The 141,399-nt window shown below is 51.3% G+C and overlaps 4 protein-coding genes and 1 non-coding gene across 7 annotated transcripts; 3 read left to right on the forward strand and 2 right to left on the reverse strand.

The window, feature by feature from the left end:
• Positions 1 to 2,462: 2,462 nt before the first annotated feature.
• Positions 2,463 to 26,009, forward strand: FGF22 (fibroblast growth factor 22). The gene is made up of 3 exons (XM_038740414.1): positions 2,463 to 2,972; positions 24,923 to 25,026; positions 25,711 to 26,009. The coding sequence occupies exons 1-3, from the start codon at positions 2,747 to 2,749 to the stop codon at positions 25,903 to 25,905; spliced, it is 525 nt and encodes a 174-aa protein (XP_038596342.1). The 5' UTR covers positions 2,463 to 2,746; the 3' UTR covers positions 25,906 to 26,009.
• An 8,760-nt stretch (positions 26,010 to 34,769) lies between these two features.
• On the reverse strand, positions 34,770 to 51,176 carry RNF126 (ring finger protein 126). 2 transcript variants are annotated; one of them, XM_038772283.1, is made up of 9 exons: positions 50,789 to 51,176; positions 44,291 to 44,349; positions 41,221 to 41,284; positions 39,964 to 40,127; positions 38,998 to 39,066; positions 38,843 to 38,912; positions 36,708 to 36,801; positions 35,850 to 35,965; positions 34,770 to 35,591 (listed from the first exon to the last, which is right to left on the reverse strand). In XM_038772283.1, the coding sequence occupies exons 1-9, from the start codon at positions 50,861 to 50,863 to the stop codon at positions 35,442 to 35,444; spliced, it is 861 nt and encodes a 286-aa protein (XP_038628211.1). In that variant the 5' UTR covers positions 50,864 to 51,176; the 3' UTR covers positions 34,770 to 35,441. The 2 variants fall into 2 exon arrangements, with proteins under 2 accessions (XP_038628211.1, XP_038628210.1); XM_038772282.1 differs by having other exon boundaries at positions 39,883 to 40,127; positions 50,789 to 51,175.
• Positions 51,177 to 58,964: 7,788 nt separating this feature from the next.
• TRNAR-UCG lies at positions 58,965 to 59,037 on the forward strand. The gene has a single exon. It is a non-coding gene; the product is annotated as a tRNA-Arg (tRNA).
• A 39,882-nt stretch (positions 59,038 to 98,919) lies between these two features.
• FSTL3 (follistatin like 3) lies at positions 98,920 to 114,289 on the forward strand. 2 transcript variants are annotated; one of them, XM_038740054.1, is made up of 5 exons: positions 98,920 to 99,174; positions 103,852 to 104,037; positions 112,266 to 112,481; positions 113,585 to 113,812; positions 114,095 to 114,289. In XM_038740054.1, exons 1-5 carry the CDS (start codon positions 99,108 to 99,110, stop codon positions 114,145 to 114,147), a joined length of 750 nt encoding a protein of 249 aa, XP_038595982.1. In that variant the 5' UTR covers positions 98,920 to 99,107; the 3' UTR covers positions 114,148 to 114,289. The 2 variants fall into 2 exon arrangements, with proteins under 2 accessions (XP_038595982.1, XP_038595981.1); XM_038740053.1 differs by having other exon boundaries at positions 113,585 to 114,289.
• An 18,601-nt stretch (positions 114,290 to 132,890) lies between these two features.
• Positions 132,891 to 136,874, reverse strand: PRSS57 (serine protease 57). Its single transcript, XM_038771706.1, has 5 exons — positions 136,811 to 136,874; positions 135,110 to 135,263; positions 134,699 to 134,843; positions 133,602 to 133,862; positions 132,891 to 133,043 (listed from the first exon to the last, which is right to left on the reverse strand). Exons 1-5 carry the CDS (start codon positions 136,872 to 136,874, stop codon positions 132,891 to 132,893), a joined length of 777 nt encoding a protein of 258 aa, XP_038627634.1.
• Between the last annotated feature and the right edge of the window lie 4,525 nt (positions 136,875 to 141,399).

Below are 141,399 nucleotides of genomic sequence, written 5' to 3' on the forward strand. Positions count from 1 at the left end.
GGGGGGGCTGCAGGGCCTCTCCATCCCCCCCATCTTACCTCCTTCCCTTCCCCACAGCACCTGTATATATGTATATATGTTTGTACATATTTATTACTCTATTTATTTATTTATTTATTTTACTTGTACATATCTATTCTATTTATTTTATTTTGTTAGTGTGTTTGGTTTTGTTCTCTGTCTCCCCCTTTTAGACTGTGAGCCCACTGTTGGGTAGGGACTGTCTCTATATGTTGCCAATTTGTACTTCCCAAGCGCTTAGTACAGTGCTCTGCACATAGTAAGCGCTCAATAAATACGATTGATGATGATGATGATGATGAGAAGGGGTGGGAGGGGACGGAGGGGGGGAGCTGAGGTCCCTCCTCAGCAGGGCAGACAGAGCTGCCTTTTGTCAGCTGGTAGCGGAGTGCGACTCAAGCTGATGCCAAGGCTGCGGAAAGCAGGCGGCACTGTAGTATTCGCCTCTTCCCTCCCAGCGCCTAATTAAGGACCAGGCGTGTTTGCAAACACAGGAGCCGTCCATCCCCTGACTTGCTATCCATCCTTGACTTCCCCGCACCCCCATGCTGCCCTCTATCCCAGCACACTCCCGGGAGCAGAGGAGACAGGTATCTGGGCCCCGGGGGGTGGACAGGGAAGGCATGGAGAGGTGGGGTGGGGTGTAGAGGAAGGTGGGCTATAAGCAGAAAGGTGGAGAAGCAGTGTGGCCTAGTGGAGGGAGCCCGGGACTGGGAGTCAGAGGATCTGGTTTCTAATCCCGGCTCCGCCACCTTGCTGTGTGATCTCGGGCAAGTCACTTCACTTCTCCGTGCCTCAGTTACCTCATCTGGAAAATGGGGATTAAGACAGTAAGGCCCATGTGGGGCATGGACTGGGTCCAGCCTGACTGATTTGTATCAAATCCAGTGCTTAGTATAGCGTCTGGCACATAGTAGGCGCTTAGTACCATATTTTTTTTTTTAAAAAAAGGGTCAGCTCTAGGCTGGTTGGCCAGCTGGGTGGTGCTGACTCCAGTCCTCTAGGGCTAGGATTTTTAACTCACACAGACTCCTCACTCTTTCCCCCAGATCCAAATCCACCCCCCAACCCCCCATGCACAAGCAGACACATGTGCACACGTGCACACAGGTGCACATGCAAACAGGCACCTTCCTGCCAACCGCTCCCTCTGTCCCATGTCCTCTGCCCGTGCTGAAGTGTGCAAAGACCAACACGTATCCACCCGGAAGCTCTGGCCCTCCTGGCCCTCCATCCCCACCCCCGCCTCAACCTGCCATCTGCCGAGCCACAAGCCCACTCCTCTACTACCCTCCCCTGCCACTGTCACCCAAATATCCGGACACACCAACACCCAGACTGAGAGTCACACCCAAACCCACACGCATGTGCGTGTCCTCGGAAGCTTACCCTCCCCTGCCCCCGGCTCCAATCGTACATCCTCGCAGACACCGGTATACCCACGCGGACGTGGACCCCCAACCCCAACGCGGGCCTGCCCTCAGAGATAGTCTGCCAGATTTCAACCTGTAGACCAGTGGGCACCGCCTGCCGCCCAACTTCACCCATCCTTCTCTCCGGCGAGGTTACCGTCACTGCAATCTGGGACAATTAGGCGTCCTCTCTCAACAGACCTTTCCGGGGAAACGGGACGGTCTCATGGAGATGGGACACCTGTCCGGCCCGTTCCCCCAACCACGGAGGTGGGCGACCAAGAGGGCTACCATCAGCCAGTTCCCCCAAGCATCCTGCTGCCATGGCGACAGAACACTGAGCTGGATGGACCGGGGGTCTGATCCGGGAATGGCCTTGATCCCAGTCTAATCTTTTTATTGCCCATGCAGATCCATATGACGGCAGCACAGATACACAGACAGATGCGCGCACACATCCGCACACGCGTGCACACGCACGCACACACACAAACGCACACACACTCACATCCCCCCCCGCCCACCACCGGTACCCATACAGAGGCAATGACACACACAAACACAATGATTCACACATCCATATGCGGAGACACACGGATGTGCAAACACACTGACTCACACATACACACAAACACACACATAGACACACACCCCATTCCCCCTTTGCACCCCCCTTTCCTATCTCCACCCCTCTGCTGCCAGCCAGTCGACCTGCGGGGAGAAAATTACTAAAACAAATAAACTTCAGAAGTCAAGAAATTTATGAATGGGGGCAGGAACCAGCGGGCCCACCCCCCCGCCCTTCCACCCCGCCATTGGCCGCGAGCAGGGAAGGCCTCTCTGGTGGGAGGGGCAAGGGCCAGAGAACTCCAAGCTGGGGCTGTCAGTCAATGGCAGGAGCAGCCTTCAGGGAAGGCAGGACTCAGCCACGGGCCGACCCCCTGGGAGTCTCTGCTCCTCAGCTCCCCAGCTGCCTTGGGCCTCCTGAGACGGCAGCAGCTGTCCCTCTGTCTGGGAGGCTGGGGGAGATCCCTCTGGGCTGAGGGGGCACCTGGCAGCTGGCTGGAAAACCAAACTCCAGGATCCAGGACAGAGGAGTGGGCTATGCCCCGGAGGAAAGAGAGAAGGCGGTGATCTCTTCCGTCTTGGGCTGGCAGGGGTCAGCTCCTCTCCACCCACATCTCCCCCACCCCAACACTGCTGGGTCTGTGGGTTTAGGAGGGGCCCGGCCCAGTGGGCAAGACTTCATGGATCGAGTCTGAGCCCGGGCATCCTCCCATGCTTCCCGCAGCCTCGCCTGCCCCCGCCGAGCCATGCCCGCCGGCCTTCAGCTCTGCCTGGCGCTCCTGCTGCTGGCCCGGGCGCACGGCTCCCCCGGGGGCGACTACTCGTGGCTCGGCGGTGCCCGCCGTGTCCGCAGTTACCACCACTTGGAGGGCGATGTACGCTGGCGGCGCCTCTACTCTTCCACCCATTTCTTCCTGCACATCGACCCCAGCGGCAAGGTGGAGGGTACCCGCTGGAAAGAGTGCCCCAACAGTGAGTGCCAACTCCCGGGCCGGGGGCCGGGGTGTGCGTGCTGGGGCAGGACGGGAGCTGGGATGCCATCCGGCCGGCGGCCACGTGGGCAGCTTGGAGGCAGAAGCTGATGTCAGGGAGGACGGGAGATTGGAGGATGGGGTCAAGGGAGAGGGGCCGAGGGGTGACAGAGTGGGGATGAGCCTGGGCCGGCAACTGGGCAGAAAGGAGAGGAAAGGATATGCACGGGGACTAGAGTGAGCCAGGGGAGAAGGGGCATTTGGGGACAAATGTGGAGAGGGGAGGGATGCTGCCCATCTGGGTGGTTCACGGGGTGTGTGTGTTTTTGTGTGTGCGTGTGTGTGCGAGCGCACGTGCATGCATGCATGCGTATGTGGATGGGGGGTCGGGAGTTGGGGGACCCCTGGCGAGTGACTGCTAAGCAGTGCGGCTCACTGGAAAGAGCATGGGTTTGGGAGTCAGAGGTCAGGAGTTCTAATCCCAGCTCTGCCACTTGTCAGCTGTGTGAATTTGGCCAAGTCACTTAACTTCCCTGGGCCTCAGCTGTCTCATCTGTAAAATGGGGATTTAGACCGTGAGCCCCATGTGGGGCGACCTGATTACCTTGTATTCCCTCCCAGCACTTAGAACAGTGCTTGGCACATAGTAAGCGCTTAACGAATACCGTCATCATCATCATCATTATTATTATCAGGTTTAGCTGTTGGAACCAAGCTTGGGATGGGGGGAGGATCGTGGACTCCACTCTTGGCCCTGCTGCTGGGTTCAACTCCTCTGACCTTGGTTTCCCCATCGGGCCAGGCGCTGGATCATGGGGAAGGGGTCCCCTCCTCTCCCCACCACTGCCCATTCCTTCCCTTGTCCGGCTCTGCCAGACCCTCGGAATGCGAGAAGCCTTCCAGGGGAAATGGGTGGGGCCGCCTCCCCCCAAATTTTTCCAACCTCCTGTAGCGGGGTGGAAGGGGTCTCTGCCTGAGAGGGGCACCACCCACGGAGCCCCCGGGCCTCCCAGGGGCCGGAGCGAGAGGGGGTGCCGGGGAAGTGGAGGAAGCAAGAAGGGGATGCTGCGGGGGTGGGCAAGAAGAGGTGCCAGAAAGGGGGAGGAGAGGGAAGGGAGCGGAAAGAAGAAGGGATCGAATGGCTGGCAGGCGGGCCACTGGGCAACAGTGTGAGGAAGGGCAGGGAGAGCCCCTTTTTCTCGCTGCTTGGCTGAGGCTGCTAGGGATTCTGTTTCCAAATGGGAAAAGTTGCTTGGAATTTGACCTCGTGCCAGGGGGATCCCCGTCGAATGGGTGCTACAGAGTTCCTCCCTCCGGGGACAGACATCGCTTGTCCAGATGGTCGATTGATGGTCAATAGATTGGTCATCAATGGATCGCCATTCCTCCCCACTCCTCACCTCCCCCCAAGCTGCCCCCTCCCCCTGACAGATTCCCCCCACTGCCTTTCTATTATCACCCCAGCCCTAACAACGGGGGGAAGTTCCAAACCCCTCTGCGACTCCTCGGATCCAGGTCAAGGCCAAAGGTCAGGAAAGGAGGCCAGAGCCCTCCTCGCCGCCCCCCCACCACGCCCCCACGGTGGCCCGAGCCGGAGAACCCCGGGGAGGAGGGTGCCTGGGCCACCCCACACAGCTCGGGGACACCGGGGCCCAAGTCGGGAGCCCAGGACTCCGGGGTAATCACCTCCTTCATCCTTAATGAGAACCCAAATAATAATCTCCGTAATTAACGAGGATAATAACCCTCTGCCCTTCCCCGGCCCCTTTCATCTGGAGATCTCAAAGCACTCATTAGCCCGGGTGAGGACAGAGGACAGGGGGGACCTGCTCACCCGGTGAGTCAGTGAGACCCAGTTCGGCTGGGACCCGGGCCGCTTCCGGGGACCCCGGAACCCGAGGTCGGAACTCTCTTCCTGCTTTCCTCTCCCCAGCCTTGGCTTTTCACCCTTCTGGGCAGGGAGGCGTCCCAGGGCCCCCCCACCTCTGGATCCCCCACCCGGGCACGGAGACCCTTCCAGTTGGGGTGGCAGGTCCTCTGCACCCTGCTCATCTCCCAGTTCCCTGCTCAGATTCAGGCCCCGGGGATTTGTGTGACCCTGCAATCAGGGCCTCCCTCCTTCTGCCTCTGGGCCCGTGTCCCCCCAGGTTGAGCCCCCTGCCCACCCCCCGTGACCTGCCACCCCTCCTAGGTGGCTCGGTCGACGTCACAGCCCGGCAACCCGCACGTCAGCAGAGGGCACTGGGGTCCAGTAGTCACCCGGTGGACCGTGAAGCCTTCCCACCCACAGTCTTGAGTTTGCTGTATCCCTTTAACGCTCCTCCTCCCGCCCAACCCCTTTTGGGATGGGAGGGGGAGAGCCCAGAGGCCGGGGGGCAGGTGGGGGCTGGTGGGCGGCATGGAGAGGAATGGGCCCTGGCCTTGCTGGGCTCAGTTCCCGCTGCTGTGGTGTGAGGAGCAACTTCTTTCAAATGGTCCCAAAGACTGATTCCACCCGTGCTCAGCCCACCCCCTTTTCTCCTCCCTCCTGCCAGTCCAGGTGGGTTCCGTGGCTGAGTAAGCTGGGGGTGGGGGGTGGAGGGGGCCTAAGGGACCGACTTCCCCATCTCCACATGGAGCGCCGGGACGTAACCTCCCCTCTGCCAATCCTGAGCCCACGGACACCCCCCAACCACCTCCTGTGATAAACTGCTTCACTTTCTTCTCTCGCACTCTACTCCCCACCCCTCACCTGCTCCCGTGAAGCCAGGTGAGATGAGTCAGGGTCACCGGGCCTTTAGGAAGCAGTAGCACAGGCGTGCCGGCCGACGGGGCTCCAGGCTGAGGGTTGTGGGTGAGGTGGGGTGAAGGGCTGGGCACAGCCACTCCTGGTCTTGCCCCATGCTCCGATCAACCAGGGCTGCAGCCCCCTGATGCCCGGTGGATGGGTACCACAGAAATGGACAGAGAGGAATGGACAAGCACACTCATGGCAGGTGTTGATCTGGCCTCACCCTCCGTGTGGTTGTGGTTGGTGCCTTTCCTCCTTCTTGCCCTCTTGACCTTCATCCTCCCTTTGAGGGTTGCGAGGGGGTCGGGGGAGGCCGAGCCTATCATTCCTATCTTGTTCTCTCTCCCCACTCCCCATACACTGCACCGATGGGCACCCCGCTTCTCTTGCTGGAGTGGGCAGTCCACAAGAGGCTTCCCCAGTCTCCCGGTTTTCCCACCCACTCCCGGAGGCCTCTCAGGCTGGGCGATGCCCTTCCCGGTGCCTCCCAGAGACCCAGGAAGTGGGGAAGCCTGGGCTGTCGGGAAGGCAATCTGTGCTCCTTCTGTCTCTGCTTTTCCCACCTCTGGATTCGAGTACCTTCTCTCTCCCGCTTGCTCTTCCAGGCACCGGGCAACAGGAGGATGAGTCGGAACAGATGGGCCTGGGAGCTACAGGCTCTGACACCTCTCGCTGGGCCTCACTCACCCCGGCCGCCGGGCTCCGCTGGCCAAAACTTTCCAGCTCTCTGATGGCCTCCCAAGGAAGGAGGCGGCCCTGTGGGTTATTCCTCTGCAGCTGAGCAAGAGCAGAGACAGCCATGGACACTCACCCCTCTGGGGAGGGCTGTATATATTGGGAGATGTGTGTGAATAATAGTAATAATTAATAATTATGGTACTTGTTAAATGCTCACTACATGCCAAGCACTGTTCTAAGCACTGGGGTAGGTACAAGGTCATCAGGTTGGACACAGTCCCTGTCCCACATGAGGCTCACAGTCTTAATCCCCATTTTACAGATGGGGTGACTGAGGCCCGGAGAAGGTAAATGACTTGCCCATGGTCACACAGCAGATATGTCTCCCCTTTTAGACTCCCCCCCTTTTAGACTCCCCTTTTAGACTCCCCTTTTAGACTGTGAGCCCACTGTTGGGTAGGGACTGTCTCTATATGTTGCCAATTTGTACTTCCCAAGCGCTTAGTACAGTGCTCTGCACATAGTAAGCGCTCAATAAATACGATTGATGATGATATGTGGCAGAGCCGGGATTAGAATCCAGGTTCTTCTGATTCCCAAGCCCAAGGTCTATCCACTAAGCCACGCTGCTTCTAACAGTTCCCATGCAATTCCCACGCGGGGTCAGGCAGCCTTGTAGACAGGAAACCAAATCAACCAGCCTGTACTTTTTGACCAACCAGCTCCCTTATTAAAATGGAATTGGTTAAGTGCTTACTATGTGTCAAGCGTTGTTCTAAGCACTGAGGTAGATAGAAGTTAATAATAATAATGATAATAATGGCATTTATTAAGTGCTTACTATGTGCAAAACACTGTTCTAAGCACTGTGGAGGTTACAAGGTAATCAGGGTGTCCCACTGGGGGTTCACAGTCTTAATCCCCATTTTACAGACGAGGTAACTGAGGCACAGAGAAGTGAAGTGACTTGCCCAAAGTCACACAGCTGACAATTGGCGGAGCTGGGATTTCAACCCATGACCTCTGACTCCAAAGCCCGGGCTCTTTCCACTGAGCCACGCTGCTTCTCTAATCAGATGGGACACGGTCCCGGTCCCCCAGAAGATTCACAGTCTAAGCGGGACAACAGCCATCAACTCTCCATTGTACAGATGAGGACATGAAGGCACAGAGACATCAAGTGACTTGCCCAAGGTCACACAGCAGGCCAGTGGCAAAGCTGGGATTAGAACTCAGGTCCTCTGACTCCCGGGACTGGCTTCTCTCCACTAGGTCGCCGGCTTCTCCCTTTCCACGGAGCCTACCCAGGCAGTGCCAGCGCAGCTGCAGGGAGGAGGAGGGGGTGGATTTGTCCTAGTCCTAAATTTCGGGGAGAAGGACTCACAAAAATGCGTCCCGATTGTCTTATCACCCGCTGGCTAGGCACCTCAAAAGGGCATTTCATCTCCCCAAATCTGGGAGACTGTCCCTCCCACCCTCAACCTTCCTGAGAAGTGGCTGTTTGCGTAGTGGAAGAGAAAGTCAGAAGACTTGAGGAGGAGTCTTTTAGACTGTGAGCCCACTGTTAGGTAGGGACCATCTCTATATGTTGCCAACTTGTACTTCCCAAGCGCTTAGTACAGTGCTCTGCACACAGTAAGCGCTCAATAAATACGATTGATTGATTGAGTCCCAGTTCAACTGTTGGCCTCCTGGGTGACCTGAGGCAAGTCGCTTAACCTCCGGTTAGTCAATCAATCAATCGTATTTGTTGGGCACCTTCTGTTCGTTCATTCATTCGATCGTATTTATTGAGCGCTTACTGTGTGCAGAGCACTGTACTAATCAATCAGTCAATCGTATTTATTGAGCGCTTACTGTGCGCAGAGCACCGTATTAAGCGCTTGGGAAGTACAAGTTGGCAACATATAGAGACGGTCCCTCCCCAACAGCGGGCTCACAGTCTAGAAGGGGGAGACAGACAAGAAAACAAAACATATTACCAAAATAAAATAAATAGAATAAATATGTACAAGTAAAATAAATAGAGTAATAAATATGTACAAACATATATACATATATTCATTCAATCGTATTTATTGAGCGCTTACTGTGTGCAGAGCACTGTACTAAGCGCTTGGGAAGTACAAGTTGGCAACATATAGAGATGGTCCCTACCCAACAGTGGGCTCACAGTCTAGAAGGGGGAGACAGACAACAAAACAAAACATATTACCAAACTAAAATAAATAGAATAAATATGTACAAGCAAAATAAATAGAGTAATAAATATGTACAAACATATATACATATATTCATTCAATCGTATTTATTAAGCGCTTACTGTGTGCAGAGCACTGTACTAAGTGCTTGGGAAGTACAAGTTGGCAACATATAGAGACGGTCCCTACCCAACAGCAGGCTCACAGTCTAGAAGGGGGAGACAGAGAACAAAACAAAACATATTACCAAAATAAAATAAATAGAATAAATATGTACAAGTAAAATAAATAGAGTAATAAATATGTACAAACATATATACATATATTCTGTTAGAGAAGCAGTATGGTATAGTGGATAGAGCACAGGCCCGAGAGTCAGAAGGTCACGAGTTCTGATCCTGGCTCTACCGCTGGTCTGCTGGGTGACCTTGGGCAAATTACTTCACCTCTCTGGGCCTCAGTTCCCTCATCTTTAAATTGGGGATTGAGACTGTGAGTCCCATGTGGGACTGTGTCCAACCCGATTTGCTTGTATCCAGCCCAGCTCTTAGTACAGTGCCTGGCACATAGTAAGCTCTTAACAAATACCATTATTATTATTATTATTATTGTTGTTGTTGTTGTTGTTGTTGCAGAGCACTGCATTAAGCACTTTGGAATATTCAACACAATTAATAAACAATGATCCCTGCCCTCAAGGAACTTGTACTCTAGCAAGAGAGACAGACACTGCATTAAATTATAGGCAAGAGGAAGTAATCAAGTATACAAAAGAAGCAGTGTGGCCTAGTGGAAAAAGCATGAGCCTAGCAGTCAGAGGACTTGGGTTCTAATCCTGGCTCTGCCTCATGTCTGCTGTATGACCTTGGGCAAATCACTTAACTTTTCTGTGCCTCAGTTACATCATCTGCAAAATGGGGATTCAAAAACTTGTACTTCCCAAGCGCTTAGTACAGTGCTCTGCACACAGTAAGCGCTCAATAAATACGATTGAATGAATGAATGAAATACCCGTTCTCCCTTCTAGTCAGTCTATGAGCCCCCTGTGGAACGGGGGCTATGTCCAACCTGATTAATTTGTATGTAACCCAGTACTTAGCACAGTGCTTGGCACATAGGAAGCATTTAAAACATATTATTATTCTTCTATATGCACCAAAGCACAACAGGGGATTAGAAGTATTTAGGGGATTTTTTTTTAAATGGTATTTGTTAAGCACTTATTTATGTGCCAGGCACTGTATGAAGTGCTGGGGTAACAATAATAATAATAATTTTGGTATTTGTTAAGCACTTACTATGTGCCAAGCACTGTTCTAAGCGCTGGGGGAGATACGAGGTAATCAGGTTGTCCCACGTGGGGCTCGCAGTCTTAATCCCCATTTTACAGATGAGGTAGATACAAGCTACTCAGATTGGACACAGTCCACGTCCCACACAGGACTCACGGTCCTAATCCCCATTTTACAGACGAGGTAACTGAGGCCCAGAGAAGTGAAGTGACTTGTCCAAGGTCACACAGCAGACACGTGGCGGAGGTGGGACTAGAACCCAGCTCCTTCTGACTCCCAGGACCATGTTCTACCCACTAGGCCACGTTGCTTCTCATGGCGTGGAAGGACCGGAGTAGAAGTTGGGGGAATATAAGGTGGGAAGATTGGAAATTAATCAGGGAAGGCCTCCTGGAGGAGATGCGATTTCAATCAATCAACTGATGGTATTTATTGAGTAGTAGCTGTAGTATTTAAGCATTTACTGGGGGCAGAGCACTGTACTAAGTTCTGGGAGAGAATACAGTCTTTTAGACTGTGAGCCCACTGTTGGGTAGGGACTGTCGCTATATGTTGCCAACTTGTACTTCCCAAGCGCTTAGTACAGTGCTCTGCACACAGTAAGCGCTCAATAAATACGATTGATGATGATGATGAATACAAGGCGAGGAATTAGACAAGATCCCCGTCCTTTCACAAGGATATTGGGAGGATAAACTGAACTGATTAATATCAGCTCCTTGCGGTCTGGGATTGACTCTACTGACTCTGTTGTGTTGTATTCTCCCAAGCGCTTAGTCCAGGACACTGCACACAGCAAGCGCTCGATAAATACCATCGGTTGATAGATTGCTTGAAAGCACTTTGGAAAAACATAAGGCACTAAACAAATCAAGGTATTATTTTTATTAAACCACCCCCCCCGGTCAGCTGACCCCTCTAGACTACTGCGGGTAGGGAATGTGACTACCGGTCAACTCTGTGATATTCTACTCTCCCAAGTGCTTAGTACAGTGTTTTGCCGTGCTCCGTAAATTCAATTGATTGATTGATCCAACTCTGAACAAGACTTGAGATCCAAGAGTCCTTGCTTATGCCTCACCTGATCTCACCTCACCTCAATAAATACGACTGATTGAATGAATGAATAAATAAATACAATTGAATGAATGAATGAATATATAAATACGATTAATGAATGAATGAATATTGAATAAAGCACTTATTACAGTGCTCTACATACAATAAGTACTCCCGACTCCACCACATGACGGCTGTGTGAACTTGGGCAAGTCACGTCACTTCTCTGAGCCTTAGTTCCCTCATCTGTAAAATGGGGATTGATTGTGAGCCCCCCGTGGGGCAACTTGATCTTGTATCCCCCCCCAGCGGTTAGAACAGTGCTCCGCACATAGCGCTTAACAAATGCCATTATTACTATTATTATTATTATTATCATTATTATTATTATTATTATTATTATTTTTCCAGGCTCCCGGAACGAAGCCTTCCGGCTAAATCGCGCATCCACCTTCTGCTAATGATCATTAATAATTGTGGTATTTAGACTGTGAGCCCACTCTTCTAGACTGTGAGCCCGCTGTTGGGTAGGGACCATCTCTATATGTTGCCAACTTGTACTTCCCAAGCGCTTAGTACAGTGCTCTGCACACAGTAAGCGCTCAATAAATATGACTGAATGAATGAATGAATGGTATTTGTTAAGCACTTACTACGTGCCAGGCACTGTATTAAGCGCAGGGGTAGATACGCATTCATCAGGTCAGACGCATTCCCTGTCCTGCGTGAGACTCACGGTCTCAACACCCATTTTACATTGAGGTAACTGAGGTACAGAGAAGCGACTTGCCCACGGTCACACAGCAGGCAAGGAGCGGAGCCGGGATTAGAACCCATGACCTTCTGACTCCCGGGCTCTCTCTGTTAATATGTTTTGTTTTGTTCTCTGTCTCCCCCTTCTAGACTGTGAGCCCACTGTTGGGTAGGGACCGTCTCTAGATGTTGCCAACTTGGACTTCCCAAGAGCTTAGTACAGTGCTCTGCACAAAGTAAGCGCTCAATAAATACGACTGAATAAATGAATGAATGAAAGTACTCAATAAATACAAATGAATGAATGAATGAATTCTCTGTGCCTAAATTCCCTCAGCTGTAAAATGGGGATTAAGACTGTGAGCCCTTCGTGAGACCGGGACTGTGTCCAACCTGATTTGCTTTTATCTACCCCAGCGTTTAGAACAGTGCCTGGCGCCTAGTAAGTGCATAACAAATACCATTGCTATTATTATTATGTTGCCAACTTGTACTTCCCAAGCGCTTAGTCCAGTGCCCTGCACACAGTAAGCGCTCAATAAATACGATTGATTGATTGATTGATCTCCAAGTGAAGAGAGAGAGATGGTCTGAGAGCCTCATGGGGGTTCATGGGGTCAAAAATCAGACTGCAAACTTCTACCCTCCAAGGTTCTGCGAGGCAAAGCAAGCAGCCCAGGCGGTGACAGGATTGTTTGGTCTCCAGGCCCCTGGAGGGCAAACCCCGGAGCAACTGGGTTAACCTTTTGGGTAGAGTCAGAGAGCGGAAGGATGGACTTGAGCTAGGAAGAACCGCTAGGCAGTGGGTTGGGGAGGTAATAATAACAATAATGATGACATTTGTTAAGCACTTGCTACGTGCCAAGTACTGTTCTAAGTGCTGGGGGGATACAAGGTGATCGGGTTGTCCCACATGGGGCGCACAGTCTTAATCCCCATTTTCCAGAGAAGGGAATTGAGGCACAGAGGTTAAGTGACTTGCCCAAAATCACCCAGCTGACAAATCTACAGCCCATCCTGCACCCTCCGCTCCTCTGCCTCTAACCTCCTCACTGTACCTCGTTCTCGCCTGTCCCGCCGTCAACCCCCGGCCCACGTCCTTCCCCTGGCCTGGAATTCATTCATTCATTCATTCAATTGTATTTATTGAGCGCTTACTGTGTGCAGAGCACTGTACTAAGCGCTTGGGAGGTACAATTCGGCAGCAGATAGAGGCAATCCCTGCCCACAGCGGGCTCACAGTCTAGGAGGAGTCACGGTTGTCGACTGATGGAGGCCTGTAATTAACAACAGTAAAAATAATGGTATTTGTTAAGGGTTTAGTCTGGGTCAAGCACTGTACTAAGCACTGGGGTAAATCCAGAACCATCAAGTCAGATGTAGTCTGACCGCACCTGTAAGCCCACTCGGGCTCACAGTATCCTCCACAAATCCACCAAGCTAGCTCTCTTCCTCCCTTCAAAGCCCTACTGAGAGCTCACCTCCTCCAGGAGACCTTCCCGGACTGAGCCCCCTTTTTCCTCTCTTCCTCTCCATCCCCTCCGGCCTACCTCCTTCCCCTCCCCACAGCAGTTGTATGTATATTTGTACAGATTTATTACTCTATTTATTTTACTTGTACATATTTACTAGTCTATTTTGTTAATGATGTGCATCTAGCTTTAATTCTATTTGTTCTGATGATTTTGACACCTGTCTACATGTTTTGTTTTGTTGTCTTGTCTCCCCCTTCTAGATTGTGAGCCCGCTGTTGGGTAGGGACCGTCTCTATACGTTGCCGACTTGTACTTCCCAAGCGCTTAGTACAGTGCTCTGCACACAGTAAGCACTCAATAAATACGATTGAATGAATGAATGAATGAAAGTGGCAGAACAGGGATTAGAACCCATGACCTCTGACTCCCGAGCCCGTGCTCTTTCCTCTGAGCCACGCTGCTTCTCCATGCAGGGGAAGCAACGTGGCCTAGTGGCAAGAGCCTGCCTGGGCCCAGGAGTCAGAAGACCCGGGTTCTAATCCCAGCTCTTCCACTTGCCATCTGTGTGACCTTGGGCAAGTCATTTCGCTTCTCTGTGCCTCAGTTCCCTCACCGGCAAAATGGGGATTCGAAGTCTGTTCTCCCTCCTACTTAAACTGTGACCCCATTTAGATCACCTTGTATCTACTATGTGCTTGGCACGTAGTAAGCACTTAACAAATATTGCAATTGTCGATTAGACTGTGGAATCCTCTCTGGAGGTCTTTCAAAATAAGACAGTTTAGGCCACTCTCCTGGTGGTGGCCTAATGCTCACCCTTGGCCCCAAATCCATGGAGATTGGGAATGAAAGAGATAATAATAATAATGATGATGGTACTTGTTAAGCGCATTCTATGTGCCAAGCACCGTTCTAAGCACTGGGGTAGATACAAGTTAATCGGGTCGGACACAGTCCCTGTCCCGCATGGGGCTCACGTTCTTAATCCCCATTTTACAGATAAGGTGACTGAAGCCCAGAGAAGTGAAGTGACTTGTCCAAGGTCATACAGCAGACCCGTGGCAGAGCCGGGATCAGACCCGGGTCCTTCTGACTCTCAGGCCCCCGATCTATCAACTAAGCCACACTGCTTCTCAAACACTCATGGCCTTCTCCAACCCAAGGGTGAGCACTGGGCTGCCACAAAGAGAGCGGTCTCAGGGTCCCTGCCCCACCACACCTCCCGGACCCGGGCAAATCATCTCCCCAGATGAAAGAGCGAGAGGATCTACCGAGCATGTCCCTGGAACTGCTTTCCCCAAGGAGAGCCCAGCACAGTCTCATCCATTCTCTTCCTACTCCAATGCGCAGGCAGAGAAACTGAGGCCCAGAAAGGTTAAGTGACTTTCCTGAGGACACGTAGCACCTCAGTGCAGAGTCAGTTCCCAGAACCCCCATCTCCTGTGTCACCCCCTACTGCTAACAACAGGTGGAGAGAGCAGGGAGACCCGACCCTATTCGCCTGCCACTTCGGTTCTCTGAAGAAGTCCCTTCTCCAAAGCTGAGCTTTCCCCTCTGGAGAGCAAGATTCCAGGAGAGCTTAAAGCGTACTTTGAGATTGTCTGCCCCGGGGGGCCAGTGAGAACCAGCCCGGGGGCTCAAGCTCATCTCCCCCCACCCCCCAGTGGGGACCTCACCTTCTTGGGTCCCTGGGTTGGCAATGGGAGTCCAGGTCGGGCCGGGCTGGGGAGCTGGCCTAGAAATTGAGTGGGCGTTCCCCGGCTGGTTTTCCCACATGCCTGTCCAATGAGAGCTGTAGACCTGCAGAAGGATCCATCTGCCATTGGGGTTGGGGTGAAGTCAGGGCCATGAGACCCCCAGCTCACCCCGATGCAATGGGTCTGTCACCCTCCTCCTCCCCAGTAACACTCCTCTGTTCCATTACCCTGCTGGTCACAGGGCCCCCCCTTGGGCTCTGGTACAGTCGCCCCTAAACCTCCCTGGCCCCCTGATGGCCCTCCTGAACTCCTCTTCCTCACCCCGCCACCCAACCCACTCACTCCCATCCATCTGCCTCCTGCTGCTGCTCACACTGCCTGCTGTCCGGCCCCAACCCGCAAGTTCCATTCTCTTACCCTCCCAGTCAGAACTACAGCCACCAGCCCACATTCCTCTCTCTCTCTCGCTTTCTCTCTCTCTCTCTCTCTCTCTCTCTCTCTCTCTCTCTCTCTGCCAGATAAGCTTACTCTCACCGAGCTGCATTCCTACTCCTGTCACCTCCCCCTTCCCTCGTCTTATCTCCGTGGACGCAACATCTCCAGCCCCCTTAGCCCTCCACACCACAATCCAAATGTGTCACCCCACTCCCACCCTCTGGTCTGGCTGGCTGGCTGGCTGTTCCTTGGCTCCCACCCACCGGATTTTTCTCCTCCCAGGACCTCATTTCTGCTTCCCAATTTTCAGGCCCGGGTCATCAGCCCCCCTGCCTTCCCCCGCCACATCCTCTTCACCTTCTGCTTCACCAGGCCAAAGGTCAGACTCCTGGAGAAGAGGAGGTGAGGACCTTTCTGGATGCCCCTGATCTCAGGTGAAGGATAGGGATGGAGAGGCAGCTCCGCGGGCAGGGCAGAAGGAGAGTTCTTGACAAGTGGAGACGGGCAAGATCTTCCCCTCCTGGGGTGTCCTGGTACACCAGTGTCTGAATGACATCCCGCTGCAGGAGGCCACGGCCTTCTGGCTGCACGTTTAAGCCTGTCCTTTAGGGCTTATATATGGAGCCGCTCCTGGTTCATACAATCCGTGTGCGTTTATTACTGCAGGCAGCTGCTGAAACCTGTTACATGCATCTGGAGAAGCAGTGTGGCTCAGCGGAAAGAGCCCGGGCTTTGGAGTCAGAGGTCATGGGTTCAAATCCCGCCTCCGCCAACTGTCAGCTGTGTGACTTTGGGCAAGTCACTTAGCTTCTCTGTGCCTCACTTACCTCATCTGTAAAATGGGGATTAAAACTGTGAGCCCCACGTGGGACGATCTCATCACCTTGTAACCTCCCCTGCGCTTAGAACAGTGCTTTGCACATAGTAAGCGCTTAACAAATACCATTATTATTATTATTATGCATCCCCTCTGAGTGGTTCACGGTACTGCCGTTGCTGCAGCAGGCCCATGATCCATCTGGTCCAGAGTCTGGTCTCCCTGGCAACAGGACGATTGGAGGAACTGGGGCCGGTTGTTTCCTGGAAAGCCATCCCCATGGCTTCAGACCATAGAAAAGCAGCATGGCCTAGTGGCAAGAGCACGGGTTTGGGAGTCAGAGATCGTGGGTTCTGATCCCGGCTCCGCTGCTTATCAGCTGTGTGACTTTGGGCAAGTCACTTCACTTCTCTGGGCCTCAGTTACCTCACCTGTAAAATGGGGGTTAAGTCTGTGAGCCCCATGTGGGACAACCTGCTTGCCTTGTATCTACCCTGGTGCTTGGCACATAGTAAGTGCTTAACAAACACCATCATTATTATTATTATTATTATTATCTAGCACCCTGAAATGATCCACTGTGGCTCACTCGCCTGTGAATTGATTTCAACCTCTCTTGAACCTACTGATGCTTTTGGTGGCACAACTCCCCAGGAAAACAAAATCCACCATCTTATATTCCACCGATTAGAGACACATTTCCTTCCATGTGTTTTAAACCCACTACCCTCAAGCTTCAGTGGGTGCCCATTTGTGTGATGGGATTTGATGAACAATTCTAGATTTGTCCTGCCCACCTACTTTATGATGCTTTCAACTTCAATCCTGTCCCCTCCTAGCCTGCATCTTCCCAGACTGAAAAATGAAAAAAATAAATGATGGCATTTGTTAAGTGCTTACTATGTGCAAAGCACTGTTCTAAGCGCTGGGGGGATACAAGGTGATCAGGTTGTCCCACGTGGGGCTCACAGTCTTCATCCCCATTTTACAGATGAGGTAGCTGAGGCTCCGAGAAGTTAAGTGACTCACCCAAGGTCACACAGCAGACATATGGCGGAGCTGGGATTCAGGACCATTACCTCTGACTCCAAAGCCCATGCTCTTTCCACTGAGCCACTGAAGCATTTTTTCCTTGACCAGAAGCATCTCCATCCCCCTGCCCATCTTGGTTGGCCTCTTCTGTCCTTGTTCTGGCTCTGGTCTGTCCTTCCCAAGGGGCACCGGCCAGAACTGCCGGTGGTTTTCCAGGTGAGGGTGGGCTGTGGTTTCATCCAGGGGCCAAACTGTGGCCCTCTGCTTGGCCTTTACCTCTTCCTGGTGATGCCCAGCACCTTGTCGGCCTCTGTCACCCACAGGGCCGATAGTTTGAGCAAGCAGCCAATGACAACTCCAAGATCTCTCGCCCAAGTCACATCTGGTTCCCTCTACATGATGCACATATTCCTTGTGCGTGGTTTATGTGTCCCCTACCCCCTCAGGTGATCATATTTCCTCATGTCATCTGTACACTGCCCACTTGAAGATAGTAATAATGATGGCATTTCTTAAGCACTTACTCTGTGACAAGAACTTTACTAAGCGCTGGAGTAGATACAAGATAATCAGGTTGGACACGGTCCCTGTACCATATGGGGCTCATAGTCAAAGTAGGAGGGATGTATTGAATTGAATACGGATATTGAATCCCCACTTTAAAGAGGAGGAAACTGAGGGTCAGAGAAGTGAAGTGACTTTCCCAAGGTCACACGGCAGGCAAGTGGTAGAGCCGGGATTAGAACCCAGGTCCTCTGACCCCGGGGCCTGTAGTCTGTAAGCCTGTTATGGGCAGGGAATGTATCTGCTAACTCTGTTGTATTGTACTCTCCCAAATGCTTAGTACTGTGCTCTGCATTCACTCATTTATTGAGTGGTTATTATGCGCTTACCATCTGCACATAGTAAGTGCTCAATAAATACCGCTGATTGATTGCTCTTCCCACTAGGCCTCGTTGCTATGAGAGAAGGGGGATAGATTGGGGCAGGGTTTAACTTGAAATTAAAGAAGGGCTGGGACCAGCAGTGAAGTAATTTTGCATTTTGAATTTGTAATGGATTTGAATGTTATTGGCAACGAGTGGCCTTGCCATGATTACAAGGACAGTGATACTTTTAGACTGTGAGCCCACTGTTGGGTAGGGACTGTATATGTTGCCAACTTGTACTTCCCAAGCGCTTAGTACAGTGCTCTGCACACAGTAAGCGCTCAATAAATACGATTGATTGATTGATTGATTGATACCACTGCGTATTCAGTCATAAGACGTTCGTTTGAAAGAATAGCCCATGCTAAGGTTTCAAAGATGCTTCCAAATCTAAACCTTAGATTCTTTGAAAACTTTCATAACCGAAGTGGCCATCCTAGAGGTGCAGGGCTAGGAACTGCCAAGCCCATACCTTGTTTGTTTGTTTACGGGTCAAACTGCTCTAAGCACTGGGGTAGATACAAGCCAATGACCTTGAATGCTCATTGACTACCTTGGCCAGTGTCCTCCTGAAATCTCAGAGCTGTAGGCCTCTGATATCAGCTCCTGGAGTTTTATTTCTGTCCTGATACTCAAATAATGACTGAGGGAGATTGTGGGCTTTCCCTGCTGGAGACCTATAACGCCGAAGATTCTTTCCCTCTATTTGGGGTGATTTTGATGGGGGTCCAGCCTAGAGGCAGGAGGATGGACTGAATGACTTGCCCATAACCCCTCCCTGCCCCTCAGAGCCCAGCGTATGACAGAGGAGAAAGCTGACCCTATCCTTTTGTTCCCGGGAAAGATTTAAAAACTTCAGATTGAATGGAGGCCTTAGAATCAATCAATCAATAATATTTATTGGGCACCTACTGTGTGAAGAGCACTGTACTAAGTGTGTGGGAGATAATCTCCCACACACTTCTAGTTATCTAGTTATCTTCTAGTTATTGCCCTATCTCCCTCCTACCCTTCCTTTCCAAACTCCTAGAACGAGTCATCTACACTCACTGCCTCGAATTCCTCAACTCCAACTCTCTCCTCGACCCCCTCCAATCTGGCTTCCGTCCCCTACACTCCACCAAAACTGCCCTCTCAAAGGTCACCAATGACCTCCTGCTTGCCAAATCCAATGGCTCCTTCTCTATCCTAATCCTTCTCGACCTCTCAGCTGCCTTCAGCACTGTGGAACACCCCCATCTCCTCAACACGCTATACAACCTTGGCTTCACAGACTCCGTCCTCTCCTGGTTCTCCTCTTATCTCTCTGGCCATTCATTCTCAGTCTCCTTTGCAGGCTCCTCCTCCCCCTCCCATCCCCGTTCTGTAGGGGTTCCCCAAGGGTCAGTTCTTGGTCCCCTTCTGTTCTCTCCTTCTCCAGCCCAGCCCACACCCTCTGCTCCTCTGCCACTAACCTCCTCAGTGGACCTTGTTCTCGCCTGTCCCGCCATCGACCCCGGCCCACATCCTCCCCCTGGCCTGGAATGCCCTCCCTCCACACATCTACCAAGCTAGCTCTCTTCCTCCCTTCAAAGCCCTACTGAGAGCTCACCTCCTCCAAGAGGCCTTCCCAGACTGAGCCCCCCGTATCCTCTCCTCCTCCCCATCCCCCCGCCCTACCTCCTTCCCCTACCCACAGCACCTGTATATATGTTTGTACAGATTTATTACTCTAGTTATTTTACTTGTACATATTTACTATTCTATTTATTTTGTTAATGATGTGCATCTAGCTTTATTTCTATTTGTTCTGATGACTTAACACCTATCCACATGTTTTGTTTTGTTGTCTGTCTCCCCCTTCTAGAGCCCATTGTTGGTTAGGGACCGTCTCTATATGTTGCCAACTTGTACTTCCCAAGTGTTTAGTACAGTGCTCTGCACACAGTAAGCGCTCAATAAATGCGATTGAATGAATGAATGAATACTCACTTCCCTGGGGAACTCATTCGCTCCCAAGGCTTCAGCTATCATCTCTACGCTGATGATACCCAAATCTACATCTCCACCCCTGCTCGCTCTCCCTCCTTCCAGGCTCGTATCTCCTCCTGCCTTCGGGACTTCTCCATCTGGATGTCTGCCCGCCACCTAAAACTCAACATATCTAAGACTGAGCTCCTTATCTTCCCTCCCAAACCCTGTCCTCTCCCTGACTTTCCCGTCACTGTAGACGGCACTACCATCCTCCCCATCTCACAAGCCCACAACCTTGGTGTCATCCTCGACTCCGCTCTCTCGTTCACCCTGCACATCCAAGCCGTCACCAAAACCTGCCAGTCTCACCTCCACAACATCGCCAAATCCGCCTTCTCCTCTCCATCCAAACCGCTACCTTGCTGGTTCAATCTCTCATCCTATCCCGACTGGATTACTGCATCAGCCTCCTTTCTGATCTCCCATCTTCCTGTCTCTCCCTGCTTCAGTCTATACTTCACTCTGCTGCCCGGATTATCTCTGTACAGAAACACTCTGGGCATGTCGCTCCCCTCCTCAAAAATCTCCAGGAGTTGCCTGTCAACCTACGAATCAAGCAAAAACTCCTCACTCTCAGCTTCAAGGCTGTCCATCACCTCACCCCCTCCTACCTCTCCTCCCTTCTCTCCTTCTATAGCCCAGCCCTCACCCTCCGCTCCTCTGCCGTTAACCTCCTCATTGGTCCTTGTGAGGCCTAACATTCTCGCCTGTCCCGCCATCGACCCCTGGCCCACGTCCTTCGCCTGGCCTGGAATGCCCTCCCTCCACACAGCCGCCAAACTAGCTCTCTTCCTCCCTTCCAAGCCCTACTGGAAGCTCACCTCCTCCAGGAGGCCTTCCCAGACTGAGCCCCCTTTTTCCTCTCCTCCTCCCCTCCCCATCGCCCCCCCCCCCCCCCGGCCCTACCCCCTTTGTACATATTTATTACTTTATTTATTTTACTTGTACATATTTACTACTCTATTTTATTAATGCTGTGCATATAGCTATAATTCTATTTATTCTGACGGTTTTGACACCTGTCTACATATTTTGTTTTGTTGTCTGTCTCCCCCCTTCTAGACTGTGAGCCCGTTGTTGGGTAGGGACCGTCTCTATATGTTGCCGACTTGTACTCCCCAAGCGCTTAGTACAGTGCTCTGCACACAGTAAGCGTTCAATAAATATGATTGAATGAATGAATGAAATATCTGACCCTGGGAACGGAAGCATGGAAAGTCAGCTCATCCATCCCGCTGCCTCCAAGCAGGTCCGTGCCTAAATCACTCCAAACCAGTGGACTACTTATTCCTTCCCCAGGGAATAAGCTTCTACAGCCTTTCTTGATCCCCTGGGAGATTGTGAAATACAAGGTGGGCACCCATCTGCCCCAGAGGGCTTAGGGATTCACCAGCCTGGAGGCAGGGGGCTGAACCTGCTGTTGCTGGGGTCTTCCCAGGCCTTCTCTGCATCACCGGTTCTGCCTTCTAGGGGCTCTCCTCCCGGATCTCTTCTCCAGGCCTCTCTCCCCGGAGGTCAAGAAACCCCAAGAATCCAATCCTGGCACCCTGGGTTTCGCTGGCAGACGAAGTAGCCGAAAGGACATCGGCTGCTCACTTAACAGTGCATCAGCACCTACGTGCTGCTATTCCTGGGTCAGACCCATGGCACATCCAGCTCCGGATTTCATCTCCATGACAACGGGAAGCAGCAGGGCGTAGTGGATAGAGCACAGGCCCGCGAGTCAGAAGGTCCTGGGTTCTGATCCTGGCTCTGCCACTTGTCTGCTGTGTGACCTTGGGCAAGTCACTTCACTTCTCTGGGCCTCAGTTACCTCATCTGGAAAATGGAGATTGAGACCGTGAGCCCCATGTGGGACAGAGCCTCTGTCCAACCTGATTAGCTTGTATCTTCCTCAGGACTTAGAACAGTGCTTGACAAATAAGAAGCATTTAACAAATATCATTATTATAATAATAATTATTATTATTAATGGGGTGCTTGGAGATGCAATGTGACGGCTGCCTTCCGGACACTCATCTCCAGGGCTAGGCTAACGTCCCAAGCTCTCCCCTCCGCCCTCTAATCCTAACCCTGGTAGGATTAACCTAACTCTGGTAACCCAGAATGGGCTGCTCATCTATGACTTCATCCAAACCCTCCCTGAACCTCCTTATCTCTCATTCCTTAGGCAGGAAATCATCTGGCGTCCCAGTGGGACTTGACATACTGTGTTACCCAAAGTAGGCATTCAATAAACAACTATTGGCAATGATGAGGATGACGATGTGGCACTGAGCCTGAGGGGAAGAGGTGAGACTGGGGCGGTAGAATGCCCCACGCCAAAGCCGCAGCTGAACTGACAAGTTGGCTGAGAAATACAGAACTTTCCAAACATACCCGTAAACGGGGGGAGGGAGGGGAAGGAAGAGAGAGAGAGAGAGTGAGAGATGTTGGACTGGGCTACAGGGAAAACTCCAGGGCCTCTACCTTCTCTGTGTGGGGTAGTTGAGGGATAGTATTGCCTGAAGGCAGGAGAATGGCTGAAATGACCTCACGTGTTCCCCTTAGGCCCTGGTGATCTATGATTCTGTAGAGTTCTCACTGAGCAGGTCAGCAGCAACAGCAGCAGCTGGGAGGAATGGGGAAGAGAGAAATGGGGGAGGGAGTCAGGTTTAGGCTGATGGTGAAGGGGATGAAGTGAGAGGAGGCGTGTTAGAGAAGTGCCGTCAAGTATGCTCTAATTCTCTTCGGTGATGGTGAGAGCAGAGATGATTGACACCCACGGATAATCCAAATCCCCATTCAAATCACTGCTTTCACCCTTTTTGCCCATCAAGCCTTCACCAGCCTGGTTCCCGTCAATCAATCAATCAATCAGTGGTATTTATCGAGCGCTTATTGTGTGTAGAGCACTGTACTAAGTACCTCGGAGTGTACAACAGAGTTGGTAGACACGTTCCCTACCCATGAGGAGCTTCCAGTCTAGAGGGGGAGACAGACATTAAAAGCAATTCCAGATATATACGTAAGTATTCTGGGGCTGAGGGTGGGGTGAACTTGAGAAGCAGCATGGCGGAGTGGATAGAGCATGGGCCTGGGACTCAGGAGGCCATGGGTTCTAATCCTGGCTCCACCACTTGTCTACCGTGTGACCTTGGACAAGTCACTTCACTTCTCCATGCCTCAGTTACCTCATCTGTAAAATGGGGTTTGAGACTGTGAACCCAACGTGCTTGTATCTACCCCAGTGCTTAGAACAGTGCTTGGCACATAGTAAGTGCTTAAGAAATACCATAATTATTAGTATCAGGTGAGATGCAGCACGGCCTAGTGGAAAGAGCATGGGCCTCAGAGTCAGAAGACCTGAACTCTAATCATGGCTCGCCACTTGTCTGCTGTGTGAGCTGAGCAAATCACTCAACTTCTCCGTGCCTCAGTTACCTCGTCCAGAAGATGGGGATTAAGACTGTGAGACCTGTCTACATGCTTTGTTTTATTGTCTGTCTCCCCCTTCTAGACTGTGAGCCTGTTGTTGGGTAGGGACCGTCTCTATAGGTTGCCGACTTGTACGTCCCAAGCGCTTAGTACAGTGCTCTGCACAGAGTAAGTGCTCAATAAATACGATTGAATGAATGAATGACAGGGACTTAGTACATTGAGTGGCACAAAGTAAGCACTTAACAAATACCATAAAAAAAGATCTAAGTGCCTAGGTGACCCAGGAGGTGCTGGGGGAAGGAAGAGTAAATGAGAGCTTAGTTGGGGAAGGCCTTTTGAAGAGGTGATGTTAATAAGGCTTTGGAGGTGGGGAAAGTGGTGGTCTGTCGGATATAACAATAATAATAATGGCATTTATTAAGCGCTTACTATGTGCGAAGGGGGAGGGAACTCTAGGCCAGAGGGAGGACGTGGGCAAGGGTTCGGCAGTGAAATGGACGAGATCGAGGCACAGCGAGTAGATTGGTGTTGGAGGAGCTAAGCGGGTGGGCTGGGTTGTAATAGTAGATCAGCAAGGTAAGGACGGGGAGAACCCATTGTGTGCTTTAAAACCGGTGGTAAGGAGTTTCTATTTGATGCGGAGGTGGATGGGCAACGACTGGAGGTTCTTGAGGAGTGGGGATAAGTGGACTGAATGTTTTGTGGAAAAATGATCAGGGCAGCAGAGTGAAGTCGAGACTGGAGAAAGGGGGAGGCAGGGAGGTCAGCGAGGAGGTTGATGCGGTAATCAAGGCAGGATATAAGTGCTTGGGTGAGCGTAGTAGCAGTTTGGATGGAGGACAGGGTGGATTTTAGCGACTTCGTGAAGGTAGTACTGACAGGATTCGGTGACGTATTAAATAGAAGGGTTGAATGAGAAGTAGTCAAGGTTATGCCACAGTTCCGGGTTTGGGAGATAGGGAGGATAGTGGTATTGCCTTCAGTGATGGGAAAGATGAGGGAAGGACAGGGCTTGGACTGGAGGGTGAGGAGTTCTGTGTGGGACATGTTAAGTTTGAGGGGTGAGCTCCCTGAGGACAGGGCCTGGTCCCTTCTCTAAGGTGGATCCCAAGTGCCTGATACCAGATGGGCGGGAGGGAGGGGGCGTTCAGGGAAGATGCGTTGATGACTGATGGACTCAAAAAGGGTAGAAAAGTGGAGGAAAGGGAGGGAGGAGGCAGAGAACAAAGCAGCAATGATAACCCACGTGCTAGATTGGGAATCCCTACTTCATGGAGTTCCTCGCCCCTCTAAACAGCAGGGTGGGCCACCAATTTCTCTAACTGCCTGTTCAATGCCCTGTGTTGTTTCTCCCCGCTCTCCCCCCCCACCCCACCCCAGGCATCGTTGAGATCCGTTCAGTCCGCGTGGGGGTCGTGGCCATTAAATCGGTACACACAGGCTTCTACTTGGCCATGAACAGGAAAGGGAAACTGTACGGGACGGTATGTATTCTCTCCCCCCCCGCCCCAAAACAAACACTCACACACACCCACCCTTCTCTCCTCTCTGGGTGACCTCGAGGGGGAGGGCCTAGGTTTTGCTCTTCTCAGTTTGGGGAGAGGCAGGCTGGGCAGGTTGAGACCCAGGCCTGACCCCAGGGCCACAGCTGGGAGGGAACTGGAAGGGTGAGGGGGTGAGAGGGCGGCTGGGCCAGGGCACTGCCAGAAAGAAGTTCCCAGTGCCAACGGGTGAGGAAACCGTCAAACAGGAAGCCACTGAAGAGGGGAAGTGCCAGAGCAGCCAGAGCAGCTCGTGGGGGTTGGGGAGGAATGGAGGACCCCAAAGGCCCCCAACCCCACCCTTCTCCTCCAAAGGGCCAAGGCCTCTCACCTTGGTGGCTCCCCAAATCTGAGCCCGGTTTGCATCTACCCCTGGGATTTGGAGAGGGCAGGCAGGATTCAGAGGGACAGTCCCAGGGGTGGGCTAGGCCCGAGACAGTACACCCTCTGCCAGAGGCTCCCACCCATCAGGGATCCCTCCCCATTCCCCCCACCACCACCCCCGGCCCCACTGGTCCAAGTGAGTCCTGAAGCTGAGGGAAGGGAGGATGATGGGGCGGGGGGGTACAGTCTGAACCTTCTCCCGATCCTCTTTCTCACCACCTGTCCTTCTCCCTCCCTCGTCAGAGAGAGTACAACCCCAACTGCAAGTTCAAAGAGCGGATTGAGGAAAACGGCTACAACACCTACGCCTCCCTGCGCTGGCGGCATGAGGGGAGACAGATGTTCCTGGCCCTCAATGGCAAGGGAGCACCCCGCCAGGGGGGCAAGACCCGCCGCCAGCACCTCTCCACCCACTTCCTGCCCATCCTGGTCTCTTGAACCTGGCTCCCCAAAGCCCAGGCTGTATTGGGCTTTTAAAGGTTCTCTCTCTTTCTCACTCCTTCTAACTCTCACTCGGTCACATAGACACACTTACACATCCACTACACAGAGATATATTTTCCTATTTATTATAATAATAATTATTTTTTACAAAAAAGACAGGAGAAAGAGCTCCCTTTCTGCCCCAGGCCTTAGAGAGAACTCTTGGAACGATGACTCGGGCAAGAGGCGGGTTGGGAGGGGAGGTGGTTTAGGGCAAAACGTGCCCGCCTAGGATTTTGAAATGCCCGGGGCATAACCTGCCCAGAAAAGGCAGATGATGGGACGGGCAAGAGGACTGTTTTGCCTCTGTTGACACACATGCTTATTTATTGTCCGGACATGAGAATAAAGGATGGCACTGTGCCTCCCGGGAGTTGGGGGAGTCGCGCACATCTTGTCCAAGAACGGTGGCAGCGCTCGGTCTGGGGAAAGAAGCGGGTAGAGACAGACCTAGATGCTCACTCTGTTTCTGCCAGCCCCTCCCCAGTTACCCAGCCACCCTTAGATCCATCTTCCGGGCTCAGGTGGGCAAAATGAGAGGCAGTTTATCGTCAGTCTCAATTTGGTCCTTTTTCCATTTCGAGCAAATGGATGCTCCCCACTAGATTGTCTGCAACTGAGTGGATGACTCTCACTAGCTACGAGTCCCCCAGGGCTCCATCTCTAAAGCTCCACAGCTGACTTAAGGTCCCTACCCCCACACCCCCCACCCCAACAAGGTCCTGGGGCTGCTTCCTGATCATCTCAACAGAGGGGCCTGAGCTATGGTTCCACTTTTGTGGGCGGTGGGATGCGTTATTCGTACCGAGGCTCCGTTTTCTTTGTGGAATCGGGAGCTGACTGCACCCTCCTCTGCGGAATGGGATTTCGTTCATTTTGGTTAAGTGGGAGAGAGGAGCAGTGGCCTGGGAAGGCAGGCGAGCCAAGAACCGGGTTGCTGAGGAGGTAAACCAGAATCAAGGGAGGAAAGGGAGATGAGCACCATATCTCAGGCTGTTCCTCGGTTCCACGAAAGTTCGAGGGAAATCGTGGGCACAAGCCCCGAGATGGGTCCGCTGTCCACCCGGTGTGGCGGAAAAGCTGGAGTCGGCCAGCCAGGGTGTCCGAGAGGCCGGACTCATCCCTCCAGCCCACTTTGTCCTCCCCCAACAGACTAGGAGTAGGGGGAGGCCAGGAGGGAAAGGATGTCCAGTGGCCTGGGTGCCAGGGAGGACAGCGAATCCCTCAGCATCCCTCCAGGCTTTGGGGAGGCCTGAATCTTGGGTCTTTGAGCAGACAACAGCTCGCCACGTGGCCCTTAACCTTGACCTTTCCACGCCCCCTAAAGGGCCTGGGACCAGAGCCGTGGGCATCTCCTCCGGGCCAGCCCTGGGTTCCCTGGGCCCCGACTCCAGAGGGATCCTGGCTTGTGAGCTATAAGCCCCTCGAATATTTGTCTTCCTGGCAGTACTTCTCCAGAGTAAGAGAGGTAGAGACAGGGGACCAGAGCAGGGTGGAAGAGGGAATTCCAGTGAGCAGGAATGGTCAAAACCACCTCAGTCGAGCCTCGTCCTGGGCTCCTTTCTTCTTAAGGACCTCAGAACACATCCAGAGAGAGCCTTGAGGGATGAGGCTCTCCAAACATTTTTGCCCTCCCTCCTTGGGCTCCACTTTGCTTCAATAGCTGCAAGTTCCTTCTGTCCCCTCTGCACGTAGTGTCTCATTCTGTTCCATGCCCTTCCGCCCCCCCTCACCTCCAGGACCCTATTCCTGACTGGACCTCATTCAGACCCACCTCCTTTCTCACCTTTGGGCTCGGATTCTTCCCGCTCCTAGAACTACGGAGGATTCCCAGCTGCTGGGTTGAGCGGGGAAGCGAGAGCTTTGGCCGCAGCTTAGTCTGTGCCAAGCCCCAAGCAGGCTGGGGGAGAGGGAACCGGAGGAGGCAGGGTGGCACAAGTTCAGTGCCCCGGAGCCACGTGGGATTTACGGTCCCGATGGCAGCATGCCGACTTCTGGGCATCGGCTGCGGCTCTCGCTAGGCGATGCCCCCGCCAATCGCCCGAGCCCACCCAGCAGAAGAACGGGGAGAAACACGGGCCGCCCAGCTCTACCCTGCGCTAGGCCGGCCCAGCCCCTAGATCTGGGACCAGGTTTTAAGCTCCGAGCCCGAGGAAGGAGCGTTCCACGGGCGGCTCGGCCCGGCCCTCCGGGCCCACGGGAAACGGGGCCTCTCGGCGGGCCAGCTCAAGACTCATAAAGCATCTGAGAGTTTGGCTATATAAATGCTTAACGAGTTCTTGGCCCAGAGCGGGGCAGAGCGTTCTCCACTGCTGCTTTGGGCCCCAAGCCTGACACCCTGGCCCCCTCGGAGAACAATGAAACAGAGCTGGGGAGCTTTGGGGGAAGGGGGATGGCTGTGGCTCTTGCTGCTCTTTTCCCTCCCAGGGGCCCCAGCCGGGCAGGGAGAGGCGCTTTCATCATCAGCCCCCCCAACGCCCGACCCGGCAACGGTGGAGCTGTCATAGCCGCTGTCACGGGAAGGAAAGGGCAAGATGGGAGAGGCCCAGGCCCCAGCTCCGGCTGGCATCCCTGCCTCTCCACACCTCAGAGATGGAGAAACAGAGAGCGACAGAGGGCAAGGCAGGGCGAGAGAGGGGGCTTGCACCACCCTCTCCCCGAGGAGGGGAGACGTGGGGTTGGTTTAGTTGCGGGGAGCTGACCTGCTCTTGACAGCTGGGAGCGGAAGAGAGGTGAGAGGGGCAAGAATGGGTAGCGGACTCGCTTTTCTGGAAACTGTAGCACACCAGGAAGTCAAGAGGCAAAGCAAGGCCCCACCTCCGGGCTCTCAGCACTTCCACGTTATTATTTTCCACCGTGGGATGGGAATAGGGCAACCGGCAGAGGGTAGGAGACGAAGTTGGATGCAAGAACAAGAGGCAGATCCATGGAGAAGAATGTGGTGGTCGAACAGATGCATTTAATTACAGCCCTTAGGGAACACACACACACACACACACACACACACGCTCACACTTCGGCAGTCTAAACCTCTCAGATGAACGCACCCAATCCCAGCACCAACACCTCACCCCGAAAGCCAGAGTGCCAGCGGGGAGCCAAGGCAGGTGGCTGGCTTTCTTCCCCTCCCACCCCTTCCTTTCAAGGAACTCAGCCAGCCAGGGGAATGCTCGTTTGTTTGTTTTAATTTTCTTGGTGCCATAACCCTGCAACGCGCACCGATGCCCGGAAACCCGTTCTCCCCGTCTCCCCCCACCCCCAGCCCAAAATACCCATAAAACAGTAGGGCTCCACAGGAGCAACCTCTACCCTCTGTGCCCTGGTTCCAGGATGCAGCAGGACTCCGGGAGTAGAGAAGATAATCGATACGACTCAAACCCACATCTCCTCGGGCCTCTGCCCGTCAGCCCGCAGATGGGCCATGCAGGAGGGTAGCCAGCGAAGACACGGGGCATCGGCCAGGGCAGGGAGGATGGGCCGGAGCAGGATTTTCTCTCTCTTCCCAGCCCGTCCCCACCCTCTCAGAACCAGAGGGTGTCTGGAAACTCTTCTGAGGTCCCTGCCCTTTGGCCATGACCTGCAGTGCACTCGTTTTCCAGTCAAACAGGGACCAATCATTATTGAATTACCATTGGGGTGGTGGAGGACGGGCCCACCTTGGTTGAAGCCAATTCTGAAAGCTCCAGCCTCTAGGTCCCTGGCTCGATAGGTCAACTCGGAGCCGTTTTTCAGCATTCCCACCTCCCACTGGGAGGAGGCCTAAAAGCTCCCCCTTGCTTCCCGGGCCACCCTCCCTGCAGCCGCCCAAACCACTTCCAGATTCGGGAGCCATTCGGCCATACCGCCGGACAAAGCCCGAGTCTGGGGTGTTTCAGGAGAGACCCAACCCTGCACACCAAGAAAGCAGGGTCGGGACCCCAGCCTTCTGGGAGTTGGAGCCTCGTGCATTGGCTTGCTTGGTTCCTGGAGGAAAGAGGCAGAATTAGCCGAGTTGATTCAGTTCCTGCCAAAAAGCCAACTGTTTCTCCCTTTAGGCTTACTCTGTTAAACCCTTTCATCTCTAGTCTCAAAAGTCTAGACATTATCCGGAGGTCCTCTTTCCCTCAAAAAACAGAGATGCTTCCCCCCCCACCAGAGAAACAGGCTTTGGTTTAAAAAAGAAAAAAAAAAGTTCACCCAAATCAGCAACCCTAAAAAGATGGAGGTGGAAGGGGATCGATTGCTTCAGCTCTCCGTTAAGGCTCGCCGGCTGTCTCGGCCTCGAGTCCCGGATGGTGGTGGTTGGGGCGGGGTGTGTAAGTGTGTGTGTGTGTGTGTGTGTGTGTTTTCCCAGCTCTTTTGGGCCAGTGGATTGGCCCAGGCAACAGGAGAAACGGAACAGGAGTTTCGACGAGGGAAACGGTCCCCAGACCTCACGCTGATGGACTTTCCAAAAGGGTTTCGGGTGGACGAGTCAGCGGCTGAGTTTGTAACCTTGACTGAGAAGTCAAAATGGTTCTCTCCCATGTATTCGTATTCTGCATGCTCACAAAATTAGGAGTCCAGGGAAGTCTGTTCCCACGCTGTCTTCTGTCCTGCCCAAATACAAACGTGTTGCTAGCCTCGGCACAGAAATCTTTGTCAAGCGTATTGATTGCGCGCCTCCTGCTGAGCCGGCTGCCTCCTTCAAAAGGAGTGGCCACCGACGGGTGCAAGCCTGGCCGTTCTGAGGCCACCAGGCCCATCCAGACTAGGCATCCACAAAGGCTGCGGCGTGGCAGCGTGTTCGCTAGCGGCTGCGCCCGGTACCATCTTCGCTTCTTGGCCTCACGACCCCCTCAGAGCTTCTGTTTGAGGAGAGGCGTTTCTTTGATCGCAAGGCCCCATGCGAGTCTGGCAGTCTCTGTGGTCGCCCAGCTTTCAGCTGGGACTCTGCGCAGTTTGAGTCAGCACTTCCTGGCATTCTTAAAACATGCCCTCTGTCCGCCTGGTTTTCAGTTGCCCAATTTCAGCGCACCATCCAGCAGCCATCTGGGTATCCCGCTGTCATCCGTTCTCCTCACGTGCCCCTCCCAGAGCAGCTGCACTGAGGGAGGCAGAACTTGGAGGCCAGCAGACTGACTTGGTCATCTCGTCTTGTCACTCGACGTTGAGTACGTCGCTCAACCGAGTCCAGCAGAACTGCTCGAAGAGCCGGATGTGGCGTCCGTGGCGGGTCCAGGCCTCTCGATCCAATAAAAGGGCCGGGACAGCAGTACGCTTCCGGAAACCTTCAGCTTGGTCCGAAGTCCGGCGCCATGCTCTATTTGACAGTCTCCAAAAGGATACGTTGGGCTTTCGTTCTGGCTTTCTACTTCCTGGTCTATCATTACGTTGTTGGGCAGTATACTGCCTAGGTAACAGAATTCTATGAGACTCCATATTAGGCTCTGGGAGAACACACAGAATTGGATGATGGGGGCCCTGCCCTCGAAGAGCTTACAGTCTAATGGAAGAAATGCTGCCAGAAATGGACAAATGCACAATGGTTAAGAGAGGGAGAGCACAGGCATAAATAACCACAAATACATTTAAAACAAATAAAGGGATACGTCGGCAAAATAGTCTTGAAGCAGCTGATGAGCAGGCAGACCTCCTGGAGGAGTTGGCGTTTCCGAGTGGCTTTGAAGGACCAGATATGGCAAGGCTGCAGGGGGTAGGGGTGGAGGGGGAAGGTGTGAGCAATGGTTAGGCCTGGGGGAGAGGAGGGTGAGGAACCGTTAAGTTTGCTTGGATGGAGAAGAGGGGACAAGCAAGGGTGAATCGGGAGAAAGAGAAAACAGAGCAGCCAGGAGGGTGACAGAGGGCTTCCACTTCCCTTACAGAAATCTGAAAACTGAAAAAACTGAAAGTAATCCTCCCAGGGTCGTAAGACGAACGCTACTCAAGCAGGAAAAGTAGAGTGGTATTTCCAAATTTAGGCCGTGTGATGCAATCAGGCAGCTTCCAGGCCCCTGGCCGGTTTGGGGTTGAAGCACCCATCGAGGCAGGCTCTCACGTCGGTGGCTATTTTATGAAGTGTCGCTGGAACAGAAAATCGGTGGCTATTTTATGAAGTGTCACTGGAACAGAGAATTCCAGGCCAGGCCACGGAGGCCAGGCTGGCAGACACGAGAGGGATGGTCCCCGGGTATTGGGGACACAACCACGTTCTGGTTACTGTCAAGTGGGCATCAGAAAAGCCCGTTAGGCCTGGCAGAGGTTTCCCTCAGTCTTGCCGCTCTGGGTCGGCGTGGATTTTGCCACTACTTTTGGAGGGCTGAGTGCCCCCGACCTTCCCCTTGCCCTCCCCTGCCCCTCCTCGAACAATGAGGGCCCACCTGGGGCGGCATGAAAACCCAGCGCAGGATCCGGCATCCGACGTACAGGACACAACCTACTTTCAGCGATGGATGAGCGGGGTGGGGGGAGAACACCTCTGCGATCAAGGACTCAAAGCCACCTAACCTCATCCTCAGGGAAACATTTATCGCTGGAGGAAGCACGTGGCTCCTCAGTTCTGGGTGGCGGAGCTGTGGGGAGAGGGGAGAGCCATTCCTTCCCAAGAGCTGCCTTCCTGGGTGACACGGAGGAAAGACCGGGTTGATTCCACTCGGGTTTCCACGGAATCCACAGAAACCCAGCCCAAGGTCCGAGTCTTGTTTCCAGACTTTTCCAAAGAGGGAGCTTGAGGCAGCAGCAAAGATTTGCCCACTCTTGCGGGGCCTGAATCCCTCCAGCCGCGGACGGTAATAAAAGCGAAAGACCCATGCTCAGGGAGCCGGGTGGGGCTGTGGATGTGTATGGGGGTGGGGGTGGGCCTGCGGCCCCCCTGGCGCCACGGTGACACCCAGGCCCAGCGCAGGAGGAAACCTAGGTCTTGCCAGAGTGGGAACAACCCAATGGGCAAGGGTTGGGGGGGAGAGGCAGGGATCTCCCCCAGGGAGATCTGCTCTGTCCACCTCTGCCAGGACTCTCCATCTCCACACGTCCCTGATAAACTATGGAAACTCAGAGAAATGCAGAGGAAATCCCAGGCCTCCTGCCCCCTTCTCATCATCCCCTCCGCGTCTAGGATCAACAAGACTCAGGATGCACAGGCATCCACTCGGTTGCAGCAGAAAATCCACCTCTCCCTAGATTCTCTCGGAGCAAGGTCTTTGCCCGACGAGGAGACTGAGCTCTCCCATCGAGGCTGGCGGTTGGGAGCAGTCTCCCGAGCCCCGCTCAGTGCCGTCTGATGCCCTGTGGGTTGGTGGCTTCACGCTAAACCTCCAGGTTTAGAAGCCCCAGGTCACAGACCGGACAAGCCCCATCCAAGGCCGCCTCGACCCTGGGCATTCGTTCTCAAGAACTAGAGATTCCGATGGATGGGGCTCTCTCGGGCTCACAAGAGGGCTGGGTTTCTGCCAGCTCAAACCAGGTAGCCTGTCCTGAGCCATCTTGAAGTGTCCTATCTCCCGCCTCACGGAGGGAAAACGAGAGCCTAAGATGAGCCCGAACCACGTGACGGCACTAGCCAGCCTACCCACCGGAGAAGCCAGAGGGACGATGCACTCCGGCCCCAGGAATGCCAGTCAAGGGGAGACAAATTGTAATGGAGTCCACTCTGGCTCCCCTTCTCCATCCCATCTCTGGTTTCCAGATGGGGCAGGGGACTCCCCCCACGCCCCCCATCCCCCCTCCAGGCCCTGGGAGGCATTGGCGAACCTTTCCACCCGCAAGAGTCAGCCTACTCGTTATCTTCTGCTGTGGCGAGAAGATTCAGCCCAGGGGGCCGGCAGCAACCGAAAAGGTTTGGAGGCGAAAAAGTCCCTACCGGCTACAGGTCCTGGAATATGGCCAGGCTATTTCAACAGAGAAAACGGTCCTGGGAAGCAGGAGACTGCCGGGGAAACCCAGAAAGCAGAGACTAGGAAGGGGTGTGTATGTGTTGGGGGCAGGGGCTCAGCTACCCAACTGGCAGCACAAATCAAATAGAGCGCCTGCGGTATCGCATCCTGACCAGATGCTTAGGGGACACAAGAGAGAATGGCTGCCTGGTCCTGCCTTGGAATGGCACAGTCTCAGGCTGGGGTACACCAGAAGCGGTTGGAGGCTTCCTCTGCCCCAACCCCAAAGGAGAACTGGACATGGGGGAGTAAAGGTTCAGGCGGGTGGGGCCGGGCCCAGAAGCCCCTGCCTGGGGGGCTTGGGAAGGCAATTCAGATAGCCGCCGGGCCACCTCGACTCACGTTCACCCACACCCACACAGCATCTCTGTCCTCACCCCCTTCAATGGCTGTTTCCTGAGAGACTGGAGAAGCAGACTCTGAAGGAGCAGTAGGAAGCAATAAAACAAGCAGACAAAAAAAAAAATACCTGGACGATGGCCACAGGGCACCCCCAGCCCGCTAGAAGGAACACTTGAACGCATTTGCTTCTCCTGGCTTTTTAGAAAAAGGTAGTTCTTATTTAAATAGCTGTCTCGGGGAGCGGGAGCAGAGGAGGAGAATAACTGGTCAGTGGCCAAGTGCTCCAGCTTTATTTTGCTGGTCCTCATTCTGGTCCAGTCTCAATTTTGAGCCCAACTGGACAACGAGGACAAGGAAGCCAAGATGGGGGAAGTGGCGAGCGCAAGAGGACGGCCGTCAGCTTATCCACTGGTACCCAACCAGATATGGGTTTCAGGCGTGTGTGGCATCCGGTGACACCTGGTGCCGAGGCTTATGTCAGATCTGGTTCCAGCTGGGTCCCAACCTGCTGTTACCCTGGGGATGGGGCGGTTGACACTGTCAGAAGAGCCTCATCCTGTTTTTCCACAAATCAGGCATCACCTCTTATTGAGCTAAACCGTCCATTTATTTCAGAGCAGTAATAATTTAAAATTATAAAAACCCTTTTCAGCAATGAACATCAGAAGGTGAAGTTCTAAAGAAAGAAGGGATGAACAGGTGGGAGAGGACTTAAGAGAGCAAGAAGAAAGGCGGACAATGAATTGGAGTCAGCAGTTCACATGTTTAAATAACAACCAAGCTGCCACCTCTCCCACCTGGCCTCTGTGGGGGGCAAACCAGAGTGGCAATTCATTTTGGCTTAGCAGGTTGAAGATGTCCAAGCAGTGGCAAGGTACGCGGAGGAGGGAAGGGGGAAGGGAAAAAAAGGGGGGGGGGAGGGGGGGCGGGGAGGAGGCGGAAAGTGACGCGTCCCCAGCTTTAGAAGTCCACCGGGCAGCAGCAATGAACCTGAAGGCGGTGCCATCCCCTGAAAGCAAGACCTCATCTCTGAGGTTAGGGAATGGGGCCTTTGGTGCTTTCAAAGCTCATAAAAAAAGGTGCGGGGTCCTGGAAGCAGGGGAGTTGTTTCCCCTCCTGCCCATCTGCCTCATCTGGGGTTTGGCGGGGGAGAGAGGCGGGGTGGGGGGGGAAAACAGGGCAGGGGAGAATGCCTAGCTGCTCCTGCTGAGTGTGGGATGGGGAGGGAGAGCAGAAGGTGGGTTGGCTGGTGTTTAAGATTCATGAGTGGTTTGTCGAGTTTTCATTGCTTGGCGAACTGGAAGAGGAGGAGGAGGAGGAGGAAGAGAAGTTCATCGCTGTCAGTCCAGGGGGGTTTGTGGCAGTGTTCTGTCCACTTAAGCTTTTCCGGCACACCGGGCAGGTGTCATGCTTTGGGAATTAAAGGGAGGGAGTCGGGGGATTGGGAGGGGAAAAAAAAACAAAAACAAAAACAAAAAAAGGAGAGAAAGGATTAGAAACAACATGGGAACAATGCAAGTTAAGGGCTTGAGAGTCCCTGACATCTTCCCGTCCAAATCCCAAGGGATTACAACTCGCCGCTGGGAAGACCGCTGAGCACCAAGAGACTCTGGTCTCTGGGAGCTGCGGCTGGTCTCTTGGGCCACCGAATGATTCCCCAAGACTCACCTGTTCCAGCCAGGGGACTATACAGTCATTGTGGAACAGGTGATTGCAAGGTAACTGCCGCACACTCTCGTCAATTGTGTAGTCCTCTTTGCATACAGGACATTCTAACCCTGAACCTGGCGGAGAGAAGACAGGGTAAGAGGAGGCGCCGAGAGGGTTCCCTGCAGCCACTTCGGCCCCAGGGAAGCACAGTGGGAGCCCACCCTCCAACCCATTCCACTTGCGGTGATTAAAAGCCTTCGTAGGATGATTTGCTCAGACACACACCCCGGAGCACGTGTCAGTCACCCGGTAGCTCATCCCCAGGAGTCACCCTCTGTGCGGGTCTCCCAACGACGGCCGCCGGAAGGGGCTCGCTTCGGGAATTTCGGGTAGCCCCTTGGAGCAGGAGCACCAGCTCTGGAGGTGGGAAGACCCCGGTTCCCACCTCAGCTCTGCCATTCACTCACTCTGGGAGCCCAAGCAAATGGCTTGACATGTCTGTGCCTCCAGCTGCCCCCGGGGTAGCCCCTCACCCCCTTGGGGAGGGGGAAGAAAATAATACCCGAGAATCACCTTGAGATTCCCCAGAGCAGAAAGATATTACTTTCGATGACCTTACCTAACAGTAAACCCGTGGAGGTTACATTCTGTTTCCTCGGGGCCCCAGAGGGGGAATAAGTGAGGCGGAGAGGTTATGCAAAATGTCAGTGCAGCTCAGGAAATACAGGAGCCCCTCTTCCTCTTCCCTGTTCAGTTCCACAATGCTCCCCCCAACCCCAACACACACACTCCCCACAAATGGTCACCATCCCCAGTCTTCTTGACATCCCTGGTCGAGACAGCTGGGGCTCCTTCCCCTGGAGGCAGTGCACATACCTACTTGTTCTTCTGTGATCTTCGCAGTGGGGAGAGCCTGGATTTTCTCTTTGTCTGCTGGGGGAGGACCGGTGTTTTCAAACTGATTGAGGAGCTGAAAGGCAAGAGTAGATACCTCAAGGGCCTCCACGATGGTGAGCCTGCCCTTCCGCAGCAGCGAGCAAAACGTCACACCCAGCGGGCCAGGACTGGGCTTTCCACCCCGGGCGGTATCTGATGGCATCGAAGAACAATGAAGCCCAGTCCTCCTTTCTCCACCACCGATCGCTGCCATCCTACACACCAAAGGAGCCCTCCTCCTCATCCCTACAGGAGTCAGGTGGGACTCTGAAACCCAAGACCGGGGGCCCCGACAAGCAGGCACGCTGCTGCAGCTGCTGACCTATTTATCTCGCATCTACCTCAGGGCTTAATCCAGTGCTTGGCGCATGCCATAATTCTTGTTCCTCTCACACCCTTGACCGTGAGCCCCTTGGACAAGACTCGCCCTAGGACTCAGGCCGGTCACCTCCCGTTGATCCGCGGCAGAGCCTGGCTGAGCTTGAGGCACTTTGTGGAAACTTGGATTGGAGCTGACCTGCCATTAACCACATTCCCCACGGTCCTCGTTTTGGACCCTGTGGGCCACCAGGAAGAGAACAAGGACCAGAGCCCTCGTTGCTGCTGCCATCGCCATCACCACCTGCTTTTCCCAGTCAAGCAAGGTCCCATCCCCCATGCGGGCCGTCTGTCTGTCAGCCCTGCTGCTGGATCTGTCCCACTGGCAGCGGACGCTCAGGTCTCTCAGGCGTGCAGGGTTTTCCAACAACTATTTTCTAAGGGAATCAGTTAACGGAGTCAAAAGGGATCGGGAGAAATCACTGCTAAGGCAAAGTCCACCATCTCCTCCTATGCGGGGGCAGGGTTTGGTGCTCAGGCCAGCCAGGGTTGCCCCACACAGAATGGGGACCCATAATAATAATAATGATGGCATTTGTTAAGCACTTACTATGTGCAAAGCACTGTTCTAAGCGCTGGGGGGATATAACATGATCAGGTTGTCCCACATGGGGCTCACAGTCAATCCCCATTTACAGATGAGGTAACTGAGGCTCAGAGAAGTTAAGTGACTTGCCCAAGGTCACACAGCAGACGTGGTGGAGCCAAGATTCGAACCCATGACCCCTGACTCCAAAGCCCGGGCTCTTTCCACTGAGCCATGCTACTTCTCTGACCCATGACCCTACCAGAACTCCCAAGAGAAGTGGGGGTGGCCTAGTGGAAAGAATCAGAGAAACTGGGTTCTAAGTCCTGGCTCCGCCACTTGTCTGCTGTACAACCTTGGGCAAATCACTTCACTCTCTGTGCCTGCCTCGGTTCCCTCATCTGCGTAGTGGGGATTAAGACTGTGACCCCCCCCCCCCATGTGGGATATGGACTGTGTCCAACCTGATCATCTTGTACCTACCCCAGTGCTTAGTACAGTGCTTGGCACATAGTAAATGTTTAATACTAATTTTTTTTTAAAAAAGAGAGCCATCGCCCAGACTAATTGAGAAGCGACATAGCCTAGTCGATAGAGCATGGGCCCTCGGAGTCAGAAGGAGCTGTGCTCTAATCCCAGCTCAGCCACTTGTCTGCTTGACCTTGGGCAAGTTACTTAATTTCTCTGGGCCTCAGTTATCTCATCTGTAAAATAGGGATTAAGACTGTGAGTCCCATGTGGGGCAGGGACTGTGTCCAACCCAATTTGCTTGCATCAACCCCAGCACTCAATACAGTGCCTGGCACACATTAAGTGCTTAACAAGCGCCATTACTGTTATTATTATTATTAACAGCGCTTCCCTTCTCAATCCTCCCCTCTGCGACACCTTGACTGTATTCCCCTTATGCCTGCTGACACTCACTCCAGCCCCACGGCACTTATATCCATATCCTTACGCTCTACTATTCCCCCTATCCATAATTTTTTTGAATTCCTGTCTCCCCCTGTAGACTGTAAGCTCTTTGTGGACAGGGATCGTGTCTATCAACTCTGTTGTACTTTCCCAAGTACGCACAGTACACAGTAAGCGCTCAATAAATAACATTGATCGATTGGTTTTTCCCCCCACCCCGGGCAGAAGAGGGCCAAGTCCAAACTCCAGGTCTTACTTGGGTGATGATCGCGTCTAAGCCATTGGCCCCCCAGGCATAGTCCATTGGATTTGAGTGCAAAACTCCCCTGGAGAACCAAGAGAACATCAGGTGTTAAATGGCTGGAAGGGGAGCATATGCCAAACCCCCACTTCCGGCCGGCCCCAACTCACCAAGGACCCAGTCCTAAATTTGGTATTGTCGCAGGGCCAATAATTCCATTAACCAACTGCTGGATGATCCTGAAAAGGCAGCGAGAGGGGGAGATCAGAGGAAAACCCCCAAAGAGCCCCCGAAATTCCCTCAAAAAGCCCCAAACCCCTGAGCCAGAGAAATTCAAGGGCGGGGAAAGCAGTGTCTTCCTCGGCCTAGGAAGACAACATTCTTTATATACAGCAACATTGTCGTTCTTGACAAGATGACAAACTGTTTCCTGCCAGTTGAAGGAGGAGGTTTAATCAAAGAGGAACTCTTGCCGCAGAGACCAGAGGGAGAGAAGGGGTGGGTGCACGTATGAATGTATGTACGTATGGGGAGGGGGGCGTGGCGTAAGGGAAGGGAGGGTCACAAGGTGTAGATACCACACAGATCTTTCCGGGCTGAAGTAAGCAGCCGCCGCGGCTGTTTCAGAGACCGTGGCACAGCTAAAACACAAACTCCTGGGAATCGGAACCAGTGCCTGCCAAGAGCCGATCAGAGAAACGGCGGGACGGATTGCGCCTGTGGGAATCATGGGGTGGTGGGGACTAGGGAGGGTCACGCATTCAGTGGGACGTAATAAGCACCTACTGAATCCACAGCCTTATCCTGGGGAAACAGGCATAAGGGGCAACAAGAGAGATTTCCGTCACGTTTGCTAACAGATGATGGAGGGAGCTTGGGAGATTTCCTTCCCTGCCATTGTCTTCAGGAGGATTGGGAGCCCAGGGGAGAGGGATGGGAAAGGAGTCCTGGCCAGGCCTGGAGACGGGGCCACCCCATATACCTTCCATGCCAGAGTTTTATGGGATTGGAGATTTCCGGGCAAGCCCAATGGGGAGGAGACCCCGCGCGCTCACCCTTCTAACGTGGGCACTCCCTCATGCCTGCCAGGGGCACGCCGGGCACTCAGGCGGGCTCGGGGCTGTCTCGCCCCATACCGATATCGTGACTGGTGCTCTCTCTCGCGCCTGTTCTCGGCATCCCTATTGTCTTCGGGCTGCAAGCCGGACGGGAACGGGGAAAATTCGAAGCTGTCATCAAAAATCCCAAAAGTGAACTGGCCGTAACCTTGCGGCAGTGTGAGCAAGTGCTGGTCCGTGCTCTATAAGGGGAGACAATTCGAGAGAAGGTCACAAGGGGGAGGGAAAAGAGCGGGAGAGGGGGGCTTTGGAAAAGCAGTTCGGCCACCTCTGGCGGACCTAGTCCCAACTCTGCCATATGTCCGCTCAGTTACCTCATCTGTAAAATGGGGATGAAACCCTACTCTAGCCTACTTAAGACTGTGAGCCCCATGTAGGACAGGGACTATGTCCAACCTGATTAACTTGTATCTACCCCAGCGCTCAGAACAGTGTTAGACACACAGTAAGCACTTAAGTAGCGTTATTATTCTTTTTATCACCATCATCTCCCCCATGGGTGCTCTAAAAGGGCCACGTGGACGGTTCTCACCACAAAGGGAAAAGCACTGGCGATGGGGGCCGGGCAGTGGCAATGCCACCTCGTTCAAAAATGGGTAAGTGGGCCCAAAGCAATGGCTTCCTGCACAATGGAGAAAAGGGGGGCCCGGCCACAGAGAAAAAGTCTGGGGCCCGGGGCTGGCCTGATATTTCCGGTACGGGAAGCTGGGGTCTCGGGTCCCAGCCAACACCCTGGAGTCTTCCGCTCCTGCACGGGGAGTGGGGCCATCACGTCACCCGGAGAACTGAAGAGCCCTTCCCTCCTTACCTCCTTAGAGCTGGAGACCCAGCTTCCCTCCCAAGGTGAATCTGTGCAGAGACCCTTCAAAACCACCTCCCGGACAGCAAACAACCCCTAACCCGCAAAGACACCTCCCACCCGCACCCTGCTACAGACAGACCGCCCAGACCCTCCAGGAGCCCCTCTCTGAAAATCTGCACTTGGAAGAGTTGCCGAGGATGAACAACTGACAGACGGCACCCAACCCGACATGCCTCCCAGATCAGAGGACCCCCGGGCCCAGTTGGGCAGGGAGGAGCTCGGGCCGGAGTGCCGGGAGCCAGGCCCGCGCAACCACTCTGCCCTCGGCCTGTGGGGAGGGAGGGAGGGAGGGGAGAGGGAAGCGGAAGCCCTGATGCACGTTGGCGGTGCCCGGTTTAAGGCGGTTTGGCTTTGGAGCTGGAAAGGACACAGTGGGAGGAGAAGATGACGGGATGCGACACTTGGTTACTCACCTCAAATGAATGACCGTGTGGATTGGTGGGAGCCGCGGAGGTGCTGGAATCATTTTCACTATTTCTGATAAGGGCAATTAACACTCGTTAGTTTGCAGCACGGAAACTCACAGTCAGGGCCAAGCGAAACCTCGAACCACGCCGCCTCTCCCCCGGCGGTCACATGGGAGCCGTGGCAAAAGGCAGGTGACCTCAGGCAGGGATGGACCTACGAGGTTTTTGCCCTCGACCAAACCGGTGCCCGAGTTTCCCACCCCACTCCTGGGCTTCCAGCTCAGCTTGTTTCCCTGCCCCGCCTTCCTTGTGCTTACTCTTCTGCCTGGGGCATCCTTGAGGTTAGTTACATTGCTTTCATTTAATCTGGAGCAGCAGCGGCAATAGAGAACAGACCTCCCTCCCCGCTGAAACCTAGAAAGCCTGGGTTCGCCAGAGTCCCTCCTCTTCAGGCCTCGGCATTTGCTTTCACGGTTGGCAAACCACCTAGTACCACCGAGGCACGAAGACTGGAGCGGTCCTCCTCCTTCCGGATTAAGGGAGGCAGCCCCATACCACTGGAAGAGCACCGGACTGGAAGTCGGAGGACGTGGGTTCAAGTGCCAGCTCCACCACTGGTCTGCTGTGTGACTGCGGGCAAGCTGCTTAACTTCTCAGTAACTCAGTTTCCTCATCTGTAAAAACGGGGAGTCAATCCCCCTTCTCGTCCCCCCTTACACTGTGAGCCTCGGTGGCCAACTGGGACTGTGTCTGAGCTGACTGCATTTACTCCAGCACTTAGCACCAGGCCTGGCCTCACTGTAAGTGCTTTAACAAACACCACAATTATGACTCGCCGTGACTCAGTTTCCTCATCTGAAAAACGGGGATAATACCTGCCTTCTTACCCATCTCGCAGGGGAGTTGTGAGGGCAGAGAAGCAACTAACACGAAGGGCTTTGGGGAAAAAAAGCTCTATGCGAAAACAAAGGAATTTTTATTAGCAGGCAGCCTCTCCACTTTCCAGAAGTCCATGGCTAGTTGACAACCCAGTCAGCACTCTTTTACTCGTCGCATTCCCTGTGACTGATCCTGGGCCGGGGCTGATATTCATGGGTCCAGGAGATTCATGAAGGTTTGACAGGAAAAAAAGTCTCTCTGAAATTTCCCTTTTCTGAGGAGGCCCGGGTTCCAGCCTCAGCTCTGGCCGGCTGGGCCGCCCGGGGCAAGTCGCTGAACCTTTCTGGGTTTTCGTTTCCTCATCTTTAAAATGGGTAGCACATTAATAATAATTGGGGCATGAGTTTAGCACTTACTCTGTGCCAGAGCACTGGGATAGATGCAAGAACAGCAGCCTGGACACAGTCCCTGTCCCACAAGGGGCTTACAGCCTAGGGAGGGAGGGAGTACGGCCACTTCAAAACAAAACACTTGCTTTGTTTTATTGTCTGTCTCCCCCTTCAGACTATGAGCCCGTTGTTGGGTCGGGATCGTCTCTGTCGCCGAATTGTACTTTCCAAGCACTTAGTACAATGCTCTGCACACATTAGGCGCTCAGTAAATACGGCTGAATGAATGAATGCATGAACTTCATCCCCATTTTACAGATGAAGACCAGAGGCACAGAGCAGCTAAATGACTTGCCCAAGGTCACCCGGCAGGCAAGTGTCAGAGCTGGGATGAGAACTTGGGTCCCCCGACTTCCAAGCCTGTGTTCTTTCCCCAGGGCCCTGCTGCTCCGGCCTTTCCCAACACGGGGATATTGCGTGGCTAAAATGAGATATCGGGTATGGGAGTTTTGGGTATCATCAGTCACTACCTTTCTCCCCTCTGGCTTCCTCCCTACTCACACCTTTACTCAACGAGCAGGTGGCGGACCGAAAGCAGGATATTCTAGACTGATTTCCTTTTCTGAAAACACGTTCCTTAGCCTAGCGAATGCAATCGGTTTTCCTGTGAACACTATTGGCAAGGGAGACTGGCGGTCCAGTCCCCCGCCACGCACGCAACCAGTTGTTCCGCCATCACAACCATGCCCCATCCAGGCAGACTCGTGCTGTCGGAAGCACATTCCCCACATGCCCAACGGCATTCCAAGTGAAACGTGTGGGAGGACTGAGGGCACAGGAATCAAGGGAAGGGGACTCTAGGAGAGGCAGGCCGGAACAGACCGGAGTGTCCTATACACTTTCTTCACTGCAGTTTAGAAGAGGGGCCTGGGGCCGCCCCGATCCCCTGAGAACTTTGCCACCCCCTCCAACCACTAGCGCCAAGACACAGGATGGATTTGCCTCAGGGACCCTCTGCCCTGTCAGCAAGCCCCGTCTCAGTCACCTGCACGCACCGCTCCCCGAGTTGGCAGCCACGGCACTTCCAATCGGCCGCTCGGCTCCTCTGCCCAACCTACGCTGTCTCCAGCCGTGACTTGAGCTGAACTGAGTCTCGTTTGCCTAATTCCTTGGCTCTCGACTGAGGCCCAGCGGGGGATGGCAATGGGGCAAACATCGATGCTTCTGCGGCTCTGCGGGTCCCAGTGGCCCAGGCTAGTCAGTCCACAGCACCCTCTTCCATCTCTTGGCTCCCCTCGCCGTCCCCTTCCTCAGGTGAGGTGGCTAGGAGGAGGCAGGAGTGCAGGCCACGGGGGTTTGCAGGGAGCTGTGACCGCTGGCCAACCGTGATCCTCCCATCCCTGGGGGCGACTCCACTCTCCTGACAGAGAAGAGCTCCGGACTTCGTCCGCACTCTCCATACTTCCCCCGCATCGGAGACTCCCTTGATGGCAGCCCCTCCAAAACTTCAGTTCGGCCCTGCCTTAATCACCCGATGGTCATCTCCCTAAGAATTAACAGGCACTTGTGACTTGCACTTAAATTGGACGCTTATCTTTTCATACCATTCCTCCCCTTTCCGTGTAGATTTGGAAGGGGGCAACGCTCGGGGAAGGAGTACTGTTAGGAGAAACGGGGAGCCACACTATCCAACAGAAGAGGTTGAGAAGGCGCAATTCGTCTATTCACCCTCTCAGAGGCAGAGTCATGATGCCTCCCACCAGCCACCCCGCTAAGGGAAAAAAAAACCGGAAAATACAGGACCATACCTGGTCTCTTCAGGAAGCTCTTCTATAAAACCGGATTCACACCTTGGGCAAATATAATCCTGGAGAGAAGAAAACAGAAGGTAGGAACTGACAAAGGACTTTTCCACTGGTCAGTTGCAGATGTCCCCGTAAACGTGACATGGACTGTGTCCAACCTGATTAGCTTGTATCTACCCCAGAGCTTACTACAGTGCCTGCCACACAGTCAAAACTTAGCAAGTACCAAGAAAAAAAAAAGTCCTGTACCCCCAAATGATAGGTCAACCAACTTAACAGAAGCCTCGCTTTACACTTAAGAGGGATAGGCAGGGTCTTGGTCACCAGACACCCCGAAAGAGGGGCCCGATTCTAAAGTACAGACCCCCCCACCCCCCTGAGTCTTTAAGATTGGAGGAGAGCCAATCGAGCCCTCAAAACCCATTCTCAATTGGATTCAGTCACAGCATCAAAGGGGAGAAAATGCCCATGTTGGCCGGGGGTGGGGGGTGGGGGTGGGTCTCTTTAGACCAAGTGAACGCTTTTGGCGGAAGGTATTAAAAGATAAAACAAAAATCAGGATAACTCTGTGGAAGTAATAGCTAAATTTTAATTTGAGACAAGGCTGCCCTATCCAAGTTAAACTCACCCACAATTTATACTCTAATCACACCACATCGTCCTGCACACTGCCCTCAGGAAAAATGTTGGCTGGGGAGGGGGGGTGGGGTGGAGAAAAATGACACACTTCTTCCCTAGAGCTTAAGGTTAACAGTAGTTTACAGTACAGAAGTAGTACTACTAATTATATTTATTAAGTGCCTATTGTGTGCAAAGCACTGGGACTACACTGCGAAGGACAAACAGGATCCAAGTGAGGTCCCTGCCTGCCCCCCTTCACACACACCACACACTCCAAGGTTATTCATTCATTCATTGAATCGTATTTATTGAGCGCTTACTGTGTGCAGAGCACTGTACTAAGCGCTTGGGAAGTACAAGTCGGCAACGCATTAGAGACGGTCCCTACCCAACAATGGGCTCACAGTCTAGAAGGAATGAAGTGACAGGAGCTCCATTTGAGAATTCACTTTTTCTCCATCATGCCATCTCCCTAGCCTGGTCCCAAAATGGACAGACTTTGTAGTTCATTCATTCATTCAATCATATTGAGCGCTTACTGTGTGCAGGGCACTGTACTAAGCGCTTGGGAAGTACAAGTCGGCAACATATAGAGATGGTCCCTACCCGACAATGGGCTCACAGTCTAGTAGGAATGAAGTGACAGGAGCTCCATTTGAGAATTCACTTTTTCTCCATCATGCCATCTCCCTAGCCTGGTCCCAAAATGGACAGACTTTGTAGTTCATTCATTCATTCAATCGTATTGAGCGCTTACTGTGTGCAGGGCACTGTACTAAACGCTTGGGAAGTACAAGTCGGCAACATATAGAGACGGTCCCTACCCGACAATGGGCTCACAGTCTGGTAGGAATGAAGTGACAGGAGCTCCATTGGAGAATTCACTTTTTCTCCATCATGTCTTAACCCCCTAGGAAAGGAGGAGTGACAGGACAACCTGCCTTACATCTGCCCTGGAATTCCGGTTACGAAGATGGTTCTGGAAAATCAAGTTTCTCAACTCTCCTGCTGCATGGCTTCCTGCGGGAGACCACAACTCCCAAGATTCCCTAGCAGGGATCTCGGGCAAGAAGGGAAAAAAAAGGCTCCACGTGAGCCTCTGCCTCACCGTTCCAGGCAACAGACATAGTTTCCTTCCCCCTCAGCGGGTGAAATTTCAAGGCCGGCAAGATGAATTGAAGGCAATGGTCTACCGGCTAATCCAGCCCACGCCCTTGCTCTGCACACAGTAAGCGCTCAATAAATACGATTGATGATGATCCGCACCAACCCCGCCATCCCCGGAAAGATGGGTGGTGGTGGGGAGGCGGGGAGAGAAGAAACGGTTACAGCATATTGGCTGCCTGGAGACAGGAAAGGGAAACCCCACACTGTTAGGACCCCGAGATGCCGCGAGAGCTCACAAGGTCAACTCCAACTGAAAACAGACCCTCCGGCGCTCGGTAAACTGGCGGCGGGAATGCTCTGCGCTCTTATCCCTGTCACATTCACAGGGGGTGTTTTAATCAGCTCGGCTGAAATAGAAACCTCATGCTCAAACCCAGCCGGGGCCCTGTTCCACAATGCGACTAATGATAAAGAGCATTCAATCTTCTACCCAGCGGGAGCACAGAGGGCCGCCGCGGCCGCCACCTCCTCCTCACCGACAGGGCAGTAAGTCGAACGCCTTACGCCCCACTGAGCTGGCCGCATTTTAGCAGTGTCCAACCGCCAGAGCCGCACAACACCACAGTGGAGGTTCAGAGGAGTTTGGGGTCCCGCGAAGAGGCAGCAGGGGAATCTGAGGAAATGGCGGGCTGTCCAGGAGACAAAGATTACAGGTTGTCTCCGATCTCCACGTTAAAATGTAGAGAATGACTTCCAGCCTTGGGGTTGGGTGCTGTCTAGAACGTCGGGGGGGAATGTGAGCACTGCTCAACCCCCGCTGAGTGGCACGGGGGCTGCTTGGGGTAGAGGGAACAGCCTTATCTAAGCTCTGGGAATTTCAGAGATCCTCACCCTCTCCAACCCTAGTGCCTAGCGGGCAGGACCAGTGGTAACCACGGGACTGCCAGCCCATCCGGGCCAGCTAAAAACAGAAACCCCTGCCACTTGCAGTGCAGGAAAACGCTCCTGAGAAATGCAATTGGGGAATAATGGCTCTACAAAACAGCCACAGTGGCTTACTTTCCAGAAACACCCTTCGCCCCACCAAGACTTCACTGAGGGAATCACTGTTTCCCTGGCCAAAGGAAACGATTGGCAACCTGTAGTTTGGAACAAAGCGCCATCAATTTCCATTCAGTGTACCCACAAACCCCCAACTCCACCAAATCAGGTTACTGGGTAAAAAGATTAGGAAGAGAATGAGTAGGAATCTCTGGACTCTGGATCAAAGTCAAGTCACACTGGAATGAGGCAGCAAAATGTCAACACATTCAAAACTCAGTCGGCAGCAGGGAGGGGGAGAAGGGAGGGCAGCAAAGAGGCTGACAGCAGGTTGCCACAGTCACAGCTACCTAAAGCAAACACCCCCACTGAAGTCCACCCAAGCCAGGAACATTTTGAGCAGATGAACCAGGAGATCCCGAGTCTGGAATTCACCACAGACAGCATGATTGAGGATTAAAGTACCTCCCCACTGTCTCGATGCAATAGTCAGAGGAGAAAACAGGTGGTGTGTGTGTGAATAATAATAATAATAATAATAATGATGACATTAAGCGCTGTCTAAGTGCTGATGAGGTTACAAGGTGATCAGGTTGTCCCACGGGGGGCTCACAGTCCTAATCCCCATTTTACAGATGAGGTAACAGGCACAGAGAAGCTAAGTGACTTGCCCAAAGTCACACAGCTGACAATTGGCGGATCTGAGACTTGAACCCCTGACCTCTGACTCCAAAGCCCGTGCTCTTTCCACTGGGCCACGCTGCTTCCACCCCACAAAAGAGGCGGGGTCTGGGGCTCACTGAAATTAATTGGTGGCATATTTACAAAAGCTTTCATAATACACTGGATTTTAAAGGCTTTACCCTCCAGCTGCATGAGATGATTTTAGAAACTCTGCTTCACCTGCTTAACAGTATCTAGTGCGCTCCAGTAGACTCCAGAGGGTAGCAGGCCAGAGGGTGTGTCTTCTCTGGTGTTCAAAATACAAAACCTCCCTAAATTTGTTTTTCATTTACAGAGGAAGTTGGGACACAACTTTCTTCCAAAACTTCTTGACTGCTAAATGTTTCACAATCAACAGATTAACTCGGGACGATCTCTCTCGCTCTCTTATTCATTACTAATACTATCCCTTTAATTTACAGCATCTTTCATCCGCAGAAGTTGGTGGTGGAGCCCAAAGCACAACTCTATTCAATACCCAGCTGTCTGACACTGGCTTTTCCTTTTTAAATGACAATTGCTTGCTTTTTTGAAAAGAGAGAGAGAGAGAGATAGAATGAGAATGTGTGTGATCTGCCAGATCAAATCAATTTTGGCAGATTAGAACCTTTAGAGTGGCCAAAATTTTCTGTAGCCTGTCCTGTTCCTGTTGACCAATGCCACTGTCACTCACCCACTCATCTGGAGGCCCACATCCCAAAGCTAACAGAAAACAAAGGCCTGCTTGCAGCAGCTAGAGACCGCGTGCCCTTTGCAAACAGACTCCCATTAAAAAAAAAACAAAGCTTACAGAGGTAACAGAGTGGAGAAGCAGAGTGTATTCTGGTGATTTTAGCAATCGCTGTCCAATTTCTTTCAGACCATGTGCTCATGTGAATTTGAAGGACTGGATTAGTCTTTGAGCAAGACGAGGCTGGCTTTAAAACCCAATTCCCTTTTACCACCTTATGCAACGTCATATCGATTTCAAGTCTCAAGGCAGGAATTGGATAAGTCAATTTCTCTTTAAAATGTCAATCATATTTATTGAGCGCTTGTGTGCAGGGCACTGTACTAAGCACTTGGGAGAGTACAAATTAACAATATACAGACACATTCTTTACCCACAGTGATCTTACAGTCTAGAGGGGGAGACAGGCATTAATATAGATAAGTAAATTCCAGACATGTTTTTTCATTCACACTGACACAAGAATCACCTCGTCCGGACAAACCACTGTCACAGTGCAAGCTGCTCACCCCAGAACACAAAGTCAAATTTCTCTTGGATGGAAATGCTACCCCTTCTTTTTAAATGGTATTTGTTAAGCGCTTACTAGGTGCCAGGCACTGTGCTAAACACTGGGGTAGATATAAGATAAAGTCGGACGCAATCCCTGTCCCACATAATAATAATAATGATGACAGCATTTGTTAAGCGCTTACTATGTGCGAGGCACTGTTCTAAGCGCTGGGAGGATACAAGGTGATCAGGTCGGCCCACGTGGGGCTCACAGTCTTCATCCCCGTTTTACAGACGAGGGAACTGAGGCCCAGAGAAGTTGTGACTTGCCCAAAGTCACACAGCTGACAAGTGGCAGAGTCGGGATTAGAACCCATGACCTCTAGCTCCCAAACCCACGCTCTTTCCACTGAGCTCAACGTCTTAATCCCCATTTTATAGATGAGGGAATTGAGGCCCACAGCAGCAGCATGGCTCTGTGGAAAGAGCACGGGCTTAGAAGTCGGAGGTCAGGGGTTCAAATCCCGGCTCCACCACTTGTCAGCTGGGTGGCTTTGGGCAAGTCACTTCACTTTGTGAGCCCACTGTTGGGTAGGGGCTGTCTCTATGTGTTGCCAACTTTTACTTCCCAAGCGCTTACTACAGTGCTCTGCACACCGTAAGCGCTCAATAAATACCATTGATTGATTGATTCTCTGTGCCTCAGGTCCCTCATCTGCAAAATGGGGATGACATGTGGGGCAACCTGATCACCTTGTATCCTCCCCGGTGCTTTGCACGTAGTAAGCGCTTAGTAAACGCCATCATCATCATCATTATTATTATTATTATTATATTAAGTGACTTGCCCAAGGTCACACAGCAGGCGTGGCGGAGCCGGGATTAGGACCCAGGCCCCCGGTCTCCCAGGCCCGTGCTCTGGGCCACGCCGCTTCCAATCAATCAATCAATCAATCGTATTTATTGAGCGCTTACTGTGTGCAGAGCACTGTACTAAGCGCTTGGGAAGTCCAAGTTGGCAACATATAGAGACAGTCCCTACCCAACAGTGGGTTCACAGTCTAAACGGGGGAGACAGAGAACAAAACCAAACATACTAACAAAATACAATAAATAGAACAGATACGTACAAGCAAAATAGAGTAATAAATCTGTACAAACATATATACAGGTGCTGTGGGGAAGGGAAGGAGGGAAGATGGGGGGGATGGAGAGGGGGAGAGGAAGGAAGCGGCTCAGTCAGGGAAGGCCTAGGGGAAACCCAGGCCTCCTCCCTCCCCGCCATTCCAAGGATTGGCTTCTCGGGGCGTTTATCACGTCATCTGAGGAGAGGTGCCCTAGAAAAGAGCCGGACCACCCTGAGGGCCCAAGAGTGGGGGGGGGGGGGGTTGGCCCCCGGTCACGAACCTCTCCCCCTCCTCCCAACGCTTCTGCGATCGGGGGCACTTAAAAAACCAACCCACAACAGAGGGCACTTGAAAAACAAAACAGAAAAAAAACCAAAACACCACATGCGTTCGAGAGTTTGGTGAGGGCAGGAAACCCCGGAGAGAAACCACGCTGACTTAGGAAGGGCCTCGAGGAAGGAGAAGGGCTTCCGCCCGGGGGGTGGGGGCCTCGTTCTCGGTCCACACTGGGGAGGGGCAGGAATGGAGCGACTGGTCCAAGAAGGAATAAACGACTCGCCCCGTACGTTAACGGCCGGATTCTGAGGGGGGGGGGGGGGCGAACTGAAGCGGGTTTTCCTCAGCCGCCCCCCACCCCCACCGCCCCGTCCCCGCCCTCACCGGTAGCCGCGGGGAGATCTCGGTCGAGCAGGAGTGGCAGAAGTAGCGTCCAGGCTGGGGCGAAGCCTCCGCCATTTCCCCCTCCCCCCCTTGGCCGGCTCGGTGCCCGGCGGTGGCGGCCGTTCAGCTCCCTCCCTCCCGGCCTGCGCAGGCGCGCACCGACCAAGCGGAGGAGGGGGGGAGAGCGGGCGACGAAGCCACGCTCGGCCTTACGGGGCCCGGGGCGGGCCAAAACTAGCCGGGGTCGGGTGGCCCTCTGTTGGACTTTCGGCAGAGGCGACGGCCCGGGGAAGCCCAGGGGGCATTGACGGCCGGGGGCGGGGGGGCGGCTGGCTTTGGCAGCCCGGTCTTAGACGGGGGGGGCTGGGCCCGGAGATGGTAAACTGGGCCAGCCGCCCACCCCAGCTGAGGCCCGGGAGGCGGCACCCGAGGGGAGGCGAGGCACGCGATTGTGAGGGCGGCCCGCGTCACGTGACCCGGCGGGCCTCCTGTGACGTCACGGGCGCCGCTCGGCTGACGCAACCCCGGGCCTTCGTGAGTCCCTACCCGACGGGGGGTTCACAGTCTAAAAGGGGGAGACAGAGAACCAAACCAAACATACTGACAAAATACAATAATAATAATTATTATTCATTAATAATTAATAATAATTAATCCCCCTCCTCCCAACACTTCTGCCATCGGGGGCACTTAAAAAACAAAACCACAACAGAGGGCACTTAAAAAACAAAACAGAAAAAAAAAAAACCACATGCGTTCGAGGGTTTGGTGAGGGCAGGAAACCCCGGAGAGAAACCACGCTGACTTAGGAAGGGCCTCGAGGAAGGAGAAGGGCGTCCGCTTATTATTAATTAACAATAATTAATTATTAATTAATTACAATATTATAATTATTAGAATATTATAATTATTATTATAATATTATAATTATAATATTAATTAATTATAATTAATTAGTTATTATTATATAATAATGATAATGATAATAATGTTGGTATTTGTTAAGCGCTTACTATGTGCAAAGCACTGTTCTAAGCGCTGGGGTAGGTACAAGGTAATCAGGTTGTCCCACGGGGGGCTCCCAGTCTTCATCCCCATTTTGACAGATGAGGGAACTGAGGCCCAGTGAAGTGACTTGCCCAACGTCACCCAGCTGACAAGTGGCGGAGCCGGGATTTGAACCCACGACCTCTGACTCCAAAGCCCGGGCTCCCTCCACTGAGCCACGTTGCTTCCAGAAAAAGAAAAAGAGCTGAGGTAGACACAAGGTAATCATGTCGGACACAGCCCCCGCCCCGCATGGGGCTCGCGGGAAGGAGGTCGGGGATTGAATTCCCAGGACGCAACCCCGGGGCTTCATGAGGAGGAGAAGAAGAAAAAGAGCTGACTGTGTGGCAAGCGCTGGGGTGGACAATCAATCAATCAATCGTATTTATTGAGCGCTTACTGTGTGCAGAGCACTGTACTAAGCGCTTGGGAAGTACAAGTTGGCAACATATAGAGACGGTCCCTACCCAACAGTGGGCTCACAGTCTTCCCATGACGCAACCCCGGGGCTTCATGAGGAGAAGAAGAAGAGCTTACTGTGTGGCAAGCGCTGGGGTAGACACAAGGTAATCATGTCGGACACAGCCCCCGCCCCACATGGGGCTCACGGGAAGGAGGTCGGGGATTGAATTCCCAGGACGCAACCCCACGGCTTCATGAGGAGAAGAAGAAGAAGAAGAAGAAGAAGAAAAAGAGCTTAGAGCTTACTGTGTGTCAAGCGCTGGGGTAGGTACAAGGTAATCATGTCAGACACAGCCCCCGCCCCGCATGGGGCTCATGGGAAGGAGGTCGGGGATTGAATTCCCAGGACGCAACCCCGGGGCTTCATGAGGAGAAGAAGAAGAAGAAGAAGAAGAAGAAGAAGAAGAAGAAGAAAAAGAGCTTACTGTGTGTCAAGCACTCTTCTAAGCACTGGGGTAGACACAAGGTAATCATGTCAGATACAGCCCCCGCCCCGCATGGGGCTCACGGGCAGGAGGTCAGGGATTGAATTCCCAGGACGCAACCCCGGGGCTTCATGAGGAGGAGAAGAAGAAGAAGAAAAAGAGCTTACTGTGTGTCAAACGCTCTTCTAAGCGCTGGGGTAGACACAATATAATCATGTCGGACACAGCCCCCGCCCCGCATGGGGCTCACGGGAAGGAGGTCAGGGATTGAATTCCCATTGTGTTGAGGAGGAAACAGGCACAGAGAAGTGAAGTGACTTGCCCAAGGTCACACAAGCAGGCAGGTGGCGGCACGGGATTAGAACCCAGGTCCTCTGACTCCAAAGCCTGGGTTCTTTCCACACTGCCACTCCAATCAGTGGTGCTTATTGAGTGCTTACTGAGTGCAGGACACTCTACTAAACGTTTGGGAGAGTCCACTAAAGTACCCACGATCCTTACCCTCTAGGAGTTTACAGTCTAGTGGCAGAGGCAGATATTAAAATCAATTACAGATAGCGTGGCTCATTCATTCATTCAATCGTATTTATTGAGCGCTTACTGTGTGCAGAGCACTGTACTAAGCGCTTGGGAAGTGCAAGTTGGCAACATATAGAGACGGTCCCTACCCAACAGTGGGCTCACAGTCTAGAAGGGGAAGACAGACAACAAAACAAAACATGTTCTACAGATTATCATCATCAATCGTATTTATTGAGCGCTTACTATGTGCAGAGCACTGTACTAAGCGCTTGGGAAGTACAAATTGGCAACATATAGAGACAGTCCCTACCTGGTAACTGAAGCCCAGAGAAGTGAAGTGACTTGACCAAGGTGACATAGCAGACAAGCGGCAGAGCGGGGATTAAAACCCAGGTCCTTCTAACTCCCAGGCCTGGGCTCTATCAGTGTTCTCCCTCCAGCTTATCCTTCTTCTCTCCCTACATCCCAGTTTGCGTGTTTCATTCTTCTCAAGTAGGTGGCTTCAAGAGAAGCAATGTGGCCTAGTGGATAGAGCACGGGTCTGGGTTCTAGTCCTAGCTCTGCCACTTGTCTGCCTTGTGCCTAGAGGAGAAGCAGCGTGGCTCAGTGGAAAGAGCCCGGGCTTTGGAGTCAGAGGTCATGGGTTCAAATCCCGGCTCTGCCGATTGTCAGCTGTGTGGCTTTGGGCAAGTCACTTCACTTCTCTGGGCCTCAGTGACCTCATCTGTAAAATGGGGGTGAAGACTGTGAGCCCCCCGTGGGACAACCTGATCACCTTGTAACCTCCCCAGCGCTTAGAACAGTGCCTTGCACATAGTAAGCGCTTAATAAATGCTCAGTGGAAAGGGCACGGGCTTTGGAGTCGGAGGTCATGGGTTCAAATTCCAGCTCTGACCGTTGTCAGCTGTGTGACTTTGGGCAAGTCACTTCACTTCTCTGGGCCTCAGTGACCTCATCTGGAAAGTGGGGATTAAGACTGTGAGCCCCCCGTGGGACAACCTGATCACCTTGTAACCTCCCCAGCGCTTAGAACTGTGCTTTGCACATAGTAAGCGCTTAATAAATGCCATTATTATTTTTAGATAGGGAAAGCAACAGAGTATGAGGTAATGTATCAGTATAATAATAATGCTAATATTTGTTAAGCGCTTACTGTGCGCCAAGCACTGTTCTAAGCCCTGGGGTAGGTACAAGGTTATCAGGTTGTCCTACGTGGGGTGCCCAGTCTCAGTTCCCATTTTACAGATGAGGTAACTGAGGCACAGAGCAGTTAAGTGACTTGCCCAAAGTCACACAGCTGGTTAGTGGCGGAGCCAGGATTAGAATCCATGACCTCTGACTCCCAAATCCATGCTCTTTCCACTAAACCTCACTGCTTCTCGTGTTGGGGGGCTGGGGGTGAGTAACTACAGTGCTCTGCACACAGTAAGCGCTCAATAAGTACAATTGAATGAATGAATAAGTGCTTAGGGAAATGGAGGTCACAACTACATGCAGGGTGAAACAGCATGGCCTAGTGGAAGGAGCATGGCCCTGGGAGTCAGAGGACCTGGGTTCTAATTCTGACTCTGCCACTTTTCCAGTATGTGACCTTGGACAAGTCACTTCACTTCTCTGTGCCTCAGTTACTTCATCTGTAAAATGGGGGTTAAGACCGTGAACCCCATGAGTGACCTGGACTGTGTCCAACCTGATTCTCGTAAGCTCGTTGTGGGGCAGGGAACGTGTCTGCCAACTCTGGTGTATTGTACTCTCCCAAGCTCTCTGGACAGTGCTCTAATAATAAATAGTGGTATTTGTTAAGTGCCTACCATGTGACAAATATTGTTCCAAGTGCTATGGAAGATATAGAACAGCGCTTAGAATAGTGCTTTGCACATAGTAAGCGCTTAACAAATGCCATCATTATTATGGCATTATTATTCGTGTCCCACATGGGGCTCACAGTCTAAGTAGGAGGGAGAACAGGTGTTGAATCCCCATTTTACAGATGAGGTCACTGAGGCACACAGAACTTGCCCAAAGTCACACAGCAGGCACGTGGCAGAGCTGGGATTAGAACCCAGGTCCTCTGACTCCCAAGCCTGTGTTCTCTCCGTTAAGCCACACTGCTCCTCTACTGTATGCTCTGCACAAAGGAAGCACTCAGTACGTACCATTGATGATGATGATCTACCCCAGCGCTTAGTACAGTGTCTGGCACGTTGTAGGCACTTTGCAGATACCATAAAAAAAAAAATCTTATGCCTGGGGGCACAATCCCAGGTCCACCATACCATAGATACCTAGTATAGGCTATGGATTCTCAGCCATTGGTCAGCTTTCCTTTTTGGGTCACTTCTATCCTTTTGGAATACTTTGTGTAACAGCCTACCTCTCCATTTCAAGTGACATGATTTTAGCTCTTTTAAGTTGTCAGCGTGAGATACTTTTGTTCCTTCTCTAATGCATTCGTCCAAATTTCTTTTTCTTCTCTTCTCCCTCTTCCTCCCTCACTTTATGCTTCCTCCAGCTCCCATCCCCAGAACTTAGAGCTCAGTTTAGTTGGGAAATCCTTGGCTTGGAGGCAAGGAGTTCAAGGTCTGTAAGGCCACATGTTGAGAAAAGCGGCTTTCAGGTACCATGGACAAGAGTCTCCAGCACTTGAACTTTGATACAGTTAAGAAGGGGGAGTGTATGTGCCTGAGCATAAGGGGAGATCTGGAGATACAGTTTATCCACTTTTCCCCAAGCCCGCCCCTTCCCAGCGTCTCTTCTCTGCCCGCATAGATTGCCCTGACTGAAACAGGCCAGAACTAGGCTTCAGAAGCCCTGAGTCACTCCTAGCTAGATAATGATAGCATTTATTAAGTGCTTACTATGTGCAAAGCACTGTTCTAAGCGCTGGGGAGGTTACAAGGTGATCAGGTTGTCCCACAGGGGGCTCACAGTCTTCATCCCCATTTTACAGATGAGGTAGCTGAGGCCCAGAGAAGTGAAGTGACTCGCCCAAAGTCACACAGCTGACAAGTGGCAGAGCCGGGATTTGAACCCATGACCTCTGCCTCCAAAGCCCGGGCTCTTTCCACTGAGCCACGCTGCTTCTCCATCAGAAGCCAGATCAGAGCTAGATCTAGCTAGATCTCCAGCTAGATCAGAGACGTTCGTCCAAACCCTGAAGCCCTCGTCGACTCGGTTCTCTTGCCCCTCATATCCAATAAGGCTACAGGACCCACAGATCCTTCCTCTAATATTTCTATTTCAGATCGCCCTTTTTTCTCCACGGATGTAGCCTACGACAGTTAGGCCAGAGCTTAACTTAGACTGTGAGCCCGTGAGGGACAAGGGACTATGTCTGACCTGATTAACTTGTATCTACCCCAGTGCTTAAAACAGTGCTTCACACAAAAGTAAGCATTTTACAAATGTCGTCATCATAATAGCCTGGGGGTTCTGTTAGCTAAACCCCTCTTTCCCCATTCAGAGCAGGCGTGAGCTGTGCTCAGGTTTGCTATTACCTGCCACAGTCAGGAATAATAATAATAATAATAATGGCATTTGTTAAGCACTTACTATGTGCCAAGCACTGTTCTAAGAGCTGGGGGGGGGGGGGATACAAAGTAATCAGGTTGTCCCACATGGGGCTCATAGTCTTAATCCCCATTTTACAGATGAGGTAACTGAGGCCCAGTGAAGTGACTTGCCCAACGTCACACAGCAGATAAGTGGCACAGTGGGGATTAGAACCCATGACCTCCTCCTCCAGGAGGCCTTCCCAGACTGAGCCCCTTCCTTCCTCTCCCCCTCGTCCCCCTCTCCATCCCCCCCATCTTACCTCCTTCCCTTCCCCACAGCACCTGTATATATGTATATATGTTTGTACATATTTATTACTCTATTTATTTATTTTACTTGTACATATCTATTCTATTTATTTTATTTTGTTAGTATGTTTGGTTTTGTTCTCTGTCTCCCCCTTTTAGACTGTGAGCCCACTGTTGGGTAGGGACTGTCTCTATATGTTGCCAATTTGTACTTCCCAAGCGCTTAGTACAGTGCTCTGCACACAGTAAGCACTCAATAAATACGATTGATGATGATGATGATGATGATGATGACGACGACCTCTGACGCCCAAGCTCTTTCCACTGAGCCTCGCTGCTTCTCATGGGGGTTTATTGCAATCTCAAGGTGCCCAACCTCCCACACTCCTGTGGAAATGCCCCCGAGCCTGAGCCCCCCAACCAAGTATATGAGGTAAATCACCACCACCATCCTGGGACTTACAGTTGCAGCATTCCGGAAAGGTGTGGGAATCAATCGTGGTTTCCTAATGGCCTCTGCTCTGATTTGGGGCCGGTAACGGTAACACAGGCCCGATTCCAGAGGCTAATCAGGGTTTGCAATTGCCTCCTGGATGGCACACAGCATGCCGCCTCTCCCTCCCCAAATGGCCATCACCTGGACCCGTGCGGAGCGGGGCCGGTGTCCAGCACAGCGCCAGGAAGGAGACCAAAGCCACTGCCCTCCAACGGACTACATGGGGCGGGAGCTAGAGGGATACAACTGCACTGAAGAAGAAAGGACGACGCTTAGATTTTTACCTTCTTGAGGGCAGGGGTTGTGTCTACCATCCCTATTGCTATTGATGCCTGTTTACTTTTTTAGATGTCTGTCTCACCCCTTCTAGACTGTGAGCCCATTGTGGGCAGGGATTCTCTCTATTGTTGCATTGTACTTTCCAAGTGCTTAGTACAGTGCTCTGCACACAGTAAGCCTCAATAAATACAATTGAATGAATGAACTATTGTATTGTACTCTCTGCTGAGTAGCAGTAGTAACTATTGAGAAGCAGAGTGGTTCAGTGGAAAGAGCACGGGCTTGGGAGTCAGCGGTCATGGGTTCAAATCCCGGCTCTGCCAATTGTCAGCTGTGTGACTTTGGGCAAGTCACTTCTCTGTGCCTCAGTTACCTCATTTGGAAAATGGGGATTAAGACTGTGAGCCCCCTCTGGGACAACCTGATCACCTTGTAACCTCCCCAGCGCTTCAAACAGTGCTTTGCACATAGTAAGCGCTTAGTAAATGCCATCGTTATTATCATTATTACTCTCCCAAGCTGCTCTGCACACAGTAAGCGCTCAATAAGTACCATTGATGAATTGAGGGCGGGGAGAGGGGTGCCGATCCAGCTCTCTGTCACCACTATCGCAGCACGCTTGGGGGTGACTGACCCATTCCTCATCCTTCTGGGACTGGCACCTACCTCCAGTGGGCAAGCAACCCAAGATTGGGAAGAGTGGCCTGGGTGAACTGACAGGGGCTCTAGAGAGTGCTCCATGTTTTGCTGGGCAGGTGACGCATTGCACTGACACCTCACCGCATGACATCACCAGGTCACCTGTGTGTATTTCAGGGTCCGAACCCCCCCAGGGCCTGGATTAGGTGCCCCGATTAAACCTCTTTATAAGAAAAAGAGATAAATGGTGTTTTACGAAAGTTAATGGTAGCTATCTCGGCGGGCCCTCTGATAATGATAACGCTAACGATGATATTTGTTAAGCGCTTACTATGTGCCGAGCATTATATGAAGGTTTGGGGTAGACACGATGTAAGCAGTCCCTGTTCCATGTGGGGCTCACAGTCTTAAACTGAAATAGCTCAGTTGGGAGAGCATTAGACTGAAGACCTGAAGGTCCCTGGTTCACTCCCGGGTTTTGGCAAGTTACCTTTTTTTAGCCGGACCGCGTGGCCTAATGGATAAGGCGTCTGACTTCGGATCAGAAGATTGAGGGTTTGAATCCCTCCGCGGTTAATTTTAGAGAAGCAGCGTGGCTTAGCGGAAAGGGTTTGGGAGTCAGAGGTCGTGGGTTCTAATCCCGCCTCCGCCATTTGTCAGCTGTGTGACTTGGGGCATTCATTCATTCAATCGTATTTATTGAGCGCTTACTGTGTGCACAGCACTGTACTAAGCACAAGTTGGCAACATATAGAGACGGTCCCTACCCAACAACTGGCTCACAGTCTAGAAGGGGGAGACAGACAATAAAACAAAACATGTGGACAGGTGTCAAGTCGTCAGAACAGAATTGAAGCTAAGTGCACATCATTAACAAAATAAATAGAATAGGAAAAGGGGGGCTCAGTCTGGGAAGGCCTCTTGGAGGAGGTGAGCTCTCAGTGGGGCTTTGAAAGGAGGAAGAGAGCTAGTTTGGCAGATGTGCGGAGGGAGGGCATTCCGGGCCAGGGGGAGGACGTGGGCCGGGGGTCGACGGCGGGACAGGCGAGAACGAGGCAAGTTACTTTGGACAAGAGACTGCAAGCTCGTTATGGGCAAGGGAACGTGCCCACTGATTCTGTTGTGCTCTCCCAAATGCTTAGTACAGTGCCCTGCCCACAGTAAGCACTCAGTAAATACCATTAATGGTTAGGACCCACAATGAAGTAGGGAAAACCGGCAGCTTATCTCCTTGTTACAGATGAGGAAGTGACTTGGGGTCGCCCAGCATGCCAGGGGCAGAGCTGGGATTAATCAATCAATCATATTTATGGAGTGCTTACTGTGTGCAGAGCACTGTCCTAAGCATTTGGGAGAGTACATTATAACAGTTGGTAGATATGTTCCCTGCCCACAAGAAGCTTGCCGTCTAGAAGAGGAGACAGACATTAATATAAATAAATGACTTACGGATATGGGCGTAGGCGCGGTTGGGCCGAGGGTGGGGAAGATCGAAGTACAGGATTAGAACCTTTGTCTCCTAGCTCCTAGTTCCATGCCTGCTGTTTTCACTAGACTATGTTGCCTCAGTTGGGAAGATATGACCTGGGAGAATATAAGGATATGACATGGGGAGAAAAAAATTAATTGGGGAAGCCCTCCCGGAGGGGGTGGGATTGCAGAATGACTTTGAAGATGGGGAGAGGTGTGGACAGGCAGATTTGAAGAGGAAGGAGTTTCAGGCAAGAAGAAAGGCATCATATCATCGGGGGTCAGAAGCAAGAGAGTCAAGAAGGAGGCACAGTGAGAAGGGAAGCTTGAAAGGAATGGAGAGTGCAAGCTGGGGTCTAGTAGAAGAAATGACTGAAAATGATAAGAGGGAGAAAAATGACGGGGTTCCTTAAAACCCATGTTCAGGAGCTTCCGCTCGATGCAGAGAAGAATGGATAACCACTGGGGGTTTCGGAGGAGTGTGGAGGCATGTTCGGAAAGACAGTTTAGAAAAACGATCCAGGCAGCGGAGAAGAAGCCTAGACTGGAGAGGGAAAAGGCTAGAGGCGAGGAGACCAGAGAGTCAGTTAATCGCATTTATTGAGCACTTTCTATTTGCAGAGCACCATACTAAGTACTTGGGAGAATGCAATGCAACAATAAACAGACACATTCTGCCCATGACGACCTCACTGATACAGTAGTGTAGTTGGGATATGACAAGTATCTGGATGGGTGGTGGCCTGTAGGATGGAGAGGAAAGGCGTGGATTTGGATCATCTAACTGAGGAAAAACCGACAGATTGAATGTGAAAGGTAAAATTGGGGAGCCAAGGTTGTGGTATTTAGAGACAAGGAGGGCGGTGGAGTTGTCAACTGTAATCAGTTCTGTTCTCCCTCCCTCACTTAGACTGTGAGCCCTGTGTGGAACCTGATTATCTTGTATCTACCCTAGTGATTAGTACAGTGCTTGGCATATAAGTGCTTAACAAATACCACAATTATTATTATTGTTATCCATCAATCGTTCATATTTATTGAGCGCTTACTTTGTACAGAGTACTGTTCTAAGTGCGTGGGAGAATACAATATAACAAAGTTGACAGACAGGGTCCCTGCCCACAAAGAACAGCAGTATGGCCTAGTGGGAAGAGCATGGGCCTAGCAATCAGAGAATGTGGGTTCTATCCTGGCTCCACCACTTGTCTGCTGGGTGACCTTGGCCATGTCACTTCACTTCTCTATGCCTCAGTTATCTCATCTGTAAGATGGGAATTAAGACTGTGACCCCCCCACGTGGGACATGAACTATGTCCAACCTGATTATTCTGTTTCTACCCCAGCATTTAGTAGCGTGCCTGGCACATAGTAAGCACTTAACAAATGCCACTAAAAATAAAAGGAGCTTACAGTCTAGAGGAAGAAAATTAGCTGGGGGACAGGATTTGGGAGGGGTGATGAATTTAGGGTGACAGTCTAACATCCACGTGGAGGACCAGAATGCAAGAGAAAATGGAAGGTAGCAGAGGAGGTGAGAAATTGGGACTTATGAGATAGATTTTTTTTTTATGCTTACTTTGTGCCACGATTGGGAAGTTATCCCCACAGAGGTGGTAGTTGAAGCTGTGGAAAGAGATCAGTTCCCCAAGGGATTGAGTGTAAAGTGAAAAGAGAAGGGGAAGCACTTAGTATAGTGCTCTGCACACCGTAAATGCTCAATAAATACAATTGAATGAACCAGAGCAGAATCGTGAAGGGACCCACAGTATGGAGGTGAGAGATGGAAGAGGAGTTAGTGAATAAAACTGAGGAGGGGAAAGAGGTGAACAAAGAGAGAACTATGTTGGTAAAATCAAGGATAGATAAGCAGCCTGGCCTAGTGGAAAAAGCCCAGGCCTGAGAGTCAGAGGACCTGGGTTCTAATCCCGGCTTTGCCACTTGCCTGCTGCGTGACCTTGGGCAAGTCACTTCACATCTCTGTGCCTCAGTTTCCTCATCTGTAAAACGGGGATTCAATGCCTGCTTCTCCCTCCTACTTAGACTGTGAGCCCCGTGTGGGACCTGATTGTCTTGTATCTACCCCAGCACTTGGAATGGTGCTTTGCACGTAGTAAGCACATAATAAATCCACAAGTATTGTTATTATTAGATAGCATTTCCAGGAGAAAAGTGTGGTCCACAGAGTCAAAGGCAGTTGAGAGGTCAAGGAGGAGGTCACTGGTGACCTTCGAGAGGGCAGTTTCAGTGGAGTGAAGGGGGTGGACATCAGATTGTAGAGGGTCAGAAAGAGATCTGTTGGAGAGGAAGTGGACGCAATGGGTGATACAACCTCTTTGAGGAGGTTGGACAGGAATGGGAGCAGGGAGGTGAAGTGGGATCCTGACAAGGCCTTTTTAGCGTGTTTGAAGGCAGAGAGGAAGGAGCCATTAGCGAGGGGGCTGTTCAAAATGGTGGTCAGGGAGGGAAGGAGGGAAGAAGGGAAGAAAAACTCTAAAAAGAGTTTTTAGAGGGTGGGAGGGAATCGCTCTCCATTGGCTTCTTCCCCACTGCTTTCAAACATGCCCATGTCTCCCCCATCCTGGAAAAATCCTCCCTTGACCCCATGGCCCCCTCCAGGTTTCACCCCATCTCCCTTCTTCCATTCCTCTCCAAAATCCTTGAGTCAGTTGTCTACAGCCTCTGTCTCATGCTCCTCTCCTCCAATTCTCTCCCCGGCCCCCTCCAGTCAGGCTTCCGTCGCCTTCATTCCACAGAAACCACCCTCTCGAAGATCACAAATGATCGCCTTCTTGCCAAATCAAACGGCCTCTACTTCAACCTAATACTTCTCGACCTCAGCTGCCTTTGACCCTGTCCACCGCCCCCTTCTCCCGGAAACATTATCCAACCTTGGCTGTCCTCACTATCCTCTCCTGGTTCTCCTCCTATCTCTCTGGCCACTCATTCTCAGTCTCTTTAGTGGGCTCCTCCTCTGTCTCCCATCCTCTAGCTGTGGGAGTCGCTGAAGTTTCAGTTCTGGGTACACTTCTAATCTCTCTCTATACCATCTCCCTTGGAGAACTCATTAATTCCCATGGCTTCAACTACCACCTCTATACAGATAATTCCCAAATCTCCACCTCCAGCCCTTCCCTCTCTCCCTCTCTGCGGTCTCGCATTTCCTCCTGCCTTCGAGACATCTCTATTTGGATGTCCCATTGACACCTCAAATTTAACATGTCCAAAACAGAACTCATTTTCCCTTGTCCTCCCCCTGATTTTCCCATCACTGTAGGCAGCACCACTATCCTTCCTGTCTCACGAGCCCATAGCTTTGGTATTATTCTTGACTCTTCTCTCTCATTCACCCCACGTATTCAATCTATCACTAAATCCTATTGGTTCAGCCATCACAATATCGCTAAAATCTGCCCTTTTCTCTCCATCCAAACTGCTATCGTGTTGATCCAAGAGCTTATCCTAACCTGCCTTGATTACTGTAACAGCCCCCTTGCTGACTTCCCTGCCTCCTGTCTCTCCCTGCTCCAATCCGTTCTTCACTCTGCCGCCTGGATCGTTTTTCTACGATCCATATTTCCCCACTCCAGTGGTTGCCCATCCGCCTCTGCATCAAACAGAAGCCCCTTACCATCGGCTTTAAAGGGCTCAGTCACCCTTGGCCCCTCCTGCCTTACCTCGTTGTTCTCAATCAATCAATCAATCAATCATATTTATTGAGCGCTTACTGTGTGCAGAGCACTGTACTAAGTGCTTGGGAAGTACAAGTCGGCAACACATAGAGACAGTCCCTACCCAACAGCGGGCTCACAGTCTAGAAGGGGGAAACAGAGAACGAAACAAAACATACTAACAAAATAAAATAAATAGAATAGCTATGTACAAGTAAGATAAATAAATAGAATCAACCCAGCCTGCACACTTCACTCTAATGCCAACCGACTCATTGCACCTTGATCTCATCGTTCTCACCACGGATCTCTCAATCACATCCTGCCTCGGGCCCGGAATGCCCTTCCTCTTCATATCTGACAGACAATTACTCTCCCCACCGTCAAGCTCACTGTGGGCAGGAAATGCATTTGTTTATTGTTATATTGTACTCTCCTAAGCGCTTAGTACAGTGCTCTGCAACAGTAAGTGTTGCCAATTTGTACTTCCCAAGCGCTTAGTACAGTGCTCTGCACATAGTAAGCGCTCAATAAATACGATTGATGATGATGATAAGTGCTCAAAAAATAGGACTGATTGATAGGGTCAGAAGCCCAGGTAAAGCATCCTCCGGCCTCCTCGGAGCCTTCCGCCGGCCATGGGGCGGGAGATCTGCTTCGGTCTCCCCAATCCGCACCGAAGTGTCAGTGTCGAAAGGGACCATTTGTGAAAAGAGAAAGATGCAGCTCTTCTTTCGTAAAAAGAAACCAAGTGAAGAAGCTCGGAAACGTCCTGGATACCAGATGTGCGCTTATGAGATCTGCCTGCAGTTTATCCCACCTGCCTGGCATTTCAGCATCATGTTGTCGTCAGACATGGAGATTTCCCTGCACTCAACTTTTTCTAGATCCTTTATAAAGATAATAAACAAAACCATCCCAAGCACTGTATCTGAGAGATCAAGCTCATTGTGGGCAGCGAATGTGTCTGTTATATTGTCTTGATGTACTCTCCCAAGCCCTTAGAACAGTGCTCTGCACACAGTCAGTGCTCAATAAATGATTGATTGACCCCACTCTTACACTTCAGACACAACAACCGCGTTTTCCTCTTCCTTTTTTCTCGTGTTTTGGCCAGTTTTTGACCTATAGAAGAATATTCTTCTTACTGCCATGTGTGCTAAGTTTTCTTTTTCAAACTATTTGCTGTTAAAATGATGTGTATATACCTATAATTCTATTTATTTTGATGGTATTGACACCTGTCTACTTGTTCTGTTTTGCTGTCTGTCTCCCCCTTCTAGACTGTGAGCCCGTTGTTGGGTGGGGACTGTCTCTATATGTTGCCGAATTGTACTTTCCAAGCGCTTAGTACAGTGCTCTGCACACAGTAAGTGCTCAGTAAATACGATTGAATGAATGAATAGATTTTGAAAACAGGAGGATGATCTCCTCGAGAGATGGCCACAAAGGAGAAGAGAGTGGATATAGGTGGGAGGGAGTTGGAGAGGTGAGGGGGAGACTTTGAGGAGCTCACACTTGATGGTTTAATTTTGTTCCTGAATTTTACCATCAGTCACATCTCTGTCACGCACTGAGCATCAGGTCAAAAGAGCTAAAAAATCAACTCCAGTTACAAGGTGGAAATCTATCCTTGGTTCTGTATCACTCCGGATGCTAGAATCCTGGTTCCCACATTACTTTCCAAATTACTTAGTGGGCTCTAGTCAAGCTGCACGCAGTCATCATCATCATCAATCGTATTTATTGAGCGCTTACTGTGTGCAGAGCACTGTACTAAGCGCTTGGGAAGTACAAGTTGGTGGGAAGTACAAGTTGAAGAAGCTCCAACCTGGTCTCTTGGCTACAGACTTTCCCCTCTCTATAATAATAACAACTGTGCTATTTGTTAAGCACTTACTATGTGCCAAGCACAGTTCTAAACGCTGGGGTAGATACAAGCTAATCAGGTTGGACACAGTCCCTGTCCCACATGGGGCTCACAGTCTTGATCCCCATTTTACAGATGAGGGAACTGAGGCCAAGAGAAGTGAAGTTACATGCCCAAGGTCACACAGCAGCCATGTAGGCAGAGCCAGAATTAGAACCCACATCCTCTGACTCAGTGACTCAGCTTTTTCCACTGGATCATGCTGCTTCTCTAGTCCATCGTTCATTCATTCAGTCGTATTTATTGAGCACTTACTGTGTGCAGAACACTGTACTAAGTGCTTGGAAAGTGCAATTCGGCAACGGATAGAGACAATCCCTACCCAACAACGGGCAGCACTAAGAACTGCCTTTCTCCTACCTGTAATTGCTCAATCAGTCATTGGTATTTATTGAGCTCTTACTGTGTGCAGAACACCATATTAATCAGTCAATCAATCGTATTTATTGAGCGCTTACTGTGTGCAGAGCACTGTACTAAGCGCTTGGGAAGTACAAGTTGGCAACATGTATTAAGCGCTTGGGAGAGTACAGTATAACCGAATGGGTAGACATATTCCCTGCCCACAAGGAGCTTACAGTCTAGAGGAAGAGCTTACAGTCTACAAAGCACTGTACTAAGCGCTTGGGAGAGTACAATACAGTAGAGTTGGTAGAAACGATTCCTTCCCTTCAAGGAGTTCACAGTCTACAGGAGAAGACACATTAAAATAAATGCCAGGTAGGGGAAGCAAGCAGAGTATAAGGATATGGACATAAATATGGAAGCAGCACGGCATACTGGATAGTGCACGGGCTTGGCAGTCTTGAGGTCGTGAGTTCTAATCCTGGCTCCACCACGTGTCTGCTGTGTGGCCTTGGGAAAGTCACTTAACTTCTCTGGGCCTCAGTTACCTCGTCTGTACAATACGGACTAAGACTGAGCCCCATGTGGGACAGGGAGTGTGTCCAACCCAATTTGCTTGTATCCATCCCAGTGCTTAGTACAGTGCCTGGCACATAGTAAGCACTTAACAAATACTACAATTATTATTATTATTATTAAAAATACCAGTGATTGATAAGTGCCAAGGGACTGGGGATGGGGTGAGTATCAACGTGCTTAAGGGATAAATAATAATAATAATAATAATAATGGCATTTATTAAGCACTTACTATATGCAAAGCACTGTTCTAAGTGCTGGGGAGGTTACCAGGTGATCAGGTTGTCCCACGGGGGGCTCACAGTCTTAATCCCCATTTTACAGATGAGGTAACTGAGGTCCAGAGAAGTTAAGTGACTTGCCCAAAGTCACACAGCTGGCAATTGGTGGAGCCGGGATTTGAACCCATGACCCCTGACTCCAAAGTCCAGGCTCTTTCCACTGAGCCACGCTGTGCATCAGCAACACAGAAGGGATAGCAAATAGGGTGGGGAAATGAGGGTTCATCAGGAAGGCCTCTTGGAAGAGATATGATTTTAGCAGGGCTTTGAAGATGGAGAGAATGGTATGTGAGATAATCAAGTCAATCAATCAATCGTATTTATTGAGCACTTACTGTGTGCAGAGCACTGTACTAAGCACTTGGGAAGTGCAAGTTGGCAACAAATAGAGATTGTCCCTACCCAACAGTGGGCTCACAGTCTAGAAGGGGGAGACAGAGAACAAAACAAAACATATTAACAAAATAAAATAAATAGAATAGATATGTACAAGTAAAATAAATAAATAGAGTAATAAATATGCACAAACATATATACAGGTGCTGTGGGGAAGGGAAGGAGGTAAGGCGGGGGGGAATACAAGGTGATCAGGTTGTCCCACGTGGGGCTCACAGTCTTCATCCCCATTTTCCAGATGAGGGAACTGAGGCCCAGAGAAGTAAAGTGACTTGCCCAAAGTCACACAGCTGACAATTGGCGGAGCCGGGATTTGAACCCATGACCTCTGACTTCAAAGCCTGGGCTCTTTCCACTGAGCCACGCTGCTTCTCTAAGCACACACAGTCCCTGTCCTACACGGGGTTCACAGTCTAAGGAGAGGGGAGAGCAGGTATTTAATCGCCATTTTACAGATGAAGAAACTGAGGCCCAGAGAAGTGAAGTGACTTGCCCAAATCAATCAACCAATGGCCGAAGCAGCGTGGCTTCCATGCTGTGGAACTGCACTAAGTGCTTGGGAGAGTTCCACACAACAGAGTTGATGACACGATTATCCCGTCTCCTGGAATCCCCTCCCCACTCTGCTCTGCTAAACCATGTCCCTCACTTCCTTCAGGTGCTCTTAGGACTCCACCTCAGTCAATCAATCAATCAATCGTATTTATTGAGCGCTTACTGTGTGCAGAGCACCTCCTCCAAGAAGCCTTCTTATCCTCCTCCCCAAACACACTACCCTCTCCAGAGGCCCCAGCCCCTACTGTCCATAGGCTCCCCACTCACACACTTTTCTTTGTTTGAGGTTTGCTGTCTTCCCCATCAGACCCTCCACTCCTTGAGGGTCGGGAACATTTCCGTCTACTTTTCCTCTCATTCCCCTCAACCCTAGGCTGGGGTGCTGCATTTAGGAGGTACTCAGGTAGAAGCAGCGTGGCTCAGTGGAAAGAGCCCGGGCTTGGGAGTCGGAGGTCATGGGTTCTAATCCCAGCTCCACCACTTATCAGCTGTGTGACTTCACTTCTCTGGGCCTCAGTTCCCTCATCTGGAAAATGGGGGTGAAGACTGTGAGCCCCACGTGGGACAACCTAATCACCTTGTATCCCCCCCCAGCGCTTAGAACAGTGCTTTGCACGTAGTAAGCACTTAACAAATGCCATCATTATTATTACTCAGGGCGAGGAGAAGGAGAAAAAGAGAAAGGGAAGGGGAATATCAATCAATCAATCAATCAATCAGTCGTATTTATTGAGCGCTTACTGTGTGCAGAGCACTGGACTAAGCGCTTGGGAAGTACAAGTTGGCAACACATAGAGACGGTCCCTACCCAACAGTGGGCTCCCAGTCTAAAAGGGGGAGACAGAGAACAAAACCAAACATATTAACAAAATAAAATAAATAGAATAGATATGTACAAGTAAAATAAATAGAGTAATAAATATGTACAAACAGATATACATATATACAGGTGCTGTGGGGAAGGGAAGGAGGTAAGACGGGGGGGCTGGAGAGGGGGACGGGGGGGAGAATATTAGGGGGAATGACAATACTAATAATAATAATAATAACACGAGCATACCTGTTCAGGGATGTGAGCTTCTCCGAAGAAAGGTGCTAGTTAGACATCCGGCTTTATTGTTGTGAATTCGGTTACAATCACTATCTTCACCGTGACAACGATTGTTGTTGGAAGAAATGTTGGTCACTTCTCTCCCCCTTGTGGGTAGAGAAATCTGCTCGGCTGAACACGGACATTAAGCCGTAGGAAAGGGGAGGAGGACGACTGATGGGGGAAGAAGATAGAAATCATGGAAAACTCCATTCCAAGACTGTCAATCAATCAATCGTATATATTGAGTGCTTACTGTGTGCAGAGCACTTTACTAAGCGCTTAGCACTGTACTAAGGGCCTCCTCCCCCTGACATACTATTCACCAATCCTCCACCTTCTCGAGCTCTTCCCCTTTCTTCGAGGCCAGCTTTCCTTTCCCCTACTCACCCCTCAATTCCCTCAACCTTAAAAACTGGCCAAGGAAAATCAATCAGTGGTATTTACTGAGCGCTTACAGGGTGCACAGCACTGTACTGAATCAATCAATCAATCAATCAATCGTATTTATTGAGCGCTTACTGTGTGCAGAGCACTGTACTAAGCGCTTGGGAAGTACAAGTTGGCAACATATAGAGACGGTCCCTACCCAACAGTGGGCTCACAGTCTAGAAGGGGGAGACAGAGAACAAAACCAAACATATTAACAAAATAAAATAAATAGAATAGATATGTACAAGTAAAATAAATAAATAGAGTAATAAATATGTACAAACATGGGAGAGTGCAATACAAGAGAGCTGGTAGCCACGGTCCCCGTGGGAAGCAGCGTGGCTTAGTGGAAAGAGCCCGGGCTTGGGAGTCAGAGGTCATGGGTTCTAATACCGCCTCTGTCACTTGTCAGGTCTGTGACTTTGGGCAAGTCGCTTAACTTCTCTGGGCCTCAGTTACCTCATCTGTAAAATGGGGATTAAGACTGTGATCACCTTGTATCTACCCCAGCATTTAGGACAGTGCTTGGCACGTAGTAAACGTTTAACAAATACCATTATTATTACTACTATTTTTAGTGAACTTACAGTCTAGAGGAACCAAGACTGTGAGCCCACTGTTGGGTAGGGACTGTCTCTATATGTTGCCAACTTGTACTTCCGAAGTGCTTAGTACAGTGCTCTGCACACAGTAAGCGCTCAATAAATACGATTGATTGATTGATTGATTGGGGAGGGGTGTGCTGGGTGAAAGGACGTTTACGACCTGGGGAGCCTTGACCTGGAGTTCAGATGCACTCAGTCAGGGCTCCCCGGGTTGTAAATGTCCTTTCACACCCTAAATGTGGCTCAGGACCGGCTCCTAAGGCAGGGAGGAATTTCATATTTAAAAAGAAAAAAAACCCCAACAGATACTGCCAACCACCTGTCAAACAAGGGCTTGTTTAATAATAATGGCATTTGTTAGGCACTTACTACGTGCGGAGCACTGTTCTAAGCACTGGGGGGGATACAAGGTAATAATAATAATAATGATGATGGCATTTGTTAAGCGCTTACTATGTGCCAAGCACTGTTCTAAGCGCTGGGGTAGATACAAGGTAATCAGGTTGTCCCACGTGGGGCTCGCAGGTCTTCACCCCCATTTTCCAGAGGAGGGAACTGGGGCCCAGAGAGGTGAAGTGACTTGCCCAAAGTCACACAGCTGACAAGCTACCTCCGACTCCCAAGCCTGTGCGCCTTCCACTGAGCCACGCTGTTTGTTTCCCCCATCTTACTTCCTTCCCTTCCCCACAGCACCTGTATATGTGTATATATGTTTGTATGTATTTATTACTCTATTTATCTTACCTATTCTATTTATTTTATTTTGTTAGTATGTTTGGTTTTGTTCTCTGTCTCCCCATTCTAGACTGTGAGCCCGCTATTGGGTAGGGACTGTCTCTATGTGTTGCCAACTTGTACTTCCCAAGCGCTTAGTACAGTGCTCTGCACACAGTAAGCGCTCAATAAATACGATTGATTGATTGACTGATTGTAAGAACAATGTCACCTCCTCTGGGAAGCCTTCCCTGAATTCACCCAACTCATCCCCCAAACCATCAGCTCAATCCACTGTTTCCCGTCGTGACTGTCTGCCTGCCTGCCTGGGGTCTATCTTAGTGTCTGCCCTATCTCCCCTATTGGACTGTGCTCAGCACAGGGCTCTGCCTCGTGGAGTAGCGTAGAAAATCTGTGGCCTGTGCCAACCCAATTTGGCCCAAGTCCAGCCCCAGGAAGATGGGGCAGGAAATCGAACCATTTTTTGTCCGGGCCCAACCCAGGAGAGAAGGGAAAGGAGCCGGGGGGCAGGGGCACGGGGGGCAGTTCCCAAGAGCAGTTAGGGTTGGGCTGGCTCTGAATTCATGAAACACAAGAAGGGGAACGGAGGAACGGAGGTTTGGCGGGGAGAGGTAGAGGGTTGAAAGCTCTGGTAATTAGTTCTGAGCAGTTCCTGGCTGATTCTCAGCTTTAAGCGAAAGGGAACTGGTTGGAGCCAGATGTGACCCAGAATATTCCACGTGGGCGCCAGCCCACCAAGGCTTTCCCAGTCAGCATCCTGGTGGGCCAGTTTGCCCCGGAGAGCAGTTGATTCTGGGGCGGCCGGGATGACTGCGGGGTCTTATAGTCCCTGGGTGTGAAAGGTTAGAGAAGCAGTGAGCCTAGTAGAAAGAGCATGGGAGACGTGGGACGTGGGTTCTAATTCTGGCTCTGCCCCTCGTCTGCGGTGTGACTTTGGACAAGTCACTTAATTCCCCCCCGCCCCACCCCGGCCGCCCCACCTCCTTCAAAGCCGTACTGAAGGTGCACTTCCTCCAAAATGCCTTCCCAGACTAAGCCCCACTTTTCCTCAGCTCCCACTCTCTTCTGTGTCACCACAATCAATCAATCAATCATATTTATTGAGCGCTTACTGTGTGCAGAGCACTGTACTAAGCGCTTGGGAAGTACAAGTCGGCAACACATAGGGACAGTCCCTACCCAACAGTGGGCTCACAGTCTAAAAGGGGAAGACCACAACACGCTCCCTGTGCTCTTCCCCCACTCCCCTCCCCACAGCACTTATGTATATATGTACACATCTATAATTCTATTTATTTATATTGATGCCTGTTTACTTGTATTGATGTCTGTCTCCCCACCTCTAGACTGTGAGCCCGTTGTGGGCAGGGATTGTCGCTCTTCATTGCTGTATTGTTCATTCATTCATTCATTCCGTCGTATTTATTGAGCGCTTCCTGTGTGCAGAGCACTGTACTAAGCGCTTGGACTTTCATTCATTCATTCATTCATTCAATCGTATTTATTGAGCGCTTACTGTGTGCAGAGCACTGTACTAAGCGCTTGGACTTTCATTCATTCATTCATTCAATCGTATTTATTGAGCGCTTACTGTGTGCAGAGCACTGTACTAAGCGCTTGGTAAGTACAAGTTGGCAACATATAGAGACGGTCCCTACCCAACAGTGGGCTCACAGTCTAGAAGGGGGAGACAGAGAACAAAACAAAACATATTAACAAAATAAAATAAATAGAATAAATATGTACAAATAAAATAAATAATAGAGTAATAAATACGTACAAACATATCTATATATATACAGGTGCTGTGGGGAGGGGAAGGAGGTAAGGAGGGGGAGAGGAAAGAGGGGGCTCAGTCTGGGAAGGCCTCCTGGAGGAGGTGAGCTCTCAGTAGAGCCTTGAAGGGAGGAAGAGAGCGAGCTTGGCGGAATGCCAATTTGTACTTCCCAAGCGCTGAGTACAGTGCTCTGCACATAGTAAGCGCTCAATAAATACGATTGATTGATTGATTGATTGATGTGCGGAGGGAGGGCATTCCAGGCCCGGGGGAGGACGTGGGCCGGGGGTCGATGGCAGGACGGGGGAGAACGAGGCACGGTGAGGAGATTAGTGGCAGAGGAGCGGAGGGTGCGGGCTGGGCTGGAGAAGGAGAGAAGGGAGGTGAGGTAGGAGGGGGCGAGGTGATGGACTTTCCAAGCGCTTAGTACAGTGCTCTGCACACAGGAAGCGCTCAATAAATATAATTGAATGAACTTAATTTCTCTGGGCCTCAGTTTCCTCATCTGTAAAATTGCGATTCAATACCTATTCTCCCTCCCACTTGGACTGTGAGCCCCATGTAGAACAGGACCTGTTTCTGACCTGTTGATCTTGTATCTCCCCTAGCATTTCGTATAGTGCTTGGCACCTAGTAAGCACCTAACAAATCCTATTATTATTATCGTTATTACCCATCATCCCTTCTGGGGCATTGCCACAACCACTGAATTTGTTGGGCCCAAAGAGGCCCTCGACAGTTGGGGGTGTTAAATGGAGGGGAACGGATGGGAGGGTTCCGGTGGGGGGTGGCGGGGGGGGAGAAACAACAGAGGTTGCACCTTCCTGCCCTGAGCCTGGCTTGCCTTTCCTCAACCCACAAGTGCGAAACCAAGGCCCCTGATTTGCGATACTGGGAGAGCCTGACAAAGTTAAGACCAGATGTTGGGTTGACACAGAGACGGGGTTGACACAGAGACGGGCCAGGCGAATAGGACTCTCACTTTGGGAGCTACCTACCCTAAGTCCTCCAGACGTTTCAGTCGCTTTGGAGATCGGATACCCAGTTTCAAACCCCTGGGTCCTAGCATCACGGCAATTTACAGCCAAGGTATGGGCTCCCTTGGGCCTTTAATAGAAATAATAATAATGATGGTATTTGTTAAGCGCTTACCATGTGCCAAGCACTGTTCTAAGCTCTGGGGTAGATACCAGGTCATCAGGTTGTCCCACCGGGGGCTCACAGTCTTAATCCCCATTTTCCAGATAATAATAATAATGACGGTATTTGTTAAGCTCTTACTATGTGCAAAGCACTGTTCTACGCGCTGGGGAGATTACAAGGTCATCAGGTTGTCCCATGGGGGGCTCACAGTCTTCATCCCCATTTTCCAGATGAGGTAACTGAGGCCCAGAGAAGTGAAGTGACTTGCCCAAAGTCACACAGCTAATAAGTGGCGGAGCCGGGATTAGAACCCACGACCTCCGACTCTGACTCAGGCTCTTTCCACTAAGCCACCGCTGCTTTAGGTCAGTGGACCTCGAAATCGCCCCGGTGGTGTGTTGCTACCAACCAGTGACCCTTGGGTTTGGGGTCCCCTAAAAGGTACAGGAAACATTTGGGGCTCAGTTCACCGGTCCTGCACCCTGAGGACTGGCTGCTGAGTTTTGGAGGGGGTCCCCTTCTCTCCCTGTGGCAGCTAGCTCTCAGAATAGGCAGGTTCCCCCCCTCCCCTCCCCTCAACAGGCACAGCCCCTCTCTTTGGTTAGAAACAGATAACCAGTACTTACTCAGCTGCAGGGCTTCAACAGCAAGCCGTAATTGTACAACTGATCGTAAACTAGATCCAGGAATTCCCGCCTATCTCTGATCTTGCATTTGTTATGAACTTAAATGGACGGGTTACTGCCCTCTTGAAACATTGCTGTATTTCAGCTTTACAGCTCCTCTGTGGGCAAGGCGTCCGCCTGACCTTTCCTGGGAGCTCGTCCTGCCAAGTCTCGGCCTTTTTGGCGAGCACCAGCTACAAGTTTCCTTATTCGCTGCCCGACTGATTTCTCCTCCCCGCCCTGGGATTTTTTTTCTCAGTTTTCTAGCCCCTGCATCCTTGCCCGATTCCTCTTCTGTAACGGGCTGTGGTCCAACTGATCGATTGACAGCTGAGTGATTGGCATCTCATGCAAAAGAGCTTTGCCTTTGAGAGCAGATTGTCTGTCCTAGAAATCCCTCGGCCTCTCCCCCTGCTCTATTGTGCGGGGCTGGTTTAGGCTTGGACAGTCCCAGTCCCACCTCAGGATTCACCCTGAAAATCTTGACATCGGGACTTTTCATTCATTCATTCATTCAATGGTATTGATTGAGCACTTATTGTGTGCAGAGAACTGTACTAAGCGCTTGAGAAGTACAAATCGGCAACATATAGAGACAGTCCCTACCCAACAGCGGGCTCACAGTCTGGAAGGGGGAGACAGGCAACAAAACAAAACAAGTGTACAGGCGTCAATACCAGCAAAATAGAATTATAGCTATATGCACATCATTAATAAAATAGACTAATAAATATGTACAAATATACACAAGTGCTGTGGGGAGGGGAAGGGGATAAGGCAGAAGGAGGGAAGAGGGGTGATGGGGAGGGAAGGAGGAGGAGAGGAAAAGGGGGGCTCAGTCTGGGAAGGCTTCCTGGAGGAGGTGAGCTTTCCGTAGGGCTAGGAAGGGAGGAAGAGAGCCAGTTTGGCGGATGTGTGGAGGGAGGGCATTCCGGGCCAGGGGGAGGACGCGGGCCGGGGGTCGACGGCGGGACAGGCAAGAACGAGTCACGGTGAGGAGGTTAGCGGCAGAGGAGCGGAGGGTGCGGGCTGGGCTGGAGAAGGAGAGAGGGAGGTGAGGTAGGAGGGGGCGAGGTGATGGACAGCCAAGAGTGGGGAGTTTTTGCCTGATTCGTAGGTTGACAGACAACCACTGGAGATTTTTGAGGAGGGGAGCGCCATGCCCAGAGCGTTTCTGTACAGAGATAATCCGGCCAGCAGAGTGAAGAATAGACTGAAGCGGGGAGAGACGGGAGGATGGGAGATCAGAGAGGAGGCCGACGCAGTGATCCAGCTGGGTTAGGATGAGAGATTGAACCAACAAGGTAGCGGTTAGGATGGAAAGGAAAGGGCGGATCTTGGCGATGTTGTGAAGGTGAGACCCGCCCCTGCCCCTTTGCCCCCCTCCCCCCCCCCCAGCACCCCATCTCACTGCAGCTTCGGGAAGCTTCAAAGCAGACGCCAGGGGGTAAGCGAAGACCTTCAGTACCCCCCAGGCAGTGGCTGTCGATCATGAGGGCTCTTGGACCTATCAGGAGGTTTACCCAAGGTTGACCCAGCTCCACCGAGCACCTGTGGGTCTTACGTAGAAACCGAGTTGCCAAGGAGGACCAGCATCAAGCCCTCCCACCACTAGCAGGACAACAGGTGAACTAACCGGAGGACTACCGGAGAGGAAAACGAGGGTACTGTAGTGGACTAGGCCTGCTGTAGGGGTCACCCTTGCTTCAATTTTTAATATCTGGCCCGGTGGAGTGTTTGACCTTTTTGGGTTAGGAGAGTTTGGCCTCCGGCCCTGGGAGATGGGCATGGCTGGCTGCCGTGCCTCCGTGCCTTCCAGCCTCAGAATAATAATGATAATGATGGCATTTATTAAGCGCTTACTATGTGCAAAGCACTGTTCTAAGCGCTGGGGCATTTACAAGGTGATCAGGTTGTCCCACGGGGGGCTCACAGTCTTAATCCCCATTTTGCAGAGGAGGTAACTGAGGCCCAGAGAAATGAAGTGACTTGCCCAAAGTCACACAGCTGACCAGTGGCAGAGCCGGGGTTTGAACCGATGACCTCTGACTTCAAAGCCCGGGCTCTTTCCGCTGAGCCGCGCTGCTTCCTAACTTCCCAAGCGCTTAGTACGGTGCTCTGCACACAGTAAGCGCTCGGTAAATACGACGGAATGGATGAACGAATGAATGAAGCACTGTTCTAAGCACTGGGGGGTTACAAGGTGATCAGGTTGCCCCCCCGCAGGGCTCACAGTCTTCATCCCCGTTTTACAGAGGAGGTAACTGAGGCCCAGAGAATCAATCAATCAATCAATCAATCGTATTTATTGAGCGCTTGGGAAGTCCAAGTTGGCAACATAGTGAAGTGAAGGGACTTGCCCAAAGTCACACAGCTGACAAGTGCGTCTACCAAGTACCCACATCAGAGCAGAAGGGCCTGCTTTCTGGGGCCCCTTGAAGTGCCCAGAGATGGCTTCGCAGGCCAGCCACTCACTCTCAGAATCTCAGAACTGATGCCCCAAAGGGCCGCGAGGCGCTCTTCCTAGGTGGGACCCCGACTCAAAAGAGGTGGAAGGAAGGGGAGCAGCCATGGCCTTGTGGCCCCTGGAAAACTGCGAGTTGACCACAGGGGATAATCAATCAATCAATCAATCATATTTATTGAGCGCTTACTGTGTGCAGAGCACTGTACTAAGCACTTGGGAAGTACAAGTTGGCAACATAGATAAGAGTGGACTGGGTGGCAAGCTACCTCTCCAAGCTAGCTCTCTTCCTCCCTTCAAGGCCCGACTGAGAACTCGCCTCCTCTCCATCCCCCCCGCCTTACCTCCTTCCCTTCCCCACAGCACCTGTATATATCAATCAATCAATCAACCGTATTTATTGAGCACTTACTGTGTGCAGAGCACTATACTAAGTGCTTGGGAAGTACAAGTTGGCAACATATAGAGACAGTCCCTACGCAACAGTGGGTACGTATTTATTACTCTATTTATTTATTTTACTTGTACGTATCTATTCTATTTATTTTATTTTGTTAGTACGTTTGGTTTTGTTCTCTGTCTCCCCCTTCTAGACTGTGAGCCCGCTGTTGGGTAGGGACCGTCTCTATATGTTGCCGGCTTGTACTTCCCAAGTGCTTAGTACAGTGCTCTGCACACAGTAAGCGCTTAATAAATACGATGATTGATTGATTGATCGATCGGAAGGAGGCAACTTTCTGCTTCCCCTCTGTAAAATGGGATGGATTTCAAGGGGACCAGAGCTATCGCTCCTCAGCTGTATATATGTTTGTACATATTTATTACTCTATTTATTTATTTATTTTACTTGTACGTATCTGTTCTATTTATTTTATTTTGGTAATATGTTTGGTTTTGTTCTCTGTCTCCCCCTTCTAGACTGTGAGTCCGCTGTTGGGTAGGGACTGTCTCTATATGTTGCCAGCTTGGACTTCCCAAGCGCTTAGTACAGTGCTCTGCACACAGTAAGCGCTCAATAAATATGATTGATTGATTGATTGACTGATTGATCGATCGGCAGGAGGCAACTTTCCACTTCCCCTCTGTAAAATAGGATGGATTTCAAGGGGACCAGAGCTATCGCTCCGCAGCTGATGCAGCTAGCCAGCCCCTTCTCCAGCCGCCCGTGAAGCCGGTGGGACGGTTGCGCTCGGGGACGCTGGAAAACGTGGGCGGAGGTGGGCAAGGAATCCCACTCTGGCCCTCCGCTTGCCTCCTTCTTGGGCCTGGAACTACCTGGCCAAAGCCGTCAGTGTCAGCGGGGCAGTGCAGGCCTGGCTCCCAAGTTTGACCAGGTCTGTTTGCTGGGCGCTCCCATGTTCTCCCCAGCTCTGGTGCCTCTCCCAGAACCAGCCTTGCTGGGGGCACCCCGCCAACTCTGCTCAGCCCAGCTTCCTGGAAGGATGAGTGGGATTCCCGAGGCAGCGACGGATGCTTCGGAGAAGTGTCTCCGATTCCCATCCCTCACTGACCTCATCCTATCCCAGCGTTTCCGGAACTCCCAGCTTCCTAGATGTGCTTCACGGAGACACCGCGTGACTCGGTTGGGTCTTTCTGGAGGGAGTATCTCTTCCACCCCGCTCTACCGCTCTCCAGGGGGTCCGCCGGGTTTGGCCCAGCAGCTGGGTGATGAAGGGCAGGTTGGCTGTGCTCTCTGGATTTCGAGGCCACAGAATCTCTGGCCTGGGAAGGACCGGGAGGGATTGTCTCGTTTGATCCCCTGGCTCCAGGCTGAAGCACATCAGCGCTTTGAGCAGCGCTTGGCACATAGTAAGCGCTTAACAAATACCACAACTACTATATGGTCCAGCCCAGCCAATGGGAATCAGCCCTGCTTCTAAAGGCTTCCAGGGATGGAGAGCCCCAAATTTTCTCAGTCACTTGTCCCCTCGGTTTCTGGAGAAATTCTCCTGTCCATCACACTTCTGTCCTTGGGGAGTCTGTCTAAGGGGCACTCAGACCACCCTCATAACTGTGGTATTTATTAAGTGCTTACTATGTGCCAGATGCTGTACTAAGTGCTGGTGTGGCTACAAGCAAGCCCGGATGGACATAGTCCCTATCCCAGGTGGGGCTCACAGGCTTAATCCCCATTTTTACAGATGAGGTAACTGAGGCCCAGAGGAGTGAAGTGCCTCGCCCAAGGTCACACAGCAGACAAGTGGCAGAGCCGGGATTAGAACTCATGGCCTTCTGACTCCCAGCCCCATGGTCTATCCACTCAATCAATCAATCAATCATATTTATTGAGTGCTTACTGTGTGCAGAGCACTGTACTAAGCGCTTGGGAAGTACAGACTCTCAAGACGGCCTCTCAAGAGCCCAGGATGGAAGGGCGGAGCCCTGACTCCATTTCTGCCCTGGAGGACAGAGTCTCATTCCAGTCTAGATTGGGGGAACTCTCTGTGGGAACAGCAGGATTGACTTGAAGCCATCCCTTAATTTTTGGCCCCTGTCCTGAGGTGGGTGAGCCCTGACGGATAACCCATCCTAGAGACTGATGCGAATGCACTGACAGTAAAGGAAAGAGAAAATGAAAAGAAAAACTCATCTCGTTTCCAGTGTTTCTGAAAGAGTATCTCTGCCAGCTGGAGAGCTGTATCACCCCTGGCTCGCTTCCTGCTTCCCAGAGTGGACTCCAAGCAGCAGTGTGATAGTCAGATGCAGTCCCTGTCCCACATGGGACTCACAGTTTAAGTCGGAGGGAGAATGGGGATTGAATAATAATAATAATATACACCTAATGGCATTTATTAAGCACTAATAATGCAATAATAATAATAATGTAATAATAATGTAATAATGGTGGTATTTGTTAAGCGCTTATTATGTGCAAAGCACTGTTCTAAGCGCTGGAGGGGATACAAGGTGATCAGGTTGTCCCACTTGGGGCTCACAGTCTTAATCCCCATTTTATACAGATGCAGAAACTGAGGCCCAAAGAAGTGAAGTGACTGGCCCCGGGTCACACAGCAGGCAAGAGGCGGAGCCAGGATTGGAACCCAGGTCCTCTGACTCCCAGGGCACGTGGCCATCAGCAAGCATTTTCTCTGTAAAGGGAAGCACTTAGGGGACGGGCTCGGGGATGGGGGGGTGGAGCTCCCAGTGTAGAGAAATGAGGAGGGGAGGGAACCGGGACTGACCACATAAATCAATCAATCAATCAATTGTATTTATTGAGCACTTACTGTGTGCAGAGCACTGTACTAAGCGCTTGGGAAGTACAAGTTGGGACTCCACCACTCTGAGGAGTCAGAATGACTCAGAATGAGAGGATCCAGGGGCATCAAAGTCAGGAGAGGAATTGTGGAGAGTGACCAGATTAGTTGGTAGGTGGATGAACTCCAGTGGGGAAGATAAGACCATATGAGACCATGGCTCAGGGCCCTTGCCTTGGCTCAACATTCCCCCAAATTCCGGATGGACAGATTTATGCTCCGAGCCCTGCTTTTCTTTAGTATGGTTGACCCGCTGAGAAGCCATGGAAGATGTCATGACTGGGAAGAGGAGGGAGTATTAAGGGGGAGGAATGCTGTCAAATTGACGGGGCTCTGTGCCCTCCGCCCCCCGCCGAACTCCACTAACATCCCTGCCCGATATTTGCCTCATTTGTTGTGTACCCTTAGCGTGGCAGTGAGCGTGGGGGTTCAGAGTGCCCAGGACTTGGGCAGGCAGAGCAAGAGAGAGTAATCAATCAATCAATTAATCAATTGGCACCTTTTGTGTGCAGAGCAGTGTATTAAGGGTTTGGAGGAGGAGTACAGAGGCAAAATAATAATAATAATAATGATGGCATTTACTAAGCGCTTACTATGTGAAAAGCACTGTTCTAAGCACTGGGGAGGTTACAAGGTGATGAGGTTGTCCCATGGGGGGCTCACAGTCTTCATCCCCATTTTCCAGATGAGGGAACTGAGGCCCAGAGAAGTGAAGTGACTTGCCCAAAGTCACACAGCTGACAACCGGCGGAGCCGGGATTTGAACCCATGACCTCTGACTCCAAAACCCGGGCTCCTTCCGCTGAGCCACGTTGCTTCTCAACAGACCCTATCCCTGCCTTCGAGGAATTTGCCATCTAACTGAGGAGAAAGGCGGGCACAGATTATTTACCTTTAGGAGGGAAAAGTGTCGAGGTGGTGGAGGTGGGTTGCAGCGATCCGGCCCATGGAGTTCAACTGGGGAAAGCTTCTCGGAGGGGATGAGATTTCAGGAGGGCTTTGAAGGTGGGGAGAGCCAGTTCGAAAGGGGAGAAAGTTTCGGGCAGGAGGGAGGGCGGGAGCGTTGGGTCAGAGGGAGTCAAGACTGAGGTACAGTGTGATGAGGTGGGGAGGAACAAAGAGTGCGCGCTTGCTAAAATGGAACCAAAAGGAGATGTGGCGTGCTTGCCTGCTGGGGCCCGTGCTGGAGACCTCCCAGCTAGCTTCTCCGCTCGGGTTGTGGGAGCCTCCCTTGAAAAGCTCATTTGGGTGGGCAAGGGAAGGGGACTGGCACAGCGAGGGCTGAACGCGGAAGGGGGCAGCGGGGAGGGGATGCTGGGCAGGCAGGGGAATGTCAGTCTGGAGTTGAATAATGATGGTATTTGTTAAGCGCTTACTATGTGCCAAGCACTGTTCTAAGTTTGGCCACCAAGTGCTCAGGGCACTGGGAAGGAGGCTGAGCCTGGCTTTATGGCTATGTGCTATGCCCCTCCCCACCCCCTCACATCACAGCTCAGGACCGCCTCCTCCTGGAAGTCTTCCCTGATGTGAGGGGGTGGGGAGGGGCATAGCACATAGCCATAAAGCCAGGCTCAGCCTCCTTCCCAGTGCCCTAGGCCTCCTCCTGGAAGTCTTCCCTGCCTACATCCAATCCCCCAACATCCTCCGGGACCGCCCCCCCCCCCCCCCACCACTCCACCCCCCAACACACTGCTCCTTCATGACCATGTAGAGTCTGCATGTCTTTCAGACTGGGAGCTCCCGACAGGGTGGGCCACCCACCCCGGGGGGGGTACTCAGCAAAGACTCCCCCACAGCCTGATGGACATTTTATTGGCCAGGACTAATCTAAACGATGCATCAATTTGTTCTCTTCTGGAGCCTCTTTAATGTTTTGTCTTGAAGGTTGCCGGGACTTGATTTTGTTTTCTTTACTCCATTCTTTTCTATTTTCTCCCCAAGCCTCCCACTCTCATTCTTCTCCTTTCTGGATGGCTTCCTGGCTCCTGAGCGAAAGACCCTTCTTCCCCCTTTCGGGTCAGCGGAGATTCCAAACATTCAAACTCAGAAAATCAGCTGCAAGCTCCCACCCTCTCTCCCGGCCAGCAAGACTTTAATCCCAGACTGCCCTGGGTCAGTTTCAAGGTCCCAACCAGTGTCCCTTTCATCAATCAATCAATCAATCAATCAATCAAGAGGGAGCTCATTAAGCTCCCACTAGATCCAATGGCGGCACCCTTGGATCTCTGATCACCCCAAAAGCACCCTGGCGTTCAGCTCCTATTGTGGTTGTCCTGTGTCTGCTAGATTGTTGGCTCTTTAAGGGCAGGGATTGTGTCTGCTAATGCACTCTCCCAGCTGCTTAGTCCAGTGCTTTTCACACAGTAGACTGGAAGCTCCTTGAGGGAAAGGGTTGGTCAACTAACCCTACTGTCCTCTGCTCTGTAATAATAATAATAATAATGATGGTATTTGTTAAGCCCTCACTGTGTGTCAAGCACTGTTCTAAGCACCGGGGTAGATACCAGGAAATCAGGTTGTCCCACGTGGGGCTCACAGTCTTATTACCCACTTTACAGATAAGGTAACTGAGGCGCAGAGAAGTGAAGTGTCTCGCCCAAGGTCACACAGCTGACAAGTGGCAGAGCTGAGATTGATGCCTGTCTGCTTGTTTTGTTGTCTTCCCCTTCTAGACTGTGAGCCCGTTATTGGGTAGGGATTGTCTCTGCCCGTTGCCGAATTGTACTTTCCAAGCGCTTTGTACGTTGCTCGGCACACAGTAAGCGCTCAATAAATGTGATTGAATGAATGAATTAGAACCCACGACCTCTGACTCCCAAGCCCAGAGAAGCAGCGTGGCTCACTGGAAAGAGCCCGGGCTTGAGAGTCAGAGGCTGGGGGTTCTAATCCCGGCTCCACCACTTGTCAGCTGTGTGACTTTGGGCAAGTCATTTCACTTCTCTGGGCCTCAGTTACCTCACCTGGAAAATGGGGATCATGACTGTGAGCCCCAAGTGGGGCAGCCTGATCACCTTGTATCTGTCCCAGCGCTTAGAATGGCGCTTGGCACACAATAAGAGCTAAACAAATACCATCATCATTATTATTATTGTTATTATTACTAAGTCACGCTGCTTATCTGTACATAGTAGGTGCTCAGTAAATACTATTGATTGAAAAGCAGCGTGGCCTAGGGGATAGAGCACAAACCTGAAAGTCAGAAGGACCTGATCCCTCTCCCACTCTGCAGTTCTGCATCTCCTCCTGCCTTCAAGGCATCTCTACTTGGATTTCATTCATTCATTCAGTCGTGTTTATTGAGCGCTTACTGTGTGCCGAGCACTACGCTAAGCACTTGGGAAGGACAAATTGGCAACACATAGAGACGATCCCTACCCAACAGCGGGCTCACAGTCTAGAAGGGGGAGACAGACAACAAAACGAAACGTATTAACAAAATAAACTAAACAGGAGGATGTCCTCCCATCCCCTCAAGCTCAACAGGTCCAAAACAGAACTCCATATCTTCCCGCCCAAACCCTGCCCTCCCCCTGACTTTCCCGTCGCTATAGACGGCACCGCCATCCTTCCCATCTCGCAAGCCTGTACCCTTGGCGTTATCCTTGACTCCTCGCTCTCATTCAACCCACATTCATTCATTCAATCGTATTTCTTGAGCGCTTACTGTGTGCAGAGCACTGCACTAAGCGCTTGGGAAGTACAAGTTGGCAGCGGTCCCTACCCAACAATGGGTTCATGGTCTAGAAGGACCCATGTATTCAGTCCGTCACTAAATCCCGCTGGTCCCACCCTCACGACCGCTAAAATCCGCCCTTACCTCTCCATCCAAATTGCTACTACATTAATGCAATCACTTGTCCTCTCCCGCCTCGATTACTGTATCAGCCTCCTTGCTGGCCTCCCTGCCTCCTGTCTCTCCCCACTCCAGTCCGTACTTCACTCTGCTGCCCGGATCATTTTTCTACAAAAAAGCCCAGGACATGTTTCCCCACTCCTCCAGTGGTTTCCCATCCACTTCCACATGAAACAAAGACTCCTCACCATTGGATTTAAATGACTCTATCACCTCGCTACTCACCCACTACAACCCAGGCCACACACTTCGCTCCACTAATGCTCACCTTTTCACAGGATCTTGATCTCATCTATCTTTCTGCTGGGGTGACTCTTGAGGAGCCGGTCATGTGAGTCCCGCCAGCTGGAAGAGAAGCGAGCAGCACCGCGGATACCACGGAACAACGGATCGACCCAAACGGGGCTCCGACCCGGCGCGGGCGGAGGAGTTCAGTGGAGGCGGTGGGGTCATCGGAGCCTGGAGAGGACCACTGGTATGGACTGCAGGAACTACAGAGAAGCAGCGTGCCTCAGTGGAAGGAGCCCGGGCTTCGGAGTCAGCGCTCGTGGGTTCAAATCCCGGCTCTGCCAGTTGTCAGCTGGGTGACTTTGGGCAAGTCACTTCACTTCTCTGGGCCTCAGTTACCTCATCTGCAAAATGGGGGTTAAGGCTGTGAGCCCCCCGAGGGACAACCTGTTCACCTTGTAACCTCCCCAGTGCTTTGAACAGTGCTTTGCACATAGTAAGCGCTTAATAAATGCCATCATCATTATTATTATGATTACGATTATTATTACCCCAGCGCTTAGAACAGTGCCTGGCACATAGTGAGCGCTTAACAAATGCCATTAAAAGAAAAGCAGGTGAAGAAGGTCCGGAGGAAGGAGGGCTTCGCTGTAGAACTTTGCTGGAGATCATTCACCAAGTGGCTAATCCCCTCATGATTAGACTGGAAAAGGGGAGGGAAGACGATCAGTGAGTCAATCCGGGGTATTTATTGAGCGCTGACTATGTGCAGAGCACTGTAGCAGGAGGCCTTCCCAGACCGAGCCCCCCCCTTTTCCTCTCCTCCTCCTCCCCTCCCCATCGCTCCCCCCGCCCTACCCCCCTCCCCTCCCCACAGCACTTGTGTATATCTGTACATATTTATTACTCTATTTATTTTATGAATGATGTGTATATAGCTCTAATTCTATTTATTTTGACGGCATTGACACCTGTCTACTTGTCTTGTTTTGTTGTCTGTCTCCCCTTTCTAGACTGTGAGCCCGCTGTTGGGTAGGGACCGTCTGTATTTGTCGCCGACTTGCACTTCCCAAGCGCTTAGTACAGTGCTCTGCACACAGTAAGCGCTCAATAAATATGATCGAATGAACAAATGAATGAACAGAGTCGGTTGACCCGTTCCCTGCGCACAAAGGGCTTTCAGTCTAGAAGGGGAGATGGACATTAATATAAATACACTGTGGGTATGAACATCAGTGTTGTGGGGCTGAGGGTGGGGTGAGCATCAAGTGTCCAAAGAGTACAGATCCAAGTGCATAGGTTCATTTAATCTTATTTATTGAGCTCTTGCTAGGTGCAGAGCACTGTACTCAGCACTTGGGAAGTGCAATTCAGACACAGAGACAATAATAATAATAATGAGGGCATTTGTTAAGCGCTTACTATGGGCAAAGCACTGTTCTAAGCGCTGGGGGGGGGTAGACAAGGTGATGAGGTTGTCCCACATGGGGCTCACAGTCTTCACCCCCATTTTACAGATGAGGGAACTGAGGCTCAGAGAAGTGAAGTGACTCGCCCAAGGTCACACAGCAGACGTGTGGCAGAGCCGGGATTCAAACCCATGGCAATCCCTGCCCACACGGGGTTCACAGTCTAGAAGGGTGGAGACAGACATCAAAACGAGTAAACAGGCATTGGTAGCCTCATTATCAATAAATCGAATTATAGACATATACACATCATTAATAAAAAGAAACAGAATCCAGCACTTAGAACAGTGCTCTGCACATAGTAAGCGCTTAACAAATGCCATCATTATTATTATTATTATTAAATATGTGCATATATACGCACAAGTGCCGTGGGGCGGGGAGGAGGGGTAGGGCACAGGGAGGGGGTTGGGGCGATGGGGAGGGGAGGAGGAGCAGAGGAAAAGGGGGGCTTAGTTTGGGGAGGCCTCCTGGAGGAGGTGAGCTTTCAGTGAGCTTTCTGCATAGATGACTTCTAGACTTCTAGTCTTCTAGACTGTGAGCCCACTGTTGGGTAGGGACCATCTCCGTATGTTGCCAACTTGTACTTCCCAAGCGCTTAGTACAGTGCTCTGCACACAGTCAGCGCTCAATAAATACGATTGATTGATCGATTGATGACGCAGAAGGGAGAGGGCTCCCTCTTTGCAGTGGAAGTGAGGTCTCTGGCTTGGAAAGCAGAGATCGCCATATGCTCTGAACAGCATCGGATGAGGGCAGGAGGGGAAGTTGTTTACTTTGGAGAAAAGGAGACAAGGGACAATTTAACAGCCCGAGAGGGAGCATGGACTGGTGGAAAGAATGCGGGCTCGGGTCCTTGTCCCAACGTTTGTCTTTGACACGCTGGGTGACCTCGGACAAGTCACTTGACCCCTCTGGGCCTCACTTTCTTCTTTACCCAAAAATGGGAAAAATCATTCCCACCCGGCCGGCCGGGGAGGCGCGAGGACAAATGAGGCATCTGACATGAAAGGTTTTGGAAAAATAAGCACACGCTGCGGACTCCAGGGCTGTTACTAGCTGTTCTGGCTTTCTATTGAACGGGGAACAAGAGCGAAGGGACTTTTGAACCTGAGGAGTTTATGATCCTTTTCTTTTTCCCTTCTGCCCCCCACATGGCCGAGGGTTCCTGGCCCTCTGTACCCTGCTGCCCCCTGCTGTCCCAAGTCAGCCTGCAAGGTGCACGATGGAGCAGGAAGAAAGAAAGAAAAAGAAGAAGAAGAAGAAGAAGAAGAAGAAGAAGAAGAAGAAGAAGAAGAAGAAGAAGAAGAAGAAGAAGAAGAAGAAGAAGAAGAAGAATGATAACGGCATTTACAAAGCACTTACTATGCGCAAAGCACTGTTCTAAGCGCTGGCCAAGGTGATCAGGTTGTCCCACGGGGGGCCCGCGGCCTTCGTCCCCGTTCTACAGATGAGGTAAACTGAGGCCCAGAGAAGTCCAAAGTCCCACAGCTGACAGTTGGCGGCGCCGGAATTTGAACCCATGATCTCCGACCCCAAAGCCCAGGCTCTTTCCACTGAGCCACGCTGCTTCTCGTGGCTTTCTGTCTGTGGGTTTCTCTCTCTGGCTGGCACAGCTTGGGAGGGTAGGGTAGAATAAGGGGACACGATCCCTGACCTCAAGGAGCTCACGGCCTGCCCAGGGGGGGAGACCAACCCTCAAATAAATTTCAGGTAGGAGGGAAGCAACTAAGTGTGAATCAATCAATCGTATTTATTGAGCGCTTACTGTTTGCAGAGCGCCGTACTAAACGCTCGGGAAGTCCAAGTTGGCAACATATAGAGACGGTCCCTACCCAACAGTGGGCTCACAGTCTAGAAACAGTGGGCTCACAGTCTAGAGTGAAGACATATAAGTGCTGAGCTGGTTGGAAGGTGGGGTTGAGTACCTTAGAGTTTAGCGGGTGAGGACTCCAAGTGCATGGATGACCCAGGAGATGGGAAGATAGGGGGAAGAGGCAAGAGATTAGTCAGATAAGGCCTGCGTTATGTTCAGATCAATTAAGTTCTGACAGTTCAGGTACGTTCAAAAACGACCTCTCATGCCCCCACCCAAACCGCCTCCTCCCCCTGACTTTTCCCTCACTACAGACAACGTGACCATCCTCCCCATCTCACCAGCCCGCAACCACGGCGTCATCCTCGACTCATCTCTCACCTTCATAATGCATTTTCAGTCAGTCACCAAATCCTGTCAGTTCTATTTCCACAACATCTCCAGAATCTGCCCGCTTCCTCTCCATCCCAACTGCCACCACACTGGTCCAAGCACTTGTTATATCCCACCTCTACTACTGCATCAGCCTCCTCATTGATCTCCCTGTTCCTGTCTCTCCCTACTCCAGTCCACACTTCACTCTGCTGCCTGGATTGTTTTTCTTTAAAAAAAAAAACCTTTCTGTTCCTACCTCCCCACTCCTCAAAAATCTCCAGTGGTTGCCCACCCACCTCCACATCAAACAGAAACTCCTTCCCATCGACTTTAAAGCACTCAATTATCCGGGCAGCCGAGCAAAGTATGGACTGCAGTATGGAGCGGGAGGAGGCAGGGAGGTCAGCGAGGAGGCTGATGAAGCAGTCAAGGTGGGATGGGATAAGTGCTTGGATCAGCATAGTAATCGCTTGAATGTAGAGAAAAGGGAGAATTTTAGTGATTTTGTGAAGATAGAACCAACAGGATTTGGTGACAGATTAAATATGTGGGTTGAATGAGAGAGAGATGAGTTGAGGACAATGCCGCGGTAATGGGCTTGGGAGACCCGGGAGGATAGTGGTGTTGTCTACGGCGACGGGAAAGATGGGGGAGGACGGGGTTTAGGCGGGAAGATGAGGAGTTCTGTTTTGGACATGTTAAGTTGGAGATGTTGGCTGGATGTCCAAGTAGGGATGTCCTGAAGGCAGGAGAAAATGTGAGACTGCAGAGGAGGAAAGAAATCAGGGCTAGAGAGATAGATTTGGGAACCATCTGCGAAGAGATGGCAGTCGACGCTGTGGGAGCAGATTAATTCTCCAAGAAAGTAGGAGGTGATGGAGAATAAAACCTTCAGGACCCCCCTGGAGATAGATGGGAGGCAGAGGAGGAGCCTGCGAAAGAGACTGAGAAGAAGTCACCAGAGAGAAAGGAGGAGAACCAGGAGAGGACAGTGTCGACGAAGCCAAGCTTAGACAACGTTTCCAGGAGAAGGGGGTGGTTGACAGTGTCTCAGGTGGTTGGGAGATTGAAGAGGATTAGGATGGAGTAGAAGCAGTAGAAGTGAGAAACAGCGTGGCTCAGTGGAAAGAGCACGGGCTTTGGAGTCGGTGGGAATGGGGTCAAATCCCAGCTCTGCCCATTGACAGCTGTGTGACTTTGGTCAAGTCACTTAACTTCTCTGTGCCTCAGTTACCTCGTCTGTAAAATGGGGATTGACTGTGAGCCCCCTGTGGGACACCCTGATCACCTTGTAACCTCCCCAGCACTTAGATCAGCGCTTTGCACATAGTAAGTGCTTAATAAATGCCATCATTAAGCCATTAGAGGAGTAGAGAAGCTGTGTGGCCTAGTGGATAAAGCACGGGTCTGGAAGCCAGAGGACGTGGGTTCCAACCCTGGCTCTGCCTACGTGTCTGCTTTGTGACCTTGGGCAAGCCACTTAACTTCTCTGTGCCTCGGTTACCACATCTGTAAAATAGGGATTAAGATTGTGAGCCTCATGTAGGACATGGACTGTGCCCAACCTGATTAGCTCGTATCTCCCCCAGGGCTTAGCACAGTGCCCGGCATGAAGTAAGCGCTTAACAAATACCATAAACAAAAAGGATTGGTTTTGGCAAGAAGGTGGTGAAAGCCAGATTGGAGGGGGTCAAGGAGAGCCTGGGAAGAGAGGAAGTGGAGGCGGCAGGTGTAACTATTAACTCGAGTAGTTTGGAAAGGAGTGAAAGGAGGGAGATGGGGTAATAACTGGAAGGCGAGTGGTGGAGAGAGTGGTGGTCTGTTGGATTTGGTGGGGAGGGTTCCTGAAAGGAGGGAGGGCACGAGACAGGGGTTGATGGCAATAGAGACAAGAACAAGGTACAGTAAGAAGGTTGGGGTTGGAGGAGAGAAGCGTATGGCCTGGGTTGTAGTAAGAGAGAAGTGAGAATAAAAAGTGGGGAGAGAGCTGATGGAATGCCTCAAAGCCATGGGTGAGGAGCTTCAGCGTTGCCAGCTTGTCCCAAGCACTCAGTACAGTGCTCTGCACACGGTAAGTGCTCAATAGACACGACTGAATGAATGAATGATGCAGAGAAGAATGGGCTACCGTCGGAGGTTTTTGAGGAATGGGGAGACGTGTGCAAAGTGATGTTTTCGAGAAGTGATTCAGGTAGTGAAATGAAGTGGGGACTGGAGAGAGGAGAGACTGGAAGCCGGGAGATCTGCCAGAAGGCTGATGAACAAATCAGGATGGGACATGACAGTGTTTGGGCCGACATAGTGGCTGTTTGGACGGTGTGGAAGGGGCAGATTCTGGAAATTTTGCCTAGTGACCTAGTCGAAAGAACCCAGGCCTGGGAATCAGAGGACCTGGGTTCTGAGCCTGGCTCTGCCACTTGCCTGCTCTGTGACCTTGGGCAAGTCACTTCACTTCTCTGTGCCTCAGTTTCCTCAAATATAAAATGGGGTTGCAATACCAGTTCTCCCGCCTACTTGGCCTGTGAGCTCTATGCAGGACAGGGACTGTGTCCTATCTAATTAACTTGTGTCTATCCCGGCTCTTAGAACAGAGCTTGAAACATAGTATGTGCTTAAGAAATACAACAATAATAACAGTAATAATGATAATAATAAAAGAAGAAGAAGAAAAATCAAGAGGATTAATCAAAAACTCCTCACTCTCGGCTTCAGAGCTCTCCATCACCTCGCCCCCTCCTACCTCACCTCCCTTCTCTCCTTCTCCAGCCCAGCCCGCACCCTCCGCTCCTCTGCCGCTAACCTCCTCACTGGGCCTCGTTCTCGCCTGTCCCGCCGTCGACTCCCAGCCCACGTCCTACCTCCAGCCTGGAATTCCCTCCCTCCACACATCCGCCAAACTAGCTCTCTTCCTCCCTTCAAAGCCCTACGGAGAGCTCACCTCCTCCAGGAGGCCTTCCCAGACTGAGCCTCCCTTTTTCCTCTCCTCCTCCTCCCCTCCCAGTCGCCCCCCTCTGCCCTACCCTCTTCTCCTTCCCACAGCACTTGTGTATATTTGTACATATACATTAATATACAATAATTAATTAATTAATTAATACAATATATTTGTACATACTTATTACTCTATTTATTTTATTAATGATGTGCCTATAGCTATAATTCTATTTATTCTGATGGTACTGATGCCTGTCTACTTGTTTTGTTTTGTTGTGTGTCTCCCCCTTCTATACTGTGAGCCCACTGTTGGGTAGGGACCGTCTCTATATGTTGCCGATTTGTACTTCCCAAGCGCTTAGTACAGTGCTCTGCACACAGTAAGGGCTCAATAAATACGATTGAATGAATGAATGAGGATTCAATGATTGACTGATTTTAAAAGAGAGTGGGTTAAAAGAGAGATAAGCCCAGGATAATAATAATAATAATAATAATGGTGGCATTTTTTGTACTTCCCAAGCGCTTAGTACAGTGCTCTACACACAGTAAGTGCTCAATAAATACGATTGATTGATTGATTGATTGATTTTTTAAGCACTTACTGTGTGCGAGGCACTGTTCTAAGCACTGGGGGGATACAAGGTGATCAGGTTGTCCCACGTGGGGCTCACAGTCTTCATCCCCATTTTACAGATGAGGGAACTGAGGCCCAGAGAAGTGAAGTGACTTGCCCAAGGTCACACAGCTGACAAGTAGCAGAGCCGGGATTAGAACCCCTGACCTCTGGCTCCCAAGCCCGGGCTCTTTCCACTGAGCCACGCTGCTTGAAGCCAAGGTTGTGGGCTTGAGAGATGGGAAGAATGGGACGGGATGAAAAATTTGAGGGGATGAGACAGTTTGGGAAGGAAGATGAGGCATTTAGTTTTGGACATGTTGAGCTTGAAACGTCAGCAGGACATCCAAGTAGAGACGTCCTGAAGGCAAGAGGAAATGTGAAACTGCAGAGAATTAATCAATGAGTCATACTGATTGAGCACTTACTGTGTGTAAAGCACTGCATCAAGTGCTGGAGAAGAGTACAATACAACAGAGTTGAGAAACAGCTTGGTTTAGCAGAAAGAGCCCTGGCTTGGGAGTCAGAGGACGTGGGTTCTAATCCCGGCTCCGCCGCTTGTCTGCTGTGTGACCTTGGGCAAGTCACTTCACTTCTCTGGGCCTCACTTACCTCATCTGTCAAATGGGGATGAAGACTGTGAGCCCCACGTGGGACAACCCGATCACCTTGTATCTACCCCAGTGCTTGGAACAGTGCTTGGCACATAACATAGTAAGCGCTTAACAAATACCAATATCATTATTATTATCACTGTGTGTAAAGCACTGCATCAGGGGCTGGGGAAGAGTACAGTACAACAGAGTTGAGGAACTGTGTGGCTTAGCGGAAAGAACACGGGCTTGGGAGTTAGAGGACGTGGGTTCTAATCCCGGCTCTGCCACTTGTCTGCTGTGTGACCCTGGGCAAGCCACTTAACTTCTCTGTGCCTCACTTACCTCATCTCAAATGGACATTAAGACTGTGAGCCCCATGTGGGACAACCTGGTTATCTTATATCTACCCCAGCGCTTAGAACAGTGCTTGGCACATAGTCTCTAGATGTTGCCAATTTGTACTTCCCAAGCGCTTAGTACAGTGCTCTGCACACAGTAAGCACTCAATAAATACGATTGAATGACTAGTAAGCGCTTAACAAATACCGTAATCATCATCATCAACAGAGTTGGCAGACACGTTCCCTGCCCCTAACAAGCTTACAGTCTAGAAGAGGAGAGAAGTCAGGGCTGGAGAGATAGAATTGGGAGTCATTGGCGTAGAGATGGTGGTAGTTGAAGCCATGGGAGTGGACGAGTGCCTTTAAGGAGCGGGGTAGAAGTTGAGGAACCCAGAGCTGAGCCTTGAGGGACCTCCGCAATTAGGGTTTGGCCAGAGAGATTAAATGACTTGTCCAAGGTCATACAGCATTCCGGGAGCAGAACTGGGACTAGAACCCGGGCTTCCTGACTCAAGACACATGCTCTTTCCAGTAGTCCTTGCTGCCTCAGATGTTTCCTTGCTTCTGAGGGTGGGCTTCCACTGGGCCCTGAGGGAGCAGAGGCTGCTGGTGCGAGACAGCTCGGGGAGAGTGGCCACGTTCAAGGAAAAAATGTCAAAAAATGTCAAAAATGTCAGAAAAGTTCTGAATTCCAGTCCCGGCTTTCCCTTCTGGGTGAAGAAAGCCCCAGGCTGGGTGACCCATGCAGGGCTCACCCTTTTGCACCCATTGCCCGAGGATGGGCAGACAGAAGATAATCACATCATTATTAGTAATAACATGAGTAATAACCCCTTGAGTTTCAATAGCACCTTTTTTCCCAACACCTCAAAGCACTTTCACATTCATGAACTCATTTGGCTTCCCAACAGCTTTGGAAAGAAAGCCAGGTTCAGGGGGGATTCTCCCCATTGACCAATGAGAAAATGGTCGCCTAGAGAGATTAAGTGACTTGCCCAAGGTAATAATAATAATATAGTGGTATTTGTTAAGCGCTTACTATGTGCCAGGCACTATTCTAAGCACTAAGCAAGAAAATTGGGTCGGACACAGCCCCTGTTCCACAAAGGGCTCACAGTCTTAATCCCCATTTTACAGATGAGGGAACTGAGGCACAGAGAAGTTATGTGACTTGCCCAAAGTCACACAGACTGAGCTTCCTCCTTCCTCTCCCCCTCCTCCCCCTCTCCATCCCCCTGCCTTACCTCCTTCCCCTCCCCACAGCACCTGTATATATGTATATATGTTTGTACGTATTTATTACTCTTTATTTTATTTGTACATATTTATTCTATTTATTTTATTTTGTTAATATGTTTGGTTTTGTTCTCTGTCTCCCCCTTCTAGACTGTGAGCCCACTGTTGGGTAGGGACCGTCTCTATATGTTGCCAACTTCTACTTCCCAAGCGCTTAGTACAGTGCTCTGCACACAGTGAGCGCTCAATAAATACGATGGAATGAATGAAAGTAGCGGAGCTGGGATTAGAACTCAGATCCTCTCAACCCCCAGGTCTTTGCCGTATCCACTAAGCCACAGTGCTTCTCCAAGGTCACGTAGTGGGTCAGTGGCAAAGCCTGTCCTGGAACCTAGGTCTCTCTTCTCTTTTAGAGAAGCAACGTGGCTCAGCGGAAAGAGCCCGGGCTTTGGAGTCAGAGGTCACGGGTTCAAATCCCGGCTCCACCAACTGTCAGCTGTGTGACTTGGGGCAAGTCACTTAACTTCTCTGGGCCTCAGTTCCCTCATCTGTAAAATGGGGAGTAGGACTGTGAGCCCCCCGTGGGACAATCTGATCACCTTGTAACCTCCCCAACACTTAGAACAGTGCTTTGCACATAGTAAGCACTTAATAGATGTCATAATTATTATTATTATTATTTTATGGTATTTATTAAGCACTTATTATGTGCCAGGCACTGTACTAAGCATTGAGGTAGATACAAGATGATCGAGTTGGACACAGTCCCTGTCCTACCTTCTAGACTGTGAGCCCACTGTTGGGTAGGGACCGTCTCTATATGTTGCCAACTTGTACTTCCCAAGCGCTTAGTACAGTGCTCTGCACACAGTAAGCGCTCAGTAAATACGATTGATTGATTGATTGATAGGGCTCACAGTCCTAATTCCCATTTTGCAGATGAGGTAACTGAGGCACAGAGAATTTAAGCGACTTGCCCAAAGTCACACAGTGCACAATTGGTGGAGCTTTTCATTGGGTTGCCCTATTATGGACAATGGGGCAAGACGGTTTTCAGTCGATCAGTGGCATTCATTGAGCCTCACGAGTGGAGTCAATCAATCAATCAACCAATCCATCATATTTATCGAGCACTTACTGAGCACTGTACTAAGAGTGTGAGAGTACAATATAACAGAATTGGCGGACAAGTTCCCCGCCTGCAACAAGCTTACAATCTATCTCAATCATCAGGAGGACACCTGTATGCAAAGAGCAAAGTCCCTGCAGCACGGCTCATTCGTTCATTCAATCGTATTTATTGAGCGGTTACTGTGTGCAGAGCACTGTACTAAACGCTTGGGAAGTACAAGTCGGCAACATATGGAGACGGTCCCTACCCACCAACGGGCTCACAGGCTAGAAGGGGGAGACGGACGACAGAACAAGTAGACGGGCATCAGTAGTATCAAAATAGATAAAAGGAATTATAGAGTCATTCGTTCAATCGTATTTATTGAGCGCTTACTGTATGCAGAGCACTGTACTAGACGCTTGGGAAGTACAAGTCGGCAACATATTGGTGGAAAGAGCCCGGGCTTGGGAGTCAGAGTTCGTGGGTTCTAATCCCGGCTCTGCCACTTCTCAGCTGTGTGACTTTGGGCAAGTCCCTTCACTTGCTATGAGAAGCAGCATGGCTCAGTGGAAAGAGTGCGGGATTGGGAGTCAGAGGTCATGGGTTCGAATCCCACCTCCCCCACATGTCTGCTGTGTGACTTTGGGCAAGTCACTTCACTTTTCTGGGCCTCAGTTCCCTCATCTGTAAAATGGGGATTAAGACTGTGAGCCCCACATGGGACAACCTCATCTCCTTGTATTCCCCCCAGCGCTTAGAACAGTGCTTTGCACATAGTAAGCGCTTAACAAATACCAACATTATTATTATTATTATTATTATTATTATTATTATTATTATGCGCTTACTATGTGCTGAGCACTGTTCTAAGCGTTGGGGAGGTTACAAGGTGATCAGGTTGTCCCACGGGGGGCTGACAGTCTTAATCCCCATTTTACAGATGAGGTAGCCTCCCCAGCGCTTAGAACAGTGCTTGGCACATAGTAAGCGCTTAACAAATGCCATCATTATTATCATTATTATTAATAATAATCATTCATTCACTCAACCGTATTTATTGAGTGCTTACTGTGCGACTTGCCCAAAGTCACACAGCTGACGAGCGGCGGAGCCGGGATTTGCACCCACGACCTCTGACTCCAAAACCTGTGCTCTTTCCACTGAGCCACGCTGCCCTTTATTAAGTGTCGTTGAGTCGTTTGCGAGTCATAGCGACTCCACGGATGCACTTTCTCCAGAACGTCCCGTCCTCTGCCATAATCCACAACCTTTCTAATGGTTCTTCCGTCATCGTCGTTCTGGTCTCCGGCCACCCAGCTGCTGGTCTGCCTTTTCCATGTTTTCCCTGGACTTTTCCTAGCATTAGTGTCTTCTCCAGAGAATTAGTCCTCCTGATTATGTAAATACCATGACTAATACTACTGCTATTGTCCTCCCGGGTCTGAGGGGCAGGGTGTATATATGTATATATGTCTGTATATATGTATATATGTTTGTACATATTTGTTACTCTATTTATTTATTTATTTGTTTGTTTTACTTGTACATATCTATTCTATTTATTTTATTTTGTTAGTATGTTTCATTTTGTTCTCCGTCTCCCCCTTTTAGACTGTGAGCCCACTGTTGGGTAGGGACTGCCTCTATATGTTGCCAACTTGTACTTCCCAAGCGCTTAGTACAGTGCTCTGCACACAGTAAGCGCTCAATAAATGCGATTGATGATGATGAGGGTGGGAATGGGCTGGGTTGGGTGTATATGTATATATGTTTATGTATGTATATATATTTGTACATATTTATTACTCTATTTATTTTACTTGTACATATCTATTCTATTTATTTTATTTTGTTAATATGTTTGGTTTCGTTCTCTGTCTCCCCCTTCTAGACTGTGAGCCCACTGTTGGGTAGGGACTGTATATGTTGCCAACCTGTACTTCCCAAGCGCTTAGTACAGTGCTCTGCACACAGTAAGCGCTCAATAAATACGATTGATTGATTGATTAATTGGGTGGGTTTTTCTAACCTTGACTCAAAGGCCCTGGAGTGCCCAACAACTGGGAGTCGCATCACCTCAAGAACCTGTAATTCCGCTCCCTCCTCCTCCTAGCCCATGCAGCCCGAACAATAACTCTTTCATCCTCTTTGCGTCTATACAGCTATTCAGAAGCAACCGTGTTTCAGTTTCATTAGGAAAAATGAGATTAGCGACCTCACCCATCAACCGCACCCACACGGCCCACCTCGCGGGTCCGGAGGACCATATCCCTGAGGTTATGGGTAAAATCACAGAGTCAGTGGATCTGGAAGCAGCGTGTCTTTGGGGGAAGAGCCTTGGGAGTCAGAGGTTGAGGGTTCTAATCTCCACTCTGCCACTAGTCTGCTGTGTGACCTTGGTAAAGCCACTTCACTTCTCTGTGCCTCAGTTACCTCATCTGTAAAATGCGGATTAAGGCTGTGAGTCAGGACATCCTGATTACCTTGTATCTACCCCAGCGCCTAGAACAGTGTTTGGCACCTAGTAAACATTTAACAAATACCATTATCTGGAGGGCCCTCTTGTTAGACACCGGACTGTCCCCTCTCTCTTTCCCTACAGTCATCATCATCAGAATAACTGCGGTATTTGTTAAGCGCTTATTAGGTACCAAGCATTGTACTGAGGGCTGGGGTTAGATGCAAGATAATCAGGTCGGACACCGTCCCTGTCCCACGTGGGGCTCACGGTCCAGTGGGGAGGGAGAGCAGGTATTGATGATGATGGCATTTATTAAGCACTTACTATGTGCAGAGCACTGTTCTAAGTGCTGGTATTGAATCCCCATTTTACAGAGAAGGAAACTGAGACACAGAGAAGTTAAGTGACTTGCCCAAGGTCACCCAGCAGGCAGAGCCAGGATTAGAACGCAGGTCCTCTGACTCCCGAAGCCCAAGCTTTTTCCCACTCCCTTCTCCCTCTCCCTTCTCTCCTCTGTGTTGCCTATGCACTTGGATCTGCATCCTTTATTAATAATAATAACAATAATGATAATAATAATGATGGTATTTGTTAAGCACTTACTATGTGCCAAGCACTGTTCTAAGCACTGGGATAGATACAAGGTTACCAGGTTGTCCCACGGTGGGCTCACAGTCTTAATCCCCATTTTACAGAGGAGGTAACTGAGGCACGGAGGAGTTAAGTGTCTTGCCCAAAGTCACACAGCTGACAAGTGGCGGAGCGGGGATTAGAACCCACGACCTCTGACTCCCAAGCCCGTTCTCTTTCCGCTGAGCCACGCTGCTTCTCTTTAAGCACTTGACAGTCACCCCATCCTCAGCCCCTCAGCACTTAATGTACATCTTAGTAATCTATTTTAATGTCTATCTTCCCCCTATACTGTGCAATCGTTGTGGGCAGGGCACATGTCTGCCATCTCTGTCGTATTGTACTCTCCCAAGCGCTTAGGACAATTCTCTGCACACAGAACGTGCTCAATAAATGTCTGACCGACCGGTTGACTGATCTTCCACCAGGCCACGCTGCTTCTCATCACTAGGACAAGCATCGTCACTGGGATCTGGATTCTGTCTACCCAACCCAGGATAAATGGGTGGGAAACAGAGGCCTTCCCCTCCCACGAGTCACCAGATGGGGAAACTGAGGCCAAAACTAGGTCTCTTCCCTCCCCGAACCCAGGCTCCCTTCTTTTCCTTCTGCCTGTCTCCATTTGAATGTCTGCCTCTCTGTGGCCTGTGTCTCCCTACCCGGCTTCACACGGGCATATTACATATTTATCCAACAACCCAAATTTCCAAACGGCTCCACCTCTTCCCCCCGCGTTCTTTCTTCCTCCCTCCCTCTCTCTCTCCCCCCCCCCGTTCCCATCTCCCCTCCCACCCTCCCCATCCTCCCCCATCCCCAGGCGGCCCGGCTCAAAAAGTTGAGCAATCTTCCACTGCCAGCATCCTGCAAGCGTGAGTGATTCGGAACTGGATCCGAAAGGAGTAAATATAACCAGAGCCAGACTTACTCCACATACCAGAGACATGTGTGGGAAAGGGTCAGGCAGGGAGCAGGCTTTTGGCCAAAAGGCCAGGGGAGGAGGGAAGGGAAGAAAAAGAGAGAAAAGAGCTGGGACAGAAGTGGGGCCCCCACCCACCCCTCGAGTATGTGCGTGGTAGGGGTGAGACTGGTAATGATTCCTAACCTCAAGGAAATCCAGGCTAAAAACACACACACACACACACACACACACACACACACACACACACACACACACACGCAGACACACTTACACCCTGCCCTTCCCAGCAATTCCACTGGCGGCTGCTCAGGCCCCACCCCCCCACCCCCCCCCACCTCCGTTGAGTGATTCAACCCACCCAGCCCAGGACCAGAAAGAAAATCCTTTATATGGAGGGAGGGGGTGGGGGAACAGGCCGCTGAAACACTCTGCAACAGGTCTGCCCGAGTCCCACAGGCGGAGATTCCCAATCCGGGAGCGCTGGTCCCGTCTGGTCCTCTAACCGGCCAGCATCTCCCAACCATCCGCCTCCTCCCCACGGGGGAGGGGGAGGCGGGCAGCAGGTTCACAGGGGTCCCCCGGACTTCTGGAGGCCCTGATCCCGCGCTCCTCCGGCTGGTCCCTGGCACTTCTGCCCTGCCCCCTGCCCCCCCGTTCCTGGTGGAAGATGAATCTATGGCTGGTGGTCCTGGGGGTGCTGTCCTGTCCCGTGACTGGCCTGGGCTCCAAGCAGAGTAAGTGGCCCCCCTCTCCCCTTCAAGCCTGTTGTTTTCCGATAGGAAAGGAAGAACGGGAAGCGGGGCTGATAGTTGGGGGATGATCCGTCCTCCCGACGGCCTCCGATTTCGGGGAGGAGGTTTCCGCATGGAGGTGGAGAACGCCTGGAAGAATTGGGCACCGGATCCGGGCTACCCATGTGCATGGGGGTGAAGGGAGAGGGGGGTACATATGTGTGTGTGTATGTCATGTGTGTTTGGCCAGGGGCCGGACGGCGGTAAGAGGGTAGGGCGGTAGCCCCAAGGTTTCGCCGGGCGTGCGGCAACTGGGGCCACTAGATTTCCCGTCTGGATTCCTGTCCCGAACCGAGCTGCGTCCCCATTCGATCTGGTGGCACCCGAGCTGGACAAGAACCAGATTCTCTCCGGTTCCCTCTGATGCCTACTCCGACTGACTGCACCTGAGATGGATCCGGTTTCGGTCGGGTTTCCTCTGCCGAAGTGGACCCATGGTGACTCTAGAACCTGCCCCGGGGCTGCCGCCTTTCCCGCTCCTCCCGTTTGCCAGTCCCGGGAGGAATAGCCTCCACCGTCCTTTAGGGGGGTCGGGGTGGGAGCCCGCAACCCCTGCCAAGGCCGCGGATGGGGTGGAGGGCCGAGGGAAGAAGGGAGAGGCCACTCCTGGCTTTGACTGAGGCAGGAGGGAGGAAGAAATCTGTGCTTCTGAGGTCAGGGGGCCAGCAAGGAGAAGGCCAGAATGGAGGAGTGCGGTTACTGGGGAGTGGGGCAAGAGGGTGATGTGTTTCAGTGGGGGTATGTGTGTGTGCAGGTGTATATGTGTGTGCTGAGTGCCCACAAGTGTGCTGGCATGTACGTGTGTCCCTATGAAGTATCTGCGTATATCCATGTCTGGGAAGCAGCGTGACCTAGTGGAAAGAGCCCGGGCCTGGGAGTGAGAGGACCTGGGTTCTAGTCCCTGCCCTGCCACTTGTCGGCCCTGTGACCTTGGACAAGTCACTTCGCTTCTCTGTGCCTCACTTACCTCATCTAGAAAATGGGGATTAAATCCTCCTCCCTCGTAAAACTGTGAGCCCCGGGTGGGACAGGGACTGTGGGTCCAACCTCATTAACTTGTATCCATCCCAGTGCTTAGAACAGTTCTTGGCACATTGTAAGCTCTTAACAAATACCATAATTATTATATATGTGAGTGCATGGAAGTGTGTCTGTTGGGGAGAGATAGGTGCATGCATAGTGGGGTTATGCTGGGGGATGTTTCCATTGCAACTCTGTCCCCACTCCCACTTCCTCCCCATACAAATGGCCCAACTACCCCTTCTCAGCCTTGGGGGGGTTCCCTTCAGCCCTGCTGTGGGCCTCTGGGAAGGATCCGCCCCAACCAGCTTCATTTTCTCCGCCTCTTGGGTTCAAGGGATTCAGATCAGATTCGGGACTCGGGGTTCAGAGCCCCGACTGGCTGTGCTCTAGGCCCCACTTTGCCAGCGGATCACTTTCCATTCATTCATTCAATCGTATTTATTGAGCGCTTACTGTGTGCAGAGCACTGTACTAAGCGCTTGGGAAGTACGAGTTGGCAACATATAGAGACGATCCCTACCCAGCAGTGGGCTTTCCATGTTACCTTACCCAATCCAGTGTCCTCCCAGGGCCCCACAGTGTCCTGTTAGTCTTACAGAAACTCTGCCCCTGGCTGCTAGGGGGTTCAGGGAGGATTATATTCCACCTCCCTGCTGGGTGCCCAGTGAGCCGGCTGATATTCATTCATTCAATCGTATTTATTGAGCGCTTACGGTGTGCAGAGCACTGTACTAAGCGCTTGGGAAGTACAAATCGGCAACATATAGAGATGGTCCCTAACCTCTCTGGTGTGACCTCTGACCTCAGCATGGCCAGTGAGATCTGACTCATGGGAGTGACACAAGGCCACTGTGGTACAGGACACATTTTAGTCGTCTCCCCCTGCCTCGCTTCCCCTGCCTTCTATTTCTGTGCCTGGCTCCCCCTTCCCTTTCTGGCCCTTCACTTTTTCTACTCTTTCCTCTTTTACCCATTACAGAACACCACCAGACTCTGCTTTTGAAACACCTCTACCAGTTCCCGTAGAACCGAAGCGGGGTGAATGGTAGTGGCCGGGAGAGATGAGACAGGGAAAGACAAGTAAAGAAACAAGGTTGAGAAGAGAAGAGCAGTGAGAGGGGCAGGCACGGAGTTAGGAAGAGGCTTGAAGAGAGGGAAGTGGGGCCAGAGAAGAGGAGAAGGATGGGCAACAAGACAGCTCTCTTGGCTGACGCATTAGTCCTCCGCTGGTCTGAACAGAGGAGGTTGGATCAGATGATTTCTTGATGATGATGATGATGATGGCATTTGTTGAGCGCTTACTATGCGCCAAGCACTGTTCTAAGCGCTTGGGTGGATACAAGGTAATCAGGTTGTCCCACATGGGGCTCTCGGTCTCAATCCCCACTTTACAGATGAGGTAACCGAGGCCCAGAGAAGCAAAGCGACTTGCCCGAAGTCACACAGCTGATAAGTGGCGGAGTCGGGATTAGAACTCACAACCTCTGACTCCCAAGCCCGGGCTCTTGCCACTAAGCCACACTGCTTCTTGAGCCCGCTTTCAATTCTCAGGTTCTTTATTGATCACAGCGCCAGAATCCCTCTTTGCGAGACTATCTTCAGGTTCTGAGGACCCCCGGCAAAGCCCCCTCATGAATTACTGGAGTTTCCCCTCCCCGTCATTTCCCCTTCTCCCCCCCATTATGGGGGGAGGAGAAAAATCAGGCAACCCCAGTGAACCAGATGTTAAGGTTCCTTTCCCTGAGGTGACTGGTGGGGTGGTCCCGTTCTTTGGGGTTTCTCCCTAGCCCTACGAGCGGGTGGCCCTGGGAGAGAGGGGGTTAGGGCTGAGAGCCCTTCCCCAGGGCTCCCAGCTGGGTGAATCGTCTGGGGAGACTGGTGAGCTCATGCGGGGGGAATGTCCCAGGCTGGAGTGAGTAAGAGGGAAAAAGGGGAGGGCGGTTGGAGGGCGGGTTGAATGGGGCCCTCGTGGCTACCCCTCTGCTCCGTCTAGACAAGCTGCCGGTTTAATGGGGCGGGCGCGTGACAAGCGGCCTCATTCCAGGTGAGCAGAAGAGGAGGAGGAGTCCTGGCTCTCTGGGGCCCCAACCAGCTCTCGGCAAGGGTGCAGACTGTCCAGGTCCCAGGACCCCTCCGTCCCCTCCCCTGCCTCCAGGATGGCAGTTGGGGCAAGTCACAGGGTGAGGGTTCAGTGGCCAGCTCAGAGATTCAAACCTGTGTGTTGGGGGCCTCCCTGGGGACTGTGCCGAAAGGCGGAGCGGAGCGGGGAGAGGGAGAAACCGCAACTCTGGGGTGTGGCAGGGGAGGTGGCAGCTGGCTGGTTCCCAGCTGGGAGGCAAAGACTGGTGCCCACGAGAAGATGGAAGATGAGAGAAGGAAGGATAAGGCAGTGCTGTTGGGTAACATCGCTCTTCCACTCACCAGGGCGGAGAGGCCAAACAACTCCAGCCTTCCAGGAGCAAAAGGAAAAGGGGATCTAGTTAAACACAAATGAGCCTAGCCCCAAGGTGAGATGAAGCCCCCCATATTGAACGAGCACCGTTATCTGCAACACCATCATCATGGAGTCTGGTTGGAGCACACACATCGGGCAGAGCCCTGTAATAATAATAATAATAATAATGATGATGATGATGATGGCATTTATTAAGCACTTACTCTGTGCAAAGCACTGTTCTAAGCGCGGGGTGGTTACAAGGTGATCAGGTTGTCCCACGGGGGGCTCACCGTCTTCATCCCCATTTGACAGGTGAGGTAACTGAGGCCCGGAGGAGTTCAGTGACTTGCCCAAAGTCACACAGCTGACAATTGACGGAGCTGGGATTTGAACCCATGACCCCTGACTCCAAAGCCCGGGCTCTTTCCACTGAGCCACGCTGCTTCCCTATACCGGGCACTCTCTGTACCAGGCACTGGGGGTCCGTGCTGGAGGACAGATGCCGCAGCCCCTGCCCTGACAGGGGAGACAGGACAGGCACCCAGACGGACCCCCATCCGAGTGGACAGGAGCGAGCGGAGCGGGAGTTGTCGGCCCCAGGCGGGGCTGGGCTGGAGAGTGGGCAGGGGGCTTCCCGGAGGAGATGTTATCTGAGCTGTGATGTAGAAGGAAGGGGGGATAGGGGTTGTGCAGAAGAGGTGGGAGGTTGGATGTAGGGTACGTTACAGGAAGAAGTAGTGTGGCCTAGTGGAAAGAGCTTGGGCCTGGGAGTTAGAGGACCGGGTTCTAATGCTGGCTCCACCATTTGTCTGCTGTGTGACCTTGGGCAAGTCACTTAACTTCTTTGTGCCTCAGTTACCTCATCTGTACAATGGGGATCAAGACTGTGCCCAATCTGATTATCTTGTATCTACCTCAGTGCTTAGTACAGTGCTTGGCACATAGTAAGTGGTTTAACAAATGCCACTCTCATTATGCTTAAGATCAGTTTGGCGAGGCGATGGGTAGGGGCAGCGTAGTTTCCTGGCGCCTCCCCAGATTCTGCCGGGCCCCAAGAACACTCTAGGGGTTCCCCGTCCCTGCCGGGCTGGGCTCTCACTTGCTGCTCTTTTTTCCCCCTTCCCTTCCTCTCTCCCCTTCTCCTCCCCTCCCCCTTACAGGTGGCGTCTGTTGGCTTCAGCAGGGCAAGGAGGAGAAATGCAACGTGATCCTGCAGACAGGGGTGAGCTGGGAGGAGTGCTGCAGGACTGGCCATGTGGACACTGCTTGGTCCAACAATACCGAGGCAGGCAACAAGATCAGCCTCTTGGGACTCCTGGGGCTGGTGACCTGCCATCCCTGCAGAGGTACAGTTTCCCACCTCCTGACTTCCTCCCCACCCACCGGGCAGCTGGGCCCCACAGATTACGGGAGAGTCAAGGGTCCAAGTCCAGTCTCCGCCCTGACGCCGGTGGGCTATGTGATCCTGTGCAGGGGTCTAAACCTCTCCTGGCCTCTGTTTCTCCTATTTGTCAAATGGACAAGCTGATGGGAAGAAGGGAGAGAATAATAATAATAATCGTGGTATTTCTTAAGTGCTTACTATGGGCCAGGCACCATTCTAAGTGGTGGGGTAGACGCAAGGTAATCGGGTTGGACGCAGTCCCTGCCCCACATAGGGCTCACAGTCTTAATCCCCATAAAGGAACTGAGGCATAGAGAAGTGAAGTGACTTGCCCAAGGTCACACAGCAGACAAGTGGCGGAGCCAGGATTAGAACCCAGGTCCTTCTGACTCTCAGGCCTGTGCTTCGCCCACAAGACCATGCCACCATGGGCAGCTAGGAGGCAAGGGACAATCTGAAGTCAAAGTACATTCGCTCTTGATTTTTCTACTTGGCTTTATTCACTTTTTAAATTATCCGTTGGTGATGTCTCAGTTCTCACCAACCTCCTACCCGTGGCCCCCATGGAACAACGGCTCCACTGACTTGGGCCTCCATGATTCTCCCGGGTCTCTTCCCCACCCCATCTGGCGATGATCAAAGCGCTTGCATCACCTGCACTGATTCTTCTTTCCATTAGTGCAAATCGTTGAATATATTGACCATATTTTCATTCTATCTAGCTCTGCCCGTCTGGTGAAGCAGGGGTGGTCCCGGGATAGTCCCTTCTCCTCCCTAGCCCGGAGCTGGAAAATCTCACCCCAATAGGCGGGCGGATCCAGAGGGCCATGGCAGTTTGCCCCTGGGACTCTCCTGTCGTCCTTGGGCTGGGCCATTGGGCTCTCTCTAGGTGGTCCATGGTGAGGATCAGAAGGGAAAGTTGGGGAGGAGGAGGAGTGGGAGGCAGGCACGGACATCTGGAAGTCATGAAGCTGGGCTCAGAGCCAGGGCTGGGGCGGGGGTAGGGTGCAAGGACTCCTGGGTCCCATTCTCTCCACCTGCCCCCTGGTTGCCCCCCACCCCCTCACTCCTAGTTGTACGAACGCAGCTCAGGCCGGCTGGCCGGGCCTGGGCTTGGAGTTGTTCCCGCTAGGCATGGCTGGCCCTGCCAGGTGTTTGGGAGTAGAGATTCATTTCCTCGATGGGTGCAGCCCATGGGACGGGGCACGGGGGGGCCTGCTCGGCCCCTCTTCACCCTAAGCCACGAGACCATCTGGGGAAGGGGAAGACACACCACTTCTGATTTTCCAGGAGGCAGATGATCCAGAAGTTCATCTTTTCTCCCCTGACCCTCTTTAGCTCTGGCTTTCCTTGATAGCACCTTCACCAGAGGGAGCACTGGGGGGAAGGAGGGGTGAAATCAATGGAGGCGAAACTCAAACCCATCCACGTTGCTACCAGTCAGCAGATCTGGTGAAAGGGTTTGGGGGAAGGGGCACAGCCACTTGGCAAACATGAGGGTTTGCCAATTATCTGGGAATTTTGAGTCCCTGCGTTCTCTCCATCCCTTGATCACTGAGGAAGGAAAACCAGGCCTCTTCCGTGATTGGGGACCGGGAAGCGGGGAGGAGGAGAGGTGAGTCTGGTTGGGTATGGTCTGGGGAGAGGTTATCCCGGGACAGAGAGCTATATCTGTTACTGCTTCCTAAGCGGCCGGGCCTAGGTATCCCCAACCCCATCGCCCCCACCCCAGCCCTCAACTGCTCACCCTGGTACTCATATGCCCCAAGATTCAGAAAATGTGCTCAGCTGCGCAGTTACGGGCTCAGAATCAATCCCTAAAGACATTCAAAAAGGCTTCCCTTCTTCGCCTTGCAGGGCCCCCCATCTCCGACTTAGCTTTTGAGCACACCCTCAGCCTGGCCTTGATTGGAGTCACCATCCTGCCCAAGCTGAAAGGATCCAAAGTAGCAAATTTTTCTCTCCACCACCTGGGCCCTGTCCACTCATTCACTCTCGCTCTTAGTAGCCTGGACAGCACCGGGGTCCTAATCATAATAAAAAAAATTCTAGTGATTTCTAAGTGCTTACTATGTGCCAAGCACTGTAGAAAGTGCTGGAATAGATGGGAGATAATCAGGTCAGATCTCTGGGATCCAACAGGACAGATCCCAGCAAAAATGTGTTTCAGACGAATGGGTCTGGGCTGACAACCACAACAACGATAACAATAGTAGTAGTATTTATTAAGTGCTTATGATGTGCCAGGCACTGTGCTAAGTGCTGGGGTGGACACAGATCATCAGTTTTGGCAGTCGTTTATTCATTGTCATATTTATTGAGCACTTATTATGTGCAGAGCACTGTACTAAGCGCTTGACACAGCTCACAATCTGAGAGAAGGAGAGCAGAACCCAGGTCTCTTGCTGCGAAGTCTGCAGAGCAATGTCAGCCTTGAAGTGACCTGCCTAGGGCAGAAGAGGGCAATGGGAACACCCCCCCCATCAATGGTATTTATTGAGCACTTACTGCATCCAGAACACTGTACTAAGGGCTAATACACATATCTCAGAGACCTGATCCCCTCTAAAGTGTGTATCCAGGGCCCCTTGATGGAGGGACAGGGTTGAGGCAGTGAGAACAGGGGAAGGGTAGTGTCTTATAATCCTCAAGTGGAAAGGTCGTCTAGTCCATTCACCTGCCTCTATGCTTCTCCTCCTAATTCATCCCTAACCAGTAATGTCCCCCTCTCACCAAAGAAGGAGATTCCACAATTTCACACCTTTCTTTGGGATCACTCTCCAGTCTCTCGCATTCCTTAGTATCAAGACATTTAACCTAAAACCCTCCAACTGCAGTAGTCCACATCTTTGGTCCCTCTCCCCAAGCCTGGACAACACCAGGCTTGGGTCTTCGCCAAGCTCAATAACTCCAGGGATTTTTTTTTTTTTTGGTATTTGTTAAGCACTTATTACGTGCCAGGCACTGTACTAAATGCTGGGGTAGTTACAAAGTTGTCAGGTTGGACACAGTCCCTGTCCCACATGGGGCTCAGTCTTAATCCCTGTTTTACAGATGAGGTAGTTGAGGCACAGTGAAGTGACTTGCCCAAGGTCACACAGCAGTCAAGTGGCAGAGCACAGCTGACAATCCCGGCTCCGCCAGTTGTCAGCTGGTGACTTTGGACAAGTCACTTCACTTCTCTGTGCCTCAGTTACCTCATCCGGAAAATGGGGATAAAGACTGCAAGCCCCCCGTGGGACCACCTGATCACCTTGTAACCTCCCCAGCGCTTAGAACAGTGCTTGGCACATAGTAAGCGATTAATAAATGCCATTATTATTATTTCAATTATTATTATTAGAGCAGGGATTAGTACCAAAGTCCTCTGACTCCCAGGACCGTGCTCTTTCAACTAGGCCACACTGCTTCAGTCCCTATCCTCCCTGGCAGGGAGAAAGAAGATACAACAAGAGCTAGGATCTGGGTGTGTCTGTGCACCCTCTTTGAGAGCGAAACAAGACCCCCAGACCGGTAGGCCAGCGTGTCGCGAGATCTGACTCTGACAGGCACCTCTGATGACTAAGAGGAGGCCAGCCGAGAGGGTTGATTGCGGTGGGTGTCCCTGGCTTCAGGAATCTGGCCTGGAGGCCGGAGAAGGGAGCCCACTGACTCCTCCTTCCTGGAGGAGGGTCTCCAAACCCACTGCCTCCTGGGAACTAGGGCTGCGACTTGTGACACCCACCCTTAATGGGGCATCTCCTTAGGGGAGGAGTTGTTCTTTCCTGGGAGAAGGGTACATTGGGGTCAGCAGGGGAACCACCGGGCTCTCCTGTTGTGAGGCTGGGTTCAGGCTGGGCTCATCCATTGGGTATAATTGCCCAATCCCAGGGCACAGCCAGGCTGAGGGTATGGTGAGCGTGGATTTTGCCACGGGCATATGCCAACGGGGCCATGGGGACTGTGTCGGTGTGGTATATTGTCAGGGAAGGGGAGGTTTGACCAAGGTGCAGAACTAGCTTGGGTCAGGAAGCACAAAGCCTGTGACACCCCTACCCTGTGGAGTGACCAAACCCCTCAGCTGACCCTCTAGACCCTCTTTAAAATCCCCCAATCGTTGCCCATCCATCGCAATATCAAGCAGAAACTTCTCACCGTTGGCTTTTAAGGCACTCAACCAGCTCTCTCCCACTTACCTAACCTCACTCCTCTCCACCTACAACCCAGCCTGCACGTTTCACTCCTCTACCACAAACTCAACCGGCCAATCAATCAGTGGTACTTATCGAGCCCTTACTGTGTGCAGAGCACTGTTCTAAGGACTTGGGAGAGTACAATACAACCGGAGGTAGATCCAATCCTCGCCTACGAGGAACTTACAGACTAGAGGGGGAGACAGACCTTAAAATAAATTACAGAAAGATATGTATATGAGTGTCAAGGGGGAGGGGTGAAAATCAAAGTGCTCGAGGGTTACAGGACCCAAGTGCCTAGGTGACTCAGAAGTGAGGGCAAGTAGATAGGGCTTACTCAGGGAAGACTTCTCGGGGGAGGTGAGATTTAAGCAGGGCTTTGAAGGTGGGCAGTGTGGTGGACTGTTGCACGTGAAGGAGGGAGTTCCAGGCCAGAGGGAGAACGCGGGCAAGGAGTTGGTGGTGGGAGAGATGAGATTGGGGTACGGTGAGCAGGTTGGCACCAAGAGGAAGCAGGCTGGCTATAGGAGGAGATCAGTGGGGTAAGGTATTCATTCATTCATTCAATCATATTTATTGAGTGCTTACTATGTACAAAGCACTATTCTAAACGCTTAGTAAGTAGGAAGGGGTGAGTAGATCGCATGTTTTAAAGCCAAAATGGTAAGGAGTTTCTGACTGATGCGGAGGTGGATGGGCAACAGCTGGAGGTTCTTGAGGAGTGGGGAGATGTGGACGGAACTTTTGTTTTAGAAAAATGATCTGGGCAGCAGAGCGAAGTATGGACTGGAGTGGGGAGAGACAGGAGGCGGGGAGGTCAGTGAGGAGCTTGATGCAGTAGTCAAGGCAGGAAATGATAAGAGCTTGGATTAGCGAGGTAGCAGTTTGGAGAGGGAGGGGCAGATTCTAGAGCTGCCGTCAAGGTAGAACAGACAGGATGAGACTGAACAGAGAAATGTGTGGGTTGAATGAGAGGGATTTGCTGAGGAAAATAGCGCTCAATAAATATGATTGAAAGAAAATACCAAGGTTATGACCTTGTGAGACAAGGAGGATAGTGATGTCGTCTACAGGTAAGGGAAATTCTGGAGGAGGACATGGTGGGAAGATGAGGAGATCTTACCTACTCACTGTAGCCCGATCTTGTCTCTCGCTGCCATCCAGTTGCCCTTGTCCTCCGTCTTTCCTGAAATTCCTTCCCCCTTCATATCCATCAGACTGTCACTCTCCTCACCTTCAAAGCCTTACTCAAATCACATCTCCTCCAGGAACCTTTCCCTAGCTAACCTCTCATCACCCCACCTTATGTTATCTCCCTTCTGGGTCACTCTACCCACTAAGCGTTTTGCTACTCACCAACACCCACAGCAGTTATCTCTTGCTTTCCTTACCTGTAATTTACTTTAATATCTGTCTCCACTACTAGAGATTGTCAGCTCTACTTACTCTACTGTACTTTCCCAAGTGCTTAGTCTAGTGTTCTGCATACAGTAAGAGCTCAATTAAATACCATAGATTGATTGATCTGGCCTCAGAAGGGCCTCCAGTGCTTTGTTCTCTGTCTCCCCCTTCTAGACTGTGAGCCCACTGTTGGGTAGGGACTGTCTCTATATGTCGCCAACTTGTACTTCCCAAGCACTTAGTACAGTGCTCTGCACACAGTAAGCGCTCAATAAATACGATTGATTGATTGATTGATTGATTGCACCTCCAGAACCTCTCTGGCATCCGGTGGGTCAACTCAGTGGTTTCGTTGCTCTGGAGAGGCTGAGACGTTCCTGCGTGCTGTGACGCCCTGCCCCGCTGTTGGCTAGCCTGGCTTCCTGGCAGGAAGTTCTCCTTTATATCAATAAATCAATCGATCAATCATATTCACTGAGCACTTGCTGTGTGCAGAGCATTGGGAGAGTACGATATACCAGAGTTGGTCGACCTGCTCCTTGCTCACAAGGAGTTTCCAGTCTTGAGGGAGAGACAGACATTAAAATAAAGTATAGATATTGTATCCAACCTCACTCTCTCCTGCCTCAGGCCCCTTCCCTTCATCACCACTCACCTCCACCCTACTGTGCTTTCTCCGTACACCTTGCCCTTTTCTTTTCATCCCTCATTCTCCGTCTTTTTCCTGCCCCACTTCCTAACATCCTTCCCTTTGTATTTCAATGTCCTGTCTCCTGCTTCTTTCCCATTCTGGTTTTTTTTTTGGTGGGGGGGGGGGGGAAGAGTTAATGGTATATATTAAGTGTTTACTATATGTCAAGCACTCTTCTAAGCACTAAGGAAGATACACGTTAATCAGGCCAGATACAGGCCTTGTCCCACATGGGGCTCACAGTGAAATAGGGAGAACAGGTATCGATTCTCCATTTTGCAGTTGAGGAAACTGAGGCACAGAGAAGTGAAGTGTCTTGCCTGAGGTCACATGGCAGGCAAGTGGTAGAGCCAGGATTAGAACCCAGGTCCTCTGGCTTCTAGGCCCGTGTTTTATCCACTGGGCAACCCTGCCTATTCCTTCCTATTTATCCACTCCCAGGCTTCCCTCTCCTTTGTTGTCTTTCCCAGCTTCTCTCCACCTTCTGCCTCCTCCGGTTCACCTCGGCTCTCTCTGCTTTGCAACACTGCCATGATTTTCCGCTCTAGGAGGTCAGCTCCACCCCGAGAAGTCACACTGAACATTTCCCAGAGAGATAAACTGTAAGCTCCTTTAGACTCAAAGTTCACTGTGGGCAAGGAATGTGATTGTTATACTGTACTCTCATTCATTCATGCAGTTGCATTTATTGAACTCTCCCAAGCCCTTGGGACAGTGCTCTGCACACAGTAAGCACTCAATAAATATGATTGATTGAGAAAGGAAATTACCTATTATTCTAGGCAACACATCTAGATCCTCCCTTGGATCATAATTCAGCAACCGCTCAATTCTTTCCATTTGTAAGTCTTCCGGATTACGCCGTAGGGTACTATTCTCTCCACTTTGCAGATGTGATAATATAGAGGCCCGGAGCGGTTCAGCGACTCGATCAAGTACGTACAGCACAAATGTGGGCCCTGCCGGCTCAGATCTGGACTCAGGGCTCCAAGGGTCGTACTAGTAGATTGTAGTCAGTCTGTTATTTAATGGGGTGGTTGGCTGCATACAGAGTCCCTACTGGGAGGTGGGGCTGGGGGGTGGAGGGGAAGGTGGGGTGAGTTCTAGCAAGCACCTAGATACGCCCCTTACCCCCAGAGCATTTCTGTACATATCCTTGTACTTGGTTGCTTCCCCTACCTATAATTTATTTTCATGTCCGTCTCCCCCTCTAGACTGGAAGCTCCTTGAGGAGTAACAATCAATCATGCAGAGCACTGTACTAAGCGCCCCTACCTATAATTTATTTTCGTGTCTGTCTCCCCCTCTAGACTGGAAGCTGAGGAGTAATAATCAATCATGCAGAGCACTGTACTAAGCGCTTGGGAGAGTACGATATCACAGTTGGTAGACATATTTATTAAGTGCTTAACGGGGGCAGAGCACTGTATTAAGTGCTGGGAGAGAATATGCGGCTGGGAATTAGGGGCTCTCAATCTAAGAGTTTAAGTGGGGAGAAAGGGTTGGAGACAGACACGGCAGGGGTCATATCTACTTACTCTATTGTAAGCAGTGTGGTCTAGTGGAAAGAGCCCAGGCCTGGAGTTAGACGCTCTGAGTTCTGATACCGGCTCTGCCACGTACCTGCTGTGTGATCTTGGGCAGGTCACTTCACTTCTCTGTGCCTCAGTTCCCTCATCTGTAAAATGGGGATGCAATACCTGTTCCTCCTACTACCTAGACCGTGAGCCCTATGTGGGACCTGATGATCTCGTATCTACCCCAACGCTTAGTACATAATAAGCGCTTAACAGATACCATTATTATTATTATCATATTTTCCCAAGCTCTTAGTATGGCGCTCTGCACACAGTAAGTGCTCAGTGAATACCACCGATGGATTGATTGTTGGCACTGATGGGCAATGCCCTGTCCCGCTTTCTCCAGAGAGTTGCGAGGGGGTGGAGTGCGGTCCCGGAAAAGTGTGCAAGATGAAGCTAGGCCGGCCTCAGTGCCTCTGCGCTCCCAACTGCTCCAGCCTCGCCCGCCGGCTACAGGTCTGCGGTTCTGACAGTTCCACCTACAGAGACCAGTGCGAGCTGCTGATTGCCAAGTGCCAGGGTCGCCCCGACCTGGAGGTCATGTACCCTGGAAGGTGTAGAAGTATGTGATGGGAAAGGAGGACGGGGCTGGGGACTGGTTGACTGGATGGCTGGGTTGGGGAGGGAGGTCTCTCTCTTTCTCTTCCTCTCTCCCTGTCTCTCTCTCCCCCCCTGCGTCTCTGGCTCTTTGTTTCTCTGTCTGTTTGTCTATCTCCGTCTCTCTCTCCTCCTCCTCCAAGCTTGTTCTGTGGTATCATCCAAGGAGCAACCTCTGGCCCCAGTGCTGGTCTCCCAAGGTCCCCGACTCCTCGCGGTCCAGTACTGTGAGTTCTCTGGGTAATTACAGGAAATTTGCTGTCTAATTCCATGTCAACATGTCAGAACAGATTGTCCCCGAGGCCCCTTGAACGCTCCATCCTCAGCTTAATGCTTTCCGGGCCAGTGGCAGCCTCTCCAGTGTTTCTGGGGACACGGGCCAGGGGGCCGGTAGGCGGGCGCCGAGGGCTCCCCAGGAGGAGTAGGCTGAGGCTGGGTCGGTTCTGGGCAACATTAGCTTTGGATGGGACTGATCCAGCGCTTAGAACAGTGCTGTGCACATAGTAAGCGCTTAATAAATGCCATCATCATCATCATCATCTCAGGTGGGGGGCTGGGGGGTATTTCCCCTATTCCATCCCCAGCCATCACGTGGGAACAGTCCTCTCACCTGGGGACAGTGGCCAGACTGGGGCAGGCAGAAGAACAGTGAGGCCACCTGCTCCTCAAAGTTTCCAGGGCCCCAGGGACTGGGCCTCACTGGGTTGACGGAGGTGGCGCAGGGGCCGGGAGGAGCAAACTGGGTCCAGCTTGCCCCTCTTAGGCCTCCAGATCCCCAGGTAGGCAGACGGGCCTTGCCTGTATAAGCCCAACCTTTGGACACTCTTGACCCCGTGCCCCCTCTGCTTCTTAGGCCAGAGAATCTGGGCCATCACTCTGGGGCACAGGGATCAGGATGCCCGGGACCAGCATCTGAATGACCCAGTGGGCAAGGTGCCACTTGTTCGGGGGGCACCTCTGAGGGAAGAATTGAGCTGCGGAGGCTCTACCCCTCATTTGTCCCGGTGACTCACTCACACACTTGCCCTCCCCTTCCCTCCGTTCCTCCCTCGTCCCTCCTTTCCCCAGAGTCCTGCTCCCACGTGCTGTGTCCTGGAACGCAAACCTGCGTGGTGGACCAGACGGGCAGTGCCCACTGCGTATTCTGCCGGGCGGCGCCCTGCCCTCTTCCCTCCAGCGAGGACCAGGAGCTCTGCGGGAACAACAATGTCACCTACGCCTCCTCGTGCCACCTGCGGCAGGCCACCTGCTTCCTGGGCAGGTCCATCGGCGTCCGCCACTCTGGGAGCTGCACAGGTAGGGCCAGTCAGCGAGCCCAAGGAAGTCACCCCATTGGGTGCGGCGGCCCAGAGCCGTGAATACCAGCCCTCTTTTGGGTAGGAAGGTAGGAAGCCTCACCTTCTAGTGACATCACATAGAATGGCCCCAGTCCCAAACAATCTGGACGCCCTACTCTCCCAGGGGAGCTGCCGCTCCCAAACAAGGCCTCGTGGGATTTGCCTAGTTGGCTGGGAGACGCTAACTGACCCTGACTCTCCCCGTCCCCCATCTCATCTCTCTCTCCGTTTCCTACCGCAGTTGCCACCAAGATCCCCAGGCACCCGGATGATCCTGAAGAGAACTCCGTGTGAGGGTGCCGACCCTGGGAAAAGGGGCATTATGTGCATACTGTACAAACCATATACCTGATATTTATTAAAATCAAAGAGCCTTATTTATATACGTTGAAGTTGCGTACACACAGCCTGTATCCTGGCATCCCAGAAAACTCCCAGAGGCCTATTTATTGTTTGGTTTTTAAAGTTATTATTATTATTATTATTATAACTATTGTTTTTGTTGTCATTTGATGGGGGAAGCGGTGGCTGAAATTCTGTGGGGAGCTACCTTGAAAGGTTGGTGGAGGAGGAGGACGACTCTTTCTGAGGTGAGGTGGTCGCTTAGGTGGGACAGGAGCAGAACCAGAGGGGGTGGGCCTGAAGAGAGGGGAGGGAGAAAGAGTAAAAGAGGGAAAGAGAGATGGGACTCTGGGGTGGGTGGAAGACAGACCGTCTGTATATCCATCCCCGAGGACACTCCTCCTCACAAACTGGGTGGGCAGGGCGAATCCACATGGAGTATGGAGGTGGCACTGGAGGTTTTCCAAGGGCTTCGGCAGGACAGGCCCAGGGAGGACAAGCGTCCTCTGCTTTTCCCCAGCCCTGAATAACGTCCATCCAGCTACCGCCTAAGGCAACTCAGGCCTCAAGAAAAGCGTTTGGCCACCCTGACCACCAGCCCAGACCTCTTTCCACCTCCATTCACCCGCGGGAGGCTCTGCTCATTTTAACAAAGGCCTCTGGGGAGATTACACTGTCAGAGGGAGCCAGACAGGGCAGGCTCCTCTGTTGGTGGGCTCTGTTACTCCTGGGCTTTGGGCACCCCCACTTCCTCCCACCTCCACAAGATTTCACAGCTTCCTGCCCTAAGCCAGAGTTCATGAGCCGGAGATACTCTTTCTACTTGATTACAGGCACCTGCAGGGTTCACGCAGCAAGCCGTCCACACTCTTCTTTCGAAGGAGGGGAGGGAAGGGGAAGGAAGCAGTCTGGCCTGATGGGAAGAGCACAGTCCTGGGAGTCAGAAGACTTGGGTTCTAATCCCGGTTCTGCCACTTATCTGCTGTGTGACCTTAGTTGAGTCTCTTCACTTCTCTGTGCCTCAGTTCTCTCACCTGCGGAATGGGGATTCGATAGCTGCTCTCCCTCCTGCTTAGATGGTGAGGCCCATGTGGGACCTGTATCTACCCCAGCGCTTAGTACAGTGCTTGGCAAATAGTAAATGCTAAACAAAAAGCACAATTATTAAGCCACTCCACCTTCCTGATCCTCACTCTCAAAGATTTTACAGTTGGATGCTTGTGGGTTTTTTTTTTTATGGTATTTGTTAAGCGCTTATTATGTGCCAGGTACTGAACTAAATGTTGTTCTAAGCTAAACAGGTTAAACAGCCCACGTCTCCCATGGGGCTCACAGTTTTAATCCCCATTTTACAGGAGAGGTAACTGAGGCACAGAGAAGTGAAGTAACTTGCCCAAGGTCACACAGCAGACAAATGGCAGAGCAGGATTAGAACCCAGGTCCTTCTGACTCCCGGGCTCATGCTGTACCCACTAGGGCATGCTGCTTCTCATTTCTATTTCTTTGACGGGTTCATTTATTCTCTTCATTACCCAAAGCGTTGCCTCTCCCCACAATCTTTGACAAGAGTTCCCCCTTCCCCCACCCCGAGGCCCTGCCTGTTTCACCAGCAGCTATTTCCTTTCAGCTAGCAGAAGGCCTAGAATAGACCCACTCCCTCAGTCAGCCCCATTTCCACAGAGGATTGCCGGAAGGTATGTTTGCCAACCTCAGTTTGTATTTTTGTATATTCACAGCAGCGCTCCACAAATGTATTCCTGGACCACCTAGAACGTATGAGTCGTGTATCATTTAAGACTGTTTTACCACTAAATCACATCTGGGGGTTTTCAGGAAAAGAATAAAATGGCTCTGGTTCTTGCTTGATAGTTAACAGGAAGATGAAAAACAGGTAAGCAGCCCCTAACCTGGACTGGGGGCTGTGTAGGAGGACAGAGGACCGAAAAGGCATGGTCTTGGTCCTGCGGTCCCTCTAGACTGTAAGCTCGTCCTCTAGCCTGTGAACGCTTGTGGGCAGGGACAGCGCTCTGCACACAGTGAGCGCTCAATAAATACCACTGAATGAATGAACTGGAAGGAAAGAAAGGAAGAAAAACAAGCAGAGGCACAGACAGACAGGCAAATCAACCGAAACCGGGAGTTGTATAAGCTGAAACCAGTAACGGAAACCCATCCACCTCATTTCAGAACAAAAGTCAGTGCCAGGGAGATGCTGGACCTATCAGAATGACCAAGAAGCCTTCCCTGATGAATTATTCTTATATCTCTCCAACTCCCACCTCACCCATTTAGGCATTCACAACCACCCGTTGTACATCTGTACAGATCTGCTTACATACTATACTCTTTAAACACTAACTCATTTACATTGCCGCCTTTCCAATCTCTTCCGCCTACCAGTAATTTGTTTCGTGTCTGTCTTCCCCACAAAACTGTAAGCTCCTTGAGGGCAGGAGTCGTGTTTACCAGCTCTATTGTACCCTCCCAAGTGCTTAGTACTGTGCTCTGCACCGCATAAGCGCTCAATAAATACTGTTGATTGGTTGATTGGTTGACTGATTGACTAGGGCTGGGGATTCTCCTTGGCCTTTTGGGAACATTTGCATCCAGAGCTTGTGCCACCCCCACTACTAAAGTGGGGGGAGTGGAATGGGAGGGAGAGAAGGGACAGGAGGGGCTGGAGAGCCACACCAAGAATGTTAACAGACCTCTCTACTGGCCCAGCGTGCAACTGCTGGATCCCCCAGGCTGGGCCCCGAGGAAGGCCAAATTGCACAGGTGCCAACGTTTCATTTTGAGTGTAGGACAAACCGGGGGTGGGGTTTCCAGGGGGACAGAGACAGAAACGCAGAGAGAGGGAGAGACCAGCAAGGAGACAGAACAGAGAGACCCAGAGAGAGAGAGAGACTTTGTCTCCACCCCAGCCCCCGCAAACCCAGCCCGGAGCGGGAGTTGGGATGGGAAGTGGGGAGGAGAACAAAACCACCCCACCCCGGACCCAGACAGAAGGCCTGGCCTGGCCAGGGCATACACAGACCCCACCCCAGCTCCGGCCTAAAGACAGTCAGGGCAGTCGAAAGGCCCGGCCTGGTCCTAGAGCCTGGCTGTGATGAGAAAGGTCACCCTCCCTGCAGGGAGCAGCACGGTCTGCCCCACTCCCACAGCCAGCAGAAGGGCCAACAAGAGAAGTGGAACTGCCACATCTGGCTCCAAGGGGTGAGGTGGGCTAACCACGGCTGTCCACCCTGGCCAATAAATTAGTGCTAATTCTGGGAAGGTTATAGCCCTCCTCCTTCCTCTGAACTGAGTTATTACCATCTCAACATCATTATCATCATCTTTTACTCTTTGCTAAACCCACAGTTTAATCAATGGCATTTCTTGAGCACTTAGTGTGTGCAGAGCACTGTACTAAGTGCTCGGAAGAGTATGGTACAATAGAGTTGGCAGATGTGTTTCAGGAGCTTTCGGTCTAGTTGGGGAGTCAGACACGAAAATCAGTTGCAGGTAGGAGAAGCCAGGGCTGGGGGTGTGAGGGTGGGGGTCAAATTGGAAAACGAACCAGGTCCCTCCCCTCAGGGAGCTCCCAGGCTGAAAGGGAAGGCAAGACAGACACACGGACAGCCCATAATCAGACGGTTATGAGGGGGGACGAGTAGAGGGGTAGGGAGTGAGTCGGGGATGGTGCTGGAGAGTGGACGAGTGGGTGGGGTGATTCTGGAAAGACTTCCTGGAGGGGGTGGCTTTGAGCTCTGCTGGAAAAGGAGGGAGGGGGGCCAGAGGCGAACAGGTGTGGGGAGACTGGGCCACGCAGTGGAGACAGTGGGCACCGGCTGGGAGGCAGGAGCGGGTGAGATAGCCCCGATCCAGGGGGGCCAAGGGAGGCGCGTGGTGCATCCTCTGGTCCCGTGGTCCCCTCTCTGAGCTGCGCCCAGGGACCCGAGGGGCAGCTGCAGCAACATCTGTTTTGATTTTGCATGAGGTCAGGCCCACAAGCCAAATCTCTTCTCAGAGCAGAAGGAAACCAAAAACCAATGTGTTCTCAATCTCACCCCATGCCACGCGGTTTGGGATTTCACAAAACAATCCCTGGTGCTAATTGGGGCCGGCTGGGACCCTGCTTATGCAACCCCGGGAATCGGGCTGGCAGACGGACTGGGGCCGAGGCCCCGGGGTGGGGTCGGGCTGATGGAGATGCCTCCTTCCCTTCTATCCTCCACTCACGCCCTTCCAGAGAACCGAAGGCTTCCATCACCTCTGACCCGCAGTCACCAACTGGGACCCTGATTGCTCCAGCCCAGCTGACTCACTCATCCTCTCCAGCCACTACACAGGCAGACTATTTCCCCCAACCACATCCTTCCCTGCTTCTTAAATGCCCCGGAATACTCCCCCCTCCTCCAGAAAGCCTTCCCAGATTGCCCCACCACCACCACCACCTCTGGTTGCTCTGCACTCTCCATTTTATTCCCCAAGCAGAGAAACTGAATATGTATGTTTGTGTTGCTTATATTCAGTTTATGGCATACTTTTTTGGTCTCTTATCACTGGGGCTTTTTTCAATTGTCTGCCCAGGGCAGGGGCGGGAGTCCTGTCTCCCCTATCAGAACATCAAATACGATTGAATGAATGAACATCAGCCCCTTGAGGACAGAAGACCTTGTTCTCATTTTTCAATCCTGTAAATCTCTGATTCTGAACACAGTCCGACCCTATGAGTCAGAGAACCTGGGCTCTAATCCCAGACCCAGGCAAGTGTGACCTCGAGCAAGTCACTTCACTTTTCTGGGCCTCAGTTTCTTCATCTGTAAAATGGAGCTAGACTGCGAGCTCCATGTGGGATAGGGACTTTGATCCCAGTGCTTAGTACAGTGCCTGGCCAATAGTAGGTGCTTAAGAAATACCACAGCTATTAGCTCCAAGCCCACAGCTTCTCTTGTTCAGATAGCTTTCTACCCTTCTCCCCAATCAATCAATCAATCAATCAATCAATGTCATTCCTGGAGTGCTTCCTGTGTGCAGAATACTGTACTAAGTGCTTGGGAAGCAGTGTGGTCTAGTGGAAAGAGCCCGGGCTTGGGAGTCAGAGGTCGTGGGTTCTAATCCCAGCTCCGCCACTTGTCAGCTGTGTGACTTTGGGCAAGTCACTTAACTTCTCTGCGCTTCAGTTACCTCATCTGGAAAATGGGGATGAAGACTGTGAGCCCCAGGGGGGACAACCTGATAACCTTGTATCTATCCCAGGGCTTAGAACGATGCCTGGCACATAGTAAGCACTTAAAAAATAAGATTACAATACAATAGGGTTGGTAATAATAATAATAATAATTTTGGTAATAGTAATTTGGTATTTGTTTTGTATTGTAATGGTATTTGTTAAGTGCTTACTATGTGTCAAGCGCTGCTCTAAGCGCTGGGTAGATACAAGGTAATCAGGTTGTCCCACATGGGGCTCACAGTCTTAATCAGTCTCAAGAAGCAGTCTTGAGAAGCAGCGTGGCTCAGTGGAAAGAGCCCGGGCTTTGGAGTCAGAGGTCATGGGTTCAAATCCCAGCTCTGCCACTTGTCAGCTGTGTGACTTTGGGCCAGTCACTTAACTTCTCTGGGCCTCAGTTACCTCATCTATAAAATGGGGATTAAGACTGTGAGCCCCACATGGGACAACCTGATCACCTTGTAACCTCCCCAGCACTTAGAACAGTGCTTTGCACATAGTAAGCGCTTAATAAATGCCATAATAATAATAATAATAATAATTATTATTATTATTATTAATCCCCATTTTCCAGATGAGGTAACTGAGGCACAGAGAAGTTAGGTGACTTGCCCAAAGTCACACAGCAGACAAGTGGCGGAGCTGGGATTAGAACCCATGACCTCTGACTCCCAAGCCCATGCTCTTTCCGCTGAGCCATGCTGCTTCTCAACATGTTCCCTGGTAGACATGCTCCCTGCCCACAAGGAGTTTACAGTCTAGTGGGTGAGAAAGACCATTAAAATAAATTATGGATATTCATTCATTCATTCAATCGTATTTATTGAGCACTTACTGTGTGCAGAGCACTGTACTAAGAGCTTGGGAAGTACAAGTTGGAAACATATAGAGGCGGTCCCTACCTAACAATGGGCTCACAGTCTAGAACGGGGAGACAGACAACAAAGCAAAACATGTAGACAGGCATCAAAATCATCAGAACAAATAAAATTAAAGCTGTATGCACGTCACTTACAAAATGAATAGAATAGTAAATATGTGCAAGTAAAATAAATAGAGTAATAAATCTGTACAGATATATACAAGTGCTATGGGGAGGGGAAGGATGTAGGGCGGGGGGGATGGGGAGGAGGAGAGGAAAAAGGGGGCTCAGTCTGGGAAGGCCTCCTGGAGGAGGTGAGCTCTCAGTAGGGCTTTGAAGGGAGGAAGAGAGCTAGCTTGGCGGATGTGCGGAGGGAGGGTATTCCGGGCCAGGGGGAGGATGTGGGCCGGGGGTCGGCGGCGGGACAGGCAAGAACGAGGCCCAGTGACGAGGTTAATGGCAGAGGAGTGGAGGGTGCGGGCTGGGCTGGAGAAGGAGAGAAGGGAGGTGAGGTAGGAGGGGGACACAAGGACACAAAGAGGACACAAGTTCTGGGAGGGGGAGGGTGGGGCAAGTCACTTAACTTCTCTGTGCCTCAGTTATCTCATCTGTAAAATGGGGATTAAGACTGTGAGCCCCCTGTGGGACAACCGCATAGCCTTTTATCCCCCCCAGTGCTTAGAAGAGTGCTTGGCACACAGTAAGTACTTAAAAAATATCATCATCAATCTTGAGAGCCCTCAAGAACTTACAGTGCACTGTGTGCACAGCCCTGTACTAAGCACCTGGGAGAGTGCAGCAGAGTAGACGTGATCCCTGACCTCTAGGAGCTTCCAGTCTACTGTGTGCAGAGCACACAGACTAGCACTTAGGAAAAAAGTCATGGTATTTGTTATGCACTTATTAGGGGTCAAACACTGTTCTAAGCATTGAGATAGATACAAGATGATTAGGTCCCACGCTGAGTTCACAGTCTAAGTAGGAGGTAGAACAGGTATTGAATCTCCATTTTGTAGTTGAGGAAACTGAGGCACAGAGAATAACAATAATAATTACGTTACTTGTTAAGCACTTGCTTCGTGCCAAGCACTGTTCTAAGCACTGGGGTAGATACAAGTTAATCAGGTTGGACACAGTCCCTGTTCCATATAGGGCTCCCACTCAATCTCCATTTTACAGATGAGGTAACTGAGGCCCAGAGAAGTATAGTGCTCTGCACACGGTAAGCGCTCAATAAATACGGTTGAATGAATGAATGAAAGGTAAGTGACGCCAAGATCACACAGATCTGTGGCGGAGCCACGATTAAAACCCAGGTCTTTCTAAAACCCAGGTCTTTCTGACTCTCAGGCCTGTGCTCTATCCACTAAACCAGTTAAGCGACTTGCCCAAGGTCACACAGCAGATGTGACAGCCGGGTTTAGAGTCCAGGTCCTCTGGCTCCCACACGTGTGCTTTATCCACTAGGCAACGCTGCTTCTTCACTTTGGAGAGAAAATAGAGTTAGTAGACACTATCGCTGCCCTCAGGGAGCTTCCAGAGTACAGGGTTAATCCCCATTTTACAGTTGAGATAACCAACCAAGTACTTAGGAGAGGACAATAGACTGTATTCTGTTTGTCCAGTCTCCTCCCTCCCTGTTTTTCCAGCTGCAGTGCTCACCCCCTGTACCAGGCAGAAAGGTTTTCCTTATGCCAGGCCTGGCTCTCTCCAACCCTCATCCGCCCCGCTGGTCGCCCAGGGCCCCGGAAGGCGGGCAGCCTGGGTCTGGCTTTCCCAGGGGCCTCTCCCAAGCTCTTAGTACAGTGTTTTGCATCCACCAAGCACTCAATAAATCGACTGACTATGACCCTCCTCCAGTGGGTAGGGTGAGAAGAGGGGGTGGGAGGCACTGGGTGAAGGGAGTTTGTCATGAGGATGGAGCAGAGCCTGCTGGTAGACCAACAGGATGGGTGGTTTCCTCCCCTAACTTGCCAGCACAGCTGTGACCTGAAGTTGGACAAATCCTCACTTGCTCCGCAGGGACCATTTTCCCAGCCTGAGGACAACCCGCCCTTGCTGTGGCTTTTCCGTCCTGCCAAGGTGGCCCGGCCCTGCAGAGAGCTCCGCCGTCTCTCTGGGCGGCCTAGGACTGTGGCCATTCGCCCCAGTGACACCAGCTCTCCCTCTTCCCTCCAGTACCCATTCCTGCCCCTCCCCATTTAGCTTCCCTTTCCCGGACTCAGTCCTGGAATCTCCCTCTTGCTCCCAAGAAGATCCCCAGGACCAGCTGCAGTGGAGCCGACCCCTAGCAGCGTGGCTCAGTAGAAAGAGCCCGGGCTTTGGAGTCAGAGATCATGGGTTCAAATCCCCGCTCCGCCACTTGTCAGCTGGGTGACTTTGGGCAAGTCACTTCACTTCTCTGTGCCTCAGTTACCTCATCTGGAAAATGGGGATTAAGACTGTGAGCCCCCCGTGGGACAACCTGATCACCTTGTAACCTCCCCAGCGCTTAGAACAGTGCTTTGCACATAGTAAGCACTTAACAAATACCAACATTATTCTTCTTATTATTATTGTCTGCTGTGTGACCTCAGGCAAGTCACTTAACTTCTCTGGGCCTCAGTTACTTCCTCTGTAAAATGGAGATTACGAGTGTGCATCCCATGTGGGACAGGGACTGTGTCCAACCTGATTAATTTGTTTCTACCCCAGCGCTTAGAAAGATGCTTGACACATGGTAAGTGCTTAACAAGTACCATTATTTTTTTTATTATTATTATAACCTGGCCGCTGGGCTCTCCTCCTGGCCACTGTTTCTTTGGGGATCAGAGAAGTTGTCCGGGGCAGGATGGGAAGCTGAGAGGTGGGACATCATCATCATCAATCGTATTTATTGAGCGCTTACTATGTGCAGAGCACTGTACTAAGCGCTTGGGAAGTACAAATTGGCAACATATGGAGACAGTCCCTACCCAACAGTGGGCTCACAGTCTGAAAGGGGGAGACAGAGAACAAAACCAAACATACTAACAAAATAAAATAAATAGAATAGATAAGTACAAATAAAATAAATAAATAGAGTAATAAATATGTACAAACATATATACATATATACAGGTGCTGTGGGGAAGGGAAGGAGGTAAGATGGGGGGATGGAGAGGGGGACGAGGGGGAGAGGAAGGAAGGGGCTCAGTCTGGGAAAGCCTCCTGGAGGAGGTGAGCTCTCAGCAGGGCCTTGAAGGGATCAGCAGGGCCTTGAAGGGACATCTGGGTGCCCCGCTACTCAAATGCTACCCCCTCCCCAGCCCCCTGCCACAGCTCAGGGAGGGCGCTGAGCCGGCAGATACTCTGCTCCCGGCGGGTCCTTGGGGAGGAAGGCTGGGAGCTGGGACTCCTGGGTTCCTCCCACCCTCTCTCGCCCCTTGCCCACTCGATGCTCCCCAAGCCCCAGAAGCCCTCACCCCCACGCCCGGCCCGGCCCACTCCCTCCCACCCTCTGCCAGCCTGGCTGTTGCTGCATGTGTGCGCGCTTCACATGCCTGGGGTAGGAAACAGGAAGCCACAGGCACGCAGGGCCAGGAACGCCACGCTCCGCTGCCTCGCTGGGCTGCCAGAGCCCTCCGGCCAGGAGGGTCGGCTCCCCCATGCAGCCACCTCTGGGGGCAGGACGCCAGCAGATGCCGGCCAGTCTCATAGGAACGCTGCGTGCCGAGCTGCCGCCCGAGAAAGCAACTGGGTTCACTCCCCCTGGGCTTGCTCTCCCTCTCTTCCTCTCCCCACTGCCCAGGAGACCCTCTGGATTTCAAGGGGAGAGAAATTCTCCCAAGCGCTTCGTACAGTGCTCGATAAATGTCATTGATTGATTGGGAGAAAGAGAGAGGGGCACAGGGGACTTTGCCTCTTCCTGAGTGACCTGGAACACTCTTCCTGGCTCTCGGCGGGTAGGGAGAGGGCAGCAGTGTGGTGCTGTCTGCTGCTTTGGCATTGCTGGGACCCTCAAGACCTAATATGGAGACCAGGAGCCTGCAGGCCCTTCCTGAACCCTCAGCCCCACCCCACAGTTAAGAGCAACTCCTTTACTGGGGAAGCAGCAGAGCCTAGTGGATAAACCACGGGCCTGGGTTCTAATTCCAGCTCCACCATTTGCCTGCTGTGTGATCTCGGGCAAGCCACTCCACTGCTCTGTGCCTCAGTTTTCTCAACTGCAAAATGGGGATTCAATACCCGCTCTCCCTCTTACTTAGACTGTGAGCCCCATGTGGGACAGAGACTGTGTCTGACCTGATTAACCTGTATCTGCCACAGTGCTTAGAACACATAGTTAGCGCTTAACAAATATCATTAAAAGAAAAAAACACCTCCCTCCATCTCCACATTGGGTTTCCTCTGCTGTGCCCTGAGATCTTCCTGGCACATTCCTCCTCCCCGGCACAGGTCTTGTCCTTTTCTTCCAGGTACTCAGTGAGGCTGAATGGAGGCCACCTTTATACCGAGCAGGCAAGGGGCAAATCTCCATCCCTTCCCCACAGCACCTGTATATATGTATATATGTTTGTACATATTTATTACTGTATTTATTTATTTATTTTACTTGTACATATCTATTCTATTTATTTTATTTTGTTAGTATGTTTGGTTTTGTTCTCTGTCTCCTCCTTTTAGACTGTGAGCCCACTGTTGGGTAGGGACTGTCTCTATATGTTGCCAACTTGTACTTCCCAAGTGCTAAGTACAGTGCTCTGCACACAGTAAGAGCTCAATAAATACGATTGATTGATTGATTGATTGCTTCTGGTTGATTCGGGACACAGTCTCGGCAGGGAGTTGCCTGGGCCTCTGGTCTGTCTTTCAGTGGGAGCTCACTGAGGGCAGAGGATGTGTCTTCCAACTCTGATGTATGGTACTCTCCCATGTGCTTAGGACCGAGCTCTGCACACAGTAACTGCTCCATAAATACTGACTGATTGAATCCCCCTTCTAGACTGTGAGCCCACTGTTGGGTAGGGACTGTCTCTATATGTTGCCAACTTGTAATTCCCAAGCGCTTAGTACAGTGCTCTGCACACAGTAAGCGCTCAATATATACGATTGATTGATTGATTGATTTGATAAAGGCCCCGGTAGACTCAGCCGGCCAGAACCCGGGAGGTGAGGGGGCTGGATGACCTGGCAAATGGGGTTCCACCTGCTGGGAGGAACTCCTTGTACTGCCTGCCTTTCCCATGCTCTTAGGCCCTAACCCTGGGATAATAATAATAATGATGGTATCTATAAAGCGCTTACAACGTGCCAAGGACTTTTCTAAGCGCCGGGGTAGATACAAGGTAATCAGGTTGTCCCACATGGGGCTCAGACTTAATCTCCATTTTACAGATGAGGGAACTGAGGCACAGAGAAGTGAAGTGGCTTGCCCAAAGTCACACAGTTGATAGGCGGCGGAGCCAGGATTAGAACCCATGACCTTCTGGCTCCCAGGCCCGTGCTCTATCCACTATGTCATGCTGCTTCTCGATATAACAATACAATATAGGACATTATATACAATATAACAGAGTTGATAGTCACATTCCCTGCCTACGTGGCTCAGTGGAAAGAGCCCAGGCTTTGGAATCAGAGGTCATGGGTTCAAATTTTATTTTATTTTATTTTATTTTGTTAATATGTCTTGTTTTGTTGTCTGTCTCAATCAATCAATCAATCAATCAATCGTATTTATTGAGCGCTTACTATGTGCAGAGCACTGTACTAAGCGCTTGGGAAGTACAAATTGGCAACACATAGAGACAGTCCCTACCCAACAGTGGGCTCACAGTCTAAAAGGGGGAGACAGAGAACAGAACCAAACATACCAACAAAATAAAATAAATAGGATAGAAATGTACAAGTAAGATAAATAAATAAATAAATAAATAGAGTAATAAATATGTACAACCATATATACATATATACAGGTGCTGTGGGGAAGGGAAGGAGGTAAGATGGGGGGATGGAGAGGGGGACGAGGGGGAGAGGAAGGAAGTCTCCCCCTTCTAGACTGTGAGCCCGCTGTTGGGTAGGGACCGTCTCTATATGTTGCCAACTTAGTACAGTGCTCTGCACACAGTAAGCGCTCAATAAATACGATTGAATGAATGAATGAATGAATCCCAGCTCTGCCAACTGTCAGCTGTGTGACTTTGGGCAAGTCACTTAACTTCTCTGTGCCTCAGTTACCTCATCAGTAAAATGGGGATGAAGACTGTGAGCCCCCTGTGGAACAACCTGATCAATCAATCAATCAATCAATCATATTTATTGAGGGCTTACTCTGTGCAGAGTACTGTACTAAGCGCTTGGGAAATAAAAGTTGGCAACATATAGAGACAGTCCCTACCCAACAGTGGGCTCACAGTCTAGAAGGGGGAGACAGGGAACAAAACCAAACATATTAACAGTGCTCTGCACACAGTAAGTGCTCGATAAATACGATTGATGATTGATGATTAACAAAATAAAATAAATAGAATAGATATGTACAAGTAAAATAAATAGAGTAATAAATATGTACAAACATATATACATATATACAGGTGCTGTGGGGAAGGGAAGGAGGTAAGACGGGGGGGATGGAGAGGGGGGTAACCTCCCCAGCACTTAGAACAGTGCTTTGCACATAGTAAGTGCTTAAAAAACACCATCATTATTATTACTTTCAGGCTAGAGGATCCATTTAGAGGGTCCGTTTATGGACCCCATCCCCCACGGCCGGGTGCCAGGATGACTGAGTTCCCTCCCCACTTCTCCCACTGAGGTCCGAAAAGGGACCCGCCAGCCGCCCGGCTCCTCGTGAGATTCCTGGCTCGGAGCTGGGCCACGGCTGATGGGCGGGGACCCAGGTTTCCTGGGCAAGGTCTGCCGGAGAGAGAAAGAGACCAAAGCTAATGGGGGTGAGGTGGCGTGGGAGTGGGGAGAGACACACAGGACCAGGGCTTCACCCCCTGGCTGGCTAACAGAGGAGACTTGGGAGACGCTTCCCTGAAAGGCGTTAACAGCTCCCTCGGCTCCCCTCCGCCATTCGTGCCAGGACCCACTTCATCATCATCATCATCAATCGTATTTATTGAGTGCTTACTATGTGCAGAGCACTGTACTAAGCGCTTGGGAAGTACAAATTGGCAACATATAGAGACAGTCCCTACCCAACAGTGGGCTCACAGTCTAAAAGGGGGAGACAGAGAACAAAACCAAACATACTAACAAAATAAAATAAATAGAATAAATATGTACAAGTAAAATAAATAAATAGAGTAATAAATCTGTACAAACATATATACATCCCTCTCCCTTTCCATTTTCTCACCCTCCCTTTTTTTTTCCTTTCCCGGGGCCGAGGAAGAACCGTCCCGTAACGCAGATAATAATGATCCACAAATACCACTATTATTATTATTATCATTATTATTATTACTAGCATTATTAGTATTATCATTATTATTGGGGAGGATCGGGCCCCGGTGGGACACCCCCCCCCCCCCCGACCTCGCGGAGCCTGCGTCCTAGCCAATGGGAGGAGAGGTAAGACCCACTTGGAAGCGAAGTGAGCACAGCGCGGTGCCAATGCTGTGTTGTAGCCCCGTGACCCTCCAGGCAGTGGCCTCCGTGGGCACTACGGCCCTCACTGCCCACAGAAGGCTGCTGTTTTTCTGGATCCGCGCTGGGCCCGGCCACCTTGAGGGACTGACGTTCTGGGCGGTTCTTTGGGCAGAAGTCTTTCCCACTGCCGGCACAGCCCCAGCAGGCAGAGTCAGTCAGTCAATCGTATTTATTGAGCTCTTACTGTGTGCAGAACATTGTACTCAGCACCTGGGAGAGTACAATCACAGCATGGTGTGGTGGGCAGAGCACGGGCCTGGGAATCACGGGTTCTAATTCCGGCTCCGCCATTTGTCTGCTGTGTGACCTTGGGCAGGTCACTTCACTTCTCTGGGCCTCAGTTACCTCATCTGTAAAATGAGACCGTGAGCCCCACATGGGATAAGGACTGCGTCCAACCCAAGTTGCTTAACTGATACCGTAACAATAAACAGACACATTCCCTGACCACAACGAGCTTACAGTCTAGAGGGGGACTAGAACTCTGACTTGAACCCAGGTCTTCCCATTCCCAGAGCTGGGCTGTCCCCCCTGGCCCGATAGTAAGGCACACAAATGGTGCTCAATAAATATGAATGATTGATTGATTGATGGCCACCTGGGTTCTAATCATGGCCCTGCCACTTGCCTGCTGTGTGACCTTGGACAAGTCACTTAAATTCCCTGTCCTCAGTTTCCTCATCTGTAAAATGGGGATAAAATACCTGTTCTCCCTCCCCCTTAAACTGTGAGCCCTATGTGGGATGGGGACTGTGTCAGATCTGATTGCATTGCTGTTAATGTTTTGTTTTGTTCTCTGTCTCCCCCTTCTAGACTGTGAACCCACTGTTGGGTAGGGACCATCTCTATGTGTTGCCAACTTGTACTTCCCAAGCGCTTAGTACAGTGCTCTGCACACAGTAAGTGCTCAATAAATACGATTGAATGAATGAATGAATACCCCCATGCTAGGCACACATTAAGTGCTTAACAAGTATTATTATTATTAGAGACAGAGACAGGAGAGAGGAGAGACAGAGAAAGGGGAGAAGAGGCAGAAACGGAGAGTCATAGACAAGAAGGGAAAGCAAAGTGAGAGAAACAGAGATGGGGGAAAGGCACAGAGAAGGAGGCAGAGTAAGAGCTCCCGAGCACTTAGTATGTGCTCAAGAAATTCTATTAATTGGCTGAGAGAGGGAGAGACAGGGAAAGAAGAAATAGAGAGGGACGAAGAGTTAAGTGGAGACCAGCAGGGGAGAGTCAAAGACAGGATGAGACAGGGATAGCGTGATGGAGGAAATGACGAACCACAGGCTCAGAGTGTGGAGGAGGAGCTGGACTGAGAGGACTGAGGCGGGGAAAGAGGTGGGGCCCAGATTCATCTGACTGGGTTGGTAGTTAAATTTGGGGAAGTCGCCTTAAGGCCGTTAATGAGGTTCAGAGCCAACGGTCCCCTCCAGGAAACTTCACCCTCTCCCCCTTTCCCAACTGCCCACCCAACACCACCGCCTCCCTCTCCACCCACACACCCTATGGCTCCAGAGAACAGGAAGGGGCAAGAAAGGGTCTGCCAAGCCACCTCCAAAAGTATCCGAGCTGTGGATATGGGGCTCGTTTACACATCGCATATTTGAATTAATCTGAGGAGGCTTCCTGGAACAGGGCAGGGTTCCTTGAGACTTGTCCCCATCCTCCCTCTGGCCTGGAACTCAATCCCCCTCCATATACACCAGGCTACCACTCTCCCCACCTTCAAAGTCCTATTAAGGTCTCATCTTCAAGGGGCTTTCCCCGACTAAACCCTCATTTCCCCTTCACCCTCTCCTTTCTGCGTCACCTACGCACTTGGATCTGGGACATTTAAACACTGATATACACACTACCCTCAGTCCCACAGCACTTATATATGTAACCGTCATTTATTTTAATGTCTGTCTCCCACTCTAGACTGTAAGCCCCTTGTGGCGGGGAACCTGTCTACCAATTCTATTGTATTGTAACAATAATGATGGTATTTGTTAAGCGCTTACTATGTGCAAAGCACTGTTCTACTCTCCCAAGCGCTTAGTCTAGTGTTCTGCACACAGTAAGTGCTCAATAAGTACCACTGATTGATTGATTGATTGATTGATTGATGTTGGCTCCAACCCCAAAGGGACATAGAGGAAAAACAATCTATGAAAAGGGTATTTTGGGAAAGCCTGTATGCAGGCCAGATGGCTTCAGGAACAGCTTCACTCAATCAATCAATCAGTGATATTTATTGAGTGCTTAGTACTAAGCACTTTGGAGAGCACTTTGGAAGCAGTGTGGCTCAGTGGAAAGAGCACAGCTTGGGAGTCAGAGGTCATGGGTTCAGGTCCGGACTCCGCCACTTGTCAGCTGTGTGACTCTGGGCAAGCCACTTCACTTCTCTGGACCTCAGTTACCCCATCTGGGAAATGGGGATTAAGGACTGTGAGCCCCCTGTGGGACAACCCGATTACCTTGCATCTACTGCAGTGCTTAGAACAGTGCTTGGCACATAGTAAGCGCTTAACAAACATCATCATCATTATTATTATTATTATTACAGTACAACAGAGGTGGTAGACACGTTTCCTGCCCCTAGGGATCTTTCAGTCTGGAGTAGGGCCTCCAACCAATGTCAGACCGCTTTCCCAGATCTTTGGGCTCTGGCTCCCTCCCGCCTTCCCCAATGCCAATCCCTTTTCTTCCCCCCCATCCCCCTTCTGCCACACCCTCGAGCTGCTCACCTTCAGCCCTCAGAAGTCATCATCATCATCATCATCAATCGTATTTATTGAGCGCTTACTGTGTGCAGAGCACTGTACTAAGTGCTTGGGAAGTACAAATTGGCAACAAAAGTACATAAGTCATCCTCATGGGTTTTGGGGTCATGCCTCTCGGAGATCCTGAAACCAAACACTTTCCAGCTGGTTTTAAGGCTATCAGGGGAATGAGCTCCCAGCACTCCCTGGACTGAGCTGGAGTTTCTGAGAAGCAGCATGGCCTAGTGGATAGAGCATGAGTCTGGGAGTCAGAAGGACATGGGTTGTAATCCTGACTCCACCACTTCTCTGCTGGATGACCTTGAAACTTCTCTATGACTCAGTTACCTTATCTGTAAAATGGGGATTAGGACTGTGAGCCCTAGGTGGGATAGGGACCGCGTCCAACCTGATTATCTTGTATCTACCCTAATGCTTAGTACAGTGCTTGGCACATAGTAAGCCCTTAACAAATACTATTTTAAAAAAAGGAAGGAGAGGCCGGGAGAGGTCCTGGGTGGCAAGATAGCTCAGTGGTTTGATGGACCCCGTTGGGGAAGGGACTTGGTGTCAGGGGTCTGAGGGGTCTATGGGTATTTGAGCCAGGACAAGGCTCTTAGTCTGTAGGCTCCTTGAGGGCAAGGATTTTGTCTACCGACTCTATTGTATTGTGCTCTCCCAGGTGCTTAGAACAGTGCTGAGCACAGTAGGTGCTCAATAAATACCACTGACTGAGTGATGGCGTGCAGGTTTTCCCCAAAAACCCTTTTCATGGAATATCTTTCCTCTATGTCCCCTTGGGGTTGGTGCCAACACCAATCAATCGATTCTGTGCCCAGGGGCAGCCCTCCCTCCAGAACTTGCCACTGGCACACACCAGCAGCCTGGACTAGTGGATAGAGCCCGGGCCCTGGGAGTCAGAAGGACCTGGATTCCAATCCCCGCTCCACCACTTGTCTGCTGTGTGACCTTGGGCAAGTCACTTCACTTCTCTGTGCCTCAGTTACCTCATCTGCATAATGGGGCTTAAGACTTTGAGTCCCATGTGGGACAGGGTCTGTGTTCAATCCATTTAGCTTGTATCTACCCCGGCGCTTAGAACAGTGCTTGACACATAGCGCTTAACAAATATCATTCATTCAATCATATTTATTGAGCACTTACTGTGTGCAGAGCACTGTACTAAGCATAAATATCATCATTATTATTATTACCTGACCCCCAGGATCCTTCCTGGCAGTGTTCTTGGGGTTGGGAGGGGAAGAAATACAAATATAATATTAATAATAATAATCCAGGACAAGAGTCACCTTTACCACATAATAATATTAATAATCCAGGGCAAGAGTCACCCTTACCATGCTTTTAGGCTGACTCCAGCTGAGATCTCGTCTCAACACAGGGGCTGGGACTCTGCCTGATAACAGGAGCCCACATGTTATTGAAACAGGGAACAGCCACGGTGTCCTCCCAGCTCATCGCCTGTACTACACGCCGGGGTCGGTACAATATAAACAGATACCATCCCTACTCCACATGGGACACACAGTCTAAAAGGAAGGGAGAACTGGTATCGATTCCCCATTTTATAGATGAGGAAGCTGAGACCTGGGGAAGTTAAATGATTTTCCCAGGGTCACCCATCAGGCAAATTGGCAGAGCCCCCGATTAGATTAGAGCCCGAGTCCCCTGACTCTCAGACCAGGGGTCTTTTCACTAAGCCTCGCTGCTTGGAAGACAGTGACATTAGATCTGGCAGTCAGTTGGGGGTTAGAGGCTGCAGCGTCCCCATCCATCATAACTCCTTGCCCTCATTTCCCCCACATCCAGAATCTTCCCAGGAGTAGACACCAGTGCCCCAAACTCCAGGCCATAAACTGGGGGAGCCCCAGCTGAGAGTCTGAGGGTGTGAGGACACAGGGTGGGGGTGGGTAAAGAGGCCAGAAAGCAAGTGAGGCTGCTGGGAGGAGAAAAGATCCAATCCAGCAGACCATCATAGATCAGAAAAGTTTTATTCAGTAACAAAACTGGAGCAGAAACCGCCTCCCAAGTGTTGGTAAATAGGGCATTATAAATGCTGACGAGGTGGCATCTTGTCCTGAGGCAGGGGATGGGGACCCTGAAGGCCATACATCCTCTGATGGGATGGGAAGGGGTCATCTTGCCCATCCTTCTGGTCATGGCCCCACTGCCTCTGTGTGGAGACTTGCCCCTATCCCCAGGACCCTCCCCTGCCCTCTCCCACCCAAAATGGTCAGTAATGCTGCAGGACGTCTTGAATCCAGGACACGAAGGTGGAGACCCGGGCGTAGACGTCTGGGTAACGGGGATCCCCGCACCGCGGGGATGAAAAGGACACGACGCCTTGGATCCTCCTCTTGTGGAAGAGCGGCCCACCTGAGTCCCCCTGTAGAAGGACAAGACGGTAGTCAGGGATCCCACTGCCTTGGTGCCGGAGGACTGGGAAAGGAAACTTACAATTTATGGAGCAGGAGCAGCACCCCCAATATTGATTGGGTGCCTGCTGGGCACAGGGCACTGTACTGAGCACCTCCCGTGGGAAGAACACAGTATTAGGTGCCAACTGGGCCCAGAGCGCAGTCTTCCAGGGCACCCTACTGGGCGCCAACTGTGCATAGCGTGCTGGTGCTGACCTGAGCACCTACAAGGCCTGTCAGGCTCTGTTTTGGAGCGTTGCAAGGAAAGCTCCATCTGACATGGAATCCTAGAATCCTAGAGCTAAAGGTCATCTGGTCCAGCCCCCTGCCTCCCAGGAGGGGAATGCCTGAACCGTCCAAGGCAGGTGGATTAGGGGCCCAGAGTCCCCACCTCCACTTGCTCTGGAGCGGGACCTGAGCCGGGGATGGGGGCCCTTCAGAAGGGGGAACCAGAAGCACCAGCCTGGGGCCAGCCAGGAGCCTGCCCACCTTCCTCCTCCCTGTATGCCCCGACCGCTGGGCCTCACCCCACAGACTCCCTCCACACTGTTGTGGGGGCCGGTCACGCAGATCATGTCCTGGGTGATGGCCCCTTTCCAGGTGATGTTGCAGGTCGTGCGGGACACCACGGTGCCGTTGGTCTCCATCAGGCCCTGGGGCAGGACCTGGAGGCCCGTGACATCCCCCCAGCCCATCACCCGGCACCGCGTCTGTGGGGGCAGGTCACTGTTCCGGCGAGGCAGCCGAGCCAGCTTCACGAACTTGTTCAGGACGGCGCTGCCATTCAGCTGGCCGGGGAGGAGGCGAGGCGGGTACGTGTCAGTCAATCGATGGGAACCACTGAGTGCTTCCATCCCGGCCCGGCCCGGGAGAGGGGAGGAGAGGGGAGTGGGGACCGGGGCTCGGTGACTTCCCACCAACCTGGAGAAGGGCTTGTTATGGGGCAGGGCTAGGCCTAGAGCTCAGGGCTCCCCTGGAGGGCTTCTGACTTGATTCCCAAGGAACCAGGGCCATCTGGGGGCTCCTAGACCCTTGAAATAGCTCAGGTCCCTTGAGTCATCACCTGGAGTGGGGGCCGGAGGGGAACCAAGACCTGGAATTCCAGCCCCCTGTTGAGCCCTGGAGGGGTTCCTGGGATCCTTCCCCCCACCCCCATCCCTCACCAGCTGGTCACAGCGGGGTGCCCCACCTGTGGACTCCCGTTCTAGTCGGTGGGCTTTCCCCAGGAACTGCGGGCCAAAGGCCCATTGCTACTCTGCAGTTTTGCATAGATTTGAATAGCGATTTGCATTCCTTTCCATGGCACTTTCAACCAACCCCATCTCCGAGGGTGAGGGCCGTCAGAGGAGAGCAAGTGACAGGAAGGGTTTTCAAAGCCCAGAGTCCCTGAGAAGTCCCCGGTATTGAGGGTTGGTGGGGAGGAGGGACAGAGGGGGAGGACTGGTCCAGCCCAGTGGCTGGGGACCGGGTCCTTCCCCAGTGGAGACCCAGCTTGGCCCATTCCTGAAGTCAGCATGGAGTCTGCTGATGCCTCTTCCTCCCTCCCTCCCTTCTCCCAGTAGGCCTAGGGCTAAGGGATCTCGCCCAAGGAGAACTCCCAACTCCCACCCCCTGTTCTCCTCACTTTGAGTAGCTGGATGTCATTGACGTCGGTGCGGGCATTGTAGAGTGGGTATGGGATTGCTTGCTGAATGGAGAAGACCTGCTGCGAGGGCTCGGAGTGCTGGAGACAGTGACCCCCCAGGACCACCCGGTAGGCAGGAAGGTTCCTGCAATCGTGCAGGGAGGGGGGAGGGTGAGCCAGGGGCTGGTGAGCCCTCCCCCCTCCATTCCTGGGCCTCCCATCCAGGGGTTCTCTCCAGTGTGCCCCCTGCACCTCCTGTACCCAGGAGAGCAAGGCGGGGTGGTGGCCAGTTAAAGGGCACTTGGGTCCTTCATCCAGGAAGGACTTCAGGTTCTGAGGGGAGAGGAGGTGGGGGGTCAGCTAAAATGACTGTTACCCCAATCCATGACCTCACCCCTCAAGGGCACTTACTCTTTGAGCTCACAGTGGGCAGCGGTCAGTACCCACTGGGGGCGGATCAGGGTACCCCCACATAGATGATGGCCTCCAAACTGGAGAGAAGCCATATAGGGCCGAGAGTGGGGCTTCACCTCTTTCCCCCCAACAATCGTGCCCTGCAGAGGTCCTGGCAGGGAACAAAACAGAGATGCTATTATTACTACGGCGACCACTAGTAGTGGTACGATTGAATGAATGAATGAATAATACTACAACTATTACTATTACTTTCATTCATTCATTCAATCATATTTAGTGAGCACTTACTGTGTGCAGAGCACTGTACTAAGCTCTTGGGAAAGTACAATACAAGAATAAAGAGTGGCATTCTCTGCCCACAATAGCTCACAGTCTAGATTGGGGGAGGCAGACATCAATATCTACCCCAGCGATTAGAACAGTGCGTGGCACACAGTAAGCACTTAACAAATGCCATTATTATTATTATTGTGATTATTAATACAACTAAATAAAATTACAGATACATACATAAGGGCTGTGGGGCTAGGAGCAGGGAAGAGCAAAGGGGTAAATAAAATTACAGATATGCACATAAGTGCTTTGGGGTTGGGAGGGGGGAAGAGGAAAGGGAACAAGTCAGGTCGACACAGAAGGGAGTGGGAGATGGGGAAAAGTGGGTCTTAGTCTGGGAAGGCCTCTTGGAGGAAATGTGCCTTCAATAAGGCTTTGAAGCGGGGGAGAGTGGTTATCTGTGGGATTAGAGGAGGGAGGGCATTCCAGGCCAGGGGCAGGACTTGGGCTAGGGGTTGGTGGTGAGACAGGTGAGATTGAGGCACAATAAGAAGGCTATCACTAGAGAAGCGAACTTCTAGCTGAGCTCCAGGATAGGAAGACCCTTAAGCAGCTACAACAGGGCCAGGGACTGGGCAGACACCTCAAGGGAGCAGACTGGGGTTTCCAACACTAGAGGCCTTGTTTAGTAAACAGAGCCAGTTAGTCATTCTGGAGTAACCAGGCCAGGGCTTCAGGGAGGAACAGAGGGAGAAAACATGGTCCCTGCCCTCAAGAGGCTGACAGTCTGATGGGAGACGATAAACACACACACACAACTGGGAACTGGTGGGGAGACAGGGATGAGAAGACATGGTCCTGCCCTCTAGAGCCTGACAATCTCATGGGGGAGAAAGCACAATTGTACCAAGAAAGGACACTCACCATAATCCCCAAATGTCAAAAACTCATAAAATCTATTAGGTCTTCAATGGCACAATTGACAGAAAACCACATAAAAGAATATAGAGTTCCAGACAGGGGCTGAGGAGAGATGTTTAGTGGGGGTGGGAGTGAACGGTGAGGGTCAATCAGGGAAGGCATCCTGGAGGAGGCTGAAAGAGGTAAAGGGAGGAGGGCTGGGGAAGTGGAATGAGCATAGCAGAGGAAACAAGAAAAGGGCTAATTTGTTTTCTTCCCTCTTGCCAAAGATCAGTTTTTGGGCCCCCCCAGAGTAGTGATGATAATAATAATAACAATGATGGTATTTATGAAGTGCCTACTCTGTGCCAAGCACTGGGGTGGAGGCAAAATCGTCAGATGGGACATTGTCCTTGTCCTCCACTGGGTCCTGGAATTGCCCTAGCCCAACCTCAGGTCTGTCCTGGAGACAAGGGAGATGGATCTGTTTTTTGCGGGGGAGGGTCCCTGGCAGCCCCTTACCTGGATATACTGGGTGGGCCAGAGTCCCCAGGATCAGGAGGGTCAGAGCACTGCAATCGTGCATGCTGTGTCTGCCGGTGGCGTTCTCCACCCCTCAGCTCAGGGTACCAGAATCCTGGCAGGGGACCTACTCAGGTTAAGTAGCCTGGGACGAGAAGTTGTGGTTTGGAGACAACAGGAATTCCACCCTCTGGCCAGCCTCCCACCCTCTCCTGCTTCCTTTCCTTTGGGTTTTGGCTTGTGAAACGTGGCATTACACATACATCCCCTTCCCAACGGCTGCCCCTTACCCACAGTCTCCCTCCTCAACTGCCTGCAGCCCCCTGCCTGCTGCTCCCCCTCAGGGAGGGGCTGTCCTGGGCAGGGGGGCTGGGCCTGAAGGCACAGTGGCTGGTGGGGGGTGGGGAACGCTGGGGGCCAGTCTAGGGAGAGCCCACCTCCCTTTCCCCCTTGTCATTCATCATCCCTTCCATTCATCCCTTGTCTCTTTATCTCTGTCTCTGCATCTCCTCTCCATTATCTCTTTCTCCCCATCTATGTCTCTGTATTTGCCTCTAATTCTGCCTCTCCTCTTGCTCTCTCTCACCTCTAGGTCTCTGTTTCTCTTTGTCTCTGCCTCTCCTCTCTGGGTCTCCCTATCTATATCTGTCTCTCTGTCTCTCCTCTGCTTCTTCTCTTTCTCTCTCCCCCTCTCCCCATCTATGTCTCTGACTCTGCCATCTCTTTTTTGTCTTGCTTTCCCTCTTTCTGTCTCTCTTGCTATCTGTGGGGTCCTCTCAAGGAAGTCTAGAGAAGAACAACAGAGATGATTAAAGGGATGGAAACTAGGCCCCGTTAGGATAGAGAAAAGGAATAAGGGGTGTTTATCCTGGAAAAGAGATGGCTGAGGGGTGACTGAATAACCATTGAAGTCTCTGCAGAGACTTGAGCTACAGGCTCCCTCTTCTCTCTCACTTCCAACCCAGTCTCCTGCCTTCCATCTATGGATCAGGCCTTTCCCCCCTGCATGGAATGCCCTCCCCGCCTCGAATCCCAGTTTCTCTCCTTTAAAGCCTCTTGTTTTATTTAATGACCTCTTCGGTTTTAATTTCCTCTCCCCCCGACACACACCTTACCTCCTTCCCCTCCCACAGCACCTGTATATATGTATATATGTTTGTACATACTTATTACTCTATTTATTTATTTTACTTGTACGTATTTATTCTATTTATTTTATTTTGTTAATACGTTTGGTTTTGTTGTCTGTCTCCCCCTTCTAGACTGTGAGCCCGCTGTTGGGTTGGGACTGTCTCTATATGTTGCCAACTTGTACTTCCCAAGCACTTAGTACAGTGCTCTGCACACAGTCAGCGCTCAATAAATACGATTGAATGAATGAATGAATGAATTATGAGTATCTCTGCCTTTTCCCTTTTAGCTAAAAATAATAATAATAATGGTATTTGTTAAGTGCTTACTATGTGTCAAGTACTGTTTTAAGCACTGGGGTTGATACAAGCTAAATAGGTTAGATGAAGTCTCTGTCCCACCGGGGGATCACAGTCTTAATCCCCATTTTACAGATGAGGTAACTGAGGCACAGAGAAGTGAAGTGACTTGCCCAAGGAAATACAGCAGACAAGTGGCAGGATTAGAACCCAGATCCTCCTGACTCCCAGGCCGTTCTCTATCCACTAGGCCTTGCTGTTCCCAGCTATTGTATGTTTGCAACATGTACCTGCTAATCTCCCCAATTAGACTGTAAATTCCTGGAGGATTATCCCAGGAGCCCAGTACAGTGCCCTGCACACAGTAAGCCCTCTACACATGGTATTCATTCATTCATTCATTCAATCGTATTTATTGAGCACTTACTGTGTGCAGAGCACTGTACTAAGCGCTTGGGAAGTACAAGTTGGCAACATATAGAGATGGTCCCTACCCAACAGTGGGATCACAGTCTAGAAGGGGGAGACAGAGAACAAAACAAAACATATTAACAAAATAAAATAAATAGAATAAATATGTACAAATAAAGTAAATAGAGTAATAAATACATACAAACATATATACATATATACAGGTGCTGTGGGGAGGGGAAGGAGGTAAGGCGGGGGGATGGGGAGGGGGAGGAGGGGGAGAGGAAAGAGGAGGCTCAGTCTGAGAAGGCCTCCTGGAGGAGGTGAGCTCTCAGTAGGGCTTTGAAGGGAGGAAGAGAGCTAGCTTGGCGGATGTGTGGAGGGAGGGCATTCCAGGCCAGGGGTAGGACGTGGGCCGGGGGTCGACGGCGGGACAGGCGAGAACGAGGCACAGTGCGGAGATTGGCGGCAGAGGAGCGGAGGGTGCGGGCTGGGCTGGAGAAGGAGAGAAGGGAGGTGAGGTAAGAGGGGGCGAGGTGATGGACAGCCTTGAAGCCGAGGGTGAGGAGTTTTTGCCTGATGTTGGGGTGTCAGGAGTTCCCCTAGAGAGACACTCTGGCTGTATTGGCAGCCAATACAGTTCTTTGCACATGGTAGACATTTAGTACAGTGCTCTGTACTCAATAGGAACCCAGTATAGTGCTCCGCACATGGTGGGTACTCAATAAATACTGATGATGATCATCATGATGATGAGAACAATAAGTATGATAGTTATTAAACACTCTGTGCTCAGCATTGGGGATAGATACAAGATGCTAGCAGTGTGATACTCGAAGCAGCATGGCTCAGTGGGAAGAACACGGGCTTGGGAGTCAGAGGTCATGGGCTCAAATCCCAGCTCTGCCAATTGTCAGCTGTGTGACTTTGGGCAAGTCACTTAACTTCTCTGGGCCTCAGTTACCTCATCTATAAAATGAGGATTAAGACTGTGAGCTCCCCGTGGGACAACCTGATCACCTAGTAACCTCCCCAGTGCTTAGAACAGTGCTTTTCACATAGTAAGTGCTTATTACTCTATTTATTTTACTTGTACATATGTATTCTATTTATTTTATTTTGTTAATATTTATTTTGTTAATATGTTTTGTTTTGTTCTCTGTCTCCCACTTCTAGACTGTGAGCCCACTGTTGGGTAGGGACCATCTCTATATGTTGCCAACTTGTACTTCCCAAGCGCTTAGTACAGTGCTCTGCACACAATAAGCACTCAATAAATACAATTGATTGATTGACTGATTAAATGCCATCATTAAAGATAATCAGTTCCATCAGTCCTTTGCCCCCCACTCTAAGAGAGAGGGAGAGTATTCATATTTTACAGATAAACCAAGTGATTTGCCCAAGGTCACAGAGCAAGCAAGTGGCAGAGGGGAGACTAGAACCCAAGGGACCCTAACTCCCAGACCTGTGCACTTTCCACTAGCCCACACTGCCTCCCCTCGAATGGTAACTAGCTGTTCTCTATGGCCACAGATAATTGAACGAGAAGAAATTGGCTAAACTGCAGGAAAAGAGAGTTAGACCTAAGGAAGAACTTTCTAGGGGACAGAGGAATTTGGCACAGGAACAAGCCTCCAGGGAAGACTGTGGAGTTCCTTTCCTGGAAATTTTGAAACATAGGAGAACATGGATGGATGCAGGAGGCCAGACCTAAAGATCTCTTAAGATCCATCAGCCAGGCCCTGTCCTAACCCCCGTTCCCTCCAAACAGCGGTGAGGCTGTGGGGACAGCAGTGGGCTCTTGCAGTTGGCCTGGAATTTTGTAGAGCAAATTTTCTCAATACCCTTCTCTCCACACCACTGACCTCACGGCACAACCGTTTACTGCATCTGTCTGTTAAGGGGAGCAGCCACCCATTGGGCAATCCAGAGGAGAGCCATGTGGCCAGAGTCAACCCCCCACCCCAACCTCCTGGGTTCCCTGAGTTTCTCACTGCTTCCCCTCCCACCCTAACCACTCTCCCATCACTGTGGCCCACTGCTTTTTCCAGGCCAAAAGGAGGAAGACGGGAGGAAGAGAAGAGCGGCAGTCTTGCCCTGGTGGAGCAGGTGCCTTGGGATGAGGGGTGGGTAAAGGACTTTGATGTGAAGGTTGGGCACTGCCTGAAGAGAACCTCATAGACAGGGCCCTCATACTCAAGAAGACTCATATTCATTCAATCGTATTTATTGAGCGCTCACTGTGTGCAAAGCACTGTACTAAGCGCATCCCACCACTCCCTGCTAGCGGGGGGCACTGGAACACCTCACTGACTCTGGACAAGGACCACAGGACATGCAGAGGAATGTGATGGCACCGTAGGCTCCATTTTGCAGGACGCCTGAGTTTGGCCAGTCCTAGAGTATCTCTCTAGGGGAACTCCTGACACCCCACCGTTTGCTCCAGAACTGTTGGGCTCCCCTCCCAGGTCTGAGCTATGAAACATGGCAGTAGGAGGCATGGCAGAGGAAAGCTTGACCCTTAATATTATTTTTATTATTATTATTATGAAGAGGAAGATTGCTGTTTATTAAGTGCTTGCTATGTGCTAAGCACTGTACCAAATGTTGTAGATACAAGGTTTTCAGGTTGGGCACAGTCCCTGTCCCACATGGGGCTCACAGTCGAGGTAGGAGGGAGTAAAATTTAATCCCCAGTTTTACAGATGAGGAAAGTGAGGCGCAGAAAAATGAAGTGACTTGCCC

This window comes from Tachyglossus aculeatus, chromosome X1 (assembly GCF_015852505.1).
Source record: "Tachyglossus aculeatus isolate mTacAcu1 chromosome X1, mTacAcu1.pri, whole genome shotgun sequence".
In the NCBI taxonomy this organism is placed as follows: domain Eukaryota; kingdom Metazoa; phylum Chordata; class Mammalia; order Monotremata; family Tachyglossidae; genus Tachyglossus; species Tachyglossus aculeatus.

What these genes read in the sequence shown, in the direction of transcription:
- RNF126 (XM_038772282.1), bottom strand. Translation starts at nt 50,863, where the DNA reads ATGGCGGAGGCTTCGCCCCAGCCTGGACGCTACTTCTGCCACTCCTGC. An exon ending in AATTTAGGACTGGGTCCTTG is followed by an intron (nt 38,913 to 38,997) that starts GTGAGTTGGGGC and finishes TTGGTTCTCCAG; the next exon opens with GGGAGTTTTGCACTCAAATC. An exon ending in TAGTCCCCTGGCTGGAACAG is followed by an intron (nt 35,592 to 35,849) that starts GTGAGTCTTGGG and finishes TAATTCCCAAAG; the next exon opens with CATGACACCTGCCCGGTGTG.
- FSTL3 (XM_038740053.1), top strand. Translation starts at nt 99,108, where the DNA reads ATGAATCTATGGCTGGTGGTCCTGGGGGTGCTGTCCTGTCCCGTGACT. An exon ending in TGGCCTGGGCTCCAAGCAGA is followed by an intron (nt 99,175 to 103,851) that starts GTAAGTGGCCCC and finishes TCCCCCTTACAG; the next exon opens with GTGGCGTCTGTTGGCTTCAG. An exon ending in GTACCCTGGAAGGTGTAGAA is followed by an intron (nt 112,482 to 113,584) that starts GTATGTGATGGG and finishes TCCTTTCCCCAG; the next exon opens with AGTCCTGCTCCCACGTGCTG.
- FGF22 (XM_038740414.1), top strand. Translation starts at nt 2,747, where the DNA reads ATGCCCGCCGGCCTTCAGCTCTGCCTGGCGCTCCTGCTGCTGGCCCGG. An exon ending in CTGGAAAGAGTGCCCCAACA is followed by an intron (nt 2,973 to 24,922) that starts GTGAGTGCCAAC and finishes ACCCCACCCCAG; the next exon opens with GCATCGTTGAGATCCGTTCA. An exon ending in AAGGGAAACTGTACGGGACG is followed by an intron (nt 25,027 to 25,710) that starts GTATGTATTCTC and finishes CTCCCTCGTCAG; the next exon opens with AGAGAGTACAACCCCAACTG.
- PRSS57 (XM_038771706.1), bottom strand. Translation starts at nt 136,874, where the DNA reads ATGCACGATTGCAGTGCTCTGACCCTCCTGATCCTGGGGACTCTGGCC. An exon ending in GCCCACTGTGAGCTCAAAGA is followed by an intron (nt 134,844 to 135,109) that starts GTAAGTGCCCTT and finishes GCACGATTGCAG; the next exon opens with GAACCTTCCTGCCTACCGGG. An exon ending in ATGACATCCAGCTACTCAAA is followed by an intron (nt 133,863 to 134,698) that starts GTGAGGAGAACA and finishes CTCCCCGGCCAG; the next exon opens with CTGAATGGCAGCGCCGTCCT.